At 44.7% G+C, this 102281-nt stretch overlaps 7 protein-coding genes and 1 long non-coding RNA gene across 12 annotated transcripts; 6 read left to right on the top strand and 2 right to left on the bottom strand.

The window, feature by feature from the left end:
• Positions 1-6257: 6257 nt before the first annotated feature.
• Positions 6258-9732, bottom strand: CIAO2B (cytosolic iron-sulfur assembly component 2B). Its single transcript, XM_058813685.1, has 5 exons — positions 9531-9732; positions 9059-9136; positions 7534-7659; positions 7022-7067; positions 6258-6605 (listed from the first exon to the last, which is right to left on the bottom strand). Exons 1-5 carry the CDS (start codon positions 9669-9671, stop codon positions 6508-6510), a joined length of 489 nt encoding a protein of 162 aa, XP_058669668.1. The 5' UTR covers positions 9672-9732; the 3' UTR covers positions 6258-6507.
• Positions 9733-10858: 1126 nt separating this feature from the next.
• CES2 (carboxylesterase 2) lies at positions 10859-20650 on the top strand. The gene is made up of 13 exons (XM_058813442.1): positions 10859-11055; positions 11602-11806; positions 12105-12243; positions 12495-12628; positions 13251-13404; positions 13623-13724; positions 14547-14645; positions 15119-15259; positions 16440-16520; positions 17333-17480; positions 18088-18237; positions 19984-20056; positions 20197-20650. The coding sequence occupies exons 1-13, from the start codon at positions 10980-10982 to the stop codon at positions 20384-20386; spliced, it is 1692 nt and encodes a 563-aa protein (XP_058669425.1). The 5' UTR covers positions 10859-10979; the 3' UTR covers positions 20387-20650.
• A 5833-nt stretch (positions 20651-26483) lies between these two features.
• On the top strand, positions 26484-35581 carry LOC131563372 (fatty acyl-CoA hydrolase precursor, medium chain-like). Of its 3 annotated transcripts, none has more exons than XR_009275294.1 (14): positions 26484-26559; positions 27646-27838; positions 28502-28646; positions 29090-29223; positions 29559-29712; positions 30589-30690; positions 31502-31609; positions 31737-31790; positions 32270-32410; positions 32495-32581; positions 33557-33790; positions 33889-34020; positions 34350-34422; positions 34840-35005. XR_009275294.1 is itself a non-coding variant. In XM_058813385.1 (14 exons), the coding sequence occupies exons 1-14, from the start codon at positions 26487-26489 to the stop codon at positions 35012-35014; spliced, it is 1719 nt and encodes a 572-aa protein (XP_058669368.1). In that variant the 5' UTR covers positions 26484-26486; the 3' UTR covers positions 35015-35581. The 3 variants fall into 3 exon arrangements, 2 of the variants coding, with proteins under 2 accessions (XP_058669368.1, XP_058669369.1); XM_058813385.1 differs by having other exon boundaries at positions 33557-33704; positions 34840-35581; XM_058813386.1 differs by lacking the exon at positions 31737-31790 and having other exon boundaries at positions 33557-33704; positions 34840-35581.
• Positions 35582-42725: 7144 nt separating this feature from the next.
• Positions 42726-51891, top strand: LOC131563399 (fatty acyl-CoA hydrolase precursor, medium chain-like). The gene is made up of 14 exons (XM_058813433.1): positions 42726-42801; positions 44001-44193; positions 44865-45009; positions 45452-45585; positions 45921-46074; positions 46951-47052; positions 47867-47971; positions 48103-48156; positions 48623-48763; positions 48848-48934; positions 49910-50057; positions 50243-50374; positions 50704-50776; positions 51190-51891. The coding sequence occupies exons 1-14, from the start codon at positions 42729-42731 to the stop codon at positions 51362-51364; spliced, it is 1716 nt and encodes a 571-aa protein (XP_058669416.1). The 5' UTR covers positions 42726-42728; the 3' UTR covers positions 51365-51891.
• Positions 51892-59098: 7207 nt separating this feature from the next.
• LOC131563437 (fatty acyl-CoA hydrolase precursor, medium chain-like) lies at positions 59099-68243 on the top strand. Its single transcript, XM_058813492.1, has 14 exons — positions 59099-59174; positions 60306-60498; positions 61171-61315; positions 61759-61892; positions 62228-62381; positions 63252-63353; positions 64169-64273; positions 64405-64458; positions 64932-65072; positions 65156-65242; positions 66217-66364; positions 66550-66681; positions 67011-67083; positions 67501-68243. Exons 1-14 carry the CDS (start codon positions 59102-59104, stop codon positions 67673-67675), a joined length of 1716 nt encoding a protein of 571 aa, XP_058669475.1. The 5' UTR covers positions 59099-59101; the 3' UTR covers positions 67676-68243.
• Positions 63514-67501, bottom strand: LOC131563438 (uncharacterized). The gene is made up of 3 exons (XR_009275298.1): positions 67410-67501; positions 67145-67242; positions 63514-67016 (listed from the first exon to the last, which is right to left on the bottom strand). It is a non-coding gene; the product is annotated as an uncharacterized LOC131563438 (long non-coding RNA).
• A 2403-nt stretch (positions 68244-70646) lies between the features above and the next one.
• PDCD2L (programmed cell death 2 like) lies at positions 70647-76086 on the top strand. The gene is made up of 7 exons (XM_058813732.1): positions 70647-70757; positions 70864-71027; positions 71190-71259; positions 72241-72632; positions 73642-73755; positions 75297-75445; positions 75930-76086. The coding sequence occupies exons 1-7, from the start codon at positions 70647-70649 to the stop codon at positions 76058-76060; spliced, it is 1131 nt and encodes a 376-aa protein (XP_058669715.1). The 3' UTR covers positions 76061-76086.
• Positions 76087-77645: 1559 nt separating this feature from the next.
• On the top strand, positions 77646-94507 carry UBA2 (ubiquitin like modifier activating enzyme 2). Of its 3 annotated transcripts, none has more exons than XM_058813258.1 (17): positions 77646-77820; positions 81162-81245; positions 81515-81585; positions 82709-82773; positions 83189-83289; positions 83433-83554; positions 84216-84283; positions 86520-86641; positions 87257-87356; positions 87897-88057; positions 88973-89066; positions 89158-89270; positions 89624-89779; positions 90336-90432; positions 90981-91086; positions 91864-92000; positions 93196-94507. In XM_058813258.1, exons 1-17 carry the CDS (start codon positions 77677-77679, stop codon positions 93477-93479), a joined length of 2025 nt encoding a protein of 674 aa, XP_058669241.1. In that variant the 5' UTR covers positions 77646-77676; the 3' UTR covers positions 93480-94507. The 3 variants fall into 3 exon arrangements, with proteins under 3 accessions (XP_058669241.1, XP_058669244.1, XP_058669242.1); XM_058813261.1 differs by having other exon boundaries at positions 77728-77790; XM_058813259.1 differs by lacking the exon at positions 77646-77820 and adding an exon at positions 78425-78496.
• Positions 94508-102281: the final 7774 nt, after the last annotated feature.

Genomic DNA, 102281 nt, shown 5'->3' on the forward strand with positions numbered 1-102281 from the left:
CTCAGCCCTAATTATTTTCTTTCTGCCTAAAAAGCAATTGCTTGGTTTTTTTTTTTTTTTTTTAAGTTGGCTGCACTGTTAGTGAAACAGGTTTCTGATTTTCAGTAATAAAACCTGTTTTTTTTGTATAAAAACTGTGACTTGCATTAAAAGGGAAAAAGAATGGAATCTGTTGGCATTGATTGTTTCTCTGTGCAAGCATTTCAGATTATGTGGATGATTTATTTGTCACTTTGCAGGGGAAATAAAAAGTATTTTGCTGCTTAGATACCTCCATAATCCTCAGGCAGAGCATGTGCCAGCTCTCCCATTAGCAAAGTGGGAAAATGAAGCTTTAAGGGTTAAGGAAGCTCCTGACAACCTCCTGAGGTTATTCCAGTCAAAGCACATCTGATGGGAACTCAGATGGAGCTAATTTGGGTAGATTAAGGGGGAAAGTGCTGTGACAAGCCCCATCTCCAAGTTACACCACAATGACGGCCAGGCCAGCTCCAGAAGGTTGGCAGGGATGCCCCACCAGTCCCTCGGCTCAGCAGGGACACGGCTGTGCCCAAACCCTGGGGGCACTGCACTCAGAGCTGCCCAGGGGGCTTTGGCAGCCTGAAACCTGGGCTTTGTGGGGTTTATCAGTGGCTGTCCCTCCTGCTGCCGTGTGTGACCCTCCCCAGCGGGGCAGCAGTGCCCTGCAGCAGCACGGGGCACTCGGGGTGTGCCACGGCCCAGGCAGGGTGGGCATGGGCCAGGCTGGGGCTGTGCCCACCCAGAACCTGCCCTGCAGGGAGGGAGGAGGGCAGGGAGTGCTCAGCACAGGTGATGGAGCTCACTGTCCCTGCCAGGTGTCGGGGTCTCTCACTGCTCAGAGTGACCCCAAGAAAAATTGGAAAGTCTCTTTTCCCAGCCCAGAGCTTGAAGAAGCAGTCAGGGCTCTTCGTTTCTCAGTCTCAAGGTTGTTTATTGTTCCTCATCTATAAAATTCTTTCTCCTGCCCTGCCCAGGTCCATCCAGCAGGACAGTTCCAGGCACTCTGCCTGCCCCCAGGGCAGTGTTATGGCTTTATACTAAAAACTACGTGTGCAATGTTTACAATTACTTCCCAATCCCTATCACCTGTGTTAGACAGTGAGCTTCTACTCTAAACCAATCTGTAAGTGTCACCATCACAGCAGAAGATGGAGGCCAAGAAGAAGAAGAAGAAGAAAGGCTGGACATGCCCAGATCCCTCCATCCTGACTCCTGAACCCCCATACCAAAAACCCCAAAATCGACTTTTCCACCCTGTGATAACTTCAGTATCATTCTACCTAAACTGTTGTGGCTTGCTGATCTTCATGTAAGGTTGGTAATTTGCTCCATGGGTCATAATCAAACCCACAGGTGTTCTGGGCTCTGTGCCAGGGTCTCTGAGCCCCTGGCAGGGTCCTGGCCATCCTGGACAGACAGAGGGATGCTCTGGGTTCCCACAAAGGGGAAGGACAGAGCCCCGTGTGAGGGCAGTGGCAGCTCAGGCAGGTGAGGCACAACCCTGCCACCTCTCTCTCTCTCTTCCCAAAGGTCCCTGGCAGCAACTGCTCCTCATTCCAGGTCATATTTTTTCCACAAATTTAGTGAAAATTACCCTCTGGCCTGTTCTCTCCCTCCTGCGCTGCTCTGGAAGCAGAGTCTGTCTGAGCTCCTGTTCCAGAACCTCGCTGAGGGAAGGGGCTGCAGTGAGGGGCTGCAAGGCAACAAACCCATGAGACAGCTGGGGAGAGACCCTGAGCAGTGGTGGAATGAAACTGGGAGAGCAGTGTTCCATCCATCCTAACTACCAGGATGTCTTCATCACTGCAGACAGTGCTGCTCCTCAGATCCACAAAAGAAAAGTTAAGGAATGGAGATAACTTGTGTGCAGCAGGATGCAAAAGCTCTTCAGAGATAGGACATAATAAATGTATGAGTTGATAATAAGAGATAGGTAAAAAGGTCTCAGAGCGTGACAGAACATCTTCTGCAGCTACTGAAGTGTGTTGGACAAAATGAGGGCTCTCTGCTATTTGTGCATTTTGTAAAAATTCCCTGTATTTTTAGCATCTTGTGGAATGAAAATTTTATGTGCTATTAAATGTTGCTGGCAAATGGCTGTTAGACCAGCAAACTCAAACACACCTCAACTTTCCCTGCTTTGGTTCTCTTTGCTGTTACTTAGTAACATCAGAGAGATTTTACTACAAACTTTTCTTTCGCCTATGGAAAAACGTTGACTCTGCCACTCCTTCAGTCTGTATTTATGCCAAAGAGTGCATTTGGTAAAGGAAGGGAAAGTGGTGCAGTTGTCTGCTTGACAGGCCAAAGGGAAATGCTTTTAACAGCTATAAAAAACAATTGTAAAACACAGAGTTTATAAATCAAATCTCCGGAGAGAGATCTTTATCCAAGCCCTCCATTGACACAGACACATCACTCCTGAGCATGGCCAGAATACTGAAATACTTTCATTAATTAACATATAGCTTTCATTAATTAACATTGCCAGCGAGTGGCACGCGCTGCTCCAGCCCAGGGCCACCAGCAGCAATGCCATGCAAGGGTGCAGCTCTTCCATGGATGCTCAGCTGCATCCTTGGACACAGAGCTGCTGAGCTGCTTCCCTGGCGCTGCTGAAGCTGAGGGGCTGCAGCAGGCTCAGACCCTGGGGCAGCACTGGGGGATCCTGGCCCTCCTGAGGGGTGAGCGCTCAGACACAGCCCAGAGCAGGGACAGCACACACAGCAGCCCTGGGAGCACACTGGGAATGGGGTGTTGGGGAAGATTAAACAAGAAAGCCTTATAAATATGATTTTCTGGCAAAAGACTTTGAGAATATAGAAACTATAAACGAGATTGAAATGAAAGCAAGCTTTGAGATACCTCAGTTATTGAACAACTGGAAAACAATGGTGTGGCCAGCTGAAGGTGATCCCCTTTTGATGGAACAACACCCTCTGCTTGCAGACAGGCCCAAGGGTCAGAGCAGACCCTACAGCTTGGCAGAAGGGGCCCAAAGAGGAGTTTTTAGGGTTTAAAATGTAACACAGTGTGGTAATGTAGTGATTCTTACAGGCTGTATGTAACTGCTATAGGATTTGTATCTTGTACTAGATTGGTTAGTGAGAATCAGAATATTCAACACAGAAGAAGATTTATGGTATTGTAATAGGAACTTTGCGTTCTTGCGTCTCTCACCCTCTCTCCCCCTCTCTTCTCTCTTTGCTGCTCTGAGCTGTGTCTGGCAGCTCCCAGCAGGGCCCTGCCCCCAGGCCCTGTGCAATAAACCCCAAATCCCAGCAGGGCCCTGCACCCAGGCCCTGTGCAATAAACCCCAAATCCCAGCAGGGCCCTGCACCCAGGCCCTGTGCAATAAACCCCAAATCCCAGCAGGGCCCTGCACCCAGGCCCTGTGCAATAAACCCCAAATCCCACGACCTGGCTGCAGAGATCTCTCGTGTCCGTCCATCCCAACAGTGCTACCCCCCAACACTCCTACAATGGGGAATGCCATCCAGCTGCTCTGGAAGCACATTGGGAATGGGGAATGCCATCTCCAGCTGGCCTGGGGAGCTCCTGCCTACCCACTGGGAATGGGGAATGCCATCCAGCTGCCCTGGAAGGCTCTGCCCAGAGCTCAGGAATGCACAGCAGATGTCTGCTCCTGGCATTTGTCCTGGACTTAAACGAGGCTGTTTGTATTCCACACAGCTGCTCATCCTTTCTCATGGAATGTGTCCTATTACAAAGCATTCCAGAGGCTAAATTTAGGGGTGGAGTTTTGGAATAATAAAACATCCGAAACAAAATATTTCTAACAAATTAGTGTTTTGTTCTCCCACTTTGTCTCCATGCAATAGGAACAAGTAATGATCCTCAAAAGCAGGGAGGAAGGTTTTCACCAGCACTGGGGGTACATTATCAGCAATGCAGAGCTGAAGGAACCTGCACAGGAGGGCCTGGGGCCTTCAGCAAAGCCACTGTGGTTGGTTCTGTGGTAAATACAACACCAACATCACTCAAACAAACACACCAGATCTAAACCAACCAAATTCTCCATCCCTAAACAGCAGAGTCAGAACCCTGCTTTGAGAGCCCACAGCAGATCCTCCGTACTGAAAAGTCATCCCCCACTCATTAACAATAAACACAAACCATCAAACACCTTCTGTTGCTTCTCTGAGAAGGTAAATGGTGCAAAGTCCCTCCCCAGGGCTGCTGGGCACAGTATGCTTCACGAGGCAAGTGCCAACATCCCAATAAATTATTTCACATTAGTATTATGTAGTGGTGAAAGCCAAGCAGAGCTTCAGCAAAGCACCATTTACTGATCCCTCCTCTGTTTGGAGTGCAGGTTGAAGCAATCTGTTGGCAGCTTAATCATCCTCCTGTTTTCCTCCTGGCACATACCTGCATTTCCTTCTTCCCCAAAATCTGGGGGCAAAATTTATTTTCTTTGTAAAAAGCCACCAAAAACCAGAAAGCAAAATCAAACCAGCCAAGCGTGGTGCCCGGGAGCTGCCTGCAGGCATCACCATGGCTGGAGCTTCATCTGTGCTGCAACTGCTGGCAGTCTCAGAGCTCATCAGTTCAGTGATTCAAGAGAGGCACAGCAAAGCTGGGCCTTCTGTTCCTTGCCCAACACTAATATTACATAAATGCTGTCTTTATTTGCAGTTTCATTCATAATCCCAGCAGTGCTGCCCATTCAAAGGCTGCTGAGCCAAGTGAGCTCAGCAGGGTTGGTTTCCTGCAGCCCTGTGCAGAGGGAGGCTCAGCTCTGGCTTTTCCCTCTCCTGCTTTGCTGGGTGACTTTGGACTCACACTTGGAGCACTGGGCTGGACTGGACTGCCAGGCTGAGCTTTGCACAATGTCTATGAGCTTCACCCCTTCCAAACAGCACCTGAGACCCTCCCAGGGAAAATGCTACTGGAGTACAAAGCAATGCCATCAAACTGCTGAGCACAACCTATGTTTATAGGAAGTGTACCTCTTATTTTCCAGATAACTGATGGCAAAGAAGGCTACATTGCAATGGGTGTATGTGTTGGGACCCAGGACATCCCTCTGGCTGCCCTGGGTGATTCCAGGCCCTGACAAGGGGCTCAGAGACCCTGGCACAGAGTCACAAACACCAGTGCCTTCAATTTTAACCCATGGAAACAATTCCCAACTTTGTGTGAAGATTTACGAGCCACAATAGTTTGAGCAGAATGACAGTGAATTTATCACAGGGTGAAAAAGTAGAATTTTGGGGTTTTAGAATGGGGGTTCAGGAGGCAAGATGGAGGAATCTGGGCATGTTCAGTCTTTCTCCTTCTTGGCCTCCATCTTCTGCAGTCATGGTGACACTTCAGGATTGGTTTAGAGTAGAGACAGACTGTCTAACATAGGTGATAGGTATGGGAAAATTAGCCAACACCACCCCAAGGGCAGTCACTGTGCCACAACCTGGACAGATCTCAGCAGGTCAGAGAAAGAATGGAACAGATAAGAGAAAATAAACAACCTTGGAAAGCAGAACCAACGAATCTCAACTTCTTCTTCAGTCACAGGGCTGGGTAAAAAGAGACTTTCTGATACCTCAGGAGCCATTTCAACCACAGAAACCTGAGATGTATGTACCAAAATACCCAACAGGATTTCCCGACAGGTTTCCATGTGGTCCAGGACAAAAATTTAAATGAATTCTTAATGAGTCTGCCAAAGACAACAGTTTAGTGAATGCCACAGTTCCCAAACCAGAAGCACAGGCTGGGTTTTAGCATTAAATCTCAAAGCATTTAGAGAAAAACTTGTCCTTTAGCTGTCAAACACTGCCAGGACAATCTTTCAGCAGAGCCTGCTGGGCTGTTCATACTGAGAACTGGTAATGACTCCTGTATTGCAGGTGCACAGATAAAAGCTCCTTCAAAGATACTGCATTTCCTACCACTATGAAGTAGTAATTAAAAATAAATCAGGTCTAAAGAGCCCTCCACATCTGGCTAATCAAAGGTGAGATAATTAAAGCCAGACACATGATTTGGAAGTGAGGACACTTACTGCTAAATGTCCTCCAGCTTTGCACACATCAGCTTGTACAACTTGTGATGTTTGAAAGTAAAACTGTATTAACAGTCTGAAACTGTTGGAGGAATATAAAGATTTTAACTAAAAGTTACCTTGGTGTACTTGTAAAGTCCAGTGTGCAAAATCCACTTCTAAAGTGCAGCTTATAACTTATTTTTAGTAGTGAGAAACCAGTTAAAAATAGGTTGAAAAAATATCTTTAATGGAAAATTCTACCCATGCAATGACTCATACAATTAAAAAGTCAATTTTTATTGTATTTTTGTAGCTGTCTGTAAGCATAGTATTTTTTTAAAGAGCAAAGAAACATTTCCTCAAGAGAATTTAAGTGATTTTATTTTACTCACAGTTTCATGTAAATTGTAACATCACCACTTATATACAAAATTAGTTGAGTAGATCAGAACAGCAATGATTTCCTCGGCAGGCAATCACGACCGAGCAGACAAACACTGATTCACCACTTCCAGCAGGTGAGAGTTTTCCAAAGCAGCTGCCACCCTCTCCTTATCAGCAAGCTGTTTGTTAACTGCAGGAAAAACCCAGAGCAAACATCAGGACAGAGGCACTGGGTGTGCTGAGGCTGAGTGAGCACAGCTCAGGGTGCTGCAGGGCTGGGGATGCCCAGGGCACCCCGGGCTCTGTCTCTGCCACAGCTGCTCCTCAGGTGGGACACAAGAAATCCGCTTTTCCTCCCCTTTTCCACGTGCTCAGGCACAGAATCAGTGACTGACTGAGAGCACAGCCTGAGGAGGTGTTTAAAGAACACTGCAGCCCAATCTCAGTGACACTCCGTGTTCCTGCTGTGCAGCATCCCCCAGGATCTGGTGCAGAAAGTCCCAGACATGGAGCAGATGCTCTGCAGCTGTGGGAACCTCTCTCCTCGCTAATTTTCAAGATTAAAACAAATATGAAGACCACACAAGAGAGGACTAAAAGCCTTACCTGCGTGCTCAGAGGCATGTGTTCCTGGAGTTATGTGAACATCCAGCTGAAACAGCAGCACACAAGAAACAGGGGACGAGTTCAACAAAATATTGGCAGATTAAGTTCAAACAAATAAAAATGAAATAGTAACAAAAAGCAGGGAGAAGGGACATTCTTGCCACTATCAGTTAGTCAATATAACAGAATAAAATAAAAGTCTAAAACTGCAGAGTATTCTGCATTTGCAGGTGTCTAAGCTGCTCCAGAAAGGGTGAGAGCTGCCCTCCTGCCTGGCACAGAGCATGCAGTGATTGCCCTCAGCCCCCCCTGGCCATGACAACAGCCCCAGAACCCCAAGAGCCCCAGAACTGTGTGCTGGTATTTCACCCACTGCCCTCTCTGCTTCCTGCAGGGTCCCTCACACGAAAATAAACAAAGCTCTAGTTAATTTTCACTGCAAGCTTGGTTTTTTCCCCATTTTTTTTTTTAATGTTTCCAAACACCTCCCCCACTTCTGCTTTGATCCCCACCTTGAACCTCTCGGGCAGCGAGCGGAGCAGTTTGACCTTGATGGAGAGGCCGATGAGCGTGGCCATGCTGCAGTGAGGGATGGTGGGCGTGAACTCCACCGACACCGTGCTCTGGGCATCGTCCACCTGCGGGGACACCGCTGTCACCCCACAGCGCCCAGCCCGCAGGGCACCGCGCACTGGCACCTGTGCTGGGTACTACTGGAAATGCAGCTAAACACTATGCAAAATACTATGAATACATTTAAATATTATAAAATATTATGTATCATTAATATGGAAATACTATGTTAAATATATATAATGTTATACATATTATAATATAAACATTAAAATTATAACCATTCTAAATATATTAAAATATTATATATTTAAATAATATAATATAATATAATATAATATAATATAATATAATATAATATATTTTAACATGTATAATGTAACATAATTAATATATATTATTTAATATATATTAAATAGGTTCAATATTTATCTAATTATTATATTTATTAGTTATAATATTTAATTTATTAAACATTAATATTACATTAAAATATATTAATATATTAATATTATTAATAATTTATTCTTTATAGTATTTAATATTTATGATTATTATATTTATTATTATACTTAGAATAAATAATCAAATAATATGTATTATTATGTATTATTTATTATCTAAAAATATTGTGTTATATATTATTCAATATGACCATATTTAGATATATTATTCAAATATTATTTAAACATTATATATTTAAATATATTATATAATTATTAAAATTACAACTATTCTAAATATATTTAAATATATTTATATATAAATATATTTTATATATTTAAATATTATATTATATGTTATTTAATATATATAATGTAACATAATTAATATATATTATTTTATATATATTGAATAGTTTTAACATGACATACATTATTATATTTATTATTATACTTAATATAAATTAACAAACAATATGTATTAATTATTATTTATTATTTAATATCTAATTAATATTGTGCTATATATTATTAAATATTATATTTAAATATTGTATTATTTAAGTGTTTAATTATTATTTATTATTTAAACATTATATATTTAAAATATAATTATTTAAATTATAACTATTCTAAATATATTCACATATTTTATATTTAAATATATTATATATTATTTAATATATATAATGTAACATAATTAGTATATATTATTTAATATATATTGAATAGTTTTAACATATTATACATATTATATTTATTATTATACTTAATATAAATTAACAAATAATATGTATTAATCATTATTTAATATCTAATTAATATTGTATCCCATATTATTAAATATTATAATATTTAGATATTGTATTGTTTAATTTTAAATTTTTCATTTAATTATTAATATAATATAATATAATATAATATAATATAATATAATATAATATAATATAATATAATATAATATAATATAATATAATATAATATCGGCCGGCTGAGGCAGCACATCCCGGCGGGATCTCACTTTCACTCGCATTTGCTCGACGACGTTCAGTTCCTCCAGGGTGAGCGGGTGCTCGGGGTCATTGATGGAGCGGATGAGATGTGCGCGTTAAGGAAAGCGGCGCTGCCCGCCGGCCCTGCCCGGCCCTGCCCTGCCCTACCCGGTCCTGCCCGGCCCTGCCCTGCCCTGCCCGGCCCTGCCCTGCCCGGTCCTGCCCTGCCCTGCCCGGTCCTGCCCTGCCCGGCCCTGCCCTGCCCGGCCCGGCCCTGCCCGGCCCGGTTCTGCCCTGCCCGGCCCTGCCCTGCCCGGTCCTGCCCGGCCCGGTTCTGCCCTGCCCTGCCCTGCCCGGTCCGGTCCTGCCCGGCCCGGTCCTGCCCTGCCCGGTCCTGCCCTGCCCTGCCCGGCCCTGCCCTGCCCGGCCCTGCCCTGCCCGGCCCGGTCCTGCCCGGCCCGGCCCTGCCCTGCCCGGCCCTGCCCGCCGCTCCCGCAGGATATCGAAGATCTCCCGGTCGTCGATGGCGTCGGGCAGCTCATCGTCCTCCTCGCGGGCGGTCACGGGGCGCTCCCCGGAGCGGCGGTAGATGAGCGGGTTCGCGTTCTCCAGCGGAGCCGCGCCCGGGCCCGGGCCCACCATGGCGGCACCGACACCGGCACCGCCACCGGAACCAGCCCGGAGCGGGATCGGCGCCGCACCGGGGCGGGAGCGGGGCGGGAGCGGGGCGGGAGCGGGGCGGGCCCGGGGCGGGCAGGACCCGGGGCGGGGCGGGCCCGGCTCCTCGGGCGTGTCCTGGGGCTCTTGGGCTTCCCCGGAGCCCGGCTCGGCCGCAGCGCCGGGCTGGAAGCGAATGGAGTCGGCGGCGCAATGTCCGGCGCTGCCGACGATGCTCCGATGCAATTGTTTATCTCATCTGTTCCCTACTCTGAGCAATCAAACAAAAGAACCCCCGCGCAAATTTGAACTGGTGTGGTAGTGTGGCGATGAGATACTTTGGCGTCATACACGCCTCTAAAAGGAGATTAAGGCAAGAATTTACTATTTTGATTTGGTTTTCTTTTCTTATTGTTACTTTCTAATCATTTGTAATCTAGTCCTGGTTGTTGCGGGGGGGGGGGGGGGGGCGGGTTAGGGGTTTTATTGCTTTTTCCTTGTCGTGGTGTTTTGGTGCTTTTTTTTGTTGTTTTAAGGGGATTTTAAAGAACTTGATAGCATTTAAGCTCTGTGTTCAGACTTGCCCTGTGTTCTCCGCCGGTGGCGCTGGCAGCCGGTGAATGAAGGAGCAGCGATCGGCGCCGGGCACTGCCGGGACCGCCTGAGGCCCTCCCGCCGTGCGGGGCTGCGTCGGTGATCGGGGGCTGTATCGGTGATCAGGGGCTGTATCGATAATCAGAGCTGTGTCGGTGACCGGGGGTTGTGTCGGTGATCGGGCTGTATCGCTGATCAGGGTCTGCATCGATAATCAGGGGCTGTGTCGCTAATCGGGGCTGTAGCGATAATCAGGGGCTCTGTTGATAGTCAGGGACTGTATCTCTGATCAGGGGCTGTGTCGATAGTCGGGGCTGTATCGATAATCAGAGTCTGTATCAATAATCAGGGTCTCTATCGCTGATCAGGTCTGTACCGCTAATCGGGGCTGTATCGATAATCAGGTGCTGTGTCACTGATCAGGTCTGTATCGATAATCAGGGTCTGTATCGATAATCAGGGTCTGTATCGCTGATCAGGAGCTGTATCGATAATCAGGTCTGTATCGATAATCAGGGTCTGTATCGCTAAGCAGGGTCTGTATCTCTCTCCTGTTTGTTTTTGGCGCTCTGGAGGCGTTGGCTGCCGGTCACGCCGCGGTTCAGCCTCGCTCCGTGCCCCGGCTGCCCTCGCCGGGACCTTTGTCCCCTCCTGTTCCGGATAAAAGCGCAGAGAGCCCCCGGGAGCCCGGGGGTGACCATGGTTCCTGCGAGCCCGATCGCGGTCCTTTGTGCCTGCTTTGGGTTTGTAGCGCTCCTCGTGTGCGGGGCAGAAGGTGAGCTCGGTGAGCTGGTGCTGCTCTTGCTGCTGGGGAAGCCACTGCACCAAGTGCCAATGATTTTTACAAAGGCAGTAAATCTCTTCTGCTTTGGTTACCAATCTGCCAAAATGCCTTCATGATGCAAAAATTACTGGTTTTGTGAGATGAAACTTTGTGAGATGATTTAATGAAAATAAAGCTTTCTGTCTTTTTTAAAAGGTAGAAAGCAGCAACATTTCTGAATTCTCTAAATAAAATATTTTTAAGATCTTGTTAAATGATAAATTTAGGAAGTGTTAATGGGTTTGCTGTTTGCTCTGAAATTTGCTCTTGCAGGGTGACAAAATCCTGCCCTACCTGGCTCCAGGTGACACTGGCATGAGGGCTTGGCAGGGGGTGTCTGTCACTCCACCAAAGCAATATGAAGACTGAACAAAATTGAAACGAATAACCTGAAATGTTCTAAATTAAACAATCAGTTAAAAATACTTAATGGAGAAGTCTGTGTGACAGTTATGAAGGTGCAATTTAATGATTTTTTTTCCCTTTTGTTTTACCTAGGACAGAGTGGTGCTGGGCCAGAAGTGACCATTGCACTCGGACGGCTCAAAGGAACACAGACAAATGTGAAGGGCACAGACAAGCTTGTCGATGTTTTCCTTGGAATTCCTTTTGCAAAAGCCCCTCTTGGATCCTTGAGGTTTTCTCCACCTGAACCACCTGAACCCTGGACTGGTGTGAGAGATGCAACTTCTCACCCACCGCTGTGAGAGCTGTTCATTTGTGCTGGTCAGAGCTGTGTTTATTGGGGTGCAGGGGCCTGAGTTGACATTTGGTGGTGGATACACTGCCAGTACTGCTGTAGCGTTTCTAGTACAGGTGTTGAGATGTGCTTTTACAGGCTGCACCTCTCACTGATTATAGATAAGACAAAATTCAAGCACCCTGTAGGGATTCAGCTGGGTGCAAAAGTTTTCTCTACTGTTGTTACCTTGATGCTATTGCAGGTTTAGTACTAATAATTGAGCTTTTTTTTTTTTTTTTGCTTTCTTTTTTTTGTGAAGCTGTCCTCAAGATCTGTCCCTGTTGAAAACAGCTGAAAAAAACTTCAAAGAAAAGCACCTTGCATTCCAAACTTCTGAGGACTGTTTGTATCTCAGTGTTTACAGCCCCGCTGGCTCAAGCAAAAAGGACAAGCTACCTGTATGTAAACCATTGAACAAGCTTGTGTTTTATAAAGCTTGCTCCTAAGAGACTTAACTGCTTTTGAAAATGTGATGCTGCACCAGCAGAAATAATATTAGCATGTAAAATTCCAAGTCCACCAATCTGAAATTCAGCAGCCATTGTGCTTTGGTGTTTTGGTGTTCCTAATTCTCTGATATTGTTTTCCTTTTTCAAGTGAAATCTGCAAACCAGTGCATAAAGGTGTGTCTCACTCTTTTGTTTCCAAGGTAATGGTGTGGATCCATGGAGGCAATTTCATATTTGGTGGTGCTGCTCGCTATGATGGCTCTGCACTGTCAGCCTATGAGAATGTTGTGGTGGTTTTAATTCAGTACAGACTGGGACTCCTTGGATACTTCAAGTAAGAACACCTATTTTACTTTGTAAAAAGTACTTGCTGTCATGTTGAAAGCATGGGTAGTTCTGATTGCTAAATGTGCTGAGCTTCTGTATCAGTTTCCCACTGTTAGAGTGGTTTAAATGTACATAATTCACTGACATCAGGACTTCAGAACACTGAGAAATGTCTGTACGTTCCATCTGCATGGTCATGTGATTGTAGCCTGCTATCAGATCATAGGTGGGCTTATTTGGTGCTGGACAGGATGTTTGTTCTGGCCTTTGCTTCCATCCTCTGCTGTGTAAAGCAAAAACTCAGGCAGAGAAAAGGTCAGGGTTCTACCTGAGCAGGGGTGAGCAGAGAATGGAGGGAGTCAGGGGCTGAGGTGGGACCCTGAGGGGCTGTTGGTCACTTTGCACCAAGCACAGAGTGCTGGGGTGGCCTCTGCTGTGCCACTGTCACTGTGCCACTGCTCTGTGCTTCCTGAGAGGGCTCTGCTGTGCCACTGTCACTGTGCCACTGTCACTGTGCTTCCTGAGAGGGCTCTGCTGTGCCACTGTCACTGTGCCACTGTCACTGTGCTTCCTGAGAGGGCTCTGCTGTGCCACTGTCACTGTGCCACTGCTCTGTGCTTCCCTTCCAGCACTGGTGACGAGCACGCCCCTGGGAACTGGGCGTACCTGGACCAGGTCGCTGCCCTTCGGTGGGTGCAAGGAAACATCGAGCACTTTGGTGGAGACCCAGCTTCTGTCACTCTCTTTGGGATATCTGCAGGATCTTGCTCTGTTTTTGCACATGTAGGTATATAGTACATAAAAATAAAAATCTTCAAAAGCTTAATTATGGTTTTTGACCGTGAGTTTAACAGCACATTGGGCAAAATCTGGAGATTTAGCAAATAAAGATGTGTAATTCCCAACTGAATCCAGGAGTTAATAGACTATAACTAGCATAAAGTTGTAAGGTAAGGATGTTAATGTAGAATAAATACTTTTTGTTCTTCCCTTCTTGGCAGGTGTTATCTCCTTTATCTAAGGGTCTCTTTCATAAAGCTATATCAGAGAGTGGAATTATAATTCCCCCCAGTAAAAATTTACGTCTCTCAACAGATCTTGAGGTAAGCTCATTTTTTTGCATTTTAAAGTCTTTATAGCCTAAAATAGGCTTCTTCTATGGATAGAAGGATACTATATATCTATATAGGATATTTAAGGGGTATATATAGATATCTAAAGGATACTTCTATGTGATAATTTGTTTAAAAGAAAAAAGGGAAAAATGTCATTGTATACCATGCAACAAAGTAGATCCAGTTTATTGTTGCAGCACACCTGTTGAATTTTGGTCTGTTTGGTGTTAGAAATAGATTGGAAAGCTGTATGATTTCATACAGCTGTGGGCTGGCAAAAGCATTTCAGTCACACACATCTCAAGCCAGGCAAATGTCCATTTTTATAGCCACTGTACTTGATACAGTAACTCTGGCATTTATTATGGAAAGTTTGACAAGAATCCAGAAGAAGAATTCAGCTTTTTATTGAACTACAGTCTTTTAGGGAAAGCCTTTATGTGAAGTAAATTAATTAAATATAAAACAACAAAAAACCCCAAACTTAAAATAAAATAACTTTCAATAAGTGGCTTTTAATATCTTTTCCTGTAATGGCAGACAGTAATAATGTAAATATTTCTGTATTTTCTTTCCTTATTTGATTTATGCTAAAGCTTGTATTATCTCTACAGCAAAGTTTGAAAAAACAGTGAATGGAAATACAGCAAGAAAGAGAAGTACAGCAGAATGATTTCACTTTGTGATCAAACAGTAGAGCAAAATACTCAAAGATCTATCCAGCTCACTTAAATCTGCCACTAACAAGCTCTTAACCGCAGCATGTATAATGATTTTTTAACAGTGCTTGTCTTTGTTGATAATTTTCAGAAAATTGCCAGTATCTTCAAGTGTGATGCAAGCAGCTCCCTCTCCCTGCTGGACTGCTTGAGGAAGCAGGAATCAGAGCACATAGTCCTTAACAGCAAGGTAGGTGAGACTTCATGGCAACAGAACTTTTAATGGCTCACTTGCAAAACTTTAGCTCAGCCTCTGATCAGAGTTCATTGATGGTCCGTTCCAAAGTTGATTTTTCTTATCTTTTGTCAAAATACTCCCCAAATGTTGAAGCAATTTCACACATCAATTCTTTCTGGAGGTTTGGCAGTGTCACAGCACCTGTGAAGTTGAGCAAGGCCTGAGCACCCCTGTGTTTTAATCCTGTCAGAACAGCCCAGGATCAGGAACCCTTTACATTCCTCTACACTTGACCCAGCCAGGCCTGCATTTTACACTCTTGTGCCAAACTGAATTTATGTTACAGTGGCTGTAGATACTTGAATTTCTTAAAGCCCTTTTTTGCATTTTGGATATTCAGTGTGGACATCTTACATGATTTGAAGGAAAAATTGGAAGTACTATTAACAACTAATTTGATCTTTTTTTTTTTCCTCTTCCTTCAGGAAATCTCATTTCTACCCTTAGTTTTGGATGGAGTGTTTCTTCATAAGCCACCTGAGGAGATATTGGCTGGAAAAGAATTCAATGCAGTCCCGTTCATGATAGGAGTCACCAATAATGAATTTGGCTGGAACATTAGATCGGTGATTTAATGTCTATTCTTTATTTTTATTGTGTTTTTAATGTTTGTGTTAAGTGATAGGACAAGTCTTAGCAGTGATGGAAATACGTACAAGGTAAACATTGCTTGCATCATGGCTCTGCAGTGACCCAGAGCCACTGGGTCACAGAGGGTGAGAGAGGCTTCATCCTGCAAGTTAAATTGCATGGACACAGCAGTTGGAACATCAGTTTTGTACAGTGCTTTCTTATCCTACAGATTTAATCCCTCATCCAGGCAGAGAGAGCAAAAGAATGCAACAATCAAGGACTTGTTCCTGAAAGACAAGTACAGCCAATCCTTTCCCCACAAGGCTCAGTAGTCAGGGTTGATATCCAGAGTGCTTAAAAATGTGCCACTGATCACCTCAACCAGCTTCCCCTTGGTATCATAACCTTCAGAAAGAGCTTGCATCTGAAAATCTCACCTGGGGCAGAGTGAGGGCACAATGCACGTGCCCAGCCCATTCTCTTTTCTCATGGGAACTCAATGGGTAACTCCAAAACATGAGCAAATGCTCTTAGTGCACAAAAACTGCAGGAGATGGATTTGTGTCCTCTCCTTTCTTGTCTCTTTCTTTTATTTCCTAAATATTTCCTTTGTGTAGTACCAATCATTTGTTCTGAATCTATGAAGCGGCTGTTGCTGGTTGGAAGTCCCAGAAGAACAATGCAAAGTGAAATCTGTTTGAATTTATTTTGCAGACAGAAGAGTTGTTTTATGCAATGCTGTAAAAGAGGAAGAACACTGCATTAGTTTTATTTCAAAGGGCTCAAACAATTGGACTAGAGACAGACTTAACAGTCAGTGACTTCTAAGATCTCCCCCAAGAGAATGACAAAAAGCCTGTGAGACAGAAGCAGCTTTTTGCTTCAGCTCTGCCCTCATGTTTTCTAGTCTTACAAGTTTCTTAACATTGAATTAAGGATAAACTATGTATTAGGAGTGGTTTATCTAGAAACCTTCACCAAGACAACATTTACTGCAGTAAATACAAGCTTCTCAAGGCAGCTGCTGCATTGGGCTGCATTTTTGCATATGATATGATCCTTTAAAAATAAACACCAGTAGTAAGAATTAATGGAATAATGTAGTTTCAATGTTTAAAATAATGGAGACATTGAATGGTATGCTAATAACATTGTTTTTTTCTCTCTGTATAGACATCAAAAATGAAAGGTTTGAGGGAAATAGGAGATAGAAAATCAATTGCCTCAACTGTAGAGGTTTTTCTACCAATGATTGTAAGTACTGCTGCACTAATCTAATTTGAGAAGTGAATTTTCTTTTTCTTGTATGTAACAGATTTGGGTCTCACTGCTTGAGTCGTGGTGTTACTGAGGGCTGAGGCCATGGCAGGCTTTGGGGAGAATCCCAGCAAAGTTGACCTGACCAGGGTGTATAGAATTACACAGAAATAGGATTGAGCCAGACCTGGCATTTGGGAAAATGCCTTTTTCATTCTAGACCTCAAAGAATACTTTTATCTTACATATTTGTGGGATTACTGTAATAGCTTCCCTAATGTTAAAGTATCTCACGGCTGATCTCCTGCTTTAGGGAGTTTCAAGGTGTATTTTTCAGTATGTTTGCATTAAATGTAGCTTTTAAAGTAGTTACATTGCACTCCTAGTTTTGAGGTGCATCTTTCAAGCAGCAAATTCTAACCCTGAAAATTTACACTGTTTGGAGATCCCATTGGCCTTGTCCTCTTGTCTAATGGTCCATAAATCAAGGACTGAGAATTTACTTTTGTGATTCCCATCTCTCTTCTCCAGACGAAAACAGAAGCTGAAGATATTGTCAGGAGAAATTGCTGGATCTACACTTATTGCTGCAGGGTTTTAACCCATATTGATCTGGTGCAAATTTGACCTAAGGTGGTTGGTTTGTTTGGGGTTTTTTTGCCCACAAAAAGCATGAATAGGTTTTGTTTCCCATTAACATGGGTGCTGTCCTGGACATTTGTGCCTTTGCAGAATCTCTGAAGTTTAAAAGATGGCAAATTTAGCTGCTAATTTAGACTGTGATTGTCTGTTTGTTGCTTGTCTCTTAGGATGTACCCTCAGATTTTCTGCCCATGATCTTAGATGAATATCTGGGAGACACAGAGGACCCTGCAGAGCTCCGGGACGGATTCCTGGACCTGCTGGGGGACATGGCAATTGTCATGCCAGCCATTAAAGCACTGAATTATCACAGGGGTAAGCTGATCAGCAGCAGTGGGACACTCAAACCCCCTGCTGCAAGCTGGATCAAATGATGCAGACAAATCCTGTCATATGTAGGCAGCCCTTCTTGAGATTCCCACTGGGAGCAATGATACAGGTCTGCAGGGTTGTGTCCTTTATCTCTGTGTAAGTGTGCTTATAATCACAATATATTGAGAGCAGAGCATGATAACACAAGTAAATATTTACTAACTGAAGTATACAGGCTTAAAAATTAAAACATATCAAAGGACCTTCGTCCTTTGGCCCATGGCTGTTTGGGAAATCAGCAACTCTGTGATCTGTAAATTTTCTGGTGTGTAGGTGTAGACAAGTCATACCAAGATATTCCAAAGTGGAAATAATTTGATATTTTGTTTTTTCTATGTTATCTTAGAGTGGATCTTCCAGTTTTTTTTTTTTGTGTGTGTAAGCTAAGCACTTAATTTTGCATTAAAAGTAGAAGTACATATTTGAATGTAACAATTAGACTAGAAATGTGCCCAGTATAAAGCTCTTTTTAAAGCAGTATTTTGAACAGCTGATGACCCCTGAAGTTTATGTATCTCTTCTGTAACTGCCTGTTTGTTATGTCTTGCAGAGTCTGGAGCTCCTACCTACTTCTTTGAGTTCCAGCACCGGGCCAGTGCATTCAGGGACAGCAAACCTGACTATGTGAAGGCTGACCATGGGGATGAAGTTGGCTTTGTCTTTGGGGGGCCATTTCTGGCTGGGGACATCCAGCTCCGCAGTAAGGAACAGACACCACTCGCTCCTGAATGAGTCCTGTAGCCCTGGCATTTTTCTATTCAGTGTTCTATTAATTTCCATCAGATTAAAGTGCATATATTGGCAGTGAGACCAAACCATAACCCTTTCTCCTGGCAGAATTGGTTTTATGCATTTAACCATCTTCTCCAGCTTCTCTCCTTTACAGTTTGCTTGGTCTGCAGCACAGTCAGTCCCACATCTTGTCAACAATTCAGCAAATAGGATATTTCGTAGAAAATTCACTGTCACTGTCCCAGCACTGTGATGAATTTGCCAAATGGCTTTGGCTGAAAATTAAATTGAAGGAAAGATCAATTAAATTTGCAGGGTGCTTGGGAAGCAGGAAATCCAGGATCTCTTCTTTTCCTGAGGAGTTTAGGCCAGTGTCTCCTCCTTTGAGGAAATCCCATGGGCTGTCAGGCTCCAGAGAATGGGGGACTTGGCTTCTTTTGCAGGAAGTGATTCCAGCCATGTTCAGAGCAAGACTTGGAATTACAGTGTTTCATTTTCTGTGTGAAGATCCAATGGTTAGGTCTGTTTTGCCTCACAATTCAATTAATACTTGAGCACTTATTCCAATGGAACCAATCCACTGAGGGAGGATTAAGGGTGTACTCCTAAAATTTCCATGGGATTCTGGAAGTTCCCTCTGTCAGAATCCCACGTTTTTATATTCCCAATGACTCTGCCAGTCACTGAACAATTAAGAAACATGATGCCACTTCTTAAGGAACATAATTAATCCAGCAATATCCTTTAATTACTTATGCCTAAGACAGTAGTACTCAGCATGAAGTATTTTCTTTCCTGTGGAACATATTAGGAACAGTTCTTATTTTGACAGAGACACAAAGATTCTGCTTATTTTAAGTGAATTCACTAATTTTTTTCTGCTTTTGTTTTTGTGATTTGCACAGTAGTTCATAGTCTGATCAAATATGTATGTCAAAGCCTCCATAAATGAAAGTATTTCCTTTTACTTCATTGAACTTTGGAGCAATCCAGCTATGTTGTAAAGCCCTTTGTTAATCTGTTACCAGAGCCTTTTCTTTTTTTTTTTTTTTTTTTTTTTTTAATTGCATACCATTTGGCACTAGGAAACACTGAACAGTTCTTTTGCCTGAATTTATCAAGGGCTTTAAGATACCAAACATTTTTCTTAGTGTATTGAGATGCATTTATAATTAAAAACACACAGGAACTGAAGTAATTCTCACCTAGTGATACAGTGAGCTTATGTTATGTATAACTATATTTAAAGAAATACTCTTGAAGTGCTGAGAAATGGAGTGGCACCGTCTTGTGTGAGAAAGGAGAAATCTTTGCTTAGTCATGCTCTGAATAATAGGGAGAATTTTAGTCCCACAAAACTAGAATGGGATCCAGGAAACACAGCCATGTGGCCCATTCCTGGAGTTGTACTGGGATGCAGAACACATGGGGGTTTTTTGGTTCTGCTCTGATTTCCTGGAAGTTTACAGGCACATCACCTTATTTCCTTGTTCCCAAATTCCCAGATTTCTACAGTAGGGTAATGATGCTGAAGTCATTCATGAGGAGTGCTGAAATGCCCTGATGCTTGCTGTAGGAGTGATGTTGGCCAGTGGTGTTGCAATTGCCATGTTGGAATTGCCAATTGCCAGCACATTCCCAGAGGGAAATCTGCTGCTGCTGTAAGAGCCATGTCCTGCCACACAGAGCAGCTATTCTGTATTGTGTCTTTCAGGTGAAGTTACAGAGGAAGAGAAGAACCTCAGCAGAACTCTAATGAAGTACTGGGCCAACTTTGCTCGAAATGGGTAAGAATCATGAAGTTCATGACAGATACTGCTGCTTTGCACTGGGGAATTGTCTGGTTTACTGATGCAGTCTTAACATGTGTGATTGAATTCCCCTGTGACTGAAAAGGGCACTCACTCTTCTTTCCTCTTGCTTACAGAAATCCTAATGGAGAAGGTCTGGTTGAATGGCCATCTTACAACCTAAATGAAGAATACTTGCAGATAAATCTACAACAAAAGAAAGACAGAAAGTTGAAAGAAAAGAAGGTAGAATTCTGGAAAAAAGTGATCCTTGAAAAGACAAAGAGCAAAAGCACACAAAACACGAAGTTTAAATTAGAGTTATAGTTTACAGTCTAAACATGTGCATAATATGCAAAATATTAGGATATTAAAAAATTAATTGAAGTATATTTGAGGATAAAATTGTGTTTCCCTCACTTTTTCTTCACAGTTGTCATATCTGCAATTATTCACTGTAATAATTCCAGTTGATCCTCACTTGACAAATACAGCTACCAAATTTCCCCAATGCTCATGTTTTTCTGTCACTCCCCATGACTGAAGACAGAATGTAGCAGCAACATTGTTTTAATAAAGGGAAATCAATGAAGACCCAATTTGTGAGTCTCTTGATGCCAAGTTTATTGGTGGTAGAGAAGCTTTGGTGTGGTGTAAATACAGAAATGTCCCCTGTGGAAAGAAGATGAAACTACAGAAGGTTCTGCTTTGTCTGTTGGTTTTACAACTGAGACAGGATAGTTCTGACTGCTGTGGTACTTAACCTGTAACAGTAGTGCTGGAATTAAGACTTCTCCCAAATGTTAGAAAAGGGAGAAAAATTCTCCAGTAACTACAATTCTCTGCTTTTAAATTCAGTTGTGGCTCCCCTACAAGGATTAACATTTCTGTCTTTTCCCCAGTGCTTCTCTGTGTGCTCCAGGCTGTCCCCTGTGCCACTGTCCCTGTTTGCACTGGCTCACAGCCTCACTGCCAGCACTGGCTCTGTCCCAGGGCCAATCCAGGGTGCTTTGGCTGCCAAGAACAAGACTTGCACTCTTCATGGCAGAGTTGTCAATCACTTCTCTGCCATCTCTTTGTCTGCTGTACCTGGCTCCTAGGCTGCTCCAGCTATCCCATATCACCAAAGGGATACTGGGGGTCTCCGTCATCAGAAGGCATGAAAAGGCACTTTATTATTAGAAATCCATAGTTCTTGTAGAAATAATGGTGGATCTAAGACCTGGATTGGCCTTTAGGAATCTTCTCTCACCTATTGGTCAAGAAGGGACAACTCCTCCTTTGACATTAAACAGATGTCAAAGACATCTTTGATGAACAGAGATTGCCTTCCAGGTGCAGAGATTGAGATAATAATTGTTTTAATTCTTTCTCTGAGCTTTCTCACAGCTTCCCAAGAAAATCCTGGGGGAGCTGTGTCTCTCTGTTCAGAGGTTATGTGATTACCACAATCCCAGCCACGTTCCTGGTCACACTGGTGCCTCACAGCAGTGATTCAGCTCCACGGGTCCTACAGGGCAATGAACATCTGTTCCCCCTCCCTTCAGCTCCCTTCTATATCTCTGCAAGAAATTTTAATTGTTCATGGCTAATAATGTCCTACAGCAACTAGCTACCCATCCCTTCTTTCCCAATTACTTTACTGGAAGAAGTAGGGTGGGATTTTCTACATTTTCTTGCCCAAGTTCTGCTGCCAGGCAGAACTCAGGAGCAGGGTGAGACTGTTTTACCACTGCAGTTTTGGTAAGCAAAACTTCCTCCTAAGCATCTGTCCTCACTTCTTTCTTTTACCTCCTTTGTTATGTGAGTGGAATATAACTTCAAAACAGTTGTGCTAAATCTTCATTGCACAAACCTTTGAAATGTTGTGTCACTTCCTTTAAAAGGAGACAAACAGGAGATATTCTGTGTATGGGTGTGCACAGAACACACACTCATCGTGTGTATGCAGAGAAGTGCAGTTGAATTGACTTCCTAGCACAGGCCAGCACTAAAATCACAGTGGAAAATGTCAGAAGATCTTACTGATTTCTATGTAGAGATAAGCACTGTGATGCTCCTGTCTCCTGAGGTGAGATTCACACTGTTTCTTTAGCATGTGGTAAAGCTGTCCAAGCTTCAGAGGCTCTAGCTCCAAGTTTTATATTCTGTAGTTTCATTGAATCCTCAGCAGAGGCTGTGATATTTTATTGTAGCAGTGGTCCCCTGAGCAGGGAATAACGAGCACTGAGTCCATGATTGCAGAAGGCTGATCAATCACTTTATTGTACTACACTACACTACACTACACTACACTATAGTATACTGTAACATACTACACTATACTATATGAAAAACCCATCTTCCTTGCCAGACAGTCCCATACACACATGTGGATCCAATTGGTCAATGAATCCAAACACCACCACCAGTGTCCAGTTAAGAAACCACCCTTTGGTAAACAATCTCCATAACACATTCCACATGTGCACAACAACTGGTGCAACAGATGGAGATAAGAATTGTTTTCTCTGAGCTTTCTCACAGCTTCCCAGGAAAATCCCGGGGGAGAATCATGTCTCTCTCTGTTCAGAGGATATGTGACTACCATGTCTCACCCTGTTTATTGTAAAAAAAGAAGAAGAGGAGGAGCTATGTTTGCAATTCTTCTGCTGGGCCCTTTGCAGAAGAGAGAACAAACACATCTCAAGAGGTTTATCCGTTGCCATTCAAAACATCATTCAGAAGCTGATTTAGAATGATCAGGGAGATTCCTTACCTGTATAATATCTGCTTCTATCATATCACTAAAGCAAGGTTTACAGTATTAGAAACCAAGCAACAATGATTATTGTTTTAAAGTCCAAACAGCTGAGTTTCAAGAGAAGGTCCATTGACTGGAGATGTTGCTCTTTGACATCCTGGAATGTCCTTCTTGGTCCTGAAACAGGGAACTGCTGAATCCTGCAACAGAGAACAGCTGAATCCTGAAACAAATAACAGCTTCCCAGGGAAGCCAAAGGTGTCTGGTTACCAGCGGGCTGCATGGGGCTCCGCGGGCCCCAGCGAGGGTATGACAGCATCCCAGAGAAATCCTGAAGGAATCCCGTTGGGATCCCAGCAGCGTCTCCCATCCCACAACTCCCTGAAGGGCTGCCAGACACAATTTCCATGAGGGTTCAGCAGACACCCCCATGTTCAGCCTTGGCTGCAATCTCAGCTGGATCCATCAGGGTCCTGGTTCTCCGGCCCAGGCTGCACCCGACCTCAGGGGTCACCACTTATTGTGGCAGTGAGTCCCTGAACAGGGAATAACAAGCATTGAGTCCATGATTGCAGAAGGTTGATCAATCACTTTATTATTCGGCACTATACTGCACTATACTGTACTGTACTATACTATACTATACTGTACTGTACTATACTATAATATACTATATTATACTATATTATACTATACTATACTGTACTATACTGTACTGTACTGTACTATACCATACTACACTACACTGCACTACACTACACTATACTATACTATTGTTGAAGATTGCAATGCAAGACGTTTTCCATTACCATCTGTATGGCAGATTATCTTTTGTCAAGTGGGCAGTTTGCCTTATCTCTCTCTTTGAGTGACCACATTCACACCTCCCTCGGGAGGGGACATCTGCTGATAACAGCTATTGAACGTCACTGCATGGCTGATAAGAGCTATAACATCCCATTGGGAGATGTGAGCCCAGAGGGAGGAGCCAAGCATTGCTACCCAGATATAATCCAGAGGTTTTTGAAAGACCAGCATGGCTTTCTCTACGAGATTCCCCAGAAGAACAGCAGCTGTCTCTTCCACTGGATCTTCAGAAGAAGAATACATCCTTCTCTACAGGATCCCCCTTGCTCCAACAGAATGACACCTGACACTTCAGGAGGGCTGCAGCCACATTTCCAATGGGACTGCTACCAACACCCTGACCCACAGGGTGTCGGGTTGGGTTCTGACTCTGTCTGGGTTGTTCTAGTGTACTGTATTGTTTACTTTATCCTTTTTTTCCCTTTCCCTATTAAAGAACTGTTATTTCCTGCTTCCATATTTTTGCCTAAGAGCCCCTTAATTTAAAGTTTATAGCAATTCAAAGGAGTGGGGAGGGTTTACATTTTCCATTTCAAGAGAGACTCCTGCCTTCCTTAGCAGACTCCTGTCTTTCCAAACCAAGACAACTATACTATACGAAAAAACTATCACCCTTGCCAGACAGTTCATATACACACATGGATCCAATTGGTCAATGAATCCAAACACCACCACCAGTGTCCAGTTAAGAAACCACTCTTTGGTAAACAATCTCCATAACACATTCCACATGTGCACAACACAGGTGCAGCAAAATGTAGATAAGAATTGTTTTCTCTGAGCTTTCTCACAGCTTCTCACAGCTTCCAAGGAAAATCCCGGGAGAGAATCATGTCTCTTTCTGTTCAGAGGATATGTGATTACTACAATATTTGTCTGGTTTTTTTCAGCTATTGAAATCAGGACAGGTGGCCATTTATTGCAGTACAAAGAGGCAAAGGTCATCATGAGACAGGAATTTTTTATTGACCTTTGTGCATTATTCACGTATGAACTATGCCACATTATGACTTATGCATTATTCACTGATTGAGGGCAAGCTACAAAATCTCTTTAATTTAATGCCAAACAGGATTCAAGAATCATACTCACCAGGTATGTAGCACTGTCCTCAGATTCTACAAGTCTGTGCCACTGGAGTAAGAGTCTCCACATTTGCAAAGCATATATGGCATGCTTGTAGATCTACCAAAGTATCTCCAGACTGAAGGGATCTAAAGTCCCGTTTTTTGTTATCTTATCCTACTGTAAGTAGGATGGGCAGAGGTCACAGAAACTGGTCTGCACACACACTATTTTCAGAATTGCTGCTTCTCTAGGCCTGTGGATGGGATGTGGGCTCAGAGTAGTTGCAGAGTGGCTACTTGAGAGAGAATTAGTGAATAGAACAAAGAGAAAAGCTTGGAAACTAAAACAGTAATGAAGGTGGAAAATAAAAGGAAAGTAAATGGGAAAATATAGAGTCTAGTAAAATCAGCAAAGATCAGGTCATAGAAGATAACAAGTCTGTTACATCAAAAGGGGACAGCAGCAGGTGGAGTACAGGATATTTGGCTTTGCAGCAAAGGACCCCTCCTGTAGCTTGTGTGTCACGAGTGAGCTGAGGCATGAATGCTCACCAATGTGGGAGCTGAGCCATAAGGAGGAATTCCTACAGTTCCATCTTGCATGGAAAGAGTTTTCCCTTGCCAGGAACAAAAACAATCCCAGGTAAGAGGAGACAGTGAGAGAATACACAGCAGCACCCAAGCAGGCAGACAGGAGTGCAGTTTACTCCTGTGCAGTCCTTCTGAGGTGTCTAGGAAACCTTCATCACACATAGAGGTAAAAGGTCATCTATTCTCAGCTGCATCACTGGTACCCCAGCCCCCTGTGCCATTACCTGCGTTTAAAAATGCACACCTTTATCATTACTGCATAGACTGTATATTCAAACAGTGCAGACTACTCCCAGGCCACTTTAATAGACCTTTAGTGTTACTCTTGAGAATCAAGGCAAAAGGCCTGCCAGGGATCACCTGTAGGGCCCAAATTCATTGGTGCTCTGCACAGAGGGTTTTGTCTTCATTGTTTTCTTCACAGCATTGCCCATCGGGCAGGGCACAGTGAGCACTGGCCGTGCCCTCAGCCTCAGGAGCTGCACCCAGCACAGCCTGGCAGGGCAGACAGGGCCCTGGGGCCGGGCTCAGGGGCCACCACAAACCCAGCACAGGCTGCAGACACAGCCAGCACTGCTTGGGGTCACCTGCAGTGCCTGCCACCAGTTTGCCCTGCGAGCAGCCCGGTTAAAGCTGGCTGGGGTTTATCTCCAGGCACTGTAAATCACACAGGTGCTTTTCTGAGAATAGAAATAACTCCACGTTTACTTTGGTGAAAGTACAGCTGCAGGGCTCTGGTTTGGTCCTGGCTAGGCTGTGTTTCCCACCCGCAGATCTCAGTCCCAGAGGCAGTGAATGGGAGCGAGCAGAGCCGAGGTGCCCCGCAGGTGTGTGCGGGGCAGGCTGAGCAAAGCCTCCCCCGGGGCCGCAGCCGGAGGTGCCGCAGCAGCAGGACAGCGCTCCCGGCAATGCCGGGCCGTTTGCAAAGCGCTTGGGGGCCGCGGTGCCCGGGATTGCGGCACTGCCGTGGCAAAGGAGCGCTGGGGAGGCAGCGGGAGCCCCGCGGGCAGGAGGGCTCCCCGCTCCGGGGCCGGGCCCGGCAGTGCCGGCCTGGCTCGCAGCCCGAGCGCTGCCTCGCCTCAGCCGGGTTTGCCTTGCGTAAGGCGGCCCAGGCCCAGCCTATAAAGGCCCGGCCCGCGGGCTGGGGGCCAGTGGCACCATGGCAGCTGCGAGGGACACGGCGCGGCTGGCCTGGATCCTCTGCCTCGGGGCCGCGGCGCTGGTGGCCACAGGTAAACACCGGGGATACGGCCCGGGGCAGCTGCAGGACAGAGGGCACCTGCAGCTGCCTCCGGGGCCAGCCGAGAGCCGGGCACAAACCCTGGGCAGGGATGGGCACAAACCCTGGGTTGATATAGACACAAACCCTGGGTAGGGATGGGCACAACCCTGGGTAGGGATGGGCACAAACCCTGGGCTGGCATGGGCACAAACGCTGGGCTGATATAGACACAAATCCTGGGCAGGGATGGGCACAAACCCTGGGCAAGGATGGGCACAAACCCTGGGCTGGCATGGGCACATACCCTGGGCAGGGATGGGCACAAACCTGGGCTGATATAGACACAAATCCTGGGCAGGGATGGGCACAAAGCCTGAACTGAGCTGGACACAATCCCTGGGCTGAGCCAGGTACAAACATTGAGCAGAGATGGGCACAGACCCTGGGTGGTGCTGGGCACACAAATTGAGCTGCAGTAGTAAAAATTTCATTTCAGCTTTTAATCTGCTTTCACTCATTTGTTTTACTTGCCTTCTTTACAATAAGAACAGTCAAATCCCTGTCCCAAAATCTTGCCTGATGAGGCTGCACAGACACAGTACCACATCTGTATTTGATGTTAGAACTTTCCCACATGGGGTTAAAATAGTTTTTTATCTAACAACCCAGGGCAAAAAAAAAATAATAGTAAGAGCTCTATGCAACCACTAATGTGTGTTTGGTAAGACAATACATATTATATACCTGAAGGAGATGGATATTGAGGCCAATCAAAATGAAGCCTGAAATAATGTCAGCTCTACTGATTTAATAAAGGTATAATGAAAATTTCTCAGAATAAATTTAAAATTAAATTTAAAAACAATAAAATTAAAATTTAAACTAAATAAATTTAAATGAGTAAACACTAGTAATCAAATTAGTAAAATATAATAGCATATTAAGATAGTATAGTGTTAAAGCTGATAAGACTTTGTTGAAGCTTTATGTATAAAAACTACTGGTCTAAGTGCACTAAAGGTGTACATTTAAGTAGCAAATCTAGCAATTACTTACAACCAGAGCAGTGATGTGATTCTGTGCTGCTGTCCCACAGAACAACCAGAAGCAGAGACCAAATACGGGAGAGTCCGAGGGTACCAATTCCACGTGGACACAGCTGAGAGGACTGTAAATGTCTTTTTGGGACTTCCTTTTGCTAAGCCTCCCGTTGGATCACTGAGGTTTTCTGGACCCCAGCCACCTGAGCCATGGGAAGGTGTCAGAGATGCCACTTCCTACCCACCAATGTAAGGCCATGACCAAACCACTGACCCTGTCATGATGTTAAACTCTGGGCACTTCCAGGACTCTGATGTGCTCACAGGGCCATCCATGAAGACAAATTCCTTGGTGCCCCCTCGTTGCACCTGCAGCTGTCCCAGTGGATGCATTTCTAAAGACACTCTGGGAGCTGCTCTCTGTGCCAGCAGCTGCTCTCTGACAGGCATCAGAGAGAGCTGAGATGGAGCAGCACTTACAGACAATGCTCTGCCTCAGGAGCACTTGGCCAGCCCTTACCAATCACTGGAAACCTTTGGAGCAGGGACAGAAAGGAGCTGAGGAAATGTTGGAACACAATGTTAGCGGGAAACTGCTGAGTCAAGTGCTTAAAAGGGCACATAGGAAATGCACAGCAATGCCACTCTACCTTGTAAATGTCTCACTCCATTGATTTGTCCTACTTCCCTTATTTAGCATCTCAAGGCTAATAACTACCATTGCAATGTAAAAGGTATTGGAGACTTCAAATAATTCATTTATATTTCCATATGTATTTCACATGCCAATCTAAAAGTGTGCTGGAGATCAGTTTCTGCTTGGCACTTTGTTGTGGAAGTACAAAAACGTTTCTCTTCACAGCTTTCAGGATTTTGTGAATTCTCTTGCCTGTTACTTTTGCATTTATTCAGGTGTCTACAGGAACCAATACTAGGACAGTATGTTTCAGATATGATTACCAACAGAAAAGAGAAAGTTGCTCTGCAAGTGTCTGAGGATTGCTTGTACCTAAATGTCTACACACCTGTTTTGACAGGAGAAAAGGAGAAGCTGCCTGTAAGCAAAATCCTTATAACACCTTCAGCAAAATTATCTGACAGGAAAATTTCAACCTCTGGCATGAGCAGACATGCAGGGGCACTTTTGTAGTGATGAACAACTTACATGCTTTCTCCCAGCAAATATTAGTTGGTATTAAAGAGACACAAAATCCTATTTTACAAGTAAAATTTTATTGCCATTTAGCTAAGCAGTGCTTGATTTAATCCAAAGGATCAGTCTAAAGTCACAGGGCACTGACACAGTGTAAACATTTAACAAAAGCAGTGCCATTTTGTAGCCCTGCAGGCCTCAGATTTGAAAGATTTCTGCAATTTGTGAAATGTATTCTGAAAGAATAGGATTGAAATAGCACAAAATGTTGTATCATGGGCTATATTTAGTTATTCTCACTGGGGGCTCTTACCTGAGCTGGGTTGATCCTCTGTTTCTTTTTCCAGGTCCTAGTATGGATCCATGGAGGTGGATTAGTTTTTGGAGCAGCTTCATCATATGATGGCTCAGTATTTGCAGCATTTGACAACGTGGTGGTTGTAACAATTCAGTACAGACTCGGTATTGCTGGATATTTTAGGTGAGTTGGATGATCTCAGTTTTTCCTAAGTGATTTCCAAAAGGATGTGTGCAAAGCCTTTGTAAAGAGAAGTGCAGAAGACTTGCTTATGCAAAGAAACATTTCTGAACTGCACCTGCAGCACTGGGGACAATTTCCAGTGCCAAGGCAGATTCCAGGTCTGTTCTTGTGGGGCTGCTGCTCCAATCTCAGGGATGCCCGAGCCATCCATTCGTCAGTCTTGGAGGGAAGTTCTGTGTAGACAATGGCAGATGATTTCTCACACCACAGACTGTGTTTTCCTCTGCCTCTTGGCTTGCATTGAGCACTTGAACAAATCTGTTCTGTCCCTGCAGCACTGGTGATGAGCATGCCCGGGGTAACTGGGGATATTTAGACCAAGTGGCGGCTCTTCACTGGATTCAGGAAAATATCATGCATTTTGGAGGAGATCCGGGATCGGTCACTATCTTTGGAGAATCTGCAGGAGGAATCAGTGTTTCTGCTCTTGTAAGTTCCCAGTAATCAGGAATTGTAATTACTTGGGGGAAAACCCCTCCATCCATTTTCAGTATCTGCATGGGAAGTCAGCAAGATAAAAGGGACGGGATTACGGCGACACATCACCTGGGTCTTTGATCACACAACAAGGCAAAACAACACAGATTTTGAATGATAATGATTTGTCATTTTCATACTCAAATGCTGTGGTTTATTAACAGAATGTTATTACTCATCTGTTGAATTAAGTTCTCATTGGTTTGGGGTGTTTTTTTCAATGTCAAAAAACCCTCAAAATCTAATCTAATGAGAAAAGTCCTTTAGGAGGAGTTGTGGACTCTTGCCCAATTTCTGTTTGCTTTGACAGCCACTTGTGCCAAGTGATTGAGGTGAATAGTTCTGGAAGCTGGTGCAGCCCTGCAGTTTGTGACCCTGTGATTGTGTAAAATCTTTACTCCAACACGGAGCACATTGGCTGTGACTCTCTCCTTCTCCAGTCGCTCCCACTTTGGTACAGCTCACACAGCCCAGCCAGGCTTCCTTGTACCTGGCATGCACATCCCTGCTTCCCGTGGCCAAAAGCTCTTTCCTGCCCTTCTGCAGCACAGCCAGCCTGCCTTGGGCACATCCCATCTGTACCTGCCCTGCAGGGTGCTACTGGGAGGCCCTGGGAGCAAAGGGCAGGGGAGGGAAAGGCCCTGAGCTCCCCATCCCTGCCAGCGCTGCCAAAGCACTTTGCACAGCTGGGCTGTGGCCAGAGGCTGCACAGGGACACTCTTAGCACATGGGCTTTCAAAATGCCCCCAATGGCCACTGCTGATACTGAAACCCAAAATCCCAGGGGAGAACACACTGCTTGTCATGCTTGTCCTTGCTTTCTCACAGGTCTTATCTCCCCTGGCCAAGGGCTTGTTCCACAAGGCCATTTCAGAGAGTGGCACTGCAGCCCTGGGCTTGTTCACTGACCAGCCTAAGGAGGATGCACAAGTGGGTACTTGTGGTAATTTTAATTCCTTTTTCCAGATATATCTAAACTGTTCATTCCAAAATATTGAATCATGTGAATTCACATTTGTTGTGAATCAAAGGAGTCTTTAAAGGCAGTATTTCTGTGTGCAAATAGTACGTGTTTAATTATGTGTAGATTTTCAAACCCCGAAATATCCACAAAGAGAGAAAAATGTAAAGTCGAGGAATATTGTAACATGTAGTGTCTTCAAAAAACCTCAACTTAGACTTTTTTGGTGGAAAACAGTATCAGACTCTGAATACTCTCCCCCTCCTGTTTGATGCCTGTAGTGTGCAAACAAACAAGACTTTATTCAGTTTTTTGTACTTTGACAACTACAGGCTTCCAGCCCTTTCTTTTCTCTTCAAATACAAAGAACAATTTCCAGAACCTGGAAGCTGGCACGTCAAAGAGACAGCTGTCTCTAATGGCAGCTCTTGCTCCAGCCAAAAAGACATCACCAAGAGTGGTAGAATGTGCTCTCTGTTGCCCTGCAGATGGTTTATTCTCTAACTCCTTTATGTCACCCAGCCTTCTCAGCCCAGCCTGTTATTTACCAGCATTGTCTCAGAATATTTCTGTATCAAAAAAACCTGGAGGCAGAGCTTTTCCCCTCCTGCCCAGCCCGTGGTGTGAAGGATTGTGAGGGCTTCCAGTGCCCTCCCTCAGGAGCTGGGACAAGCCAGGCTCCAGCATCCTTTGTGCTTTGGCTGCTCCTGCTGCACTCGGTGTCTCGTAGAGCCAGACAGAGGAAATGTGTCCAAAACTGTTTGTTCTCACTGCTTGCAGAAAATTGCTGCTGTCTCTGGCTGTGAAAAATCCAGTTCAGCTGCAATGGTTGAATGCTTGAGAGGAAAAACAGAAGAAGAACTACTACAGATAACACAGAAAATGGAGGTGAAATGATTCTTCTTGCATTTAAATGACAATGCAGACCTTTTAATCCCAGAGAATACCCTTGGTGGGATGTAATATTAGGAGAACCTGAAGTGGATATAAAATCTGACGTTCTTGACTTTTTCAGGACATGACAGCACTGCAGATCTGCAGTGAATTCTTGCCTGAGAAGTGCAAACAGGTTCCCGCCCTTCATTCTGCATGCACTTGGAGCTACCTGTGCCTTGCCGTCATGATCAACTAGGGCAAGGAAAAGAAAATGGCACAGATGATTCTGAAGAACCTGAAAATCAAATAATATATTATGTCCTACCTAAAAGTTCTTATCACATTGCTTATGTACCTTTGAAACTTCAGTAGAGAAGTGGTTTTCCCCCACTGTTCCACACATCCATGACCATAATTAACTAAGGAAAGATGTAAATTCAGTATAATGACTTCTACTTCACAAACATTAGAAATATAATGTTAATCTTCACAGAACCTCCTGCCTAGTGCAGAACAGCTGTCAGAGAAAATGTTAAGATGGCTTGGATACCATTATGTTTTGTATTTTCATTTGGTTTCTCTTTGGAACTGCTATTAAAATCTGAACATCTTTAGGAAGTAAAATGATCGCACTAATGAAGCTTTCTTTTTTCTTTTTCACTTTTTGTTCAGGAAATCTTTTTCATCAGTACATGTGTAGATGGTGTATTTTTTCCAAAGAGTCCCAGGGAACTACTCTCTGAAAAATCAATCAATGCTGTCCCATACATCATAGGAGTAAATAACTGTGAATTTGGATGGGGACTTCCTATGGTAAGAGAATTATAATTTTGATCTCAAAACATCATTTTATAAATTGAGGCTGTTTTAATAAGTATCATTCTCTGTATCACACAGATGATGAAATTTCCGCCTTTTGTGGATGGTCTGGATAAAGATATTGCACGTCAAATTTTACAGAGCACCTTAGCACTAATCATTAAGGTAAGAGAGCAGTTTCAGAATAACCCAGGGCTGCTGCTTGGCTGGTCTGCCTGGTTTTACTCCTGGAGGGACACATTTCTCACGGAAATGCCATTGTGCTGGAGAGCTCCCTGAATTGGGGCAGAAACAGGCACACAGGTGCTGCACTCCTGTTATCTCCAGTGCTGGAAATACTCTCTGCATTCCCAGCCTAAATGCCCCTCTTCTTCAAAAGGAGTTCTGTGGGAATCCAGGAGTGATGCAGGTACCTAAACAAGGTCGCTTGGACATTGTAGATCCCCCCAGGTCATGCAAGACATGCAGAGCAGCAGCAGGTCTGGCAGGAGACCTATGGGACACAACCTCCTAAAGCAGAAGCTGGGCACTGGAAAGGAAAGCCCGAGAGGTTTGGGGTGCACTGACACATTCCTTCAGGTCTCTCAAGGTTCTGCTTCCCTGTAATTTACAAATCTCTTGGCTTTGTGGTGCCTCTGTGCTCTCCTGAAGCTACTCCATAGAAAAGTACAGATTATGAGGTAAGAATTAAGGACCCTAGAAGCAGGGCCAGTACTTGCAAGGATTATTCAATGACAAAAAGATTCACCATGAACTTGGAAATGCAGAGCCCAGGCTTGTTCTGAACAGGAGAAATTATGGTCAGCGACAACAATCAATGGATTTGATGAAATCCAGCAGGATTTCTGTGCTCTTGTGAAGGTGTTTGCACAGAAGAGAGAAGAGTCAGCATCACTGACTGCTGCTTATCTAAAGGTGGTTGATCCTTTGATCTTGCATCCCTCTTGTCCCCAAGATCACCTGTACCCACAGCTGTGTAACTCCGCTCTGAGCTCTGAGCCACACTCTGACACAGCTGGGGATTTTCTCTGAAAGCTCTTGGTGAGGATTAGCCAGGGATGTGCAGAGGCCACACTCACCCACTGCTGTTGCTCCTTACAATATTCATCATCATTATAATACTTTTCATTGCTGTTTCAGGGCATTACATCTGAAGTTGTTGACAGAGTGTACAAGGAGTACATGGGGGATGCAGAAAGCCCTGCCCAGGTCCGAGATGGCCTCCTGGGTGCATTGGGAGATGTCTACTTTGTCATCTCTTCTGTGCAAGTGGCCAGATCCCACAGAGGTACCCAGCAGCTTCAGAACAGATGTTCAATTCTGTCTGGGTGTGGTGTGGACAGTGTGCAGCACTTTTCACTATCCAGAGAACTGGTAATGGTTTTTTTAACCAAAACAGTTATTCATGAAAGTTTATCATGTCTGGAGCAGTATTTTCAGCTCTCAAACCAGCACTTTTCTGTGTCCTCTAGATGCTGGCAACCCAGTCTACTTTTATGAATTCCAACATCGGCCGAGTTCCATGGAAGGTTTTCTACCAGAGTTTGTAAAAGCAGATCATGGAGCTGAGATTGCCTTTGTCTTTGGAAAGCCATTCTTAGCTGGTGATGTACCCATATTTCCTCCATCTTCCTTTTAGACCCTCATTACTTCTCATTTCAATTACTGCATGGCTTTAGAATAGAATTTCTCTCTTTATAAGCATTACAAACCTTATGTCTATTATTAGCATTCCTTATATATCATAAGCCTCATTATGAGCATAAGCATCTTCTGTCTTCACTAGCAGATACTTTGCAATACATCATTCATCTGCAGGTCTCTGCTTGAAAAACCTCCAACAGCTCATGGCAACCAGGAGAGGTGTTGCAATGATACAGCTGATACTCATTAGTTACTTTCTAATGTGGCCATTTCCTCTCTCCCTTTTCAGGAGGTGCTACAAAAGAAGAAAATGAACTTAGCAGAACTGTGATGAGATACTGGACCAACTTTGCTAAAAATGGGTGAGAATCACAAAGCTAATTACAGCTCAAGTTCAGTCTGTGCTGCCCAGAACATACTTACCTGCCTGAAGCAGTACTTATATGGTGCTTTCCAAAATGTGACAGAATTTAAGAGAAATATTGAAGCAATTTCTCTTCTTAAAGGTCTTTTTAAAGCACCTGCAGACATGAGGAAGAAAAAAATCTAAGAGCAGTTACTCCCTCAGCAATGGAGTTTTAGATTTAAATGAATGGCAACTTTTACACTTTTGCTGTTCCACTGATGAGCATTTTCATAAAATACTGTCCATTTATTCAGGTACCAGAATCACATCAGCTGGGCTCACCTGCTGGTTTTCTGAAATGCTCTGAACCTGAGCAGTCAGACAGCAATGGATTGGCAAATGGAGAGCTAACTTTTCCTTCTGTTATTTCCAGAAATCCCAACGGGGAGGGCTTGGTCCATTGGCCTCAGTATGACCTGGAGGAAAAATACCTGGCAATAGACCTGGAGCAAAAGGCAGCAGAGAAACTGAAAGAACACAGAGTGGAGTTTTGGGCACAGCTCATGAAACAAAGTCAGACTGGAAGGAGAAAACACACAGATTTATAAGATCTGTGGGGGGCACAGTTTGCTTTTAAAACCCAAAGGAAAGTCAAACAAAATGAGTTTTTCAGCATACAGAGTAATAATCAACTTCTAACTCACTGTTGTGTAATCTGCTGGCCTAATCACAGTGAAGGGAGAGCAACAAGGGGCATTCAGAATGTTTGTCAGACTGAAAATCACTATTTAATGAAGCAACCAGAAAAAAACCCCACATTCTGTCCGGGTCCAGACAGACCATGGTACCTACTCAGTGCATATCAAAAGTGAATACTGAGGTGGGAATGGGCAAATGAACGGAAATCTGTAAGAAATTATATATATAGAATATACTGTAAATGTCAGATGATTTTATATGCTTATTCCCTTCTTCTTTCAGAAGGGCATGGTCAGTTGTCCTTCCTAGAGACACTTTCTGCTTTCTTTAACTGGAAATAGCTTGTAGGCAGCAGAGCATCCATCAAACAAAGTCTGTGAGGTGAGCTTGACATCTCACAAAAGAGGACAAAAAATCTCTACCTGTTCTATTGCTTTGTGAATTGTTCTAAATAAATGGTGCTTTGATTTTTGGAACTTCCTTTTCTTTCACTTAACTGATGGAGGCTCATTCCGAGAGGTCAAGGCACACGCGAGAAGCCACAAACGTGCCCAGGTTCTTTCTTCCACCCAAATGGTTTCAGGTATGAATCTTTGCAGGTGTCTGTGCAGGACCTGAGGCTTAAGGCTCTTCCACAGCCTCTTCTGGGCTGTGACTGTGCGTCCTTCACCCCTTCCTGGCAAATGCCCGGTGCAGGGGCTGCAGGAGGACGCAGTGCTGGCAGGACAGACGCCCACAGAGGCAGAGGGGGAGCAAAGGCTGGTGGTGCTCCCTGCACGTTGTTGGCTCAGCAGCACCAGAGAGGAGATCTGCTGACATGCAGAGTGTGCACCCCCAGCCTCCCCCAGCTGGGGAAGGGCTCAGGGCACACCGGGAGGGAAGTGGCTTTTTTGCCAACTTACATGGCAAGCAGGACACAAAGGGACAATGTGGGAATCCAGGAAGCCAGGAGATCTCTCCTCATGGCCACAAACAAACAAACAGCCCTACTCCAACTCCCCCTTGCGCGGGTGCCCAGCTCCCACATCCCACAGCACCTGGGGGCTCTCACAGGGACAGCCCAAGTTCCTGCTGAAGCTGGTGACCCTTTGTAGGTGTCTTCTTCTTCCTCCTCTCCCCTGGCTTCACTTGCTTTTGCACACCTGTGGATCTCAAGCAGTGTCATCTGCACTACCTGGCCACCCCCTTTTCTGCATTTTCCATAACCTGTGAAAAACTCCAGTTTTGGCAATCGGTAACAGCTAATTGCAGCAACCATGCTGCCAGTTGTGTCACACATTTCTTACCCCTTCACTTGTTTTGCTCTGGCACAGCCTTTATGTCCATTAGTGGTGTGTTTGTTGAATCAATGTGACTGTTCCTGCACATTTACAAAAATCATTATCCTAACAAGACAGAAGGAATCCTGTGTCTTTGGGAATGCAGAGCCACCAGTACAACTCCTGGGTAGAAGAGAGGCACACATTAGGCACACATGATTACAAAGAAGTTTCTGGCTGTGTGAGAGGAAGTGTTTTGTCCATCTGTGGATTTTAAACCCCAAATATAAAGACTGGTACACACGGTCAAACCGCTGAAAAGGGAATAAAACCATGGTCACAGTGAATAGGACACAGTTGAGCAGAAGATCCTTACCTTATATCCCAAACCTCATTTTATGTCATAGCTTTAGTATTCATGGTCACTTGGTTCAGATTCCTAGCTGCACCAATAGTTGAATAAATTCTCAGCAGTATATTTACTGATACTATTCAGCAAGAATTACAGAACAGCTGCTGTTCTGTTTTTCACATTCTGCCAAGAAAAGCCTTAATCTTTTTTTTTCTAAGTTTTTTATATATCCATAATTACTGTACTTGCCTTTCCAAGGTGGTCAGTATGTTTGTTCTCTGCCAGTCCTGCTTCTCAGATACTCTTGTTCCTAAGTGTAAAATATGCAAATTTTTATTAAAGTAGGATGTTCTTTGCTGTCTGATCTTTATAACGTGCATACCTGATCAACAAGGAGAGAGATTTAAATCAGTGAAACACAGCAGCCAAAAAGCTCTAAGTGATGTGCAGCTGTTAGAAACACAAATTCCTGGTCAGCAGCATTGCCTTGTTAAGGTTTGGGGCTGGACATGTTCCGATGATCTCAGCCCTGTGGGACGGTAACAGAGCTGTTTGTGCCTCCCTTGAGCTGCCTGGGATAAAGGAAGCTGTGAGCAGGTGGAATGTGCTCCCAGCTCCAGCAGCTCTGTGGCATTGGAGTCCCTGGGTTTACAGACAGGGACCTTCACTGATCACCTTCCCTCTTGGGCTGCAGGCACCTCACTGCTCAGGAGCTGGGCTCTGTGAGACTCAGACCCATGAGCTGTCTACACCTGGGAGTTTTGGACTCCCTGAATAAGAAGGCTCTGAACAACAAAGCACAGAGTTTGTCACATGGAGCTCTAGGGCTGTGTCATCCCTGTCTCACCTATGACCCCACAGAACACGTGGATTCCAACATAGTTGTGGTGACCCCGACGTGACACGACTCAGCCAGCTCCTGTGGCTGCAATGGGAGCAGGCAGGCCGGTGTGCAAGCAGAGCACCTGACAGACCAGCGGCAAAGATGAAGAAAGAATCAAAAGGTGAGTGCAGAGAGTGGCCAGGCCAGCAAATAACCAGATATAACAAGAGGTGAGCGTGAAGATCCACCCAGTTTATACAGTGGGCAGGTCTCTTTTGTGGCAAAAAGGTTCTAAAAATATGGAATTCTTATTATGTACCCCTTTTAAATAGAGAAAACTCCACAGGAGAACATGGGAGGATCCATCTCCATGGAAGAACATCCAATAATGCAGGTATGGACCCATTTTCTAAAGAACTTACTTTGAAAAAGAGAATTGATTAGATTTGATATTATGAACTAAAAATCAGGGATTGGAACCTACCAAAGAGAATGCATCAAATATTCATACAAGGACATAAACTGGTGAATATATGCAGCTTACAAAAGCGACCGAAATGCAATTGAAATCCTAAGACCTTGGAAACTGATATGGAATTTATTAAGATGGATAAAAACCAAGATGTGTGACAAGGATTGCGTGCTGGGAAAAGCGGCCACGCCGCACTGTGAGGCGCTGAACTGGCACCCAGAGGGGTGGCGAGGGCTGGAGGCACAGCTGAACCCCGGCAGGCGGCGAGAGCCCGCACAGAGCTGATACCTCGGCGTGCACAGGCAGTGCCCCGGCCGGTGGCGCGGCCCTGGCGGGGTCTGGCAGACGGGGGAACCCCACACACTGCCCGTGCCGCGGCAGCAGCCGGTGCCTGGCCATGTGCAATGCTGGATAGTGCAATTCAGCCTGGAGCAGAGGCAAGCACAGCCACGGTGCCCACTCAGGACTGCTGTGCCGAGCTGAGTCGCTCTCCGGCCACGCAGGGCTGCATCGCCGGTCTAGGCAACAGCACGCTGAGCATGCCGCCCCGTTTGTGCGGACAGAGCTCGCAGCAGCTGCTCTGGCACTGCCCCACGCTGCCAGGTTAGCACCCCCGTGACCCCACGCACACCAGGACTGCCTCCTCTTGAGGCCAGGTGGCCTGGCCCCAAAGATAATTCCCAACTCCATGGAGCATGGCCATACCTCCCTTGGGGGAACATACCTAAACCCTCAATCCAGTGTACATCAGGGGGCAGGGCCAGCCCCCAAGCCAGCATCACTACAAGTGTGGCCTTGCCCCTGGCCCTGCCTCCATGGATGAATCTTTGACTTACATCACCAGGAGCTCCTGCAGTTGTCATACCTTTAAGTGGGGCCACTCTTCACATCTCTAGAAGCTTCCATGAAGGGCATTGAGTGATTGGTCAAGGATCAGGGATCCCTCCAACTAAGTTTCATGAAAGGTTGTTCTAGTTGTCAATTGTCTCCCAGTTTCCTCCCCATTGATCCTCTATTGGTGGGTAGTTAAACCCCTCCTTTGGTACAGCCCTGAATAAAAGATACTGCTCCTCTTGTTTGGGGGCTTTTTGGAGTTGTAACCCCTGAGGCTGGGGGCTCTTCATGGCTCCTAATAAAGCTTTACACTAATTACCCTCCAATTTCCTACTCCCTTCCTTCACCTGTGGTCTCTTAGCCGCCCCTGTGCACCCTGAGCATGGGGCAGTGTCCCCTGCAGTCTGCATCGTGGCACCTGGCAGGGCATCACCGTGTTGCTGCTTGGCACACGCTGTGACACACCACAGATGCTTTGCTGCCAACAGCCTTCCCCGACCCTGCCACTGGCACAGCCTCTCGGAGCCTTTCCACATTTCCAAACGCCAATTGCAAGTTTCCAGAGCGTGGGAAGAGCCCTTGCAGGGGGCCCACCAAGCCAAGGGCAGAGGGAAAATCATGCAGGAGTGTTATACCGTGGGGACTGTAGCAAACAAACCTGCCCAAAAAATGGTGCTGACCACATGGCACACCATCACTCAGTGGCCAAGAGCAGGACACCCTCTCACCAAGCCCAGCGGGAAACCAGCAGCTCCTGAGCGTGGGCACTGAAGAGGCAAACGAAAAAATTTACCAGCACCAGCCAAAGCAACACCAACACACCAGCTACCCCACATAGCTCAGCAGAGCCCCACAGCCACCCTGCCAACCACTGCTTCAACTCTACCTGAAGGTGCTGAGGCTCTGGCAACCAGAGTTGCCCCGAGTGGAGTGTGGAGCCTTCTCACACTCCACAGGACACACCTCCTGAGGTGAGGACATGGTGATGGCAATGGCTGCTTCAGCTCTTTTGTTCCAGCCCTTCTACATCAATGTTGTGGATGAAGAAGATTACATGGGTTTCCTTGATATGGATCATGCAGATAAGCTACTGAAGGAGTATCAGCAGAGAGAGTGCCTTGATTTGGAGCAGATGATGTCAGAAAGGTGAGAACAGGTCTGCACTTCATGGTGAAACTGAAGGAATTGTGTGCTTTCCTGTATGCTGGCTGAGAATCTCAATGGCACTCTCACTAGACCTGACTGGTGACAATTGTCTGGAAGCTCCTTTAGGAACCATTGGGGTGCTGTGCAGTGCACCCAGTGCTGCCAAAGCTGCAGCTACTCCAAGGTGCTTTCAGCTCAGCTGTTTCTCAGGGACTGAGCAGTGTTCATGGGCTCCAGGAGGTGCAGTGGATGGTTAATCCCTGAAACAAGATCTGTGCCACATGGCAGGACTTTAGATCATGACATTCCATGCTTTTCCCTTTAAAGGCCTAAAGATTTTCTTCCATGTCAGTGGCATTTTTAGGAGTTTATTTTTTGGGGAATTTTAGCCAGAGAGATGGCTGATGGAAAGACACCTGAAGGTTTACTAAAGGTTGCCTGAAAAACACTTGTTGATCATGGTTCCTATAAATATTTTCTTAGTGAAATATTTAACTAAGGGGTTACAGTGAGGACTTCTGGCCTCTTGTGCCTGGATTGGGGGCAGCATGGGATTTGTTTGTAGCTAAAGCTGCTGTCAACTGCAGAATCTGCATAGAAGACTTTTCAGCAGTGCGGGTCCTGTTGATTTTTGTTGACAATAACAAAATTGTAGAACTTTAATTATGCTTGATTCAAAATTGAAAATACTACCATCATAATTTAAGAAGCACAAAAATGTTTGAGAAGTTATTAGAGGAAGGGGGTTTCACTGGAATACAGCAGATATCTGGTCGATTTCAGTGTGGAAGCTAGTAATTGTAAGTCATCAGAAACCAAAGAACTAGAAGGAAAATGTTCACTTGCAACCTCTAAGAGGAATTTTCTCTTAACAGGTACATCTTTTTCAGTGTATTTAGTATTATTTAAGGTGGGTTTACAGTCCTCATAGTTTTCTCAGCAGGTGAGACTCACAGCATTGCCCATCTGGCAGGGCACAGTGAGCACTGGCCGTGCCCTCAGCCTCAGGAGCTGCACCCAGCACAGCCTGGCAGGGCAGACAGGGCCCTGGGGCCGGCCTCAGGGGCCACCACAAACCCAGCACAGGCTGCAGACACAGCCAGCACTGCTTGGGGTCACCTGCAGTGCCTGCCACCAGTTTGCCCTGCGAGCAGCCCAGTTAAAGCTGGCTGGGGTTTATCTCCAGGCACTGTAAATCACACCTGTGCACATACACAGGGGAAGATTTGGAGTAAAGTGCACAAGGAGCATTTGGACTAAAGTGCACAAGCACAGCCACAGCACTCAGCACTAACAGGAGCAAAAGAGATGGGCTGAGCTAATTTGAAGACTTTGGCTCTCGTAAACCACTGAGCTGTAAAGAGAGGTGTGAGCTGGACTGCATCTGGAGAAATGGAGCCCCTCTCCTTTGGAGACAGGCTGAGAGATCTGGGCTGTTCAGCTGGACAGGAGAAGGCTCTGGGCACACCTCAGAGCCCCTTGCAGGAGCTCCAGGCAGCCTCCAAGGAAAATGGAGAGGGGCATTGGCCAAGGGCATGTAGCAACAGGACAAGGGAGAACAGAATGGCTTCAAACCAACTGAGGTAGGTTTAAATCAGATGCACGGAAGAGATTTCCCCCTCTGAGGGTGCTGAGGCTCTGGCACCCAGAGCTGCCCAGAGCAGCTGTGGCTGCCCCATCCCTGGCAGTGCCCAAGGCCAGCTTGGACAGGAAGGTGTCCCTGCCCCTGGCACAGGTGGCATGAGTAGAGCTTGAGGTTTCTTCCAGTCCAAACCATTTTGTCCTCAGACCAGCTGATTGTTTGAAATGTTCTTTCTGAAAACGGAGAACTCATAATCAGAAATTGCAAAACTGCCTTTCTGGGGCAAGAGCTACTGAGTCAGAATTAAAACAAAAAGGCAGAGCCTAATACCTGCATAAAACCAACACAGCCTCTTAGTTAATGTGAGCAGAAAATCTCTACTCAGCTATTTTGTTCTCTCTTTTTAATATCATCCTTCAGTTATACATGTGAAAATGATTCAAAGTAAATCCTCTGGATTTTCCAGAGGCATTAGATATATAGTTACCATCCAAATACTACCCTTTAATATTGCTCCCACTTGACAAAAGCCGATCTCTTTCTGATTGTTACCGCATTGCAACACTATTCCAAACAACCCTGAACACGCAGAAATGAGTGACAGGTGCCTCCTGCACCCTGCATGTAAAAGCTGGGGATTTTCTAGTATTGGTGTTTTTGTTAGAAAAATGCTTCTCTGAGAATAGAAATAACTCCACGTTTACTTTGGTGAAAGTACAGCTGCAGGGCTCTGGTTTGGTCCTGGCTAGGCTGTGTTTCCCACCCGCAGATCTCAGTCCCAGAGGCAGTGAATGGGAGCGAGCAGAGCCGAGGTGCCCCGCAGGTGTGTGCGGGGCAGGCTGAGCAAAGCCTCCCCCGGGGCCGCAGCCGGAGGTGCCGCAGCAGCAGGACAGCGCTCCCGGCAATGCCGGGCCGTTTGCAAAGCGCTTGGGGGCCGCGGTGCCCGGGATTGCGGCACTGCCGTGGCAAAGGAGCGCTGGGGAGGCAGCGGGAGCCCCGCGGGCAGGAGGGCTCCCCGCTCCGGGGCCGGGCCCGGCAGTGCCGGCCTGGCTCGCAGCCCGAGCGCTGCCTCGCCTCAGCCGGGTTTGCCTTGCGTAAGGCGGCCCAGGCCCAGCCTATAAAGGCCCGGCCCGCGGGCTGGGGGCCAGTGGCACCATGGCAGCTGCGAGGGACACGGCGCGGCTGGCCTGGATCCTCTGCCTCGGGGCCGCGGCGCTGGTGGCCACAGGTAAACACCGGGGATACGGCCCGGGGCAGCTGCAGGACAGAGGGCACCTGCAGCTGCCTCCGGGGCCAGCCGAGAGCCGGGCACAAACCCTGGGCAGGGATGGGCACAAACCCTGGGTTGATATAGACACAAACCCTGGGTAGGGATGGGCACAACCCTGGGTAGGGATGGGCACAAACCCTGGGCAGGGATGGGCACAAACCCTGGGCTGGCATGGGCACAAATGCTGGGCTGCTAGCGACACAAACCCTGGGCAGGGATGGGCACAAACCCTGGGTTGATATAGACACAAACCCTGGGCTGGCATGGGCACATACCCTGGGCAGGGATGGGCTCAAACCCTGGGCAGGGATGGGCTCAAACCCTGGGCAGGGATGGGCACAAACGCTGGGCTGATATAGACACAAACCCAGGGCAGGGGTGGGCACAGCCCTGGGCTGATATAGACACAAATCCTGGGCAGGGATGGGCACAAAGCCTGAGCTGATCTGGACACAATCCCTGGGCTGAGCCAGGTACAAACATTGAGCAGAGATGGGCACAGACCCTGGGTGGTGCTGGGCACACAAATTGAGCTGCAGTAGTAAAAATTTCATTACAGTTTTTAATCTGCTTTCACTCATTTGTTTTACTTGCCTTCTTTACAATAAGAAAAGTCAAATCCCTGTCCCAAAATCTTGCCTGATGAGGCTGCACAGACACAGTACCACATCTGTATTTGATGTTAGAACTTTCCCACATGGGGTTAAAATGGTTTTTTATCTAACAACCCAGGGCAAAAAAAAAAATAGTAAGATCTCTATGCAACCACTAATGTGTGTTTGGTAAGACAATACATATTATATACCTGAAGGAGATGGATATTGAGGCCAATCAAAATGAAGCCTGAAATAATGTCAGCTCTACTGATTTAATAAAGGTATAACGAAAATTTCTCAGAATAAATTTAAAATTAAATTTAAAAACAATAAAATTAAAATTTAAACTAAATAAATTTAAATGAGTAAACACTAGTAATCAAATTAGTAAAATATAATAGCATATTAAGATAGTATAGTGTTAAAGCTGATAAGACTTTGTTGAAGCTTTATGTATAAAAACTACTGGTCTAAGTGCACTAAAGGTGTACATTTAAGTAGCAAATCTAGCAATTACTTACAACCAGAGCAGTGATGTGATTCTGTGCTGCTGTCCCACAGAACAACCAGAAGCAGAGACCAAATACGGGAGAGTCCGAGGGTACCAATTCCACGTGGACACAGCTGAGAGGACTGTAAATGTCTTTTTGGGACTTCCTTTTGCTAAGCCTCCCGTTGGATCACTGAGGTTTTCTGGACCCCAGCCACCTGAGCCATGGGAAGGTGTCAGAGATGCCACTTCCTACCCACCAATGTAAGGCCATGACCAAACCACTGACCCTGTCATGATGTTAAACTCTGGGCACTTCCAGGACTCTGATGTGCTCACAGGGCCATCCATGAAGACAAATTCCTTGGTGCCCCCTCGTTGCACCTGCAGCTGTCCCAGTGGATGCATTTCTAAAGACACTCTGGGAGCTGCTCTCTGTGCCAGCAGCTGCTCTCTGACAGGCATCAGAGAGAGCTGAGATGGAGCAGCACTTACAGACAATGCTCTGCCTCAGGAGCACTTGGCCAGCCCTTACCAATCACTGGAAATCTTTGGAGCAGGGACAGAAAGGAGCTGAGGAAATGTTGGAACACAATGTTAGCGGGAAACTGCTGAGTCAAGTGCTTAAAAGGGCACATAGGAAATGCACAGCAATGCCACTCTACCTTGTAAATGTCTCACTCCATTGATTTGTCCTACTTCCCTTATTTAGCATCTCAAGGCTAATACCTACCATTGCAATGTAAAAGGTATTGGAGACTTCAAATAATTCATTTATATTTCCATATGTATTTCACATGCCAATCTAAAAGTGTGCTGGAGATCAGTTTCTGCTTGGCACTTTGTTGTGGAAGTACAAAAAAGTTTCTCTTCACAGCTTTCAGGATTTAGTGAATTCTCTTGCCTGTTACCCTGTTACTTTTGCATTTATTCAGGTGTCTACAGGACCCAGTAAAAGGACAGTTTATTTCAAATATGGTAACCAACAGGAAAGAGAAAGTTGCTCTGCAAGTGTCTGAGGATTGCTTGTACCTAAATGTCTACACACCTGTTTCGACAGGAGAAAAGGAGAAGCTGCCTGTAAGCAAAATCCTTATAACACTTCAGCAAAATTATCTGACAGAAAACTTCAACCTCTGGCATGAGCAGACATGCAGGGGCACTTTTGTAGTGATGAACAACTTACATGCTTTCTCCCAGCAAATATTAGTTGGTATTAAAGAGACACAAAATCCTATTTTACAAGTAAAATTTTATTGCCATTTAGCTAAGCAGTGCTTGATTTAATCCAAAGGATCAGTCCAAAGTCACAGGGCACTGACACAGTGTAAACATTTAACAAAAGCAGTGCTAGTTTGTAGACCGGCAGGCCTCAGATTTGAAAGATTTCTGCAATTTGTGAAATGTATTCTGACAGAATCAAGAGTGTAATAACACAAAATGTTGTATCATGGGCTATATTTAGTTATTCTCACTGGGGGCTCTTACCTGAGCTGGGTTGATCCTCTGTTTCCTTTTCCAGGTCCTAGTATGGATCCATGGAGGAGCATTAGTTTTTGGAGCAGCTTCATCTTATGATGGCTCAGTATTTGCAGCATTTGACAACGTGGTGGTTGTAACAATTCAGTACAGACTCGGTATTGCTGGATATTTTAGGTAAGTTGGTTGATGTCAGTTTTTCCTAAGTGATTTCCAAAAGGATGTGTGCAAAGCCTTTGTAAAGAGAAGTGCAGAAGACTTGCTTATGCAGAAAAACATTTCTGAACTGCACCTGCAGCACTGGGGACAATTTCCAGTGCCAAGGCAGATTCCAGGTCTGTTCTTGTGGGGCTGCTGCTCCAATCTCAGGGATGCCCAAGCCATCCATTCGTCAGTCTTGGAGGGAAGTTCTGTGTAGACAATGGCAGATGATTTCTCACACCACAGACTGTGTTTTCCTCTGCCTCTTGGCTTGCATTGAGCACTTGAACAAATCTGTTCTGTCCCTGCAGCACTGGTGATGAGCATGCCCGGGGTAACTGGGGATATTTAGACCAAGTGGCGGCTCTTCACTGGATTCAGGAAAATATCATGCATTTTGGAGGAGATCCGGGATCGGTCACTATCTTTGGAGAATCTGCAGGAGGAATCAGTGTTTCTGCTCTTGTAAGTTCCCAGTAATCAGGAATTGTAATTACTTGGGGGAAAACCCCTCCATCCATTTTCAGTATCTGCATGGGAAGTCAGCAAGATAAAAGGGACGGGATTACGGCGACACATCACCTGGGTCTTTGATCACACAACAAGGCAAAACAACACACATTTTGAATGATAATGATTTGTCATTTTCATACTCAAATGCTGTGGTTTATTAACAGAATGTTATTACTCATCTGTTGAATTAAGTTCTCATTGGTTTGGGGTGTTTTTTTCAATGTCAAAAAACCCTCAAAATCTAATCTAATGAGAAAAGTCCTTTAGGAGGAGTTGTGGACTCTTGCCCAATTTCTGTTTGCTTTGACAGCCACTTGTGCCAAGTGATTGAGGTGAATAGTTCTGGAAGCTGGTGCAGCCCTGCAGTTTGTGACCCTGTGATTGTGTAAAATCTTTACTCCAACACGGAGCACATTGGCTGTGACTCTCTCCTTCTCCAGTCGCTCCCACTTTGGTACAGCTCACACAGCCCAGCCAGGCTTCCTTGTACCTGGCATGCACATCCCTGCTTCCCGTGGCCAAAAGCTCTTTCCTGCCCTTCTGCAGCACAGCCAGCCTGCCTTGGGCACATCCCATCTGTACCTGCCCTGCAGGGTGCTACTGGGAGGCCCTGGGAGCAAAGGGCAGGGGAGGGAAAGGCCCTGAGCTCCCCATCCCTGCCAGCGCTGCCAAAGCACTTTGCACAGCTGGGCTGTGGCCAGAGGCTGCACAGGGACACTCTTAGCACATGGGCTTTCAAAATGCCCCCAATGGCCACTGCTGATACTGAAACCCAAAATCCCAGGGGAGAACACACTGCTTGTCATGCTTGTCCTTGCTTTCTCACAGGTCTTATCTCCCCTGGCCAAGGGCTTGTTCCACAAGGCCATTTCAGAGAGTGGCACTGCAGCCCTGGGCTTGTTCACTGACCAGCCTAAGGAGGATGCACAGGTGGGTACTTGTGGTAATTTTAATTCCTTTTCCAGGTATATCTTAAACTGTTCATTCCAAAATATTGAATCATATGAATTCACATTTCTTGTGGGTGAAGGCAGTCTTTAAAAGCAGTATTTCTGTGTGCAAATAGTACATGTTTAATGATGTCTTTCTTTTCAAACACCCAAATATCCCCAATGAGAGAAAAATGAAATGTCAAGGAATATTGTAACATGTAGTGTCTTCAAAACAACTGAACTTATATTGTTTGGCAGGAAAACAGTATCAGACTCTGAATACTCTTCTCTTCCCCTCCTGTTTGATGCCTGTAGTGTACAAATAAACAAGACTTTATTCAGGTATTTTTTACTTTGAGAACTACAGCTTCATCCTTTCTTTTCTCTTCAAGTGCAAGAAACAATTTCCAGAACCTGGAAGCTGGCACATCAAAGAGACAGCTGTCTCTAATGGCAGCTCTTGCTCCAGCCAAAAAGACATCACCAAGAGTGGTAGAATGTGCTCTCTGTTGCCCTGCAGATGGTTTATTCTCTAACTCCTTTATGTCACCCAGCCTTCTCAGCCCAGCCTGTTATTTACCAGCATTGTCTCAGAATATTTCTGTATCAAAAAAACCTGGAGGCAGAGCTTTTCCCCTCCTGCCCAGCCTGTGGTGTGAAGGATTGTGAGGGCTTCCAGTGCCCTCCCTCAGGAGCTGGGACAAGCCAGGCTCCAGCATCCTTTGTGCTTTGGCTGCTCCTGCTGCACTCGGTGTCTCGTAGAGCCAGACAGAGGAAATGTGTCCAAAACTGTTTGTTCTCACTGCTTGCAGAAAATTGCTGCTGTCTCTGGCTGTGAAAAATCCAGTTCAGCTGCAATGGTTGAATGCTTGAGAGGAAAAACAGAAGAAGAACTACTACAGATAACACTGAAAATGGTAGGTGAAATAATTCTTCTTGCAATTAAGTGACACCTCAGACTTTTTCATCCCAAAGAATACTCTTTGTGGGATGTAATATTAGGAGAACCTGAAGTGGATATAAAATCTGGCGTTCTTGACTTTTTCAGGACATGACAGCACTGCAGATCTGCAATGAGACCTCGCCTGAGAAGTGCAAACAGGTTCCTGCCCTTCATTCTGCATGCACTTGGAGCTACCTGTGCCTTGCCGTCATGCTCAACTAGGGCAAGGAAAAGAAACAGCACAGATGATTCTGGAGAACCTGAAAATCAAATCATATGTTATGTCCTACTTACAAGTTCCTATCTCATTGCATATGTGTCTTTCAAACTTCAATACAGATGTGGTTTTTCCCCACTGTTCCACACATCCATGGCCATAATTAACTAACATGTGAATTCAATATAATGACATCTACTTCACAAACATTAGAAATGTAATGTTAATCTTCCCAGTCTTCTACTGAGTGCAAAAAAGCAGTCAGAGATAATGTTAAGATGGCTTGGATACCATTATGTTTTGTATTTTCATTTGGCTTCTCTTTGGAACTGCAGTAAAAATCTGAACATCCTTAGGAAGCAAAATGGATGCACTAGTGAAGCTTTCTTTTTTTTGCTTTTTTTTCAGGATTACTTTTTCATCAGTGCATGTGTAGATGGTGTATTTTTTCCAAAGAATCCCAGGGAATTTCTCTCTGAAAAATCAATCAATGATGTCCCATACATCATAGGAGTAAATAACTGTGAATTTGGATGGGTAATGCCTATGGTAAGGAACTAAATATATTGATATTTAAACATCATTTTGTGAAGAGAAGATTTTGAACTCAGCATGATTCTCCATATCATGCAGGCATTGAAATATCCTCCTTTTGTGGATGGTCTGGATAAAGATGTTGCACGTCAAATTTTACAGAGCAACTTAGCACTAATCATTAAGGTAAGAGCCCAGTTTCAGAATAACCCAGTGCTGCCGCTTGGCTGGTCTGCCTGGTTTTACTCCTGGAGGGACACATTTCTCACGGAAATGCCATTGTGCTGGAGAGCTCCATGAATTGGGGCAGAAACAGGCACACAGGTGCTGCACTCCTGTTACCTCCAGTCACTGGAAATACTCTCTGCATTCCCAGCCTAAATGCCCCTCTTCTTCAAAAGGAGTTCTGTGGGAATCCAGGAGTGATGCAGGTACCTAAACAAGGTCGCTTGGACATTGTAGATCCCCCCAGGTCATGCAAGACATGCAGAGCAGCAGCAGGTCTGGCAGGAGACCTATGGGACACAACCTCCTAAAGCAGAAGCTGGGCACTGGAAAGGAAAGCCCGAGAGGTTTGGGGTGCACTGACACATTCCTTCAGGTCTCTCAAGGTTCTGCTTCCTGTAATTTACAAATCTCTTGGCTTTGTGGTGCCTTTGTGCTCTCCTGAAGCTACTCCATAGAAAAGTACAGATTATGAGGTAAGAATTAAGGACTCTAGAAGCAGGGCCAGTACTTGCAAGGATCAATCAATGACAAAAAGATTCACCATGAACTTGGAAATGCAGAGCCCAGGCTTGTTCTGAACAGGAGAAATTATGGTCAGCGACAACAATCAATGGATTTGATGAAATCCAGCAGGATTTCTGTGCTCTTGTGAAGGTGTTTGCACAGAAGAGAGAAGAGTCAGCATCACTGACTGCTGCTTATCTAAAGGTGGTTGATCCTTTGATCTTGCATCCCTCTTGTCCCCAAGATCACCTGTACCCACAGCTGTGTAACTCCGCTCTGAGCTCTGAGCCACACTCTGACACAGCTGGGGATTTTCTCTGAAAGCTCTTGGTGAGGATTAGCCAGGGATGTGCAGAGGCCACACTCACCCACTGCTGTTGCTCCTTACAATATTCATCATCATTATAATACTTTTCATTGCTGTTTCAGGGCGTTACATCTGAAGTTGTTGACAGAGTGTACAAGGAGTACATGGGGGATGCAGAAAGCCCTGCCCAGGTCCGAGATGGCCTCCTGGATGCAATGGGAGATGTCTACTTTGTCATCTCATCTGTGGAAGTGGCCAGATCCCACAGAGGTACCCAGCAGCTTCAGAACAGATGTTCAATTCTGTCTGGGTGTGGTGTGGACAGTGTGCAGCACTTTTCACTATCCAGAGAACTGGTAGTGGTTTTATTTAACCAAAACAGTTATTCATTAAAGTTTATCATGTCTGGAGCAGTATTTTCAGCTCTCAAACCAGCACTTTTCTGTGTCCTCTAGATGCTGGCAACCCAGTCTACTTTTATGAATTCCAACATCGGCCGAGTTCCGTAGAAGGTTTTCTACCAGAGTTTGTAAAAGCAGATCATGGAGCTGAGATTGCCTTTGTCTTTGGAAAGCCATTCTTAGCTGGTGATGTACCCATATTTCCTCCATCTTCCTTTTAGACCCTCATTACTTCTCATTTCAATTACTGCATGGCTTTAGAATAGAATTTCTCTCTTTATAAGCATTACAAACCTTATGTCTATTATTAGCATTCCTTATATATCATAAGCCTCATTATGAGCATAAGCATCTTCTGTCTTCACTAGCAGATACTTTGCAATACATCATTCATCTGCAGGTCTCTGCTTGAAAAACCTCCAACAGCTCATGGCAACCAGGAGAGGTGTTGCAATGATACAGCTGATACTCATTAGTTACTTTCTAATGTGGCCATTTCCTCTCTCCCTTTGCAGGAGGTGCTACAAAAGAAGAAAATGAACTTAGCAGAACTGTGATGAGATACTGGACCAACTTTGCTAAAAATGGGTGAGAATCACAGTGCTAATTACAGCTCAAGTTCAGTCTGTGCTGCCCAGAACGTACTTACCTGCCTGAAGCAGTACTTATATGGTGCTTCCTGAAATTTGACAGAATATAGGAGAAATATTGAAGCAATTTATCTTCTTAAAGGTCTTTTTAAAGAACCTGCAGACATGAGGAAGAAAAAAATCTAAGGGCAGTTACTCCATCAGCAATGGAGTTTTAGATTTAAATGAATGGCAACTTTTACACTTTTGCTGTTCCACTGATGAGCATTTTCATAAAATACTGTCCATTTATTCAGGTACCAGAATCACATCAGCTGGGCTCACCTGCTGGTTTTCTGAAATGCTCTGAACCTGAGCAGACAGCAATGGATTGGCAAATGGAGAGCTAACTTTTCATTCTTTTATTTCCAGAAATCCCAACGGGGAGGGCTTGGTCCATTGGCCTCAGTATGACCTGGAGGAAAAATACCTGGCAATAGACCTGGAGCAAAAGGCAGCAGAGAAACTGAAAGAACACAGAGTGGAGTTTTGGGCACAGCTCATGAAACAAAGTCAGACTGGAAGGAGAAAACACACAGATTTATAGGATCTGTGGAGGGCAGAGTTTGCTTTTAAAACCCAAAGGAAAGTCAAACAAAATGAGTTTTTCAGCATACAGAGTAATAATCACCTTCTAACTCACTGTTGTGTAATCTGCCGGCCTAATCACAGTGAAGGGAGAGCAACAAGGGGCATTCAGAATGTTTGTCAGACTGAAAATCACTATTTAATGAAGCAACCAGAAAAAAACTCCACAATCTGTCTGGGTCCAGACAGACCATGGTACCTACTCAGTGCATATCAAAAGTGAATACTGAGGTGGGAATGGGCAAATGAACTGAAATCTGTAAGAAATTATATATATAGAATATGCTGTAAATGTCAGACTATTTTATATGCTTATTTCCTTCTTCTTTCAGAAGGGCATGGTCAGTTGTCCTTCCTAGAGACTCTTTCTGCTTTCTTTCACTGGAAATAGCTTGTAGGCAGCAGAGCGTCCATCAAACAAATTCTGTGAGGTGGGCTTGACATCTCACAAAAGAGGACAGAAAATCTCTACCTGTTCTATTGCTTTGTGAATTGTTCTAAATAAATGGTGCTTTGATTTTTGGAACTTCCTTTTCTTTCACTTAACTGATGGAGGCTCATTCCGAGAGGTCAAGGCACACGCGAGAAGCCACAAACGTGCCCAGGTTCTTTCTTCCACCCAAATGGTTTCAGGTATGAATCTTTGCAGGTGTCTGTGCAGGACCTGAGGCTTAAGGCTCTTCCACAGCCTCTTCTGGGCTGTGACTGTGCGTCCTTCACCCCTTCCTGGCAAATGCCCGGTGCAGGGGCTGCAGGAGGACGCAGTGCTGGCAGGACAGACGCCCACAGAGGCAGAGGGGGAGCAAAGGCTGGTGGTGCTCCCTGCACGTTGTTGGCTCAGCAGCACCAGAGAGGAGATCTGCTGACATGCAGAGTGTGCACCCCCAGCCTCCCCCAGCTGGGGAAGGGCTCAGGGCACACCGGGAGGGAAGTGGCTTTTTTGCCAACTTACATGGCAAGCAGGACACAAAGGGACAATGTGGGAATCCAGGAAGCCAGGAGATCTCTCCTCGTGGCCACAAACAAACAAACAGCCCTACTCCAACTCCCCCTTGCACGGGTGCCCAGCTCCCACATCCCACAGCACCTGGGGGCTCTCACAGGGACAGCCCAAGTTCCTGCTGCAGCTGGTGACCCTTTGTAGGTGTCTTCTTCTTCCTCCTCTCCCCTGGCTTCACTTGCTTTTGCACACCTGTGGATCTCAAGCAGTGTCATCTGCACTACCTGGCGACTCCCTTTTCTGCATTTTCCATAACTTGTGAAAAACTCCAGTTGTGGCAATCAGTAACAGCTAATTGCAGCAACCATGCTGCCAGTTGTGTCACATATTTCTTACCCCTTCCCTTGTTTTGCTCTGGCACAGCCTTTATGTCCATTAGTGGTGTGTTTGTTGAATCAATGTGACTGTCTCTGCACATTCACAAAAATCATTATCCTAACAAGACAGAAGGAATCCTGTGTCTTTGGGAATGCAGAGCCACCAGTACAACTCCTGGGTAGAAGGGAGGCACACATTAGGCACACATGATTACAAAGAAGTTTCTGGCTGTGTGAGAGGAAGTGTTTTGTCCATCTGTGGATTTTAAACCCCAAATATAAAGACTGGTACACACGGTCAAACAGCCGAAAAGGGAATAAAACCATGGTCACAGTGAATAGGCCACAGTTTAGCAGCAGATCCTTACCTTATGTCGCAAACCTCATTTTATCTCATAGCTTTAGTATTTTTGGTCACTTGGTTCAGATTGCCAGCTGTACCAATAGTTGAAGAAATTCTCAGCAGGATATTTACTGATACTATTGAGGAAGAACTGCTCCTGTTCTGTTTTTCACATTCTGCCAAGAAAAGCCCTAACCTTTTTTTTGTAATTTATTAATTATCCATAATTACTATAATTGCCTTTCTAAGGTGGTCAGTATGTTTGTTCTGTGCCAGTCCTGCTTCTCTGATACTCTTGTTCCTAAGTGTGAAATATGCAAATTTTTATTAAAATAGGATGTTCTTTGCTGTCTCATCTTTGTAAATTGCAAACCTGATCAACGTGGAGGGAGATTTAATCTGTGAAAGAGAGCAGCCAACAAGCTCTAAGTGATGTGCAGCTGTTAGAAACACAAATTCCTGGTCAGCAGCATTGCCTTGTTAAGGTTTGGGGCTGGGCATGTTCCGATGATCTCAGCCCTGTGGGATGGTAACAGAGCTGTTTGTGCCTCCCTTGAGCTGCCTGGGATAAAGGAAGCTGTGAGCAGGTGGAATGTGCTCCCAGCTCCAGCAGCTCTGTGGCATTGGAGTCCCTGGGTTTACAGACAGGGACCTTCACTGATCACCTTCCCTCTTGGGCTGCAGGCACCTCACTGCTCAGGAGCTGGGCTCTGTGAGACTCAGACCCATGAGCTGTCTACACCTGGGAGTTTTGGACTCCCTGAATAAGAAGGCTCTGAACAACAAAGCACAGAGTTTGTCACATGGAGCTCTAGGGCTGTGTCATCCCTGTCTCACCTATGACCCCACAGAACACGTGGATTCCAACATAGTTGTGGTGACCCCGACGTGACACGACTCAGCCAGCTCCTGTGGCTGCAATGGGAGCAGGCAGGCCGGTGTGCAAGCAGAGCACCTGACAGACCAGCGGCAAAGATGAAGAAAGAATCAAAAGGTGAGTGCAGAGAGTGGCCAGGCCAGCAAATAACCAGATATAACAAGAGGTGAGCGTGAAGATCCACCCAGTTTATACAGTGGGCAGGTCTGGTTTGTGGCAAAAAGCTGCTAAAAACCCAGATTTCCTTTGAATATCCCCTTTCAATTAGAAGAAAACTCCACAGGAGAACATGGGAGGATCTGTCTCCATGGAAGAACATCCAGCAATGCAGGTATGGACACATTTTCTAAAGGAATGACTTTGAAAAAGAGAATTGATTAGATTTGATATTATGAACTAAAAATCAGGGATTGGAACCTACCAAAGAGAATGCATCAAATATTCATACAAGGACATAAACTGGTGAATATATGCAGCTTACAAAAGCGACTGAAATGCAATTGAAATCCTAAGACCTTGGAAACTGATATGGAATTTATTAAGATGGATAAAAACCAAGATGTGTGACAAGGATTGCGTGCTGGGAAAAGCGGCCACGCCGCACTGTGAGGCGCTGAACTGGCACCCAGAGGGGTGGCGAGGGCTGGAGGCACAGCTGAACCCCGGCAGGCGGCGAGAGCCCGCACAGAGCTGATACCTCGGCGTGCACAGGCAGTGCCCCGGCCGGTGGCGCGGCCCTGGCGGGGTCTGGCAGACGGGGGAACCCCACACACTCCCCATGCCGCGGCAGCAGCCGGTGCCTGGCCATGTGCAATGCTGGATAGTGCAATTCAGCCTGGAGCAGAGGCAAGCACAGCCACGGTGCCCACTCAGGACTGCTGTGCCGAGCTGAGTCGCTCTCCGGCCACGCAGGGCTGCATCGCCGGTCTAGGCAACAGCACGCTGAGCATGCCGCCCCGTTTGTGCAGACAGAGCTCGCAGCAGCTGCTCTGGCACTGCCCCACGCTGCCAGGTTAGCACCCCCGTGACCCCACGCACACCAGGACTGCCTCCTCTTGAGGCCAGGTGGCCTGGCCCCAAAGATAATTCCCAACTCCATGGAGCATGGCCATACCTCCCTTGGGGGAACATACCTAAACCCTCAATCCAGTGTACATCAGGGGGCAGGGCCAGCCCCCAAGCCAGCATCACTACAAGTGTGGCCTTGCCCCTGGCCCTGCCTCCATGGATGAATCTTTGACTTACATCACCAGGAGCTCCTGCAGTTGTCATACCTTTAAGTGGGGCCACTCTTCACATCTCTAGAAGCTTCCATGAAGGGCATTGAGTGATTGGTCAAGGATCAGGGATCCCTCCAACTAAGTTTCATGAAAGGTTGTTCTAGTTGTCAATTGTCTCCCAGTTTCCTCCCCATTGATCCTCTATTGGTGGGTAGTTAAACCCCTCCTTTGGTACAGCCCTGAATAAAAGATACTGCTCCTCTTGTTTGGGGGCTTTTTGGAGTTGTAACCCCTGAGGCTGGGGGCTCTTCATGGCTCCTAATAAAGCTTTACACTAATTACCCTCCAATTTCCTACTCCCTTCCTTCACCTGTGGTCTCTTAGCCGCCCCTGTGCACCCTGAGCATGGGGCAGTGTCCCCTGCAGTCTGCATCGTGGCACCTGGCAGGGCATCACCGTGTTGCTGCTTGGCACACGCTGTGACACACCACAGATGCTTTGCTGCCAACAGCCTTCCCCGACCCTGCCACTGGCACAGCCTCTCGGAGCCTTTCCACATTTCCAAACGCCAATTGCAAGTTTCCAGAGCGTGGGAAGAGCCCTTGCAGGGGGCCCACCAAGCCAAGGGCAGAGGGAAAATCATGCAGGAGTGTTATACCGTGGGGACTGTAGCAAACAAACCTGCCCAAAAAATGGTGCTGACCACATGGCACACCATCACTCAGTGGCCAAGAGCAGGACACCCTCTCACCAAGCCCAGCGGGAAACCAGCAGCTCCTGAGCGTGGGCACTGAAGAGGCAAACGAAAAAATTTACCAGCACCAGCCAAAGCAACACCAACACACCAGCTACCCCACATAGCTCAGCAGAGCCCCACAGCCACCCTGCCAACCACTGCTTCAACTCTACCTGAAGGTGCTGAGGCTCTGGCAACCAGAGTTGCCCCGAGTGGAGTGTGGAGCCTTCTCACACTCCACAGGACACACCTCCTGAGGTGAGGACATGGTGATGGCAATGGCTGCTTCAGCTCTTTTGTTCCAGCCCTTCTACATCAATGTTGTGGATGAAGAAGATTACATGGGTTTCCTTGATATGGATCATGCAGATAAGCTACTGAAGGAGTATCAGCAGAGAGAGTGCCTTGATTTGGAGCAGATGATGTCAGAAAGGTGAGAACAGGTCTGCACTTCATGGTGAAACTGAAGGAATTGTGTGCTTTCCTGTATGCTGGCTGAGAATCTCAATGGCACTCTCACTAGACCTGACTGGTGACAATTGTCTGGAAGCTCCTTTAGGAACCATTGGGGTGCTGTGCAGTGCACCCAGTGCTGCCAAAGCTGCAGCTACTCCAAGGTGCTTTCAGCTCAGCTGTTTCTCAGGGACTGAGCAGTGTTCATGGGCTCCAGGAGGTGCAGTGGATGGTTAATCCCTGAAACAAGATCTGTGCCACATGGCAGGACTTTAGATCATGACATTCCATGCTTTTCCCTTTAAAGGCCTAAAGATTTTCTTCCATGTCAGTGGCATTTTTAGGAGTTTATTTTTTGGGGAATTTTAGCCAGAGAGATGGCTGATGGAAAGACACCTGAAGGTTTACTAAAGGTTGCCTGAAAAACACTTGTTGATCATGGTTCCTATAAATATTTTCTTAGTGAAATATTTAACTAAGGGGTTACAGTGAGGACTTCTGGCCTCTTGTGCCTGGATTGGGGGCAGCATGGGATTTGTTTGTAGCTAAAGCTGCTGTCAACTGCAGAATCTGCATAGAAGACTTTTCAGCAGTGCGGGTCCTGTTGATTTTTGTTGACAATAACAAAATTGTAGAACTTTAATTATGCTTGATTCAAAATTGAAAATACTACCATCATAATTTAAGAAGCACAAAAATGTTTGAGAAGTTATTAGAGGAAGGGGGTTTCACTGGAATACAGCAGATATCTGGTCGATTTCAGTGTGGAAGCTAGTAATTGTAAGTCATCAGAAACCAAAGAACTAGAAGGAAAATGTTCACTTGCAACCTCTAAGAGGAATTTTCTCTTAACAGGTACATCTTTTTCAGTGTATTTAGTATTATTTAAGGTGGGTTTACAGTCCTCATAGTTTTCTCAGCAGGTGAGACTCACAGCATTGCCCATCGGGCAGGGCACAGTGAGCACTGGCCGTGCCCTCAGCCTCAGGAGCTGCACCCAGCACAGCCTGGCAGGGCAGACAGGGCCCTGGGGCCGGCCTCAGGGGCCACCACAAACCCAGCACAGGCTGCAGACACAGCCAGCACTGCTTGGGGTCACCTGCAGTGCCTGCCACCAGTTTGCCCTGCGAGCAGCCCAGTTAAAGCTGGCTGGGGTTTATCTCCAGGCACTGTAAATCACACCTGTGCACATACACAGGGGAAGATTTGGAGTAAAGTGCACAAGGAGCATTTGGACTAAAGTGCACAAGCACAGCCACAGCACTCAGCACTAACAGGAGCAAAAGAGATGGGCTGAGCTAATTTGAAGACTTTGGCTCTCGTAAACCACTGAGCTGTAAAGAGAGGTGTGAGCTGGACTGCATCTGGAGAAATGGAGCCCCTCTCCTTTGGAGACAGGCTGAGAGATCTGGGCTGTTCAGCTGGACAGGAGAAGGCTCTGGGCACACCTCAGAGCCCCTTGCAGGAGCTCCAGGCAGCCTCCAAGGAAAATGGAGAGGGGCATTGGCCAAGGGCATGTAGCAACAGGACAAGGGAGAACAGAATGGCTTCAAACCAACTGAGGTAGGTTTAAATCAGATGCACGGAAGAGATTTCCCCCTCTGAGGGTGCTGAGGCTCTGGCACCCAGAGCTGCCCAGAGCAGCTGTGGCTGCCCCATCCCTGGCAGTGCCCAAGGCCAGCTTGGACAGGAAGGTGTCCCTGCCCATGGCACAGGTGTCGTAAGTACAGTTTGGAGGTTTCTTCCAGTCCAAACCATTCTGTGATCACATCAGCTTTTGAATTGCATCAGATTCTTTGAAATGCTCTTTCTGAAAACTGAGAATTCACATGATCGGAAATTGCAAAACTGCCTCTCTTTGGCAAGAGGTATTGAGTCAGAATTTAAAAAAAAGAAAAAAGAAAAAGGCAGAGCCTAATACCTGCATAAAACCAACACAAGCTCTAAGTTAATGTGAGCAGAAAATCTCTACTCAGCTATTCTGTTCTCTCCTTTTCATATCATGCTTCAATTATGGGTGTGCAATGTATTGAAATAAATCCTCTGGATTTTTCAGAGGCATTAGATAGAGTTACCACCCAAATACCACACTTTAATATTGCTCCCACTTGACAAAAGCTAATCATTAATCTCTTTCTGCTTGTGACTGCATTGCAACACAACTCCAAACAACCCTGAACACGCAGAAATGAGTGACAGGTGCCTCCTGCACCCTGCATGTAAAAGCTGGGGATTTTCTAGTATTGGTGTTTTTGTTAGAAAAATGCTTCTCTGAGAATAGAAATAACTCCACGTTTACTTTGGTGAAAGTACAGCTGCAGGGCTCTGGTTTGGTCCTGGCTAGGCTGTGTTTCCCACCCGCAGATCTCAGTCCCAGAGGCAGTGAATGGGAGCGAGCAGAGCCGAGGTGCCCCGCAGGTGTGTGCGGGGCAGGCTGAGCAAAGCCTCCCCCGGGGCCGCAGCCGGAGGTGCCGCAGCAGCAGGACAGCGCTCCCGGCAATGCCGGGCCGTTTGCAAAGCGCTTGGGGGCCGCGGTGCCCGGGATTGCGGCACTGCCGTGGCAAAGGAGCGCTGGGGAGGCAGCGGGAGCCCCGCGGGCAGGAGGGCTCCCCGCTCCGGGGCCGGGCCCGGCAGTGCCGGCCTGGCTCGCAGCCCGAGCGCTGCCTCGCCTCAGCCGGGTTTGCCTTGCGTAAGGCGGCCCAGGCCCAGCCTATAAAGGCCCGGCCCGCGGGCTGGGGGCCAGTGGCACCATGGCAGCTGCGAGGGACACGGCGCGGCTGGCCTGGATCCTCTGCCTCGGGGCCGCGGCGCTGGTGGCCACAGGTAAACACCGGGGATACGGCCCGGGGCAGCTGCAGGACAGAGGGCACCTGCAGCTGCCTCCGGGGCCAGCCGAGAGCCGGGCACAAACCCTGGGCAGGGATGGGCACAAACCCTGGGTTGATATAGACACAAACCCTGGGTAGGGATGGGCACAACCCTGGGTAGGGATGGGCACAAACCATGGGCAGGGATGGGCACAAACCCTGGGCTGGCATGGGCACAAATGCTGGGCTGCTAGCGACACAAACCCTGGGCAGGGATGGGCACAAACCCTGGGCTGGCATGGGCACAAACGCTGGGCTGATATAGACACAAATCCTGGGCAGGGATGGGCACAAACCCTGGGCAAGGATGGGCACAAACCCTGGGCTGATATAGACACAAATCCTGGTTAGGGATGGGCACAAAGCCTGAGCTGATCTGGACACAATCCCTGGGCTGAGCCAGGTACAAACATTGAGCAGTGATGGGCACAGACCCTGGGCTGAGCAGGGCACACAAATTGAGCTGCAGTAGTAAAAATTTCATTTCAGTTTTTAATCTGCTTTCACTGATTTGTTTTACTTGCCTTCTTTGCAAAATCCCTGTCCCAAAATCTTGCCTGCTGAGTCTGACCAGCCACAGTACCAGATATGTATTTGATGTTGGACCTTACACACGGATTTTGACATGGGTTTTTATCTAACAACCCAGGGTAAACAAAAAAATATTAAGATCTCTATGCCACCCCCAATGCATGTAAGACAGTGCAAATTATATACCTGATGGAGATGGACATACAGGCCAAACAATAGGAAGGCTGAGATATGTCAGCTCTAATGATTTAATAAAGATACAAGTGAAAGTGTGTAAATACATTGAAAATTAAATTTTAAAAATACAATTAAAATTTAAGTGACTAAACACTAGTAAAATTTAATTGAGTAAACACTAGTAATCAAATTAGTAAAATAAAATAGTAAAACATAATAGCATATTAAGATAGTGTACTATTAAAGCTGATGAGAGTTTGTGGAAGTTTATGTACAAAAACTACTTGTCTAAGTGCACTAAAGGTGTACATTTAAGTAGCAAATCTAGCAATTACTTACAACCAGAGCAGTGATGTGATTCTGTGCTGCTGTCCCACAGAACAACCAGAAGCAGAGACCAAATACGGGAGAGTCCGAGGGTACCAATTCCACGTGGACACAGCTGAGAGGACTGTAAATGTCTTTTTGGGACTTCCTTTTGCTAAGCCTCCCGTTGGATCACTGAGGTTTTCTGGACCCCAGCCACCTGAGCCATGGGAAGGTGTCAGAGATGCCACTTCCTACCCACCAATGTAAGGCCATGACCAAACCACTGACCCTGTCATGATGTTAAACTCTGGGCACTTCCAGGACTCTGATGTGCTCACAGGGCCATCCATGAAGACAAATTCCTTGGTGCCCCCTCGTTGCACCTGCAGCTGTCCCAGTGGATGCATTTCTAAAGACACTCTGGGAGCTGCTCTCTGTGCCAGCAGCTGCTCTCTGACAGGCATCAGAGAGAGCTGAGATGGAGCAGCACTTACAGACAATGCTCTGCCTCAGGAGCACTTGGCCAGCCCTTACCAATCACTGGAAACCTTTGGAGCAGGGACAGAAAGGAGCTGAGGAAATGTTGGAACACAATGTTAGCGGGAAACTGCTGAGTCAAGTGCTTAAAAGGGCACATAGGAAATGCACAGCAATGCCACTCTACCTTGTAAATGTCTCACTCCATTGATTTGTCCTACTTCCCTTATTTAGCATCTCAAGGGTAATAACTACCATTGCAATGTAAAAAGCTATTGGAGACTTCAAATAATTCATTTAGATTTCCATATGTATTTCACATACCAATCTAAACGTGTGCTGGAGATCAGTTTCTGCTTGGCACTTTGTTGTGGAAGTACAAAAAAGTTTCTCTTCACAGCTTTCAGGATTTTGTGAATTCTCTTGCCTGTTACCCTGTTACTTTTGCATTTATTCAGGTGTCTACAGGACCAAGAACAAGGACAGAATTTTTCAGACTTGATTACCAACAGAAAAGAGAAAGTTGCTCTGCAAGTGTCTGAGGATTGCTTGTACCTAAATGTCTACACACCTGTTTTGACAGGAGAAAAGGAGAAGCTGCCTGTAAGCAAAATCCTTATAACACCTTCAGCAAAATTATCTGACAGGAAAATTTCAACCTCTGGCATAAGCAGACATGCAGGGGCACTTTTGTAGTGATGAACAACTTACATGCTTTCTCCCAGCAAATACTACCTGGAATTAAAGAGACACAAAATCCTATTTTACAAGTAAAATTGTATTGCCATTTAGCTAAGCAGTGCTTGATTTAATCCAAAGGATCAGTCCAAAGTCACAGGGCACTGACACAGTGTAAACATTTAACAAAAGCAGTGCCATTTTGTAGCCCTGCAGGCCTCAGATTTGAAAGATTTCTGCAATTTGTGAAATGTATTCTGACAGAATAGGAGTGAAATAGCAGATAGTGTTGTATCATGGGCTACATTTAGTCTGTCTCACTGGGGGCTCTTACCTGAGCTGGGTTGATCCTCTGTTTCTTTTTCCAGGTCCTAGTATGGATCCATGGAGGTGGATTAGTTTTTGGAGCAGCTTCATCATATGATGGCTCAGTATTTGCAGCATTTGACAACGTGGTGGTTGTAACAATTCAGTACAGACTCGGTATTGCTGGATATTTTAGGTGAGTTGGATGATCTCAGTTTTTCCTAAGTGATTTCCAAAAGGATGTGTGCAAAGCCTTTGTAAAGAGAAGTGCAGAAGACTTGCTTATGCAAAGAAACATTTCTGAACTGCACCTGCAGCACTGGGGACAATTTCCAGTGCCAAGGCAGATTCCAGGTCTGTTCTTGTGGGGCTGCTGCTCCAATCTCAGGGATGCCCGAGCCATCCATTCGTCAGTCTTGGAGGGAAGTTCTGTGTAGACAATGGCAGATGATTTCTCACACCACAGACTGTGTTTTCCTCTGCCTCTTGGCTTGCATTGAGCACTTGAACAAATCTGTTCTGTCCCTGCAGCACTGGTGATGAGCATGCCCGGGGTAACTGGGGATATTTAGACCAAGTGGCGGCTCTTCACTGGATTCAGGAAAATATCATGCATTTTGGAGGAGATCCGGGATCAGTCACTATCTTTGGAGAATCTGCAGGAGGAATCAGTGTTTCTGCTCTTGTAAGTTCCCAGTAATCAGGAATTGTAATTACTTGGGGGAAAACCCCTCCATCCATTTTCAGTATCTGCATGGGAAGTCAGTGAGAGAAAAGGGACGGGGTTACGATGACACATCACCTGTGTCTTTGATCACACAACAAGGCAAAACAACACACATTTTGAATGACAATAATTTGTCCTTTTCATACTCAAATGTTGTGGTTAAGAAACAGAATGTTATTACTCATCTGTTGAATGAAATTTTCGATTTGGGTTTTTTTCCCAATATAACAGCTGTCAAAGTCTAATCTAATGAGAAAAGTCCTTTAGGAGGAGTTGTGGACTCTTGCCCAATTTCTGTTTGCTTTGACAGCCACTTGTGCCAAGTGATTGAGGTGAATAGTTCTGGAAGCTGGTGCAGCCCTGCAGTTTGTGACCCTGTGATTGTGTAAAATCTTTACCCCAACACGGAGCACATTGGCTGTGATTCTCTCCTTCTCCAGTCGCTCCCACTGTGGTACAGCTCACACAGCCCAGCCAGGCTTCCTTGTACCTGGCATGCACATCCCTGCTTCCCGTGGCCAAAAGCTCTTTCCTGCCCTTCTGCAGCACAGCCAGCCTGCCTTGGGCACATCCCATCTGTACCTGCCCTGCAGGGTGCTACTGGGAGGCCCTGGGAGCAAAGGGCAGGGGAGGGAAAGGCCCTGAGCTCCCCATCCCTGCCAGCGCTGCCAAAGCACTTTGCACAGCTGGGCTGTGGCCAGAGGCTGCACAGGGACACTCTTAGCACATGGGCTTTCAAAATGCCCCCAATGGCCACTGCTGATACTGAAACCCAAAATCCCAGGGGAGAACACACTGCTTGTCATGCTTGTCCTTGCTTTCTCACAGGTCTTATCTCCCCTGGCCAAGGGCTTGTTCCACAAGGCCATTTCAGAGAGTGGCACTGCAGGCCTGGACTTGTTCACTGACCAGCCTAAGGAGGATGCACAGGTGGGTACTTGTGGTAATTTTAATTCCTTTTTGCAGGTATATCTTAAACTGTTCAGTCCAAAATATCAAATCACATGAATTCACATTTCTTGTGGGTGAAGGCAGTGATTAAAGGCAGTATTTCTGTGTGCAAATAGTACATGTTTAATGATGCGTTGCTTATCAAACACCTAAATATCCACAAAGAGAGAAAAACGTAAAGTCAAGGAATATTGTAACATGTAGGGTCTTTAAGAAAACTCAACATATACTGTTTGGCAGAAAAACAGTATCAGACTCTGAATACTCTTCTCTTCCCCTCCTGTTTGATGCCTGTAGTGTACAAATAAACAAGACTTTATTCAGGTATTTTTTACTTTGAGAACTACAGCTTCATCCTTTCTTTTCTCTTCAAGTGCAAGAAACAATTTCCAGAACCTGGAAGCTGGCACATCAAAGAGACAGCTGTCTCTAATGGCAGCTCTTGCTCCAGCCAAAAAGACATCACCAAGAGTGGTAGAATGTGCTCTCTGTTGCCCTGCAGATGGTTTATTCTCTAACTCCTTTATGTCACCCAGCCTTCTCAGCCCAGCCTGTTATTTACCAGCATTGTCTCAGAATATTTCTGTATCAAAAAAAACTGGAGGCAGAGCTTTTCCCCTCCTGCCCAGCCCGTGGTGTGAAGGATTGTGAGGGCTTCCAGTGCCCTCCCTCAGGAGCTGGGACAAGCCAGGCTCCAGCATCCTTTGTGCTTTGGCTGCTCCTGCTGCACTCGGTGTCTCGTAGAGCCAGACAGAGGAAATGTGTCCAAAACTGTTTGTTCTCACTGCTTGCAGAAAATTGCTGCTGTCTCTGGCTGTGAAAAATCCAGTTCAGCTGCAATGGTTGAATGCTTGAGAGGAAAAACAGAAGAAGAACTACTACAGATAACACTGAAAATGGTAGGTGAAATAATTCTTCTTGCAATTAAGTGACACCTCAGACTTTTTCATCCCAAAGAATACTCTTTGTGGGATGTAAAATTAGGAGAACCTGAAGTGGATGTAAAATCTGGCGTTCTTGACTTTTTCAGGACATGACAGCACTGCAGATCTGCAATGAGACCTCGCCTGAGAAGTGCAAACAGGTTCCTGCCCTTCAGTCTGCATGCACTTGGAGCTACCTGTGCCTTGCCGTCATGATCAACTAGGGCAAGGAAAAGAAACAGCACAGATGATTCAGGAGAACCTGAAAATCAAATCATATGTTATATCCTACTTACAAGTACTTATCAACATACTTATGTGCCTCTGAAACTTCAATACAGATGTGGTTTTTCCCCCACTGTTCCACACATCCATGGCCATAATTAACTAAGGAAAGATATTAATTCAGTATAATGACTTCTACTTCACAAACATTAGAAATATAATGTTAATCTTCAGAGAACCTCCTGCCTAGTGCAGAACAGCTGTCAGAGAAAATGTTAAGATGGCTTGGTTACCATTATGTTTTGTATTTTCATTTGGCTTCTCTTTGGAACTGCTGTTAAAATCTGAACATCTTTAGGAACTAAAATGAATGCACTAATGAAGCTTTCTTTTTTCCCTTTCTGTTCAGGATTTCTTTTTCATCAGTGCATGTGTAGATGGTGTATTTTTTCCAAAGAGTCCCATGGAATTACTCTCTGAAAAATCAATCAATGCTGTCCCATACATCATAGGAGTAAATAACTGTGAATTTGGATATGTACTTCCTATGGTAAGATGTTAAAATGCTGATATTTAAGCATCATTTTGTAAATAGAGGCTGTTTTAGTAAGTACAATTATCTGTTTCACACAGATGATGAAATATCCTCCTTTTGTGGATGGTCTGGATAAAGATGTTGCACGTCAAATTTTACAGAGCAACTTAGCACTACTCATTAAGGTAAGAGAGCAGTTTCAGAATAACCCAGGGCTGCTGCTTGGCTGGTCTGCCTGGTTTTACTCCTGGAGGGACACATTTCTCACGGAAATGCCATTGTGCTGGAGAGCTCCCTGAATTGGGGCAGAAACAGGCACACAGGTGCTGCACTCCTGTTACCTCCAGTCACTGGAAATACTCTCTGCATTCCCAGCCTAAATGCCCCTCTTCTTCAAAAGGAGTTCTGTGAGAATCCAGGAGTGATGCAGGTACCTAAACAAGGTCGCTTGGACATTGTAGATCCCCCCAGGTCATGCAAGACATGCAGAGCAGCAGCAGGTCTGGCAGGAGACCTATGGGACACAACCTCCTAAAGCAGTAGCTGGGCACTGAAAGGAAAGCCCGATAGGTTTGGGGTGCACTGACACATTCCTTCAGGTCTCTCAAGGTTCTGCTTCCCTGTAATTTACAAATCTCTTGGCTTTGTGGTGCCTTTGTGCTCTCCTGAAGCTACTCCATAGAAAAGTACAGATTATGAGGTAAGAATTAAGGACTCTAGAAGCAGGGCCAGTACTTGCAAGGATCAATCAATGACACAAACATTCACCATGAACTTGGAAATGCAGAGCCCAGGCTTGTTCTGAAAAGCAGAAATATAGTCAGTGACAACAATCAATGGATTTGATGAAATCCAGCAGGATTTCTGTGCTCTTGTGAAGGTGTTTGCACAGAAGAGAGAAGAGTCAGCATCACTGACTGCTGCTTATCTAAAGGTGGTTGATCCTTTGATCTTGCATCCCTCTTGTCCCCAAGATCACCTGTACCCACAGCTGTGTAACTCCGCTCTGAGCTCTGAGCCACACTCTGACACAGCTGGGGATTTTCTCTGAAAGCTCTTGGTGAGGATTAGCCAGGGATGTGCAGAGGCCACACTCACCCACTGCTGTTGCTCCTTACAATATTCATCATCATTATAATACTTTTCATTGCTGTTTCAGGGCGTTACATCTGAAGTTGTTGACAGAGTGTACAAGGAGTACATGGGGGATGCAGAAAGCCCTGCCCAGGTCCGAGATGGCCTCCTGGATGCAATGGGAGATGTCTACTTTGTCATCTCATCTGTGGAAGTGGCCAGATCCCACAGAGGTACCCAGCAGCTTCAGAACAGATGTTCAATTCTGTCTGGGTGTGGTGTGGACAGTGTGCAGCACTTTTCACTATCCAGAGAACTGGTAGTGGTTTTATTTAACCAAAACAGTTATTCATTAAAGTTTATCATTTCTGGAGCAGTATTTCCAGCTCTCAAACCAGCACTTTTCTGTGTCCTCTAGATGCTGGCAACCCAGTCTACTTTTATGAATTCCAACATCGGCCAAGTTCCGTAGAAGGTTTTCTACCAGAGTTTGTAAAAGCAGATCATGGAGCTGAGATTGCCTTTGTTTTTGGAAAGCCATTCTTAGCTGGTGATGTACCCATATTTCCTCCATCTTCCTTTTAGACCCTCATTACTTCTCATTTCAATTACTGCATGGCTTTAGAATAGAATTTCTCTCTTTATAAGCATTACAAACCTTATGTCTATTATTAGCATTCCTTATATATCATGAGCCTCATTATGAGCATAAGCATCTTCTGTCTTCACTAGCAGATACTTTGCAATACATCATTCATCTGCAGGTCTCTGCTTGAAAAACCTCCAACAGCTCATGGCAACCAGGAGAGGTGTTGCAATGATACAGCTGATACTCATTAGTTACTTTCTAATGTGGCCATTTCCTCTCTCCCTTTGCAGGAGGTGCTACAAAAGAAGAAAATGAACTTAGCAGAACTGTGATGAGATACTGGACCAACTTTGCTAAAAATGGGTGAGAATCACAAAGCTAATTACAGCTCAAGTTCAGTCTGTGCTGCCCAGAACGTACTTACCTGCCTGAAGCAGTACTTATATGGTGCTTTCCAAAATTTGACAGAATTTAAGAGAAATATTGAAGCAATTTATCTTCTTAAAGGTCTTTTTAAAGAACCTGCAGACATGAGGAAGAAAAAAATCTAAGGGCAGTTACTCCCTCAGCAATGGAGTTTTAGATTTAAATGAATGGCACCTTTTACACTTTTGCTGTTCCACTGATGAGCATTTTCATAAAATACTGTCCATTTATTCAGGTACCAGAATCACATCAGCTGGGCTCACCTGCTGGTTTTCTGAAATGCTCTGAACCTGAGCAGTCAGACAGCAATGGATTGGCAAATGGAGAGCTAACTTTTCCTTCTGTTATTTCCAGAAATCCCAACGGGGAGGGCTTGGTCCATTGGCCTCAGTATGACCTGGAGGAAAAATACCTGGCAATAGACCTGGAGCAAAAGGCAGCAGAGAAACTGAAAGAACACAGAGTGGAGTTTTGGGCACAGCTCATGAAACAAAGTCAGACTGGAAGGAGAAAACACACAGATTTATAAGATCTGTGGGGGGCACAGTTTGCTTTTAAAACCCAAAGGAAAGTCAAAGAAAATGAGTTTTTCAGCATACAGAGTAATAATCACCTTCTAACTCACTGTTGTGTAATCTGCTGGCCTAATCACAGTGAAGGGAGAGCAACAAGGGGCATTCAGAATGTTTGTCAGACTGAAAATCACTATTTAATGAAGCAACCAGAAAAAAACCCCCACAATCTGTCTGAGTCCAGACAGACCATGGTACCTACTCATTGCATATCAAAAGTGAATACTGAGGTGGGAATGGGCAAATGAACTGAAATCTGTAAGAAATTATATATATAGAATATGCTGTAAATGTCAGACGATTTTATATGCTTATTCCCTTCTTCTTTCAGAAGGGCATGGTCAGTTGTCCTTCCTAGAGACACTTTCTGCTTTCTTTAACTGGAAATAGCTTGTAGGCAGCAGAGCATCCATCAAACAAAGTCTGTGAGGTGAGCTTGACATCTCACAAAAGAGGACAGAAAATCTCTACCTGTTCTATTGCTTTGTGAATTGTTCTAAATAAATGGTGCTTTGATTTTTGGAACTTCCTTTTCTTTCACTTAACTGATGGAGGCTCATTCCGAGAGGTCAAGGCACACGCAAGAAGCCACAAACGTGCCCAGGTTCTTTCTTCCACCCAAATGGTTTCAGGTATGAATCTTTGCAGGTGTCTGTGCAGGACCTGAGGCTTAAGGCTCTTCCACAGCCTCTTCTGGGCTGTGACTGTGCGTCCTTCACCCCTTCCTGGCAAATGCCCGGTGCAGGGGCTGCAGGAGGACGCAGTGCTGGCAGGACAGACGCCCACAGAGGCAGAGGGGGAGCAAAGGCTGGTGGTGCTCCCTGCACGTTGTTGGCTCAGCAGCACCAGAGAGGAGATCTGCTGACATGCAGAGTGTGCACCCCCAGCTGGGGAAGGGCTCAGGGCACACCGGGAGGGAAGTGGCTTTTTTGCCAACTTACATGGCAAGCAGGACACAAAGGGACAATGTGGGAATCCAGGAAGCCAGGAGAGCTCTCCTCATGGCCACAAACAAACAAACAGCCCTACTCCAACTCCCCCTTGCGCGGGTGCCCAGCTCCCACATCCCACAGCACCTGGGGGCTCTCACAGGGACAGCCCAAGTTCCTGCTGCAGCTGGTGACCCTTTGTAGGTGTCTTCTTCTTCCTCCTCTCCCCTGGCTTCACTTGCTTTTGCACACCTGTGGATCTCAAGCAGTGTCATCTGCACTACCTGGCGACTCCCTTTTCTGCATTTTCCATAACTTGTGAAATACTCCAATTGTGGCAATCAGTAACAGCTAATTGCAGCAACCATGCTGCCAGTTGTGTCACTATTTCTTACCCCTTCACTTGTTTGCTCTGGCACAGCCTTTATGTCCATTAGTGGTGTGTTTGTTGAATCAATGTGACTGTCCCTGCACATTCACAAAAATCATTATCCTAACAAGACAGAAGAAATCCTGTGTCTTTGGGAATGCAGAGCCACCAGTACAACTCCTGGGTAGAATTAGGCACACATGATTACAAAGAAGTTTCTGACTGTGTGAGAGGAAGTGTTCTGTCCATCTGTGGATTTAAACCCCAAATATAAAGACTGGTACACACGGTCAAACCGCTGAGAAAGGAATAACACCACGGCCACAGTGAATAGGCCACATTTAAACAGCAGATCCTTACCTTATGTCCCAAACCTCATTTTATGTCATAGCTTTAGTATTCATGGTCACTTGGTTCAGATTCCTAGCTGCACCAATAGTTGAATAAATTCTCAGCAGTATATTTACTGATACTATTCAGGAAGAACTGCTCCTGTTCTGTTTTTCACATTCTGTCAAGAAAACCTTAACGTTTTTTTTTTCTATATTTATTAATTATCCATAATTACTATACTTGCCTTTCCAAGGTTGTCAATACGTTTTTTCTATCCCAGTCCTGCTTCTCAGATCATCTTGTTGTTAAGTGTGAAATATGCTAATTTTTATTAAGATAGCATGTTCTTTGCTGTCTGATCTTTGTAAATTGCAAACCTGATCAACAAGGAGGCAGATTTAATCTGTGAAAGAGAGCAGCCAACAAGCTCTAAGTGATGTCCATCTGTTAGAAACACAAATTCCTGGTCAGCAGCATTGCCTTGTTAAGGTTTGGGGCTGGACATGTTCCGATGATCTCAGCCCCATGGGAGGTTAATAGAGATCAGAAGGATTTCTACTGATACACGAGAAATGCAGAATTCAGCAGCCACGAGGACAAGGAACAAAGGAAGGCCACTCAGTAACTGTGTGGAATCAGCTCTGAGCGGGTAAAGGGGAATTTCTGCTAACTCTGGTTCCAAGGAACAGCTATGGTGGAAGCCATGTTGTGGCAGTTTTCTGTTCCCCTTGGGATGCCCTTTGCAGCTGCAGTGTGCCTGGAGCTCTGGGCTTTGTGGTTTCAAAAGCCTAACCCTAGGCAGCAAAGAGTGCTTTAGGCTAAGACTGGTTCCGTGGAAAAAGCTGTGGTGGAAGCCGTGTTGTGGCAATTTTGCAGGGGCAGGTCAGGAGCTCCAGCTCCTGGAGCGGCCCACAGGAAAGCAGCGAGCCAAAGGCCGAGAAAGGGAGAGCGTGGCAGGGATTAATAGGAGATGCGAAACACTTATTAACCAATAGAAGGGAGAATACTAATTAATAGGGGAACTACGTACCTCGTAACCAATGCACATTAATGTCTTTGTTTGCTAAAAGCTGTAAAGAGTGGAAAGTTTGGCCGTTCGGGCCGCTCGCTTCGTGGATTTGCCACCCAGTGCCTTTCAGCGCAGCAGTGTGGGTGAATCGGTGCTGGGACTCCGGCAGGGAAGGGCCGGTCCGGGGCCTGCCCCGTGTCCCCCGGCCGGAGCTGCCGTGAGGGGAACACCCGGCCCGCGGGCGCGCGCACGGCGGGTCGGGCGGGCACGCGCACGGCGGCGGGGCCATGGCGGGCGGGCCGCCCGTGCTGCTGGGGCTGCGCGACGCCGCCATAGCGGGGCCGGGCCCGGCCGGGCCGCTCCCGGCGTGGGCCACCAACAAGTTGGGCGGCACCGCGGTAGGGCCGGGGTGGGGCTGGGCTGGGCTGGGCCGGCGGGGCCCGGCCGGGGCGCGGGGGTCGCGGCCGCCCCGGCCGGGCCTGAGCGGAGGTGTCGGTGTTGCAGGACTGGGTGCCGGCCGTGCGGGCGGGCCCGCCGCGGTGCGCGCGGTGCGGGCGCGCGCTGCTGCTGCTGGTGCAGGTGTACTGCCCGCTGGAGCGCGGCCCCGCGCACCGCGCGCTCCACGTGTTCGCCTGCGCCGCGCCGCGCTGCTGGGGAGCCGCCCGCAGGTGAGCGCCGGCCGCTTATCGGCGCTGTCATTGCTGGTATCATTGCCGGTATTGTGGTTGTTACTGTTGTTATGTTATTATTGCTGTTATTGTGGTTGTTGTTCCTGCCGCTGGTCAGTTGTCCCCCTCACCCTGTGTTTCTCTTTGCCCGGCACATGGAAGCTGGAAGGTGCTGCGCTCCCAGTACTCGCAGGTCCAGGATAAGCAAAGCCGAGCTCTCAGCGTCACACAGGTACAGCTCAGCCCTGCCTGCCCGGGGGGACGCTCTGCACACCCTGCATCGCCTTGTTTCAATAACCGGGACCTTCCTCCAGAAGCTGCTCTCTGTGATGGTTTTCAGCCACGTCCTGGCTTGTGTGGAGAAGTCGTGGGCACTGAGTTTTTGTCACTGCACTACAGTGTTTACTAGTTAAAGAGTGTTTAAGCTACTGTTTGTGATCTATGCCAGGCTGGTTTTAAAGGGGACATTGCAGTCCAGCTGTATGGCCAAAAGTGATACTTTATACTCTAGTTAGTTCAGCTGTCTAAACTTTATTTTCCCACTTCAAGTGGATTGGGCTATACTGTTTCGGTTTGGATTTTTAACCTGTTTTCTTTGTATTCTCTTTTAAATTGACCTCTTTAAATTTAACATGAGGTTTTGAATTAATGTGACTCAATAATTATTAATATGCTTGTGAGGAAAAACTGCATATTGGCTAAAGCAGGTTGGAAGAGTATAGTGGCACCAAACTAGTGGCGGTGGGCAGGGAGGGTTTATTCAGGTGGTATATTTGCAATGTGGAATCTTGGCCTGTGGTAAATGGGCTTTTACTCTGGTAAAATGATGGTGGTGTTATTGTTATTTCTTTCTGTGCTCTGCCCTTTGGGTGCAGAATTCCTGTTGGGTGCAGGAGCTGCTTTAGCAGCAACTGCCCCTCAGCTGGCAGGGGCTGTGCCACAGCCAGGGCATGGCAGCAGGAGTAGCAGGGCCACTCAGAGGCTGCTGAATTCTTGCTCAGATTCTCCAGCATGAGGTGGTTTTGCCATAACTGCTGGTGTGGGGTGTAAACGTGGTGTGTTGGGAAGTACCATGGTGAGGAGAGTAGGTGCAATAGCACTGAGCATTAGGTTAAGGTCTCAGTTCTCCATCTGTGAGAAGCTGAATTTGAAGTGCATCAGGGTGGCAGACCTTGGCAATGTTTTCTTCCCCCCTTTTTTTTTTTATTCTCAGAAACAAGAATCGACCTTTGCTGCAAAGGATTGGTGTGAGGATGCAGATGACTGGGGAGCCTGTGATGGAGCAGAGGCTCCTGCATGTGCCTCCCTGGAGCTGCTTGGCCTAAAGGAAGCTGTGAGCAGCGAGGTGGAGTGTGCATCCCAGCTCCAGCAGCTCCACCTGTCTGAGCCTGCCCATGGCCCACGTGCCCAGCAGACACCTCCTGCAGCCAGTGAGGACGTGGTGATGGCAATGGCTGCTTCAGCTCCTGTGTTCCAGCCCTTCTACATCAATGTTGTGGATGAGGAAGATTACATGGGTTTCCTTGATATGGATCATGCAGATAAGCTACTGAAGGAGTATCAGCAGAGAGAGTGCCTTGATTTGGAGCAGATGATGTCAGAAAGGTGAGAACAGGTCTGCACTTCATGGTGAAACTGAAGGAATTGTGTGCTTTCCTGTATGCTGGCTGAGAATCTCAATGGCACTCTCACTAAGCCTGACTGGTGACAATTGTCTGGAAGCTCCTTTAGGAACCATTGGGGTGCTGTGCAGTGCACCCAGTGCTGCCAAAGCTGCAGCTACTCCAAGGTGCTTTCAGCTCAGCTGTTTCTCAGGGACTGAGCAGTGTTCATGGGCTCCAGGAGGTGCAGTGGATGGTTAATCTCTGAAACAAGACCTGTGCCACATGGCAGGACTTTAGATCATGACATTCCATGCTTTTTCCTTTAAAGGCCTAAAGATTTTCTTCCATTTCAGTTGCATTTTTAGGAGTTTAATTTTTTTGGGATTTTGTCTAGAAAGATGGCTGATGGAAAGACACCTGAAGGTTTACTAAAGGTTGCCTGAAAGCAGTTGCTGAGCATGGTTCCTGTAAATATTTTCTTAGTAAAATATTTAACTAAGGGGTTACAGTGAGGACTTCTGGCCTCTTGTGCCTGGATTGGGGGCAGCATGGGATTTGTTTGTAGCTAAAGCTGCTGTCAACTGCAGAATCTGCATAGAAGACTTCTCAGCAGTGCGGGTCCTGTTGATTTTTGTTGACCACTACAAAATTGTTGAACTTTAATTATGCTTGATTCAAAATTGAAAGTAATACCATCATAATCGAAGAAGCACAAAAATGTTTGAGAAGTTATTAGAGGATGGGTTTTTGATGGAATACAGCAGATATCTGGTGGATTTGAGTCCCGTGTGATATTTGAAAACACTGTTAGTAATTGTAAGTCACCAGAAACCAAAGAACTAGAAGCAAAATGCTCACTTGCAACATCTAACAGGAATTTTCTCTTAACAGGTATATCTTTTTTCAGTGTATTTAGTATAATTTAATGTGAGTTTATAGTAACCATTTCCTATTTAAAACATGTCATATTGAAAACCTTACTGGACAGTTTGTTTCTTGTTTTCATACAGTTTTGCAGGTGCAGATGGTAATGAAAAATATGAGAAGAGTGAAGTCAAAAACTGGGACCACACATTCCATAAATTCATGAAAAGAATATCTCTATGTCCTGAACAGATTTTAAGGTACGTTGATAATCTGGCTGTAACAGAGAGATACAAATCATTGGCATGGATGGTTGGTACATCAAAATAAATTCTTTATTTGGAAATAGGTGTATGTTTTAATTCCTTAATTAAAAAAAAGCTGCCGTGGAGGCTGTTGCCAGGTCTCTGGTCTGCCTTCAGTCCCTGGTTGGGCTTTGTTCATACAAAGTTTAAGTAGATGAAAAGCCCAGCATCAGGATCAGGGACCACGGCTCTGGCTGTGGGAGGCTTTAGGCATCAGACCTGATGAGGAGAGACCCTGAGTGTCTTTGGAGCCTCACTGAAATCCAGGCACAGAGGTTTCCATGAGGCAGTATTGGGGTGGAAGTGTAACACAGTGCTGTGCTGTTGTGATACATTTCCAAGGCTATCTGCTCCTCTGAAATTTTGTTATCTGTTTGGAATTTCTAATGTCTGTCCTGCAGGGAATTTCTTGTTTTAAAGCCCTGGAGCTGCAGCTCATTGTGGACTCCCCTCAGCACCTAGCACTCTTCAGGTCTTGTACATCTGCTGCTTTTCCTAGAGCAGAAGCAGGTGTAACCTCAGAGCAGAGTAGCTGCTCTTCCTGAGAGAGGAGTTAATTCTGGATGGGATATAGTGAAGAGTAAATCATAAATCATTCATAGTACCAGAAAATACAGCTTTTCGTGGATCACACCAGCTGCTCCAGGGAGTCCAGTGCTGCCTGTCTGGTCAGGCTTCTCAGTTGAGTGACAGGGCTTTTGTTCACCAGCTTTCCAGTACCAGGTGGAACTAACTGGGCCCTTTTTGATGAGGAGCTAAAAGTCTGAGTGGCTGCTTAGACAGAAATGAAAAATGAGAAACTTTCATTCATTGTCAAAGATTATACAGGAGATTTTCTAATGCAGAGTGCAAGTAGCATTTTCAGACAGCTTTTCACTGGGTCTGTCTCTTTGCATTATTGTGCTCTTTGAATTTGCCATTCCTCTAAAACACCAGCTCTGCTGGTCCCTGGGCTGTCCCTGGTTACAATCTTTCCACAGGCTCCCTTTGCCCTCCCTGGGCACTGTCAGTGACTCCCATTTCCCCTGCCTGCAGAGCACAGCATCTCCTGCTTGGCATTCAGTGGAAACCATCCTTGGTCTTTGTTTCCTGCTAGCTGTGAAGCTCTGATAGCTCTTACAAATTAACCATCACTTCTGAGCCATAGCTGCAATGGTTTTGAGACCAATTTGGTGTTAAATCTTGTTGAATTTTATATTTTATTGCTGCTGTTTAGGATTCCATTTTTCAGGGAAGTGTAGTTTGCTTAATGAAATTATTCTGGTACAGCATATTTTGGAGGTGTACATTCAAAGCATTTATCCACCTCTTTCCTTAAGATTTTCCAAGTGTTAACCTACCAAATATTTGCCTCACCCTGTCTTTATTTTTTGGTTCATGACTGCTTTGAAGCTTCTGGCTCACCACCATGTTTTTGCTTGAAGCAGGTTCAGAGATTTCCTATCAAATTTAGATATTTAAAAAATGATAATTTTCTCCTCCCTGTCTTCTCTCAGATACTCTTGGGGTGGCCAGCCTTTATTCATCACGTGTCCTCCAGCCAACCTGGAGCAGGGTATTCCAGCCTGCAGTGCCTGTGGGAGCAGCAGAGTGTTTGAGTTCCAGCTGATGCCCACGCTGGTCAGCATGCTCCAGAGTGACTCAGGTGCTTGCCTTGGCTGAATCAATGTTTCCAGCAGTCTCCTTTTTGGGAAGGTGCAGTGAACTGCAATTTGGGTTGTTTCCAGCTACCCACACGTGCTTAACCACAGTTCAGAGAATCTGCTGTCTCCATTTCAGTGAGCAAAGAGACAACTCTTCTACATGGAGACTAATTACAGCTTGAGTTGCTCACTAGTGAACTTTACTAACTGCAGTAGGGATAATTCCATGGCCATGGGAGTATCTGTCTTTATTGCCTCTTAAAGGAGGCCTTGAAAGATAATAAATGCTGTGAGATAAGATTGCAGACATTTAAAAATCCCTTTGAAAATTCTGATTTGGCTGCCTTTAAAATGTTTAACATTAGAAAAATGCTGTTCACATAGGAGACTGAATTAATTTGTGCAAAGACTGAAGTCTAGTGGTAAGCACTAGCCCCTGATTATTACTTTTCATACCCTTATGTACCTCTGTTGCTTTGTTTTTAGATCTGTCAGTGGAATTTGGAACTGTTATAGTTTATACATGTGAGAGAAGCTGTTGGCCAACAGATCATCAAACCCCTCTTGAAGAATTTATTTTTGTACAAGAAGACCCGGATCAGAGATTATTTAAATAAATTGTATTTCTCTGCATAGATCAAAAGTCTGTTGGGGTGTTTTTGTTTCTTTTACTACAAGTGTAATTGCATAACAGAATTTCCCTCAGATGTGATGAAAAATTAAATTCCAAGAATAACTGATTGAAGGATATAAGCATGCCTTAAAATGTGGTGGCAAAATTTGCACACTTTGGTTACCCATGGAAATTGAAGTGTAGAGATTGTTTACAGTTCTAGTTACTCTTAGCATTTGGGAAAGAAGTAAAGGAGAAAACCCTTCTCACATACTATTAGTGTCCATCAGCCACACAGAATCAGTTTTTAGAAACTCTTTGCAGTGAGAACTTAATGCCAGCCTGATTTTAAAAAGCAATTCTGCGTTAATTTGACCACGGATTGGAAATTCGGTGGATGAAGGGCCTTGCTGTCCCTGCAGCTGTCCAACATGAAACTTTTCTGTGTCTCTCCGGTGAAGGAAAGGCTCCATTTGTGTGCTGAAATGAGCTGTGCAGTGCCATGGGTCTGTGTGGGGAGAAGGTGCAGGGGTGAGTTAACCCTTGTGTTCTCACAGGTACAGAACTGGGGCAGGGGGATTGGAACCATCTGCATTCTCCTGTGCCTTCCCTGTTGGCTTAGGCTGAACTGCAGAATCTTCACTGACTGAAGGAAAAGTAATTTCAGTTTCCATAGAGCATTCTGTACAGGTTTAACGCTACAACATAAATTAATGCACTAAAAGTGTGGGTTTAAAATAAAGGGAGGTGGGCAGGAGAGGAAATTCCACGCGAGTGATGGAATGCTGGCAAAACTGTGTTTTTAAGGAAGAATTGTAGCTTACAATGTCAACTTCTGGGGGCAAGTGAAGTCATAAAAACAAATATAATAATGTAAAAATACATTAGAAATAAATATATTAAAAATATCATAGAATATGCTGAGTTGGAGGGGACCCATCAGGATCTTCAAGTCTTGGCCCTGCTCGGGACACCCCATGAATCCTGCCATGTGCTTGGGAGCATTTTCCAAATCCTACTTGAGCTCTCTTCATAATAATATAATATATTAAAAAATCTTAAACATATAAATATATTTAATATGTATAGTTCAATTTTTATATTGAACGATAGTATATGTAGTTCAATATTAAAATTGTTTATATATTATAGTTTAATATATAAACTATTTAATTTTAATTTAATTTAATTTAATATAATATTACAGTTTAATATTATATGTTAAAAATTAGCAAAACAAATAAGAATCTGCTGTTGCACCAGGAGTGCAGGGCACTATATTACATATAGTTCAAAATTAAAATTGTTTATATATTATAGTTTAATATATAACCTTTAATTTAATAATGATATAATATTAATCTACAATATTATAGTTCAATATTATATTATTATGTATTAAAAATTAGCAAAACAAATAATAATCTGCTGTTGCAGCAGGCGTGCGGGGCTCTCGGCGGCAGCGGGGCTCGAACCCGCGGCCCTCCGGCCCGGCCCCGCCGCGGTGTTCCCGGGCAGCGCGGAGCCCTCCGGGCCGCCAGGGGGCGCTGCGCGCGCGCGGGCGGCGCTCAGTCGCGGCGGGCCCGTGAGGAGGCGCGCGGAGCCGCCGCCGTGTCCGTCATGGCGGCGGCGCTGGCGGGGCCGCTGCGCCCCGAGCTGGCGCAGGCCGTGTCCCAGGCGCGGGTCCTGGTGGTGGGGGCCGGCGGCATCGGCTGCGAGCTGCTCAAGAACCTGGTGCTCACCGGCTTCAGCAACATTTACGTGGTGCGGGTCGATGCCGGGGCGGGAGCCGGGGCGGGCGGGCTGGCGGGCGGAGGGAGGCCGAGCCCGGGGCCGCGGTGCCGCTCGGGGGCCGCTCCGCCGCCGCGGTGCGTGCGCGGTTTGAAAACGCCCGGGCCCGCCAGGGCCGCCGCGGGACCGCCGGGCCGGGCGCCACAAAGGGGCCGCGGCCTGCGCGCCATCGCCGCCCCCCTCGGGCCGCGCTCCCGCCCGGCTGGGAGCTCCTCCTTCCCCCGCCGAGCTCAGGCCCCTTCCTGGCACGGCCGAACCAGCCCGCGGGTGGAACCGCCCGGGACCCCGCGCTGTGCCGCGCTCGCTGCCGGCGGTATCTTGGAAGTCTTTAGTTGTGCCGAGTGCCGCCTTTGCCGGGGCTGGGGGTGCGGGACGGGGAGGAATCGCAGCGAGGAGCCCCCGGAGGGGTGAACTGCGCTTGCAGATCCCGGGCTGTAAACCCGTCAGCGCTGGCGCTTCCCGCGGGCTCCTGCTTTCACTTTTGCTTCCAGATATCAATCTGTGAACGCGTGCGGGAAGGGCAGATGTGAGAGGGTAGTAATGAAAAGAGATCGAGAGAAATACTGTTGGTGAAACTATGATGGCGTGGTGTCCACACCTCTATTGTAGTAAAGAAGAGCAAATGGTTTTACATCCAGCTAGAGCAGAGGTCTGTTTCCTTCAATACCTTTTTAGTAACGTGCCCAGGAGTCACATCTGACAGTTTTGTGACAGGTTGTGAGGAGTTTGGGTTTGCAGCCAGACTTGTTGGGCCGAGCAGCTCGTATCTAAAACCATATCAGCTTCTAGAAGAAAACAGTTACTGGTTTGCCTTGTTCTTCTTACAGCTTGGGCTTTCCTACTGGAATGCTTTTTAAATTTGTAGAATATGTTTAATCCCAAATTTCCCTTTTGGTTTGAGAGCCTATCCAATCTGAACATTGCACCAGGGAAATAAATAACTGCAGAGGAATGGAAGCATTTTCTGCACTGTTCCTCTCGTTTTCCCCCCTGCTCTGCTGTGTCAGTTGTGTATTCCTGCAGTCCATTACAGCCCAGCTTAAAGCTCCTGGTTTTCCATTTAGTCATTAGGCATAAATCTCATCGGGCTGTGCTTTTTGTTTCCCTTGTTATAGTTTGGGGGTTGGCATTGCCTTTCCAGGCTGACTGGGGGCACCCCCTTAACTTAAATACACGTTGGATCTGCCTTCATGTGACAATATTGCTGGCAGTGTTCCATGCAACACAGAAATAATGTTTTGATAACAGGTGGGTACAAGACAAGGTGAGAGCAAAAGAAGACTTGTTACCCAAAGAGGGAATTTGCTATTAGCAGAATAAAGTGCTTTTGGCAGCATTTGTGATATTGTTGAGAGTTTGCCTCGGTTATTAAATATTAACAAACTTGAAGATCTGAAAATACTTTTTATAAGTAAGTTGTGCTTTTTTTTTAAAAATAAAATCAGTAGTTTTTAATACCAGACAACTAACTAATATGGGACTTAAATATAGTGTCAAAAGGCATACCCTTGTCCTGAGAATGAAGTACAAAATTATGTTTTTTCAGATCCAGGTCTGAATTAAGAGCATGAGCAAATGTTTTTAAGTGGTGATGCCTTTTCTTCCATGTTACCAAAATGGGAGCAGTGTAGTTGCCTTATAAGTGAGCTGTTAAATTCTCATCATTCTCAGCTAGACTGAAGCTTCTGTTGAGGTCTAGTGGTCTCAAGTTTTCCCTCTGGAGAACTGCCTTTGCTCCCTTTAGTTGTAATTCTTGTTCTCAGCAGGAGCTGATGTTGCTTGTCATCTTCTCCAGTTGAAATATTCAAAGCTTTCTGGGTAGTGAAGGTTTTAACAGAGTTTTGCACTTTATTGTTTTCCCTTGAAGTTCTTGGGCTTTCTGGCTTTGGACTAAACAAGCTGTGTGTCTTTGGAGGAAGGAACAGAGGTCGAAATGTGAATTATGCAAATACTATTTTCATGAAAAGAGACCAGACTGTGGATAGTTACTGTGTTACAGTGGTAGGAGTGTTTACACTCTCAGCTCTATATTTTCAAAACGTTGTATCTTTTTGTTTGCTCTATATCCACAGGTGCTTTTATTAACTGTTGAAATAAAACTCTGTAGCTATTGCAGTTTTTGTTATGTTAAAACTTAAGTCCTTCAATTGAAAATGCTCCCTTGAGAAAAGAGGTAGATTAATGCTGGGATTTGGATCTCTGGTGCCGAGGTGTTCACTGAGTGTGTACCGAGCTTTATTCATAACTCAGGTTTGGTTAAACCTGAATTAATAAAGTCAGGAGCTTGTGAGAACAGCCTGAGCAGTCACGTTTAAAGTTGACACTGCACAGTCTGAGTGCTCTCTGGGTAGCTGAAGGTGTTCCTGAGCTGAGTATGTCAGCATCACCTGAGGGAATTTGGGAGAGATATCTTTGATATATCTCAGAAAAATCTCTGAAATATCTCAGGAAAACTCTCACTCTCCTCATGAAAATGTTAAGGACAGGAGATGACTTCTAACAAGAGTTGTTGATCAAAGAATGTTTAATTGCACAAAAAGTGGTGGTAACAAAGGTAGGAATAAATGTCAGAGTTCTAGTTAAATAATTTTAATTCTTGTGGGATTTCTGCTGTTCCTGTGTATATATTAATGAGTGGAAGCATAGCTCTTAGAGGAATTGCAGTCATGGCATCCTTTGTGTGCTCTGTGCTGTGTGTTTTTAAACTTTTGGATTGTGTGATTTGATTTCTTTTTTATAAGTGGACTTTATCATTTGTTAACGTGCACTGAGGCTGTTATCCTGGGTTCAGGCAGTGGAAGCTTTTGCCCTGCAGTGTGTGTGAGATGGCTGAGCAGCCCTGGGTTCCCTGGCTGAGGTGCTCAGAGCTGTGCTCTGTGGAGTGGAAGGACCAGTTGGTGTGGGGCCTTTCCTGGGCTGGGAGGGGCTGCCTGGACCTGTCTGATGGATTTCTGCATTTCCCACCGAGCTTGTGCTCTGCTCCTCAGGAGCTGCTGCTGAAATCTCCATCCTGTGCGAGCAGGGCCGTGGGTGGTGACTCTGCTCACTGTGTGGGGCTGCAGTTCCAGCTGGGCTCTCTGCAGAAAGTTTGTTCTCGTGTTGCTCTGCACTTGTGTCATGGTCCCCTGCCAGCAGCCAGAGGTGACCACTTGTGCCTCCTCAGGTGCTGTAGGTCTGATGTGGCACCTGAAAGGGCTGAGAAGGGGTCTGTAAAGTTTCTGCATTTTGGCCAACTGTCTTTTCTTCAAATTGTGTTATTGGTTTTGTTCCTTTTGTACCTATCAAAGTGAAATGCCTCTCTTGTGTGTTTGTAGATTGATTTGGATACTATTGATGTCAGCAATCTCAACAGACAGTTTCTGTTTCAGAAGAAACATGTTGGAAGATCAAAATCACAGGTAAGGAAAAAGTGAAAGCTCAAGGCTCATTACTCAGTATTATTTTATGGATAGTGTTAGAAACATGTCACAATTTAGTTTCTGCTGGGAGGAGGTAAGTGTTGGTTGGCTGATCATGGCTATCCACAGCATTTCTTTATTAAAGTATTTAAATCTCTTAAGGTAGTCAACTTACTCGATACACAGCTGGTATCAATTCTGTCTTTTAGAAGGAAGGAAGAAATAATAAGTGCTTTTTTTGTTTTCTTTTTTTTTTGTTTTGTTTCTAGGTTGCCAAGGAAAGCGTGTTACAGTTTTGTCCAGAAGCTAATATTATAGCTTACCATGATAGCATCATGAAGTATGTTTGGTTTTAAGCTCTAATTACATGTTTGATTTGCAAGTACTGTGTTATTTAAATGCTGCAATGGTGTGCTTTAAGGTATTTTGCAAAGCTTCCTCAGTAAGGAGAAATAGCTGTAAATGTGAACTACCATGCACTTGAGTGGGAGTGTGGCTTTTGCATGGGTTTTAAGCTCTGGTAGTAAGCTCTAGTAATTTGTTTGTGTCTGTTTTTCATTTTATTGGCAACATTTGCCATATGAGTTTCTACTCTGTAAGGATGTCCTGAAGTCTTGAGCAATAATTAAATTAAGAGACATGTGAATCTTGAGACTGTGATTAACAAAATTAAGTCCTCTGTGTGTGTGTAGGTAACTGTCATTTATATACGCCCCAAGCTGTTGAAATTTAGTCTTTATGAGCTGTAACCAATGAATAGAGTACAAGATTATGTAGGTTTCCATTAGCTGTTCCCCATGTTTTAATTTATATTTGCCCCAGTTTCTAAAAAAGTTAATATTCTGTACCATGGAGGTCTGAACTCTGATGTTGCTATTAGCCAGTGAAACACTGACTCACTGCTTCCTTCTCCTGAAACTGTTAATCCTGTTTCCTCTTTTCTCTCTCTTCTTCTGCACCTTCTTGTTTCAGTCAGAAAAATGCGCCATAAAGATAACTGAAGTGTCAGGATTTAAGGTGCCATATGTTGGCTCCTCAGGGTATGGCCACACAGTCAAACCAGTGGAGCTATCACAGCACAATGAATTATGCACAGTCTGATGAGCTGTGGTAATTACAGTGTGCATGTTTTAGCTACAGCTGATGGTTTTTAAGGTCAGTTACCACAGCTCAGCCAATTTACTCATTAGGTCAGAGTAGTTTAATCACTTTCCCTTGTCTGCCTGTTTCATTGGTCAAATTAGTACTAATTGCAGTAGCTTCCTTCCAGCAGCATAAAATTCATGCTTTCACCCAGCTTTAAAGTGGGTGGAAGACAAATGGGGCAGTTAAGGGGTAGCTAAATTTATAAATGTGTAAGATGTGCAATTTATCACATTGGTTGCATGTGTAGAGTTTCTGTTGTGCAGTAGTAACCAGGAGCTTGGATGTGCCATTTGAAATGTTGTTTTTGTTTTCCATAGCCCTGACTATAACGTAGAGTTCTTCCGCCAGTTTACGTTGGTTATGAATGCTCTGGATAACAGAGGTGAAGTTTTCACTGATTTTATATTGCACATGTAGCTCCTTCCCTGCTGCAGTGTCCTTTGAATAACAAGCATCCTCCTAACCCATCTGCAGCTGCACTGAGCCTCGTGGGCTTTGCTAGAGAGTGAAGGGGTGGTTAGTGCTTCTGCAGGTGCTCTGAAAGGAAATGTGCCCTGCTAATTCTGCTTCGTGGGACCTGCTGGGTACTGTGGGTGCAGGGTGGCTGTAATCAGCTGGTTTGCTGTGTTTGTTAATGTCCATGTGAGAATGGGAAATGGGGCTTTGTGAAAATGCTCTATAGAGAAACAAGGTATGTTAAAGATAAGTGCATAGGATGCTAGTTTGAATTTGGAGAAGCAAAACTTCTTTTTTCTTAACTATTCAAATTTTTTCTTTAAAACCCTCTTGATTTGCAGCTGCCCGTAACCATGTGAACAGGATGTGTCTGGCTGCTGATATTCCTCTTATAGAGAGTGGAACTGCAGGCTACCTGGGACAAGTAACTGTTATCAAAAAGGTTAGGGGGGTGTCACCCTTGCCATTGGCTATTTTAGACAACAGGGAGGGGGTGTTTGGAGATAGAGTTACAGCTCATCTGTTAATAGCCCAAATGATCAGTAGCCTTCTCAGAGTGACAAGTAAATGCTTCATTTTTCACAGGGAGTGACAGAATGTTATGAATGTCAGCCTAAACCAACTCAGAAAACTTTCCCAGGCTGCACCATCCGAAACACGCCCTCAGAGCCTATCCATTGCATTGTGTGGGCCAAGTATTTGTTCAAGTAAGTACTTTTTTAAAGAAACAGGTACTGTGGTTCATTCTTTTGGTTTCTAAACACACAGAGAAAGAAATAAAATTGACACACTTTTAAAAAATTATTATAATGGATTTTAAGTTCATTTTAAATTGATTTAGATAGATTATGGTGAAACCTCCAGTTCCTTGACCTGGGTGCTGGGGTGGTTATAAAGATGGAAGGTTGATTAGTATTTGGGCTTTGCTCTAATAGCACAAAAAATCTGGCAGAGTAGTTTGGCACAGCAGTGTAGGTTAAGGTTGCTTTATTATTCATCTTTGTATGAAGTAAGCACATTTTTCAGTTTAATGCATGTTTTAACAAGTTTGTTGGAATCTTGGATGTCCCAGAGGTTCTAAAAATGCATTTAGTCCTGCAGTGTAAATGTTAGGCTGAATATTGGGTGAGCTACTGAGTGAGTCATACAGAAAACTGTTTTGCTGAATTCACTTTCATATTGGGCATTTTGTGTTGTCCATGTTAAGTCCATGTGTGATGAATCCCAGCATGTTAAAAAGCAATGTATGAAGTGGCAGTCTGCCTGAAAGCAAGAATCATAAAATTAATATATATCCATTAGCAAATATATGAGTCTTTAACCGCGTATGCTGAAATTCTGGTCTTGTTGTTCTTAATTATTATATAGCCAGTTGTTTGGAGAAGAAGATGCTGATCAAGAAGTCTCACCTGACAGAGCTGATCCTGAAGCTGCCTGTGAGTGTGATATAACTGGTGGCTTACCCTGTTACTGAAATGTTGTGTTTCAGAGATTATTACTTATTTCTGTACATTTCTTAAGCTTAGAGAGTTTGGCTCAATTTTCTTTAAAGAAGATTCTGTTTCTGGTCTCTGGGAGGCTTGTTTTTGGAACAGAGTACTGAGTGATATTTGTAGTCACTCTGCATTTCCCACTCCTTGCTGAGGGTTTGCAAGGAAACTTCAGGAATTGTGTTTGAGCTTTTCTAGCCTGCAACACTTGAGCATTAATCTACATAGGAAGTGTGTCCATTTTGAGTGATATTTTTATAGCTATTCATTATTTCTCTGTAGGGACAGCTATCATAGTTCCTATGAGGTGAATAAGCATCATTGTTGGTTGCTTCTTTTGGATCCTTTGATAGATGAATGGACTTGGGAGGGGGAGCTTAGAGGATCCTCCAACTCTTCAAATGCTTTGAGCATCAGATAGTGATCACTGGACAGGTTGTTCCTACAGGAAGTGCAGAATGAAATAGGTGAGTCTTAACAAGAGTGGCACTATAAAATCACTCAAAACAATGGCTGAGGTAGTTGACAGGTAGCAAATGCAATGCCACTTATTTAAGTAAAGACAGCAGGGCAGTTCCAGGGGTGCTGAGCTGGAGCCTGGTGTCTGCAGTGACAGACTGCCCATGGTCAGGGTGCTGTGGTCACACAGGGTGGCACTGTCCACGTTTGACCCCAGCTGGCAGCTCAGCACTGCACAGCCCTCACTCACTGCCCTGCCCAGAGCAGGGAGAGCCACACAAAATTAGGGAGCCTCACAGGCTGGGGTAAGAGCAGCTAATAATGGGAACAAATGTGTAATACTATTGATCACAACTGGAATAAAGAGAGGGGGGATAAAATTCAAGACAAACAAGTGACTGGCCAGTGGCTGCTCAGCCAGTCCCCAGGCAGAGATCAGCCCCTCCCAACCAACTCCCCCGGTTTCTGTGCTGAGTAGGATGTTCTGAGGTCTGGAATATCCCTGTGCTCAGTTCAGGTCCGCTGTGCTGGCTCTGCTCCCTCCCAGCTCCTTGTGCTCCTGCTCACTGGCAGAGCACGGGAAACTGGAAAGTCCTTAACTTGGAGTCACCTCTTGGCAGCAGCTGAAACATCAGCCTGTTACCAACATTATCTCCTGCAGAACCCAAAACACAGCACCAGACTACCTACTAGAAAGAAAATTAACTCTCTCCCAGCCCAAACCAGGACATCCAGGGAAGAGTTAATGCAACATTTGTAAGGGAAGTTGTGCCCAGCAGGGCTCCGTGGGTCCCTGGAAGGAATCAGCAAGCCTGTGTAGTGTGTGTCTGGTTTAGGCTGCTCTGAATGTCCAGGGGGCAGACCCAAAAACTGTTGAGTGGAATCTGAGGGACATAAGCAGCCAAGAGGACAAAAAATGCTGAAGATCCTGAAGTGGATAAACTACTTGAATGATAAAGGTAAATGGTGATTGGAGGAGTCTCAGATGGGAGATGTGTGCTGTTCAGCACAGATGATTAGGCAAAGTCACTCAGAGTCAAAAAGATGAGACCTAACTTCGAAAAGTAGTAAAATGCTTTGCAATATAGAATAACTGGGCAATGGTAGATGAGGCAGATGAATATGAAATAATGCAAATGATGCATTGGTGAAAGAGGGGAAACATTCCCAAATTTACACATAAAGTGATGGTTTCTGAGTTGATTTTTCTTATTCAGTCAAGATGTTAATAAATAGTTCTATGAAAACATCAATCTGATTATTAGAAATCATGATAGCAACTGTTGGAGGTGACTAGGAAAGAAAGAAAATTATTTGTATCTTTACAGAGATTTTTTTTGTTTAAAAAGAACCAGAGATAGGAAACTGATTTGGTTTGTTTGTTTTAAAAACCCAACCAAACTAAGACTCTTTAGCTAGAAAAGAGACTGCTAAAAGGACTGGTAAGACATTTCTGAAGTAGCAACATTATGTGGAAAAAAATAGTGGGAAACAATTGTTCATTGTTTCTGCCAATAAAGGAGTTGGGTGATACCAGGTTAAGTCAGTGAGTTGCAGTTTCAGAGGCAAAGAGGAACAAACACACTGTGCCTAATTCAGTTTTTGTTGGGTGCAATAAAGCCATTTTATGCTCCCTGCATAATTTTGGTAATTGACTCTGGGGGTAATATTTGGATAGGATTTATTTTTAAATTTAAAATATTGGTTATCACTTTGTTAATAGGGGAGCCAGCAGAAGCAGAAGCCAGAGCATTAGCATCCAATGAAGATGGTGAGATTAAACGTGTTTCAACTAAGGAGTGGGCTAAATCCACTGGCTATGATCCAGTTAAACTTTTTACTAAGGTATGTTCTTTACACCAAATAAATGTCTTTATTTGAAATGCATGAGGTTGTGTAAAGTTAAATCAAACTTGAGCATTACTTTTCATGGGAAAGGGTCTGTTTGACCTCTGGAATTGCAGTGGGCATAATCAGAACCAATCTGATGACCTAAAAGCTGTCAGTCATCTGTGCAATATCAGGCTCTGGCATAAGGAAAGACAAACTGATTTAGTTGTTTTTGTTCTACATAGTTACTGAAAGTGGATAAGTAGAAGAAATGAGCTTGAATGTAATGTTCATAGGTAGCAATAATTTTTCTTTGGGAATTCATTGGCATGTTCATTCATTTGTCTCAGAGAGGGCATACAAAGAACTGTAGGGATGGCTTCAGTAGAGAGGTAAACCACTCTTTGAACTATTGTTTCTTGATTTTTCACTTTACTCCTCCCCAGATTAATCAGAACTATGTCTACTCTATGCAATGAGTATTAGAGAGTAGGGACTAAGATTGTAGAATCTATTTTTGTGTAGTTGAAAATACTGTCAAGGAGAAAATCATAACCTCATCAATGTAATGCTGATTTTTCAGTGTCTTTTTTCCTCCCTTTAATTTGATTTTTTTTTTCATGTTTCCAGCTTTTCAAAGATGACATTAGATATCTGCTGACAATGGATAAGCTGTGGAGGAAAAGAAAGCCTCCAGTGCCACTGGACTGGGCTGAGGTACAAAAGCAAGGTAACTGTCCCTCCTCCTACTGTACATTTGTAAATAATACCTGCTGTTTATTAATGCATCTCTGTGATATTTACTTCTTTTTTACTGCCACAGTTGAGATCTGATAATGAACATATTAATTCTTTACATTTCCTAAAGATTTCAATTTTTTCTCTGTATAGACAACACTTTCTCTAAGACTGTTTTGCAGTTGTTGTTTTAGATGCTCAGTATTGGCAGTAGAAAATACACATTTAATAAAATGATGTCAGCTTATTCTAGGACACCTTACTGTAAGCAATTAAAAGATTTATCTCTGCAAGTTGTTTGGTTGAAAATTTATGTTTGCTGTAATTTGTGCATGTTTAGGTGACTGATAGCACAGCTGTAGTTTCAGTTTTAAAAGCAGATTTGTTATAAAATGTTTGGGCTACAGCTGGTTAAGGATATTGTTCTTCAATTTAGAAAATATTGAATTCTGCTGAATTTGGAAAGTTATTTGAGATAACTTCTGTGGAATTTACAAATATTCCTGATTTTTTTTTCTCCTTTTCCCCAAAGAGCAAAACATACCTGACCAGCAGAATGAGAGCTCTGCAGTGCTGAAGGATCAGCAGGTTCTCAATGTCAGGAGCTATGCAGACCTGTTTTCAAAGAGTGTTAAAACCCTGAGTCTTCACCTGGCTGAGAAGGCTGATGGAGAAGCCCTCATATGGGATAAGGTTAGTTTGCAAAGTGTGAACTCTACATGGGTAACACAAGTGTTAGTTGGGCTCACTCAGTGTTCTTCACAAGTGATACCACTTAACACAAAACTGTCTGGCACCTTAGGGAAACGGTTTCCATATGTAAACAAATTCATTCTTTAAATGCTATATTGTGTCACTCACTGAGGGTAGGGATTAACTGCTGTGCTGTGAATTACTTAATTCACCAAGTTCTCCAGCTCATAAAAGCACAAATTCACAAGTATTTGTCGTGTTTTGATTTTTGAAAATATTTAAATAATGCAGCTTCATTTCTCCCTTACCTGTTTCCAGTACATGCTCTTAGCCAGGTGTCAGTAGCTGGGGGTTTACTGAGGTTATGAGCAATCAGCTGATGATGGGTGTGCAACACAAATTCTGTTGAAGAAGACAAGAACTTTCTCTTTTATCACCACACACAGTATCACTTCAGTCAGTTATCATTTGGCATAAGAAAAAGCAGTCTGTAAATGGGGGGGAGGCAAAATATTAGAATATTATTACAACCAATAGTACAAATACTTCTCTCTGAAACACCCAGTGTTTGAAACTGATTCACAGTTAAAATTCAATGTTGAAAATGTTTGAAACACTGTAAGACTTAGGATTTAAACATTTTTATAATGTACAAGGCATTTTATTAGTACAGATATACTAATTTGCTACTGAAATACATGTTTAGAATCTGTAGTTAGTATTTAAAGTACTACTGCTCTGAGTACCCCATCTGAAAGAGAAAGTATATTGACTTTGAAATGGAATTTTGTACAGGTTTTTTTTTTTTTTTAGTTCTGGTTTTTAAGGTTTTAGGAACCATGTGTAGCAAAGTCTTTCCAATGAATAATCTGATTTTTAAATTTTTAAATGCTTTTTGTATTGCTTTCTTTTTAGGATGACCCTTCTGCCATGGATTTTGTCACTGCTGCTGCAAACCTCAGGATGCATGTGTTTGGAATGAACATGAAGAGCAGATTTGATATCAAGTGTAAGGATAAAATGGAACATTGTTTTATTTAAATTACAATCTTCTTTATTTCTTCTGCTGTTAAAAACCTGCATACTGGTTTGTTTTGCAGCAATGGCAGGAAATATTATCCCAGCTATAGCCACTACCAATGCAGTGATTGCTGGGCTGATAGTGCTGGAGGGTTTGAAGATTTTATCGGGGAAAATAGATCAGTGTAGAACGGTAAGTGAGAATAAAATGCTTTTGCTTTCCTGCTATTTATTATTTGTTTAAAAGTTACATTTAACATTTTTTCACTGTTGTGTAGTTTTACTGTCCCTCACTTGTTGCTTCAGTAGATTCTGAATATGCTGGGAACTTTCAGTCACAATGAAAAGAGAAGTGCAGGTCTTAAGGATCTGTAAATTCCTATGAGTTAATAGAAATGTACTGTGAGAGTCCTGCTCAGCAGGCACAGCACAGAGGAGTAGGAAACAGCACAGCCTGTCAGACAGGACAAGAAATCTGCAGGAAAAGAGGCTTTAGACATGCTGCTAATTACAGAATAACCTGATTTCTTCTTGTCTGTCCTCAAGATTTTTCTGAACAAGCAGCCAAATCCCAGGAAGAAGCTGTTGGTTCCTTGTGCTTTGGATCCACCAAATCCCAATTGTTATGTATGTGCAAGTAAGCCAGAAGTGACTGTGAAACTTAACACACACAAAGTTACTGTGTTGACACTCCAGGATAAGGTAAATCTTGAGCTACAGTTACAGCTTTCATTTCAAATCTAATACTGTAAATTATTAAAATTAGGTATTTGCTGTAGTGTATTATACACAGTGTATTTTGACCTGGCATCTCCTGTTTATATTTACTATACATTTCTCTCAGCTACAAGAAGAGCTGATTAGCCAATATGCTTCTTGCTCATGTGTGTTGTATGTAAAAGAATGTTTGTATTTTTTAAATTTTGGTGGTTTTAAAATCTATTCATATCTGAGAGCAAAAAAAACGAAATTTGCATTTCAGTTGAAAGTTCAGTAGCTACATTACAGTTGTGGTCACAATTGATTTGTAATTCTGTCATTTTATGAAGTATTCTAAAAAATTTTCTAGCTTAAATGAACCTGTATCAGACCTCAAAAATATAATAATTTTGTTTGTGGAAGTGAACAAAAAAGTATAGGCTTTCAGTAAATGCGTGAAAATGAGCCAGAATAATAAAATCAACAAATTCAGGGGTTTTTTTTAATAAATCTTTTTAAGTCAGAGATTGAATATATTTTAATATATTTACATTTTCAGATACTGAAAGAAAAATTTGCTATGGTAGCACCAGATGTACAAATAGAGGATGGAAAGGGAACTATCCTGATCTCTTCAGAAGAAGGTGAAACAGAAGGTAGGTATGCTCCTGAGGGTCTGGGATAAGAGTACTCAAACCCTTGGAGCAGACTCTGCAGAGTAGGTGTGTAGCAGACATTGCAGTGCTCACTCTGTGCATTAGTATTTGAGGAGGGTTTGTGAGTGTTTGGAGTGGCTTGAGGACAGCCAGGGCTGTTGTGTGCAAGCTGCATGTGCAGTTCAGCTTTCCTGCACAAAGCACTGCTCAGCTGGTGTGTCAGGATTCCTTCCAGGAACAGGCACCCCTGCATTTGCCAGCTCGTAGGTGCTGCTCTGTTCATGATGCCACAAAGCATCTCCAAAATATTCCCAAATGCAGTAATTGTGAAGTGCTTGAACAGGATGGCATGAGGAGTAAATAAATCAAACATCATAGGTAGCTTCAACTCCTAATAGGCTTAAATGTCAGCTTTTAATTTAAATGTAGCTAATACATGTTAATCATATGTTCTTACATAAAAGTTCTGGAGTACTCCATATTTATTCAGGTGTAAAGATCTTTCTATAAATAGCTCTGTACACTGCAAGTTTTTACTGTTTTTGTAGCAAATAACCACAGGAAGTTATCAGACTTTGGAATTCGAAATGGCAGTCGACTACAAGCAGATGATTTCCTCCAGGACTACACTCTGTTAATCAATGTGCTTCACAGGTAAGGATTCTGAAATCAATGTTTTGTGTATATACATGGAATGGTTCCACAGGGAATTTTTCACTCACAATTTAAATACATGAACAAAGTTCAAAGATTAAGCTGCTGAAAGGAAATATAAAGGCAAAAGAGGAATGGTTATTTCTTATTAAATTATGGTTTAAGGGGTTTTGTTTTGTGTCTTTTTTGTTGTAGTCTTGTTTGGTTGTGGTTTTGTTTTTTATAGCGATAACTGAAAGAGGTTTATTTCAGTAATTTGTTGTTACACAACATAAGAATACATTGCAAAAACAAATTAACATGTGGGGTAACTGACAAGCAAGAAACTGGCATTTAAAAAAAACCCCTTAAATCTAGAAAGGCAAAAAAACCCCAGCCTGCTGGGATAATAGATGCTCTCCTTGATACCTGTGTTCAGAAGTCCCTCTGAGCTCACTGGGGTATGTGTTTAACCCTGGGGAGGTAACAGACACACACAGAAACTCACACTGCATGTTCAGTGGGAGGAGGGCTGTGCTGTAGGGAAGAAAGGTAAGCTCAGGCAATGGTTTTTCTGATTCCTAAGCATTTGGAGTTGGTAGCACTGGGTGGAATAGTGTTTAGGAATTGACAAAGCATAAATTATAAAAGAGGACTGAACAGATTTTCCTCTTTTTCGGTATGTTTTCTCGTTTTGTCAGAGTTGCAGCGTGCTCTAATACTTGAATGGGTTGTTTTTTGTGTAAAAGACAGGATTTTATTTTCTGGCTGTTTAAAAGCATGTGTATTTTTCTGCAGTGAAGACCTAGAAAAAGATGTTGAATTTGAAGTTGTTGGTGATGCCCCTGAAAGAATTGGCCCTAAACCATCAGAACCAGCATCCAGGAACATTAGCAATGGTAGTGATGATGGAGCACAGCCCTCAACATCAACAGGTAATCAGCAGTAATCAATATTAAACAAAACAGTCCTTGTCTAGTGCAGTTCAGTTAAAGTTGTCTTCAGTTGTGTGATTGAACTTTGCCAACACACAGTAAAAGACATTTAAGTTGCCTCTCTGTATAACTAACACTAAATAGAAAAATGCACATTTACAATTTTTACAAAGAGACAGAAGGACAGAAATGTATAGTACATAAACTTTGAAATTCTTACTTACCTGGTGTTCCTTTGCCTGTAAGATACGTGCACAGATTTAAGACACAAAGTAAGTAGTTCCTTCCCTCTTGTTTGAAGGAAAACTAAATGTTAAGTGTATTGCTAAAATTCCTCTAAATTGTATTAGAAATTGCATCATTTAATACGTTTTTACAGTGAATTTGTGTTTAAAACCAAACAAAATCCTCTAGATGTCTTGAAAGTTCACATTTGGCTCTCCCCTTCTTCATTGTTGTCCTTTAGCTCTGTAAGTCTGCTCACCCTTCCACTTCTCCCTCTCTTTGACACCTCTCTCTCCTGGAATGTGGCCTCTCCTGGAGTTCTGTGAGGGCAGTCAGGAAAGGAGAGGCTGCTCTAGAGCTTGCTGTGTGCCAAACTTCTTTTCCCAGCAACTGCTGCAGACAGCAGCAATTCTTTGGCTTTTGTAAAGGAAAAAAAAGTGCTAAGTAATGCATTTCCCATATTTTTGGCTTATTGCAGTATTTTCCACACCTGTAGTGAAGAAGGAACACCAGTGTAAAAATCATATTTTATAGTAACTTCAGGTACATTTAAGAAATTCTTGTATGGATGTGACAGTCTGGTCAGAGACATAAGCTTTCCCATGAATGGGTCTGAGGGAGCCGGAGAGAAAGAACTGTAAACAATCTGCAGGTGGTTTTTAACAAGCTGTTTTCCCATAGGGATGCTTACCAAAAGGGTGGTTTCTTAATTAACCAATGGTGACGGTGTTTTGATTAAAGGACCCATCAGGTCCACCTGTAGTGAACTAGAGTGTAAAAAGGAATGGGTTGCACCTTCTGAGAATGCCTGGAGTGTGTCACTCGTTTCTCTGTATCATTTCTGACTCAACAGTGACGCTCTTGCAGTTGCATGGCAAAGAATGCTTCAATTTTTATGTAGGAAAACTGGTTTGAGAGTAGCCTGCATCCACTGCAGGATCCATTTGAATCTCAGGCACCTCTTTTGCAGCTCCAGAGCAGGAGGACGTGGTGATTGTTGACTCTGAGGACGAAGGCACTTCCAGCAACGCTGCGGATGCGGAGAGCAGGAGCCGCAAGAGGAAGCTGGAGAAGGGCTGTGAGTGTGGAGGGGCCAAGAGATCTCGGGCTGAGCAGGAGCAGGATGACCTGATGATCGTGGAGTCTGAGGATGAGGGGGCTGCCAGCAGCCTGGGCGAGGAGGAGAGCAGGAGCCACAAGAGGAAACTTGAAGAGAAGGGCTGCGAGTGCGTCGGGGCGAAGAGCGTGTGCTGAGCTAAGAGCAAGATGAAGAGCATTGGGGGAACCTGCACAGGCCCCTTGGCAAAGTGATTCACATAATGTCATACTATAACAGCAGATTGTGCTGGGATGTGAAAAATGTCCAGAACTAGACTAACTCTAAGGTCTTGGTTCAAAGTGGATACCAAATAATTTGTGTCTGTTTCTCTCGATGATAAAGCTCTCGTATCAATAGACTCAGAAAGGCTTTTCTGTATTCCATATATAAATGTAGTGGAAATATAGTCTGTGAATACCTACAGATAAGTATTTACCTAAAAATGAAAACAGCATGGTATTTTTGTGTAAATACCTTTTAGGTATTGTACAACAGGACAAAAAAACCCCTGCTTTTGTTTAGTGAAAGGGCCATCACCAGATGCCCACATTTTAAGCAACTACATTTTTTATTTTTCAGTGATTACCTTTAAAGTTTCCCAGCAGTGGCCTGCCTGCATATTTGCTTATCCCTTTCTGAGGCCGTGTTGCAAGTGTGACTGCTCCACCTCCAGCATTCACAAAATCACAGATGCTTGAAGAATTAACATTTTTAGCCTAGTCCTAAACATTTTTCACACCCTGAACAAGTAAAGAAAATCCAACAAAGCAAATTAGTGCCACATTCTAACAGTGTTCTTAAACATCAGCTGGCACTATGTACATTACTGTAAAACTGTTAATTTACTCCAGTTTTTCAGCTCGTACTGCCTGGTATGTCAGTGTAAGAAGCAAATTTTTGTGTATTGTTACAGTTTCAGGTTATTTATATTTGATGTTTTGTAAACTCAGATACTACTACTATACTGTACATCTGATGGACCAAATAAATAACATCTGAAATACTTGCTATATTTGCTTGCACAGTCCAAAATTATGCTGACTTATGGGATTTTACAATGTATAGCCTTCAAAAATTACTGTATTATTTCCATTTTTCTAAACATAACCTAGTAGTACAGAACTTAAGCTTCACTTGTTTGAGGTGAAAGGGGAATTTTTTTAATAAAACTTTTGTGAATGTTTTTTTTCTTGGACAATCAGTTATTGGGCACTGCAGCAGCTGCACCACCACGCACATGCTTTCACCACCTCATGCCTTCAGAAGGAAGAAAACTCTGATTTTTATACATTACACCTTGTGTGTAGGACAAAAGTGTCATGTTTAGAATCAGTGTCTTAAATCCTGCTGTATTTGTGTTGGTAACTCTCAAAACTGTCACTGTTGGTTTTCAGAATGCATTAATAGGCCATTTCTGTCACTGTACCAAAAGAATTTCCCACTTTTGTGCCAGGGACCCAGAACTGCTCCCAGTCCTGGGTGAGTGTGCAGTGAGCCTTCCAGAGCACAGCAGATAAATAGCAAGATTTAGTCTCTTACAGTTTGCAGGCTGAGAGAATTGTAAAGCAAATGTGAGTTTTACAGGAGAAGGTTAAAAAACAAAGGCCAGCTCATCGTGTTAAAATTGCCAATGCTGTGCAAAACGGCTTCTACAAGGCAATTAATGTTTTATTTCTTCTTTTAGGCAGTAACAGTCATATGCAGTGGCTTGTTTGGAGGCATAATAGTGAAATCCTTTTGAGTGAGTTGCTGCTTGGCTGGCAGGAGTGCAGACTGAGGTAAAGATGTAAATAAGGTGTTAGAGAAAAGATTGCAGTGCTACAGTGGAAAACTTCTTGCCATAAACAGCTGAAGCATGAGAGTTTAATTACATCTTCCAAAAATTAAGACTGACAAATTTTGGGTTTAAGCTTTATTAAAAATAAAATTACTGCTTTATTTCACTTTCTAACTTTTTTTAAAGCACCAGTAGAGGCTACAATCCTGGTAATTTACTGCATTGGTTTTACTGAAGTTGAGATTGTGAGTTGGAAGTTGAGTGGAGTATGAGCTGGACTGAAATGTCACTGACAGATTCAAGGGTGAAAAAAGTAGGGGGGTGGCTGCTCCTCAAGTTATTGCTTGTTTATTGTTCTTAACCTTGTGCCATCATTTGGTTTGCAGCATGCAGGGCCAGAATGAGCTGCACAAGCCATGCCTGGTGATGCATGTGGAAGGTGCAGTTGTGCTGCTCGTGCCTGGGCAATGCTCCTGCACCCCTCCTGTCACATCCTTTGCAGTGAAGGATTTTTAATGTGTTTCCTTTCCACAGGCTGCTCCCACAGAACATGGAACAGCTCTTGGCTGCTCTGGTCAGTTCTTTGGAAGTTGGGCAATACAGAATGAGCCACTAAATGCAAACTGCTGCTGTGCAGAGTGAAAAGCTGCTTTTCAGAACTGGTGGAGTATGTGTCCTTAATTGGCTGCTAGGCACCAACATTGTATTAATGTAGAATTTTCCAACTTCAACTTTTCTTTGCTCTTTAGAAAAAAATAAAAATGGAAGTGTTAATTAAGTTTTCAAGTAATTAAAAAGCCCTCCATTTTTCAAATGACAATTTGTTCAGCTCCTAATAGCAGGAATGGTCATATGGAAGGAGGTAGTGTTGCAAGGCACAAGATCTAAATGTTAAAATGGAGAAATTCTTCCCAGTGCTTTGGCTCAGCAACCTAATGTAGGCTCTGTCTTCACTAACAATTTTAGAGCCCAGCTCATTAAATCAGTCTACAAACTGCTATTTGCAGTGATATAAATTGGCTCTGCTGTCACACAGGGTTCTCAAGTTGTTTGTTTCTACTCATGCAAAATTCTCTAATGCAGATAAGCTTTTCTGGCTGCTTTTACAGAGACAGTTCTTGATGCTTGCATTTTTAATTTACTTAGTGAATGTGAGTGCCATGTATGGACAAGAAAATACAGACTATTACAGAATGTACCTATGTGCATGCTTTTAATTCAATATGCCTTTTCTGCAGCAGAGCATGGAAAGGAATATTGACCATTAATGATTGACAGCAGTTAACCAGAGATTCATTAAGCTGTTCTGAGGGAGGGTGAAGGAATTCCCAAAGCATTGAATCACCTTGATGAGGCAAATGATAAGCATTCAGGAGAAAGAGCTCTGGGGCCCTGGTGACAGCCAGCCCTGTGCCAGCCCATTTCCTAACGAGCCACTGCAACTTGTAGGTGACCATTTAGTGTTTGTGGTGTTTCTGTGTGACATTTTAGCTTTACTTTATAAAACCATTCCATAGCTGAACCACAGAGAGAGGTGCATCCTTTCCTGGCCTCTGACAGCTGGGAGCAGATTGATGTGCCATTTCAAGTTCTGACCTTTATAACAAAGGCCTCTTGCTAACTATTTATAGATTTCAGAAGATAAAATCAGCTTGTATTCAGTCTGTAGATACCACTGATATCTGTTTCAAGCCTTCTACTACCCCAAAATTTAAAATTTTGGTTAGAAAACTGAATAAACACAGAATTAAGGGAAATAGATTTGGTGTTGTTCTGTTTCTCTGGTAGACATATTTATTTTCTTTGCAGCTAAAAGGACAAAAGGTCTTCCATTTTGTGCATCTAAAATACAGAATATGCAAGAAAGCAGGAACTAGGATCAGGATAATACAGCAAATTGTACACTTGTCAGTTAATCTGTTTTTTGCTTTCCTGAGATTGTTTCTGAAATGACTACAGGGAGCTTATACCTGCAGACAAATGTACATGAGAGAGGCAATGCTTTGATTTGGAGGCCTTGGTGCTTTTAAGGGAGGAACAGGATGAAGTAATTACATGTACTTGTAGATACAGCTTGGTATCTGTTATACTGAAAGAAGATAATTGCTGTGTGGATACATGTTACCTTTATCTCTCCCACTGGCAGTCTCCTCCTCTCTCATGAGAAAAAGAAGTCTGCAGAAGAATTTCCAGAAGAGAAGATACTTATGGAATTGCTCTGCCAGTCGTCTTCAGCAACACTTGAGGATACCTGCAGAGGTGAAGCAATTCCAGCCCTGCAGTCCTGGAGGACACAGACCCCCAGCAGCTTCTGTGGCTGCACTTTGGCTTTGGAGGTGTGGGACTGACACCTTTGCTGCTGGATAAGAGCAGGGCCAGACTGGGACACAGGGCTCACTGGACTGCAGCATTATTGGGGATTTGGAGAGGAGCCACGAGCTGGAGATGCAGAGGATGCAGAATGCAGAGACCAGGCTTGGTTTATACACCCATGGAGCAGCTTCATCCTTGCACATTCATTCATCAGTTCCATTTAACGAGTGATACCTCTATAATGCCTCTAAAATACAATGAAATAGAAATGTATGGTGTTCCCAACAAACCAATGTCCTCTTCCTTCTGAAATGAACCTTCTGATCACAGCTGAAGTGTGTTGTGCTGCCAGGTCAGGAGGTCAGTACTCATAGTCTGCCTCATTTCTTTATTGGGTATGAAGAGGCACATGCAGTCAGGCTGATACTGCTTACCACCAGAAAAGAGGGGGCTGTGTGTCTGGCAGCCTGACCCTCATGCAGTGTTTCTGTCCTTTATTCAGTGCACTAATGCTCTCTATTCCTTTGCTGCATGAAGGTTTGCAGGGTTGCAATCAGGACTTTATCGCATCAAGAGAAAGTGTAGCTCCTCTAGGTCTCTTAAATCAGAAGATATATAACTTCAGACTTCCTTAAAAGTACTAAGTGGGTGCACTGCTAACAGAGCTGGCCAAGTAAATGATGGATTTATGCAAATGCAGTGGTTGCTGACTGATTGCATTGGCATATACAGTGACCGTGTCCTGTGAGTGCAAGGAATTTTGGCCAGTGCCCTGTGCAGCTCCAAAGTATGAGCCCATAAACTGTGCTGGACAGAAGTGTGATTATCTGAAATATGTAAGAGAAGTGGAAGATGGAGCTATAAAAGAAATAAGATACATATATGGTGCATTAATCATAAGTGCTTGGACAGATGTTGTCTGTCTACCCCAGCACGTTCACAAAGCGCCTGTTGTGACTGGAATTTTACAGGGTCTGTCCCAAGCTATGTTTGTGCAGCACAGTGAATAGCTGCAGTTGCAGTGAATAAGAAGAATGTAAAAAATGTTAAATAGTGTTTTATTGCAGATTTAGAATGAGAAATGACCTGTAAGCCTGCAGAGTGGTGTTAGTCAGAAATATTTTAAATAGTTGTGCCTGGCGAGGGCAGCCATTCAAATACAGTGTCTGCTGTCTGCCAGAAGATGGTGCCCTAAAACACACTCTAGAATTGCAGTTTTTAGAAGCTGCGATCAACTGCAAATTATAATTTTAAAATACAGGTCAGAACAGAGTGATTTGCAAACAAATCACCCAAGTCCAAATACATATTAATGCCCAAACTTCATATTGCAAAATGTTGGCTTATACGTAAGAGTATTACGACACAAATTAACATACAGGATCCAAACATGCAAAACAAACCAATATAAACCCAATACAGCTACCACTTCAAAGCAAATCAAAGCTTCAGTCTCCCATCCCAACATATAAACACTTCTTTGCATAATTTTTTAATTAATTTCACAACTTTTCTTGGGTTTTGTGTTTGTTTGGGTTTGGTTTTGTTTTTTTCTTTTTTCATCAGGCTTAAAACAGACCAGAGATAAAAGAATAATCATTTATGTTTCTTACCAAGAAACGGATCAATTTTAAAAGTGGAAAACAAGTGTAATTTCATTGATTTCTTAATGCTGGAGACAAAGAAATAAATTGCAAAAAAGCAGGTAGCATCCAGTTCAGTAGGCAAATCTGCAGAGCAGCTTCAGATTGCTCAGTTGATGAAGTGAGACAAAGAACTCCCTCCTGCATTGTGTCAGGTCTGATATAACACACACACACCACACCACAAGTCGGGGGATTTTTGCCATTGTCTTCACCCGAGCTAAAGTTTCCTCGGGGAGTTCTCACACTGACAGCTTCCCTGCCTTGCTGGCAATGAACTGTTTGCAGCTGGGGGAGCAAAGGCCCAGCAGTGGCTCTCCCTGCCCCTGGCCCGGGTGGTGCTCCCTTGCAGACCCTGGCAATCACAAGGACCAGGGGAGCTCTGCCTGGGAGCCCTGGCCAGCTGATATTCACAGATCAATAACTCCACCTGGCTGTTTTGCTCCCTTTTTAAGTCTTAGACAATGGAGTTTATTTAACAGAAGCAGCTGGCTTTCCTTAATGTCTGATTTACTGAGATAACCTAAAATCAGGCATAAGGATAACCACACCAAACCATGACATGAGGTTCAGCTTTAATAACACTCCCACAGCTCTTGTGCTCTTAGTTGCAGAAGTGTCAGTCTTTTTGCAGTATATACATGTTACTGCTGGTTGCTATAATTGAGCAAGTATTTTGAAAATTAGGTAGGGAGAAAACCACATCAGGATTGTTGAGCTGTAACTACCCAGTATTTTGGATTTTCACATATCTAACAGTGAAGAGAATGATAGGGGTAATCAGTACAGCAACAGCAGCTGTAACTCCACTCTTTGTTTGCACAGCCTGGTACAGATGGTCCTCTGTGAGCAATGCAGCAGTGCTCTGTGTGCTGTGTACCACTGCAGGCACGTTTACTCCACCTGTATGGCCCACACCTGGGGCTGTGCTGCACATAAATGTGAGTTTCTTCCTGTGTGTGACACAAGAACAGCTCCCTGGTGAAGAGGGGCCAGGAGCATTGCCCCTGCAGCAGGTACAAGATGGGAACACGGGACCAGGATGTTACTCACCCAGCGTAAGCTTTCTAACAGTAAAAGTGAGTGATTTTTACCATTTGATCCACACTGCTTACTAAAAAGGGCTGTTTCCTTAGACTCCCCAGTGTGTTTTTCCATGAGTTCATACCCAACAAATTCCATGCTTTCATGACTCAAGTACCAATAGACTTAGTGCAGAAACCTGCTGGCAGCAGAAGCAGCACAGAAGCTGAGTGGCCTCAAAAGGCAGAGCAAGGGCAGATTTGTGGCCCAGAAGGACAGAGCTACAGAAGGACACTGTTGCTGTAAGTGTGAGCTGCAGCTTCAGCTCTGCAGCCCCTGCTGTAAGGATACCTGCCCAAAATGCTTCCTCACATAAGCACGTGGGCAGGGCTTCCCAGCATGTCCTACCCGCTCTGTCAGATTAGTAATAAAGCTAGCAAATGTTGTAAGGTTAAATAAAAAACCAACCAGACAAACAAATGGAGAACAAAACAACAAAAAACAAACAAAAACCCCAAATAAGAAAGATGCCCTTAAAACAGAGTACATTTTCTTGACATGTGCTCTGATGGGCCAACCTCCCAAGCTGTGCATGAACCTCTCCCAGTTTCCCAGGAAGACAACCTTACAAAAAAGGACACTAAGTGGTGCTAAGTCGGTAACAGGAGAGAACAGCTTCACACAGGCCCCAGGAACGACTGAAGGAGCTCTGCAGCAGTACTGGAGGGCAGCAGGTCATGAGGTGCCCACTGCCACAAACAAACTTCATCCCAGGTGGGGCAGGTGAAGCCTCAAGGTAAAGGTGGTCTCCATGTGCTCAGTGGGAGGGAGCTCTCTTTGTTCGTGGAAGGGACGTGTCCGTGTGGAAGGGATGTGTCCCATGTAGAAGGTATGTGTCCCATGTAGAAGGTATGTGTCCATGTGGAAGGGACGTGTCTGTGTGGAAGGGATGTTTCTGTGTGGAAGGGATTTGTCCGTGTGCCACGGCTGACAGCTCAGTGTCTGTGCTGACCACTTCACCGGGGTCTGTGGCTTGAGAGCTCCAGGGACTGGAGCTGCTGCTGTGATTCCCTCACAGCTGGGGCACATTCCCCGGGCAGTGTTTGCTGCTCATCCCGGGAGCGGGAGCAGCGAGGGAGTGCACAGGACACCCTGCTGCACAGGTGCCTTCCACCATCACACACCTGCGGGCTGCAGCTGAAATGTAACTTGTTCCACAAGTACCACACGTGGTAACAGCTTGTTTAGGAGATGGGCAAAAAGTGCAATGAAAGACGTGAACGCAGACAAGAGCACTTGATTCCCAAGAGTGGTGGTGTTTGCTTGTGTACGTCCACAGGGATGTGGACTGCCTCTGTCATGCCTAACAGGTTTGTTTTTCAGGTCTTGCCCTGCACATTTACATGATTTGTTGTATTTTTTTTTTCTGCCACCCCTGCACACACAAGAAAACAGATTGCCAGTGAATTGCCCTCCATTGCTGGGGACCTTTTTGAGTACACAGTTACTTTAAACGTTTAATTAGGTCTGATAACAGAATAAAATGTTCTTGGCACAGCACAGTGCCTATAGCTCAAACCTGAGCCATATTTCTCTCCTCGCAGGGTGGTCAGCACCCAGCAGTGTAAGGACACCCGTCAGATACCTGTTGTTAGGGCTTTGTTAGCATTTCTGCCATCAACACAAATGACTACCAGGGAGCTGCAGCTCAGTTGCAAAAAAAACCAAAAAACCAAAAAAACAAACCAACCAACCAACCAAACAAAACCCCACAAAACTGTAGGCTACGGTTTAACACCGGGGGTCTCGTTCACTTGCCGTGTTGAGGGGTTGTTTTCTGACATCCCTTCCCGTGAGCACACAGATGTAAATTGCAAGCGGCGCCGGGGTGTTCGTCACCGATCAACAGATGAAGCTCTTGCAGTCACACGCACAGTAGCTGCTTTTTTACACTCCCGTCAGCTCACAGATTGCTTTAGGCCACAATATGTTTATCATATGTCTTAGCGCTGCCTTTTTTTTTTTAAGACTTAATAAATAACTGGCAACAACCCTCAGCTGCCGTGCTACAAACACAAGTCCTTTCAGCGGAGGCACCTGGCCGGCGCTGGGGACTCCGCACAGGTGCGGGGCTGCTCCCGCCCTCGGCCCCCGCAGGATGCCGGTGTTGGTGAGGGCAGTCCCGGCCGCAGGTGGGGCAG

This window comes from Ammospiza caudacuta, chromosome 13, assembly GCF_027887145.1.
Source record: "Ammospiza caudacuta isolate bAmmCau1 chromosome 13, bAmmCau1.pri, whole genome shotgun sequence".
Lineage (NCBI taxonomy): Eukaryota > Metazoa > Chordata > Aves > Passeriformes > Passerellidae > Ammospiza > Ammospiza caudacuta.

What these genes read in the sequence shown, in the direction of transcription:
- LOC131563372 (XM_058813385.1), top strand. Translation starts at nt 26,487, where the DNA reads ATGGCAGCTGCGAGGGACACGGCGCGGCTGGCCTGGATCCTCTGCCTC. An exon ending in GAATCAGTGTTTCTGCTCTT is followed by an intron (nt 29,713 to 30,588) that starts GTAAGTTCCCAG and finishes GCTTTCTCACAG; the next exon opens with GTCTTATCTCCCCTGGCCAA. An exon ending in TGGAAAGCCATTCTTAGCTG is followed by an intron (nt 34,021 to 34,349) that starts GTGATGTACCCA and finishes CTCCCTTTTCAG; the next exon opens with GAGGTGCTACAAAAGAAGAA.
- CIAO2B (XM_058813685.1), bottom strand. Translation starts at nt 9,671, where the DNA reads ATGGTGGGCCCGGGCCCGGGCGCGGCTCCGCTGGAGAACGCGAACCCG. An exon ending in ACGACCGGGAGATCTTCGAT is followed by an intron (nt 9,137 to 9,530) that starts ATCCTGCGGGAG and finishes TAACGCGCACAT; the next exon opens with CTCATCCGCTCCATCAATGA. An exon ending in CGCTGCCCGAGAGGTTCAAG is followed by an intron (nt 7,068 to 7,533) that starts GTGGGGATCAAA and finishes CTGCTGTTTCAG; the next exon opens with CTGGATGTTCACATAACTCC.
- UBA2 (XM_058813258.1), top strand. Translation starts at nt 77,677, where the DNA reads ATGGCGGCGGCGCTGGCGGGGCCGCTGCGCCCCGAGCTGGCGCAGGCC. An exon ending in TGTTGACACTCCAGGATAAG is followed by an intron (nt 89,780 to 90,335) that starts GTAAATCTTGAG and finishes TTACATTTTCAG; the next exon opens with ATACTGAAAGAAAAATTTGC. An exon ending in AGAAGAAGGTGAAACAGAAG is followed by an intron (nt 90,433 to 90,980) that starts GTAGGTATGCTC and finishes CTGTTTTTGTAG; the next exon opens with CAAATAACCACAGGAAGTTA.
- CES2 (XM_058813442.1), top strand. Translation starts at nt 10,980, where the DNA reads ATGGTTCCTGCGAGCCCGATCGCGGTCCTTTGTGCCTGCTTTGGGTTT. An exon ending in AGGTTTTTCTACCAATGATT is followed by an intron (nt 16,521 to 17,332) that starts GTAAGTACTGCT and finishes CTTGTCTCTTAG; the next exon opens with GATGTACCCTCAGATTTTCT. An exon ending in TGGGGACATCCAGCTCCGCA is followed by an intron (nt 18,238 to 19,983) that starts GTAAGGAACAGA and finishes TGTGTCTTTCAG; the next exon opens with GTGAAGTTACAGAGGAAGAG.
- LOC131563437 (XM_058813492.1), top strand. Translation starts at nt 59,102, where the DNA reads ATGGCAGCTGCGAGGGACACGGCGCGGCTGGCCTGGATCCTCTGCCTC. An exon ending in TACAGATAACACTGAAAATG is followed by an intron (nt 64,274 to 64,404) that starts GTAGGTGAAATA and finishes TGACTTTTTCAG; the next exon opens with GACATGACAGCACTGCAGAT. An exon ending in TTGGATATGTACTTCCTATG is followed by an intron (nt 65,073 to 65,155) that starts GTAAGATGTTAA and finishes TGTTTCACACAG; the next exon opens with ATGATGAAATATCCTCCTTT.
- PDCD2L (XM_058813732.1), top strand. Translation starts at nt 70,647, where the DNA reads ATGGCGGGCGGGCCGCCCGTGCTGCTGGGGCTGCGCGACGCCGCCATA. An exon ending in TGCTGGGGAGCCGCCCGCAG is followed by an intron (nt 71,028 to 71,189) that starts GTGAGCGCCGGC and finishes GGCACATGGAAG; the next exon opens with CTGGAAGGTGCTGCGCTCCC. An exon ending in TGTCCTGAACAGATTTTAAG is followed by an intron (nt 73,756 to 75,296) that starts GTACGTTGATAA and finishes GTCTTCTCTCAG; the next exon opens with ATACTCTTGGGGTGGCCAGC.
- LOC131563399 (XM_058813433.1), top strand. Translation starts at nt 42,729, where the DNA reads ATGGCAGCTGCGAGGGACACGGCGCGGCTGGCCTGGATCCTCTGCCTC. An exon ending in ACTTAGCACTAATCATTAAG is followed by an intron (nt 48,935 to 49,909) that starts GTAAGAGCCCAG and finishes TTGCTGTTTCAG; the next exon opens with GGCGTTACATCTGAAGTTGT. An exon ending in ACCAACTTTGCTAAAAATGG is followed by an intron (nt 50,777 to 51,189) that starts GTGAGAATCACA and finishes TTTTATTTCCAG; the next exon opens with AAATCCCAACGGGGAGGGCT.